This window comes from Garra rufa, chromosome 8 (assembly GCF_049309525.1).
Source record: "Garra rufa chromosome 8, GarRuf1.0, whole genome shotgun sequence".
NCBI classification, from domain to species: domain Eukaryota; kingdom Metazoa; phylum Chordata; class Actinopteri; order Cypriniformes; family Cyprinidae; genus Garra; species Garra rufa.
This window is the reverse complement of record NC_133368.1, coordinates 28,842,545-28,986,723: the sequence shown is the minus strand read 5'-3', so window position 1 is coordinate 28,986,723 and position 144,179 is coordinate 28,842,545. Positions and strand designations below refer to the sequence as shown.

At 37.9% G+C, this 144,179-nt stretch overlaps 3 protein-coding genes across 3 annotated transcripts; 2 read left to right on the top strand and 1 right to left on the bottom strand.

Moving 5' to 3' along the window:
• Positions 1 to 4,398: 4,398 nt before the first annotated feature.
• On the bottom strand, positions 4,399 to 5,481 carry LOC141341244 (2-oxoglutarate receptor 1). Its single transcript, XM_073846394.1, has one exon. It carries the CDS (start codon positions 5,475 to 5,477, stop codon positions 4,458 to 4,460), a length of 1,020 nt encoding a protein of 339 aa, XP_073702495.1. The 5' UTR covers positions 5,478 to 5,481; the 3' UTR covers positions 4,399 to 4,457.
• A 50,053-nt stretch (positions 5,482 to 55,534) lies between these two features.
• Positions 55,535 to 76,026, top strand: LOC141340135 (parathyroid hormone 2 receptor-like). Its single transcript, XM_073845062.1, has 6 exons — positions 55,535 to 55,925; positions 62,064 to 62,163; positions 68,998 to 69,108; positions 74,376 to 74,491; positions 74,576 to 74,673; positions 75,957 to 76,026. Exons 1-6 carry the CDS (start codon positions 55,773 to 55,775, stop codon positions 76,024 to 76,026), a joined length of 648 nt encoding a protein of 215 aa, XP_073701163.1. The 5' UTR covers positions 55,535 to 55,772.
• An 8,644-nt stretch (positions 76,027 to 84,670) lies between these two features.
• Positions 84,671 to 140,556, top strand: LOC141340682 (parathyroid hormone 2 receptor-like). Its single transcript, XM_073845746.1, has 8 exons — positions 84,671 to 84,862; positions 104,542 to 104,695; positions 112,244 to 112,304; positions 120,923 to 120,989; positions 132,037 to 132,131; positions 134,425 to 134,563; positions 135,689 to 135,730; positions 139,739 to 140,556. The coding sequence occupies exons 1-8, from the start codon at positions 84,707 to 84,709 to the stop codon at positions 140,126 to 140,128; spliced, it is 1,104 nt and encodes a 367-aa protein (XP_073701847.1). The 5' UTR covers positions 84,671 to 84,706; the 3' UTR covers positions 140,129 to 140,556.
• Positions 140,557 to 144,179: the final 3,623 nt, after the last annotated feature.

Genomic DNA, 144,179 nt, shown 5'->3' with positions numbered 1-144,179 from the left:
AGTATATAAATTGTAAATGTTTTTAGAAAATAACCAATCGTTTTGCTACCTTTCTTGAGCTGTGGCCTAATGGTGAGAGAGTTGGGCTTGTAACCCAAAGGTTGCCGGTTCGATTCCCACACCGGCAGGAATTTAAGGTGGGAATTGTGAATGAACAGCGCTCTTTCCACCTTCAATACCATAACTGAAGTGCCCTTGAGCAAGGCACTGAATCCCCAGTTGCTCCCCGGGCACTGGAGCAACGGCTGCCAACTGCTCCGGTGTGTGTGTGTGTGTGTGTGTGTGTGTGTGTGTGTGTGTGTTTGTTCACTCCTCTCTGCTGTGTGTGTGCACTTGGATGGGTTAAATGCAGAGGGCCAATTTCGAGTATGGGTCACCATACTTGACAATACGTCACTTTCACTTTCCTCAGCTGGGATCATTTAGAGCCCTTTGAAGCTGCATTTAAGCTGTATTTTGGAAGTTCAAACTCAGGGGCACCATAGAAGTCCATTATATGGAGAGAAATTCTGAAATGTTCCTCATAAAACACAATTTCTTAACGACTGAAGAAAGAAAGACGTAAACATCTGGGATGACAAGGGGGTGAGTACATTATCTGTGAATTTTTGTTCTGAAAGTGAAGTACTCCTTTAACTTTTAACAACAGTACCCGGATGTGTGAACTCTAAACCGCCGCAATATGTACCTAGAAACAACTTAATAAAACGCAGCAATAAGTACCTATATCAGGGTTCACGTATTGAACCTGTGCTTTAGCGCCACTCAGTGGACATTTATTTTTGAAACTGCCGCGAAACGTGCAGTAAGGTACGTAAAAACGGTGCTGCAAAAATGTATCCAGAGGTACGTATTTTTATGAGACTGGGTAGTACGGTGGCCGAGAGAGGCCAACGCGCTGCAAACAAGAAAACACATGCAAACAGAAAAAAACGACAACAAATTAAGAAAACATCTTTATCAGTTTGACAACACAGGCGCTGCAAATCCTCGCAACGCAAACACAAATACGGAAACGCGCTGCAAATTCTCACAACACAACCAAACTCAAACGCGCTGCGAACACACAAACGCGCTGCATATAGCACGGTCCACAACGGAAATGTTTCAGGGGGACCTCAAAAAGTGATGAACCCATCTGGGACCTGATTATTTTTTCAGTGGCTGTTGGTCAGAGCAGAGGTGTTATCGGTGAACTATCACCTTTTAGTGATAGTATAGTATCACTTAAAGGTGATAGTGATATAAACAATCAGGTAATATAGTGATATAAATAATCAGGTCCCAGATGAGTTCGTCACTTTTTGAGGTCTCCCTGAAACATTTCCGTTGTGGACCGTGCTATATGCAGCGCGTTTGTTAGTTTGCAGCGCCCTCGTGTGTTCGCAGCGCGCAGCTCGTTTCTGTATTTGTGTTTGCCTTGCGAGGATTTGCAGCGCCTGTGTTGTCAAACTGATGAAGATGTTTTCTTAATTTGTTGTCGTTTTTTTCTGTTTGCATGTGTTTTCTTGTTTGCAGCTCGTTGGCCTCTCTCGGCCACCGTAGGGGTTGCTTGTTAGCAACTTACATTTGAATCATGGTTTCAAAATTCTGTTTGAGATATTTTGTAGTCATAAATGAAAACAAGTATTCTAGTATTCCTCATCCATTCAAATCTCTTCAAAGAAGGCAATGATATTGACATGTTGGAAGTGCAAGTGGAGGAAAAGAGTCATTCAATGGCCCTTTATGCAGGTTACATGTGAGTGGGTTGCAAGAGGTTGTCATTTTGTGTAACTATGTAAGGGATAATGTACATTTTCTTGAAAAGGAACGTAGGGCAGAATTTACTTTTAAATAAATAGACAATTTTATGATGTAGGCTGAAAATGAGCTTCCCCTATTTGACAGACCAGTAGCCGCCACTGCTTTGGAGCGGTGATTATTCGAAAAGAACGAACCTGCAAATGTCTCAACTGAGAACCAATCAGAATCAAGCATTCTACAAAGCCGTGTAATAAGAATGAATAATTGAATCAACTTGATTGATAGGATGAACTGCGCAAACAACATTGCTCAGCAAATGCTCATAACACAAAGGATATGCTTTGTTCATTTCCACAGCAGTTTTCTCTCTGTGCTTTGACGGTGTGTAGCCTACTGCATTCGGTGTTGGAAAAGAGGATTCTTCCAAAATGAGTTCATTTAACAGTTTTGACAGTCCTCACAAATATTACAATGGAGCAACACAGCTTAACATCAGATAGCGATGTTCTTTGTTGATTGCTGAAAGCTGGCTGAGCTGAAGGAATGTCAGGCTGCTTATAGTAATGCTTCCTTATTGTAATGTAATAGCCTTTATAATGTCTAAAGTGATTCTGGGATTGAAATAGCTCCCTGTAAATACCAGTGTGTTTCCTTGTCTGTGAAGATATTAGTCATTCAGGTAATCAAAGGATGTCTTGTTTTGTGTGGCCACTCATCCGTGGAGTGGGGGAAAGAAAAAAAAATTCCCAAGAGTGGATGAAGTCTCATGGATGAGTGGAGAAACTCCTTACATGAAAAGAAAAGCATCTGACCCAAATGACCCAGAAAGTGAAATATATATACACTACCAGTCAGGTTTTTGGACAGTATGATTTTTAATGTTTTTGTTAAGTCTCTCCTGCTCCCCAAGCCAGCATTTTTTTTAATCCAAAATACAGCAAAAGCAGTAATATTGTGAAATATTTTTACTATTTAAAATAACTGCTTTTTAATTTAAATTTTAAAATGTAATGCTAAATTTTCAGCATCATTACTCCAGTCTTCAGTGTCACATGATCCTTTAGAAATTATTCTAATATGCTGATTTGCTGTTATCATTATATTCATCAATACTTAAAACAGTTTTTTCAGGATTCTTTGATGAATAGAAAGATCAGCATTTATACACCATTCAAAAGCTTGGAGTCCATGTAAAAGTAAAGTGATGATAAAGACATTCATAATGTTTTTGCTGTACTTTTGATCAAATAAATGCAGGCTTAATGAGCAGAAGAGACTTCTTTAAAAACATTAAAAATCGTTATGCGTTTGTGTCTACAATATATTTTTATTAACAGAACTTAGATATTTAACAATCTTGAATATTTAATAGTTTTTACATGTTACCTGTTTGATATAAAACAATTAAAATTTTAAAAATGTTAACAAAAGAAACAAAGCAGCAGTAAGCTATTTTACATTTATATTTACATTACATTTTGTACAAGTCTGTACAATGATACCAGTATTAATAAACTTATATACATAACTGTTAAAAGCTTGAGTTGGTAAGATTTTTCTTAAAAAAAAAAAAAAGTCAGTTTCCTCCAAGGATGCATTAAATTGATTAAAAGTGACAGTAAAGACATTTACGATGTTACAAACATCATTACAGCATTGTTATAACATTTTGTTTTAAAATAAATGGTAAAAATAAAATAATAAAATAAACTTTTTTATTCATCAAATAATGTTGAAAAAAAATCTATCATTTTCACACAAATATAATTAAAGCAGGACATTTGTTTTTAACATAGGTAATAAGAATAAATGCGTTGACATGACAGGAATAAATTGCAGTTCAAAATATATTAAAATAGAAAAATGTTTTATATTTTCACAATATTTCATTTTTTACTGTATGTTTATTAAATCAATAGAGCCTTGGTAAGCATTCGAGACTTAATTCAAAAACCATTCAAAAAAATCTTAGCAACCCCAAACTTTTTTATAGTCTCTATATACATACAGTATACACACACTTTATAATAAAGGTCCATTGAAGTGCTTTGAAACACGCTGCGTTATTCTATGAGTTGACGTAATTTCAACTGAAACAGAAGAGAGTGCAGGACATATCAAGCAGTCCCGCCCCTTTTTTAAATAACCAGTAGCGTTTTATTTCTATTAGCTTGGGCCAGAGCCGTTGAACTTGGTAAAGCCACATTTGTCAGCATATGTCAGCCACAATCTCATCCATATCGTTATAAAATATAACATTCTGTGTAGAATTTAAATGGATCCGCGCCAGTTCCTGTATATGATCCACTCCGAGCTATTGTGTCTTTGGGCCAGAGCAGACTGTGTGCCAGCCTTTTTTTGCCCCAATGGAAAGCATATTTACACTGTCCGAATCATTCCCTGTCCTCTATATAGTGCACTATGTGCCATCGCCGTACAGAAAATACTAATTCTGTGAACAAGTGACCGATTTCAGCCGGTGCTTCAGCATCTGTTCATAGTGTAGGGGGCGGGACACTTCAGATTCTAGAGAGCATTTGATTGGACAGAAAGTTTGATGAGAAGCTGAAATGCAGGGTGATGTCAACAAAATCGTTTATTCATTTTGGAGTTAGAGGCTGTTTTCAATGCTTATATTTTGCAAATGCGAATTTTGTCATTGTTTTGGGGCACACTAGCTTATAGATGACCTTAAGGCTAACATATTCATACTATAAGCCAAAATTGGGGACATTGATACAGGTGTTCATGTGGTCCTTCTTTGAAATGTTGTTCGGAGAGTGGATTATAGATAATGTGCTGCTTGTGCGCTCCTTCCTGTGTACAATACTCCAAAAAGCCTTTTGAAACTTGTCTCCCGCCAGTGTATACAGTGCTAGATTGAAGAAGGTGTTGAGGCCAGCCAGGGGTCGTGACAATATGTAGGCTGCGTGGATGCCTCTCCTCTGCATGCACGACACGCCAGGTCTGCGCAGGCTATCCACCCTCAGCAAACGCATTATATGGTATGGCAAGAAGCACAGCACAAATACGACCAGAATCAGAAAGGACAGCATGCGAACTCTGTAGCGACTCGGCATGTTTTTGGATATGCTGCTGCCCAGAGAGCCTGCAATGTGAGTGTAGCTCCAGCACACCACCAGCAATGGCAACACATATGCAAAAACTGTGAGTATCCAAGCGTACCACCACACCACCTGTGGATCATTACTGGCGAAGTCAAGGCATTTTGTTATGTTGTCCTTCTGGTGTACAGTAATCATCCCCAGCATGGGGCCGATCTCCACCAATGAAATGGCCCAGACTGCCAGACAAGCCAAGATGCCCCATCTTTTCCGTCGGATCTCAGCTGCCTTCAGCGGGTGCACCACTGCGATGTAACGGAAGACGCTGAGGCAGGTTAGGAAGTGGATACTGCCGTAGAGGTTGTAGTAGAAACAGAAACGGATGAAACGACACATGAACTCTCCCAAGGTCCAGTTTCTGGTAATGTAAAATTGGATCAGAACAGGTAAACTCAATGCATACAGCAGATCAGCTACTGCCAGGTTCACCATTAAAATGCTGCTGCTCTTCCAGGGTCTGAGTTTTGCCAGGTAAATGATGATCGCCAGGACGTTTCCCACAAGTCCAACTACAGAAATGAAGGTGTACATCACTGGCAGATAATAAATCTTTATGTAGTCGTCAACAGGAAAACAGTCAGTTGAATTCATTTCCAGACCCGCCATTGCTTTCTGTTGCTACTCGAGAACAAATACAAAGAAGTACAAATATTTTTTTTATACTGAACATGTAAATTTGTCTTGTTTATTAAATTAATTAATTACTACATACACTACCAGTCAAAAACAGTAACATTTTAAAGTGTTTTTACTTTTTAAAATAACTGTTTTCTATGTTAATATATTTCAAATGTCATTTATTTCTGTGATCAAAGCTGAATTTTAGAATGAACTTACAAATTAAGTCTGTGCAGTTACCATATGGTATCCATTCATGGTATCAGATATAGTAATGTAGATTGATATATGTGACCATGGACCACAAAACCATACCTGTAGGGTCAATTTAGAATTTTTGAGATTTATACAGCTGAATTAATACGCTTTCCATTGATTTGTGATTTATTAAGATAGGACAATATTTGGCTGAGATACAACTATTTGAAAATCTGGAATCTAAGAAATATTGAGAAAATCGCTTATAAATGTTTCAAATTAGGTTCTTAGCAATGCATATTACTAATCAGAAATTAAGTTTTAATATATTTACGGTAAGAAATGTACAAAATATCTTACTTAATATTCAATGATTTTCGACATAAAAGAAAAATGTATAATTTGGCCTATACCATTGTCTATTGCTACAAAATAGACCCGTGCTACTTATGACTGGTTTTGTGGTCCAGGGTCACATATCATGTTTTGAATAATGATTATCCACATGACTCAAATAATGAATAATATCATTTTCAGGATATGAATTTTGACACTACTGTACAAATGATAACAATTCTTTCTGTGGCAGTGTTTGGTACATCATAGTAAATGCCAAAATAAATAAATAACCATGATATTTTGGTTCCATGTAAAAATAAGCCAATGATATATGGTTCTTTTTTTTAAGCCATTAACATACAAATTTCAATAGATTTTTATTAACATAAGATATTTTACACTGATTGAACTCACCAAGTGTTGTTGATCCCTCACTTTCCACTCGGGTTAGTTTTCAGTCTTTAAGTGCATATCGTAGATCCATACAGTCATCATCAGAGATTCAGAGACATGTGGTTGTCTATCAAGAGTCATCTGTGTTTTTGCATTGTCTGGCTTCACTCCCTAGAAACGCACACACGTGCAGTGAGTCACCTTCTTCATTCCAGAAGTAAGCTTTATGCCTTGAGTTACTATTTAACATTTCCTTTATATCTTCCTAATACACTCACATTTCCTGCAACACTTCATAAGAAATTCCAAATCTTTATAGCCCACACAGTACACTGAGAGTGGAAGGTCAACATGATTATTCATTTGACGCTCATAAGGATGCATTCTCAAAATTGTTTCATGCAGACCCATCTGCATGTCTTATCCTGTGACAAATGTGCAATGCTTGTGGAAATAATTATCCTATCTGATACCAAATGTCACCAGTTCAGATCAGTGCTGACTAGTATGTTGTTTGTAAAACTGAACTATAAGATACACACAAGCACATGTACTGTTAAAGCACCTGTTTATCTGTTATAGACTGCTCCGGGAAGTTCTTGAACACACCTTACGGTATGAGGAAACAGGAGGCCAAATAAATAGCCACAAGGTCTTAAACTTCACTGTTTATTGTGTGTGAAATTAGTGTGCTCACCCAGCCAAAGGTTGGGTAAGAGGGTTTGCACTTATGTCCCGGTTTGGCAGATGTGGGTATAGTTCCAAGTTTCCCCTGCTGAAAAAAAAAACACAGCTAAAACCAGCCTAGGCTGGTTGGCTGGTTTTAGCTGGTCAACCAGTCTGGTTTTAGCTGGTCATAGCTGGGAGGCTGGCTGGTTTTAGAGGGGTTTTGGCCATTTTCCCAGCCTGGCCAGGCTGGTCAGGCTGGTCTTAGCTGGTCAGGCTGGGAAACCAGCTTAAACCAGCTACTTCCAGCTTAAACCAGCTAAGACCAGCCAACCAGCCTAAGCTGGTTTTAGCTGTTTTTTTTTCAGCAGGGACATTTACTTCGTTACATTTACTTAAGTAAAATGTTTGGGTAACTAATACTTTAAGAGTATATTTAAAGATGGGACTTTTACTCAAGTACATTTTAAGTGACAAAACGGTACTTTTACTTCGTTACTGTAGGGGACGCTCTCGTTACTTTATCTAAAAATGTAAATGCTGCACATAGGCGGAGGGTGAACCTACGGTGCCCGCCAGGGGACACCTTCGGTTCACTTATGTTTGTCGTGGCCACGACATATAAACTCGTGGGAACATGATATTATGTTGTGGCCACGAGATATTAAGTCGTGGGAACGTCATATTAACTCGTGGGAACGTGATATTATGTCGTGGCCACGACAAACATAAGTGAACCGAAGGTGTCCCCTGGCGGGCACCGTACCTATAAACAACTAGTTGTGCGTTTATAAAATAAAGGAAAACAGAAGATGCGCTTTCTGCCGTCTGTTCTTGAACATCGCTTCACAATGAACATAGAAAGCTTTAAATTACCACTTTAAAACGAAATAATTCAAATCGAAAATAGAAATGTTCATTATGTAATCTGTAAAGATTTAAAGATATTTCTATATAAAGGCACGTCCAATGAAGAGATGGCGAGAAAATTTTCTCTTTATCTCCATTATTGATGAATGTCTAAAATATAAACGTAAGGAAAAGCCTAAAACAGGCTTTTTAACATTTTATAATTCTATTAAAATTATAATGTTATAGAATATACTACAAAATTATAATTATAATTACAAATTATACTGGCATAGAGTATATGTAAAACTTTAATAATTGTAGCTGCTTATATTTTCAGATTTTATGTTTCTCTGTTCTATTTATCTTAAAATTTAGAGGATTTGCTGCAACGCAATTTTGTCTGATATGCAAATTATTTATTAGCCTATTAGTATTTTAATCCATAAAGCAAATGCTTTAAAAACACCTTTAAAAATTACTATTTTTGCATCCAGATGCTTTTAAAGAACTTTTCAATATACATGTTATCTTATATCTTAAATGAACTTGTACCTTAAATGTAAACCATGATTTCGTTGTATTCCCTGTGTAATGAATCTCTTACTTAGCTACATTGCAGGTGCGTCTGAGCTTTGTTGTTTATGATTAAAAAAAAATCAAGAGTTGCGAGCACTCAACAAAACTGACAAGACTCATTTGAATGCTTCTGATAGACATTGCATTCCTAACCCAACAAAATCGTGTGTGGTTCGTTTTAACACTGTAAAAACGCCTAAAAAGAATTACGGTGCAGATTAGCTGATCTTAATGTAATGCCGCAATTTACATTTTCTATTCATTTTCATTTTATTATCAACAGACGTAATATAGCCTATTGAATTTGTTTGTGCAGGGGAATATGTCCAATTTAGTGGCATTTTTTGGATCATACAGTAGGCCTATATTATGTATTTTATATAATTAATAGAGCGATCTCCTCACATGACCGCTACCGAACAACTGATCTTCTTCCGTCTGTTCTGCATAATGTAAACAAATGTATATTTCTACAAGCGTAAATACTGTGAAAAAAATCAATATTAATTGTGTCTAGGCAACGGAATTCATCCTGGAACAGGTCGCGCGCCGCTGCACAGAGCTAACGCGGGTTTGGCGGGTGTTTGACAGTTTATAGAGAAAGCTAAGACATGTGATCAAATGGGCGGCAACCTCTTCAGAACGCAAAGAATTATGGGTATGTTTGGCCCGGCTGGCATAGCAGGCTAGTAATCTGGCATGAAAATAATGAAAAATTAACGTGAAAACAGAATATAATCCTACAAAATGCAGCGAGCTAAAGAAAACATTGTCGGATCATACCGCCTAAAACTAAATCCTTATGCAAAAACGAGATATGACGAAGGGAATCAAAGGACTGGATCCTTACGAGCAGAGCGACTGGTCAAGGGACGTCAAACTGTTGCCCAACTTCCAGCACCCATATATATATACAACTATATGATATTAAGTGTTAGTGCATACACACACGAAGTTGCGATAATCAGAACTGTCCTTATTAGTGGTTCCATTTAGGTTGCGTGGGACTCAGCAGCGCACCAGCCAGAGAAGAGTCATGGCAGTGCGATGCTTGCACATGTCTGTAACTTATCACCCACAACCTACCCTCATACATTTCCAGTTCTTTTCTATGGATTCTTTATAATGTAACTGTTTTGATCTAAATGTATTAACATGTTAAATATGTAAAGAAACTGAAATTAAGTTGGTTGTTACTACTATTCAAGTTGAGTTTGTAATTGAGACAGAATTTCATTCAGTCTTTGTGTATTTTATTTACAGAGATGGCTAAAAATCATTAACGTTACATGTGAGAAGAGACATTACAAAATCTTTTGGAAAACAATTTTTTTTTTACATATTAGATGTGAGCATGGTGTATAATTCTAACACGATGGCTTCACAACAATACTTGGACACATATTGGTCAAAGCACAGCACACAACCACAATTTTATCCAGCAAAGTCTTTAATGTTTTTAAAAGAAGTATCTTCTGCTCACCAAGGCTGCATTTATTTGATAAAAAACAATTTAAAAAACAGTAATATTGTGAAATATTATTCCAATTTAAAACGGCTGTTTTCTATGTGAATATATAGTAAAGTTTAATTTATTTCTTGATCAAAGCTGAATTTTCAGCATCATTTCTCCAGTCTTCAGTGTCACATGATCTTTCAGAAATCAGTTTAATATGACGATTTGATGCTCAAGAAACATTTATGATTATAAATGTTAAACTGTTGTGTACAAAATTATAAATTATAGATTGTATGTAATGTACAAGGTACATGCACAAAAACTGGGATGGTCATAGTGGCATCGTGTACTGTAATCGAATGTAGCCTATCTATACCTGTGGAACACGCGGTGTTCATCTAATAAAGATCTTCATAGCTAGCGAACAAAAGCCTTTGCAGGTTTGCTTACAATTGACTGTAGATCCAAAGCCACAAGTCCGTTACAACTAGAGTGAGACGACGACTCAGCGGTTGCGGCAGGGTGACTGAACGAATCATTCAAACTGATTCGCGAGTCAATTTACTGGTTTGCCAACTGGTTTGATCAAGCCTCTGAACAGAATTGACTCAAAAAAATGAATCATTCGCGTATGGGCATCGTTCACTGCCCAAAGAATAGTAGACAGCGCGTTTGGAATAAACTGCAGCAATTCGTAAGGCGGAGCGTGTGTAAGGCTGGGGAAGGCAAGATTCTTGCTCTGGATATCCTGGTTCAGTTTGGCCAACCAGTCAATAGTACTGCAGATGTTTTTCCCAGTCCACCTGATTAGTACGGCCCAAAACATGAAAATAATTGACCATTTTCAGCAGCAATAATCAGCCATATTTGCGAATTTCATTGGGTTCAGTAGCATTGTTTATGTTCAGTTGTTCGGCACTATCACAAAATCTAATTAAGAGTAGGTGAGACACAAGGCCCATTTAAATAAATAAAAGTTATCACAATGAAGAGTGTAAAATTGCTCGGAACAAGTGCAAACTGTCATTCACTTTTGTTCAAAAGTAATGGGTTGGTAGGATTTTTTAAATGTTTTTTATTTAAAAAATGAATAGCTAATTGAAATAGTCAAAAATGCAGTACAATCAGTAGTAATGTGAAATATTATATTTTAATATATTTAAAATGTCATTAAATTCTGTGATTGCAAAGCTGAATTCTTGTCACAAGATCCACATAAATTATTCTAATGCCAAGTCAGTGTAACCCTCTGTTCGAGTAATGTAACCAGAATAAGACCTCATGTCCTGTTAATATATTTTCATTAGACGATAGTAGCCTACTAAACATTGCTCAAAACAAAGAGACCGACAACAACATATTTGCATTAATATTTGCTGTGCACCAGTCACTAATCATATCTTACCACTAGATGGCGGTATTAAGTTTTTAAAAATACCCAGTTGCCAGTATTTTCAAAAAAAAAAAAAAAAAAAAAACACACAATAAAATAAAGGAAAAAAATATATATATTCTTGCGGTTGCTGTTTTCCCATCAAATGTCATTTTATAAGTTCTGGATGAACCAGTGAAATAACTCCAGCAGTCTAAAATCTGATTACTGAGAACATACTGAACCCAACTTCCATTATTCCCGTCATCTAAGAACTACCTGATCTGACAGAACACAACTTGTTCCCAAAAAAGAGGAGTTGACTTTAAAATGAAAAAAAAAAAAAAAAACCTTTCATGGAACGTCAGATGCCAGAAGCATCCATTATTATATCTATAAGCAATAGATAAGTAAATAAATAGTGAAGTAATAGTTTGATGTACATTTGTGTTGTTTAGTGTTAGAATAAATGCTTACACTGACATATTCTTAATTTTTTTCAAATGTATGATTTTTATTTTAAAAAGGGAAAATAATAGTAATAAAATAATAAATAAAACAAATGAAAACAACTGTATATCTGGTACAGTTTGTTATCAGCAAATAGTTTCCCCTTAATAAAATACAATAATTAGCAATATTCTGCTCCACTAGTTGATTACATGAGATGATTAAGAAAGTGTTGAGTATTGATGACTTCCGATCCATTGAACAGTCTAAAAGCACAAGCCAGATGGCCTTCAGTCTAGTTTAGTGTATATTGTCTGTGTATAATTACAGGCTCAGCATGGATCTTTATTAATGATTATTAATCCTATTATTTTCTCCCATAATCCCTCAGCTCTATCACATCCATATTTACACCATGTGCAAGACAATAGCCCCTTTCACACATACAGTCATAACAGGCAAATTCTTCTGACAATTTAAATGTGTAAGAAGTTGTAACATTACCAGTAAAATGCACTGACGAATGAAGTCTGCTTTGGTCCAGATTGGCCAATCATAGCATTCTTATAGAGATGACGTGATTACTCTGAGCTGTTTACAAAGCTTTGCTGCTTTTTTTAAAATGAGCTTTTCCATGTAAATATGCACTAGAAGGACATTTTTGACCATTGCGCCTCATCTCGCAGCTTTTTAAACATGTGGCACTCGAGACCTAGCCTTCTTTTCCATTCATCAGTGCTGCGGCTCTGCAGTTAGATACTATTATGCGTGAAACTATTATGCAAAAAAGTATTCTGTATCATTATACCCCTATGTCTGATGACAATACAGAATGTATCGGCATTTTTGTGCTGATGTGTGAATGGCCTCTTACCGGTAAAAAGCGAGAACGCCGTTACCTGTGTTAACAGCATATTTGTGTATTTACTGGTAAAGTCATACACTCTTAAAAATAAAGGTGCTTAAAAGGTTCTTCACAGCAATGCCATAGAAGAACCATTTTTGGTTCCAAAAAGAACCATTCATTCACAGGTTTTTCAAAGAACCATCTCTTTCTTACCTTTTTATAGTCTGAAGAACCTTCTTTCTCCACAAGGAACCTTTTGTGAAACAGAGAGGTTCTTTAGATGTTAAAAGTTCTTTGTGGAACCATTTAGACAAAAAGGGTTCTTCTATGGCATTGTGAAGCACCTTTATTTTTAAGAGTGTACTGGTAATTTTATGGCAATTTATTGGGATAAAATTGTATACCTTCATTTTAAAGCAATACATTACATTTTTAGATGTATATGCATAGCATATGCTTTTATCCAAAGCGACATACATTGCATTTAAAGTTCACATTTGATCAGTTCCCTTGCGTTTCCCAGGAATCAAACCCACGACAAACTCTGACTGCGCTCTGAATTTCTGAGCGCAGATAATATTGAGTGAATCTCTAGAGGAGACACATGTGAGAGTCTTTTTCTCCATAGAAAAATGTGAGCAGCAGTAGGCTTAAGCAAGTGTCTCCATTTGCTCTTCGTTTAATCTCATTGCTGTTGGAGAAACAATTTAAATATTAAAGGGATCTCATTTGTGATTTTTCTTTCTTATGGAAGTCATGCACCATAAGATGAAAGAAAGAGCCATTTCATTTCTGCCAGTGGTCTTTTTTTTCAGAACACACTAAGAAAAGACACACTAAAACCATTCACTTTGATCTGTGTTGTTGCAAGACTGGTCGCTATCTTGCAGGAAAATCTTGTAGTAGAGGATTTACTTCATTTTCAATGGCCATTGACTGGACTGGTGTCAGGTCTTTCTGAAAGGACAGACACTTCATTAGTGGGAGTTGCTGTGTGGTTGACATGATGACAGATTAGCGTGTTTTTCTGTTGAGCTACTCTGTGTCCGCTCTCTCCAGGCAAAAGCTGGAGTGTGTGAGCAAATTTTCTGAAAAAGCTCAAGTGTGGTGTTCATGTGAGATTCTTATCCGAGCGCTGAGACGCACTGCTATGGGTCTTGACCAAGAGTAGAATATAAATTAAGCATGCACTAAGTAGAAGCTAATTCCTAGTTTTTTTCCTGAACAACATCAAATTTAATCTACATACTTAAAATTTGATTGTTCATGCTTAATTGATCTATTCTTTGTACATCCGTTTGTTTGTACATCCTGAGTAAACTGTGTTTATTGCTTCGACATTTACTTTTATGAAAACTGAATGTCAAGGCATTCACTTCTATTTTATTTTGTGTTTGCTATTCATTTCCCCCCCTTTCTCTCCTTTCTGAGTCTGCATGTGCATTTGTGATGTAGGACTTTGGGAATATGTGTGTTACATAAAACATTTGCACCTTGTATTCACTTGGGTGACATCTGTGAACACGGTACATGTGGAAGATCACACTATTCGCATTTATTTTTCAAATAACCCACATGTGCATCAATGGCATCTGAGTGCCTGTCGTGAGCCTGGCTCTGAGATGATGTTTTAGGGCACAGCATCACCTGAACAGCCCAACATGAAGCACTGCTAATGGCATGGCCATGCATTTTTGGGCCATTTGGTCACAACAAATGGATAAGCAAATAAATAATTTTACAGAAATGTAATGGACAGAGATATTACACATATAGAATACCAGAATGCTTTATCCAATAATTATGACACAGTCGATAATGAACATACATTAGCAGATACATGCATTTAAAATGTATATGCTTTCTCTTCCAGGAAAACAGATGAAAATATTGTACAGGTATATTATTCAGGTACATTTCAGATGTTTTGCTGTCTAATTTCTTGGCAGAACCATCATAAGTGCTGTGCCAAGTGTGTGACTGCACAGGGCCTCACGCCAAAATAAAGTGACTGCTGAATTTATGTAAAGCCATAGTTTTAAAGTTTAATGATTTTGTTCTTCTAAAGACTTTAAAAGTCATAGCTAATAATGAGACTATATATTATGATGCTGTATTTTTCTGCTTGTTAAAATTTATTAGAGCTTACAGTATCAGGAAATGGAAAATTCTGTTCTAAACAAGTGCTATCACTTTTTAATAATTTAACACATCCTTGGTGAATAAAACTATTAATTTCTTCTTTTCAACAAAAAGAAAGAATAAAAATGTACTGACCCCAAACTTTTGAACAGTAGTGTATAGTGTTAGAAAACCTTTCTATTTTAAATAAATACTGTTCTTTTAACTGTTTATTGATCAAAGAATCCTGAAAAAAGTATCACAGCAGCACAACTGTTTTCAACACTTATAAGAAATCAGCATATTAGAATGATTTCTGAAGAATAATGTGATACTTAAGACTAGAGTAATGATGCTGACAATTTAGCTTGTATCACAGGAATGAATTACATTTGAAAATATATTCACATAGAAAAGTTATTTTAAATTGAAACAATATTTCACAATATTACAGTGTTTTCTGTATGTTTGATCAAATAAATGCAGCATTGAGCATAAGAAACATCTTTAAAAACCATTACAAATCTTACTGATCCCAAACTTTTGAGCGGCAGTGTATGTACTCAACAATATTACCTGAGAAGTAAATGTGTTAGAAATCTGTGTTTGTTCAGGGACATGCATTTATTTAGTTCTTAAAGACAATTTAAGTTTTAAAGACAATTTTATATGTACTTTGCTTAAGCTTTGCTTAAGCTTGATACTTTTTTAAGTTTTGAATGCCAAGCTTTTGAATTGCAAGCAACAACACCGGTGCTTTGCGTTGTTATTTACCGGCCACCGAAATCTAATAAGGACTGCATCTCAGGACTTGCTTCTTTCTTTGCGGACATTGTTATGAAATATGATAAAATATTAGTGATAGGGGATTTTAATATTCATGTGTGTTGCCCCACTAACCTCTTAGCAAAAGATTTTTTAAGTGTTATTGAGTCATTTGGCTTCCAGCAAATGGTGAATTGTCCCACGCATTCTCATGGCCACACTCTGGACTTGGTTCTGTCACGTGGCTTAGTTATCAAAGACATTATCATTGATGATTTTATAATATCTGATCATAATCCGGTTTTGTGTACTGTTTCCTTGCCTTGCCAGCCAAGGAAATTTTGTCAGGCGAAAGATGGTTTCGTCCATTAACACCTAGTGCACATGGGGAATTTAATGTGTCTTTTATGGAGACATTGCAAGGTGCGAAAGTGGACCTCTTATCTCCGCATCTTAGTGTGGAGGAAGCTGTTAATGTTTTTAATTCAGTATGTGCTGAAACATTAGATGGCGTTGCGCCGTTAAAGCGGGTTTGTAGAAAACACAAGTCGACACCATGGTACAATGAACATGTAAAATCTTTGAGAAGACAGTGCAGAACATGTGAGCATAAATGGAAGAAAGATAAGCTACAAATTTCCTATGAAATGTTGCGAGATTCTGCAGCCAAATTTCAACGGGCAGTGAAAATGGCCAGATCTAGGTATCTCTCAGATGTTATTGAAAATAACCGTCAAAACCCAAGAGTACTTTTTTCAACAATTGATTCATTTCTGAATCCTAGGTTGGAGGTGCCTGGAGAATTGGCAATGGACGTATGTGAAAGTCTGTTAAACTTTTTTGTAGGTCGTATATCAGACATCCAAAACAATATACAACAGTGGTCATACAGTCCTGTGGATATATCCATAACGCATGCTGTCTTGTCTGATTTTGAGCCCATTTCTTTATCTATGCTTTTAGACATGGTACCCAAACTCAAGACGACTTGTTCTCCACAAGATATTGTTCCGACAAAGTTATTTAAGCAAGTTTTTGAGGTGATCGGGCCATTTGTATTATCGATAATTAATAAGAGCTTACTTTCGGGAATTGTTCCAAAGTATTGTAAACATGCCATAGTGCAGCCTTTATTGAAAAAATCAAATTTGGATAAGAGTGTGTTGTGTAACTACAGACCAGTTTCGAAACTCCCGTTTTTAGCAAAGATTTTAGAGAAAACGGTTTATAATCAGCTGGAGTCCTTTCTTAAGGAGAACGCCATCGGTGAAGTTTTTCAGTCTGGGTTTAAAAAACAACATAGTACTGAATCTGCACTATTGAGAGTTTTTAATGACATTTTTATGGCAACTGACGCCGGGGACATGACTATACTTTTGCTTTTAGATCTTACAGCAGCATTTGACACAATTAATCATCAGATACTGATCTCACGATTAGAAACTTGTGTAGGTATTAAAGGCAATGCTTTAAATTGGATTAAGTCCTATCTCCAAGATAGAAGTTTCTCAGTTCAGATGGGGGATTGTATTTCGACCTCAGCACCTTTAACCTGTGGTATCGCACAAGGATCCGTGTTAGCTCCAGTCTTTTTTTCTTTGTATATGCTCCCGCTAGGTCAGATCTTGAGTAAATTTGGGTGTCGTTTCACTGTTATGCAGACGACACCCAGTTATATTTACCTCTGAAGCCTATTGCCTCTATAGCGGTAGAAAGACTGGTGGAATGCTTTGGTGAGATCAAGAGGTGGATGTCTGCTAATATGTTATGTTTAAATGAATTAAAGACCGAAGTGGTATTATTTGGGCCGTCAGAGAATGTCGATACATCTAAAATTGAGTTGGGTATGCTATCCCCTTTTCTGTCACACCAAGTAAAAAACTTAGGGATAGTGTGTGATAGTGCACTGAAATTCGATAGACAAATAAATGAAGTTGTCAAAAGTAGTTTTTTCCAATTGAGACTAATTGCTAAAATTAAGCCCTTTTTATCCAGGAAAGACTTGGAAAAGGTTATCCACACTTTTATTTTCTCAAGACTAGACTACTGTAACTCCTTATACTATGGTGTGCATCTCAAAAGTTTGGATAGATTACAACTAGTCCAAAATGCGGCTGCGAGACTCCTGACAGGCACTCGGAAATATGAGCACATCACGCCTGTGTTAAGAGAGTTACACTGGCTTCCAGTTTCTTATAGGATTGATTTTAAGATACTATTATTTGTTTTTAAAGCCTTACATGGCACAGCTCCATCATATATAGCTGATCTGATTCAGGTGAAAAAAGCCGAGAGTCATTGAGTTTATTAGTAGTTCCGCGGACCTATAGGAAATTGAGAGGAGACCGCTCATTTGCGGCTGCTGCTCCAAGGCTGTGGAATGGGTTACCCCAATATATCCGGCAATGCACCACTCTTAGAGAGTTTAAGCGACATTTAAAATCATATTTTTTTACAGTGGCTTCTGAGCATACATGAATGTAGTGTCAGTGGTGAAATTGGTTGAAGTGATTTTATTGTTTTGGATGGTTTCTTGTACAGCACTTTATCAACTTTTGTTGTATTAGTATGTGCTCTATAAATAAAGTGAACATTGAACATTGAACATGGTTCAGTGGTGTCCAAACTCGGTCCTGGGCGGGGATTTACTAAACAGGGCAAATTAGTGTTAGAGTGCAATTCTATAAAAGCACTGATGGGAGCTATTCTGTGTCCGCTCTCTCCAGGCAAAAGCTGGAGTGTGTGAGCAAATTATCTGAAAAAGCTCAAGTGTGGTGTTCATGTGAGATTCTTATCCGAGCGCTGAGACGCACTGCTATGGGTCTAATTTAACACATCCTTGGTGAATAAAACTATTAATTTCTTCTTTTCAACAAAAAGAAAGAATAAAAATGTACTGACCCCAAACTTTTGAACAGTAGTGTATATTGTTAGAAAACCTTTCTATTTTAAATAAATACTGTTCTTTTAACTGTTTATTGAGCAAAGAATCCTGAAAAAAAGTATCACAGCAGCACAACTGTTTTCAACACTTATAAGAAATCAGCATATTAGAATGATTTCTGAAGAATAATGTGATACTTAAGACTAGAGTAATGATGCTGACAATTTAGCTTGTATCACAGGAATGAATTACATTTGAAAATATATTCACATAGAAAACAGTTATTTTAAATTGAAACAATATTTCACAATATTACAGTGTTTTCTGTATGTTTGATCAAATAAATGCAGCATTGAGCATAAGAAACATCTTTAAAAACCATCACAAATCTTACTGATCCCAAACTTTTGAGCGGCAGTGTATGTACTCAACACTATTACCTGAGAAGTAAATGTGTTAGAAATCTGTGTTTGTTCAGGGACATGCATTTATTTAGTTCAGGGGTGTCCAAACTCGGTCCTGGGTGGGGATTTACTAAACAGGGCAAATTAGTGTTAGAGTGCAATTCTATAAAAGCACTGATGGGAGCTATTCTGTGTCCGCTCTCTCCAGGCAAAAGCTGGAGTGTGTGAGCAAATTATCTGAAAAAGCTCAAGTGTGGTGTTCATGTGAGATTCTTATCCGAGCGCTGAGACGCACTGCTATGGGTCTAATTTAACACATCCTTGGTGAATAAAACTATTAATTTCTTCTTTTCAACAAAAAGAAAGAATAAAAATGTACTGACCCCAAACTTTTGAACAGTAGTGTATATTGTTAGAAAACCTTTCTATTTTAAATAAATACTGTTCTTTTAACTGTTTATTGAGCAAAGAATCCTGAAAAAAAGTATCACAGCAGCACAACTGTTTTCAACACTTATAAGAAATCAGCATATTAGAATGATTTCTGAAGAATAATGTGATACTTAAGACTAGAGTAATGATGCTGACAATTTAGCTTGTATCACAGGAATGAATTACATTTGAAAATATATTCACATAGAAAAGTTATTTTAAATTGAAACAATATTTCACAATATTACAGTGTTTTCTGTATGTTTGATCAAATAAATGCAGCATTGAGCATAAGAAACATCTTTAAAAACCATCACAAATCTTACTGATCCCAAACTTTTGAGCGGCAGTGTATGTACTCAACACTATTACCTGAGAAGTAAATGTGTTAGACATCTGTGTTTGTTCAGGGACATGCATTTATTTAGTTCAGGGGTGTCCAAACTCGGTCCTGGGTGGGGATTTACTAAACAGGGCAAATTAGTGTTAGAGTGCAATTCTATAAAAGCACTGATGGGAGAGGAAAATTCTGCGTGTGATTTACTGACAACGCGCACATTAAAGAACACAGATGCAGCCAGGTCATTTCCACAATAACCAGCGGAATCTACCAAGAACAGCGCAAATTACCGCCTGCTTTAAAACGTGCCTTTTTTGGCCGTGAAATAATGGTGCAAATAATACCAGTAATTTGACAAGCGCAAACGTTGGTAAATCGCGCTGCGTGATTTAAACATAAAGGCTTGTCGTGATGCCGCAGTCACTGAAGCAGTTTCTCAGCGTGGATTTCACACAATATCCTTATATGGAAAAATCTATTGTACAGCATTTTGTTTTTTAGCCTATACGCTTATATCCATCTCCACATCATTGATGTCCCAAGCCAATCAGTGCTGAGCTGTGATGCCAACAAGTCGTTTCACTCTCATGTTTTGTGATGCCATACTCAATTGATGCCCTGGCAGTAACGCTAGAAAAACATCTTAAACCAGCCAAAGCTGATTTTCTGGTCTTGGTTAATCTTCCAATCTGGCTATGCTTGTCTGTAGAGCTGATTTTGGACACTTTTAAACTGATCAGACTAGGAGAAAGCTGCCTGTCCAACAGGTGCTTGGCCTGTTTGGTTTAAATATTTGAAAAAGATTTGCTCTCTCTTGTAGTTAGGGCATATCTCACCTCAAGACGTTCAACAAGGCCTGAGCTCTGCTCCAGATACCGAAGAGCTTCTTGCGAAATGCCAGATAGGGTACTACTTTGTAGTGTTTTTAAGCCTTTGGGGTTTTCTAAGTTTCACAAGTTACTTTTTTTGTCTCACTTTTAAGATCAAATAAATTATTAGCCATGTCAAATAGAAATTCCATGGAGGAAATTCACAGTAGGTGATTTAAAAGTTAGCATGTACAGTCAAGCCCGAAATTATTCATACCCCTGGCAAATTCTGACTTAAAGTTACTTTTATTCAACCAGCAAGTTTTTTTTATTATTAGAAAGGACAAAGACGTCTCCCAGAAGATAAGACGATGTATAAGAGGCATCACTGTGGGAAAAATTATTACTCATCTTTTATTTACATTTGAACAAAAAGTGGCATGTCTAACATTATTCATACCCTTCTCAATAATCAATAGAAAAGCCTTTATTGGCTATTACAGCAATCAAACGCTTCCTATAATTGCTGACCAGCTTTTTGCATGTCTCCACTGCTATTTTTGCCCATTCATCTTTAGCGATGAGCTCCAACTCTTTCAGGTTGGAGGGTCTCGTTGCCATCACCCTGATCTTTAGCTCCCTCCACAGATTCTCAATTGGATTTAAGTCAGGACTCTGGCTGGGTCACTGCAATACGTTAATGTTTTGTCAGCTAACCATTTCTTCACCACTTTTGCTGTGTTTTGGGTCGTTGTTGTGCTGAAATGTCCACTGCTGCCCAAGGACAAGTTTCTCTGCAGATGTTGTTGTTGAGAATTTTGATGTATTGCTCCTTTTTCATGGTGCCTTTTACTGTGATTAGTGTCCCTGGTCCACCGGCTGAAAAACACCCCCAAAACATTAGGTTCCCACCACCATGTTTGACAGTGGGAATGGTGTTCTTAGGGTTGAAGGCTTCCCCTTTTTTTTTTTTTACGTCAAATGAAGGCTACATCATTGTGGCCAAACAATTCAATTTTTGTTTCATCTGACTATAAAACAGAAGACCAGAAGTCTTCTTCTTTGTCCAGATGAGCATTTGCAAAGGCCAAGTGGGCTTTTGTGTGCCTTCTCTGGAGAAGTGGTGTCCTCTATGGTGGTTCCAACCACGTCCTCTGAGATTTTTCACAGTGCGGAACATCTTGTATTTTTTAATAATACTTTGCACTGTAGCCACTGGAACTTCAAAACATTTAGATATGGTCTTATAGCCCTTTCCTGACTTGTAAGTAGCAACAATGCGCAGCCGCAGGTCCTCAGTGAGCTCCTTTGTCTTAGCCATTACAGTCCACAAACCAACAGCAGAGAGTTTCTGTTTTTCACTTGTTGAGTTGATTAAAGCAGCTGTTCCCAATGAATCAGGGTAATTAGGATGCTTTAGAACAGCTTGGACTATTTGGAATGGTATAGAACTTTGGATTTTTCCATAGACTGTGACAGTTTGCAAAGGGTATGAATAATTTTGGACATGCCACTTTTTGTTCAAATGTAAATAAAAGCTGAGAAATATTTTTTTCCACAATGATGCCTCTTGTACATCGTCTTGTTATCTTTTGGGTGAAGCCTGTGTCATTTCCGGTCAAAAAAAAAAAAACTTGCTGGTTGAATAAAAGTAACTTTAAGTCAGAATTTGCCAGGGGTATGAATAATTTCTGGCTGGACTGCATGTCTAGCTTGAAGTAAATGTGTTTTGGGGAATGGCATTGACCTCAATTTTTTGGCATCCTAAAAGCTTTCCTTCCGACAGCAGAACACATTTTCATTAGTAGCTACTCAACATAGAGCTTTTATAAGACCACATATGGAAACTCTTAAAGACTGGATTCTCCGATTTGTTTTATCGACTATATTTTCCATTCTTTTTATTAAGATAAGAAGGGCAGAAAGCCTTTTTTGTTCCCATTAGCTTAAAGAGCGTAATGATAAGGATTGGCTGCATTGCTTACAAAAAAACATCTCCAGACATTTGTTCTAGATCCGAGCACCACAGATGATTATCATCATCATCATCATCATCATCATCATCATCACAGCTTTATGCTAATTGCAGGAGCACAACACCAATGCAAAACAACAAGCACAAAAGAGAGCAGAGAGAGAGATATGGCAGCTCCTCCACCAACAAACAACTTCTTGCACATGCGATTAATGGAGTGTTGCTACAGCAACTGAGGTAACGCAGTGTTGCTTGCAATTATCTTGCAGTCAGGAGGAAAGTTCGAAGCAAACTAGGTGTTTAAAGGACGGGACTTGTGTTATTGCTCGGAATGCTGATGCATAATGAGGTTTAGAAGTTTTAAATTGCCTGTACGAAGTTCTTTGGTGACGCTTCTGTCCGTTTCTTTGTTCTCAGTGTGTTTACCATTCTAAGGGCTTCTGCACTTGTGTCAGTGCATTGGAAGTATGCTCTTCTATTAATATTAGAATAATAATAGCTTTTTTCTCAGTCCATGTATAAACACATGGAGTTGATGCTTGTTAAATTACACTACAGCCAAAGCTTCCGTTCAGTGATTGAGCTGCCCATTGGTGACGCTGACAGTAATTGCTGTGTAAGCTTAACATTCCCTTGTGGTAATTGTTGTAATTGTGATTATCATGTCATACAGATCTACGGTATACGTTATCAAATGCATTTTCCGCCATTAAAAATGAGCTTGCCTCTGTTCAGTGGCTTGGAAAAAAGGTAAGGTGCCTAAATTGGATAAAAGATTAAGTGGCTTGTCCCCTGCTAACTGTGCCAGCTGTTATGCAAAGTTGCTATGGGTGAATGGACAGAAAGTATCAAAAGTACATTTGGAAACATTTTTTACTGAACACATGATATTTGTGCTGAATTAACTTTCACATAATAATAATAGCTTAATACTGAACGCTTAAAGGTTGTATCAGCGATTTCAAGCCTGAAACATAAAGTGTCACATTCAGCTGACCTTTCTTCACGATCCCCTCGCTGAAGAAAGGTCAGCTGAATGTGACACTTTATGTTTCAGCCTAGAATGGCTGATACAACTTTTAAGTAATGTATTTTCTTTTATGCTGTGAAAAATAGAAGAGGTGCTCTTATTCAGTTCTTGCTTTATAATTTTAGAATTCATGGGCCTGGAAGCAAATTAACATCAGGCAGCTGAATAAAATTCAATAAATGAAAAATACTAAGGTAAGAGTAAGAATTTAGAGGCTGATATAAGTGTCTCAATTATAGTATTAATAAAATGGGAAGATAAGCTGCCCACATACAATATATTTTAAAGGTCATGGAACTGTTTTGTGTTGTTAGGAGCTTATGTAACTTTTGCTTAAGTGATTTTCCTTATTATACTGTCATTGTCAGTCTAAATGCACAGCATATAATTTCAGAGACTAGCCACCAAGAACACAACATGTTTATTAGGCCATGTTTATTAAGTTAGTAAAGTTCTAATCGGTGCATAGTGTTGAGTTCCTTTTTACAGCCATCTGAAAACTATAGACTGAGCTTTATGTTTAAATATTCTACAAACTAATGAAGCTGTGTTTATAATGAATTTTAACAAGTGGAACAAGCAAAAATAATTATGATAGGCTTTCAACAGAACTTACCAGACTGAATCAGACTCATTGAACCAAAGGTACGGCTGAGAATGAATTATATTTAATCAACATAATTCACTTTAATTACTCTGTTCAAATGGCTTTGGTGGTATGTTTTTAAAATTTTGTTTAATTGTAGTTCTGGTAATCAGTCTCAAACCCAAGCTGTTAACCGTAAGATCACAAATCAGATGTTGAATATCAAAACACTTATAAAAAATTACACAACTTTAAAATTACTTGCTCTTTTCCCTTTTCACATTACATTTTGCATCAGCATGACACCGGCATTTATTTTCAATAAAAATAAAGGAAATAATTGAAAAGTGGAAAATAACGTGCCTCACGGGTGTTTATAGGTAGGTGTAGGGCTCTGCTGTCCCAAAGTGGCATCCATTTATTATTATTGTAATAAAAATGATGATTTATTATTGCATATTGTTTTATAATGTACTACAATACTGAGGTGCAGATACCTGCCACTATTTGCACTAAGCACTATAGACAGATGTAACAACTATTATTGTAAAGAAATTTTTTACATCTTTTACTTAGTGTGAATAAAATCCATTGCTTTTTGCACTTAGTGCAAATGGCCACTGCCTTAATTTTAGTTTTATTTGTTGTAATGTTGTGCTCTTTCACCATGGTCCATAAAATTAGATATATTTTATTAAATACTTTTGAAATATGTACAAGATATATAATTCAACACGCATTTCAAACAAAAATTATTAATATTTGGTCTTAAAGGTGCCATAGAATGGAAAACTGTATTTACCTTGGCATAGTTGAATAATAACAGTTCTGTACATGGACATGACATACCGTGAGTCTTAAACAGCATTGTTTCCTCCTTCTTATATAAATCTGCTGTTTGCGAAAGACCACTGAAAAATAGACTAACCCTAACATAACAGCGACTATGATGTAATAGTCTCGGGATCATTAATAGTTCCGCCCCCAACATTTGCATCGCCCAATCATCAGAAGTTCTGCAGTTAGGCTATTGTGAAAAAAAAAACAAAGCGAAGACAATAGCGAAAATGGCAGAGCACGAAAATAAATGGTATGTTTCATGAACCTTCCAAATAAGGTAATAACAGACCATTTCATTTTAGGGACAAATCCTAGGGTTGTAAATGGACCTGTAAAACCGTTTCTGGAGAATTTTTGCCCTTTCCTATGTCATATACCTTCTATGTAGAAGGGAACAATTTAAAATATTGTATCAATGCATTCTATGGCACCTTTAAACCTCATATGAGACCCTGGACCACAAAACCAGTCTGAAGTAGCAATAGCCAAAAATGCATTGTATGGGTCAAAACTATCAATTTTTCTTAAGGCAAAAATCATTTGGTTATTAAGTATTAAATTCCATGAAGATATTTTGTAAATGTCCTATTGTAAATATATCAAAACTTAACTTTTCATTAGTAATATGCATTTCTAAGAACTTAATTTGGACAACTTTAAAGGTGATTTTCTCAATATTTAGATTTTTTTGCTCCCTCAGATTCCAGATTTTCAAAAAAGTTGTTTCTTATGTATGTATAAATTTCATTTTCAAAAAATTTACCCTAGTGACTGGTCCAAGGTCACATATATTGATAACTTGTTAAAATTAACTGTATTATTTTAGACTTTTATCATGAATTTCTTTACATTTCATCCAGTTTAACGCTACTCCCTAAAATTTACAATGTAACTACCAGAGTCAGAAATTAACAAGGGTTTTTTTTTAACAAAAATGCCTATAAATTTAAGACAAAGAGGCAAAAAATTCCCCTGCACAATTAACCAATGTATTTCGGTTGTTGTGATTATAAAGTGAAATGTGAAAATGAATGAAAATTGTCAGTTCACAAAATTAGCCTACATTTTGATTTGCTCACACTGCATCAGATTGCTTTTACATGCTGTTTTGTGCAGTGTTGAGTCATAACCAATCAAACGTATTTCTGTTGAACTTAGGAATGCATTGGCCAATCAGAGGCGCTTAGATTAGTCATTGCTGAAAATGCAGAAGCTGTTGATGATGATATGAATATGATGTAAATAAAAGATTAATTTCGTAGCTTCAGTGATTTAAAATGGAGTATTTGCTTAACTTACATAACTGCTAGACTTGACTAACATCGTGGACTGACAAGTCAGAATGTGAGATGCCCAAAACGAAGCAAAAATGTATATTGTTTTCTATATTGATATTAATAATTATTATTACAATGGAAAAAAAGAGCAATAATCTACAATAATGATTTTGTCATAATATTGCAGCTCTATGAACTGTTGAACTGTTTTTTACATGTAAAATTCAGATACAATTTTAAACAGTCTATTTATATTGACAATGGTTAAAAATATTGATTAAAGTAACTGGATAAATGTATGTATTTGAAATGAAAGACAACATATGTCACGGGTTGCTGGGGGTGAGGAGCCATAGGGAAAACACGATGGAGCCAGGAGTAGAAAACAAACTTATTTAATGAAAACCAACAGGTATCCAGGGAAGCACACAACCAACATAACGTTAAGACAGCACAAGGGAAACTGAGGAACAAACAACTTATAAAGGGAGGCAGAAGGGTGTGGCAATTAGCAATGACAGGTGGAGCAGGTTAAGCTAACGAGGGGAAGTCCAAATATGGGCAAAGGGTAAACCAAAAGAAACAGAAACAACAGGGGGAGACAAAGGGAAAAACCAAAACATGTCCATGGGGGGAGAAACACTAGGAAACACTAACAAAAAAGTCCATAAACCTGACAACATGTGGTTTTTATAATAATAGGTGATTTTAAATTGAAATTGCCCTCACAATTGTAAAAAATGCAAATTTGGCCCTTTAAAGTTAATTTCTGACCCTGGTAACTACTTATGCATCTTTTTGTTTTGTACCTCAAATCAAATTTAGTAACTGAATGGGAAATAAAACACATTCCTAATTCATTTCTGAATAGTGCACAACCCTGGAAGGTCAAATGAAGTTGCTAGCTGCCAAGAACATGTTTGTTAGGCCAAAACCAACAAGGACACACTCATTTCTGACCCACACCATTTAAAATGGTTGAATGACTAAAGTAAAGCTACAACTTTATTGGAGCAACAAAAATTGAAGCAACAAGATTATTGATTTAATGTAGCAAGATTTGATGAAAAGTATCATGAAAAGTATTGAAGTACCCTGAGAGAGACATTCACAGTTGATCACAGCAAAGATAAAAGGACTGCAGGCAGAGTTCATGATCTCTTCAAAAGCCAGGCCCTTATAGCATACTTCCTTTGCCAAAGTCATATCTGCAGGACCATTTCCTCATTCCCCTCTCCTGCTTTTCACATCTTTTTGTCCTTTCCTGGCTAGCTACGAAAATACGGATGTATGCTATGATCAGGCTTCTTTTTCAGTAGGTGTGTCGGGGATGGGAAAAGAGTCTTTGAAAAGTTGAGATCAGTCAGATAAAAGGAAGATTTCTTTCATCATAGCTGCTTTGATTGACAGTTACCGGCATGGCTGATCTGAAAGTAGACTGTCACTGCTGAAAACGCCGATGTGCAGGATTGCATGAGAGAAGCAAAGATTTATTTTTTACGCAGCTTATTGGAACGATAAGCAAGAAGTTATAAACATTTCCATCCATGACCACTGCAATCCAGATGCACTGAAGCATTTGATTGTATGGGTAGGTTTGGGTCAGAGGTTGCTTTGCATAATCAGACTTTTTGCTAACGGCATGAAGTCTAGTCTAGGTTTCAACTGATTCTAGCCAAAAATATCACTGACAGTGATTTGATCATTGGAGATCACCAGGTCACCTCACTGTTAGTTGCTAGTACTGCTAAAAAGTCCTAAGATTATTGGTAGGTTGCTTTAATGGCAATTGAAAATCTGATTATAATTTGGCAGATTCAGGTTTGTAATTTTAATAAAACTTCTCATATATTTGTTTGCATATTAATTACAGCATACACACTACCAGTCAAAAGTTTTTGAACAGTAAGATTAATGTTTTTAAAGAGGCAATTTCTGCTCACAAAGCGTGCATTTATTTGATCCAAAGTACAGCAAAAACAGTGCAATTTTGAAATATTGTTTTCTGTTTGAATATATTTAAAAATGTACTTTGTGATTTTTACATAATTTTAGCATCATTACTCCAGTTACATGATCCTTCAGAAATCATATTTAGATTTGATGCTCAAAAAACATTTATTATTATTATTATTATTATGTTGAAAACAGATAAAGTAGAGTTTCTTTGATGAATAGAAAATTCAGAAGAACAGCATTTATAACAGCATTTTTCAGATAAATGCTGACCTTGAAAATAATAAAAAATGTTTTTGAACAGCAAATCTGCATTTTAGAATGATCTGAAGGATCATGTGAACTAAAGACTGGAGTAATGATGCTAAAAATGTAGATTTGATCACAGGAATGAATTGCATTTTAAAATATATTCAAATAGAAAACAGTTATATTAAATAGTAAAAATAAATACTTTTTTAACTCTTATTGCTGTTCTTTGGATCAAATAAATGCAGTGAGCATTAGTGAGATTCTTTAAAAACATTAAAACTCTTACTGTTCAAAAACTTTTGACTGGTAGTATTCACTAAAAGAATACATTTTAAACTTAAATTAAGGAAAACTTTTCAATTAATTTAGGTCAGTACAATGAAAATAAAACAAGTTTACTGTTCTTACTGTTCTTTGGATCAAATAAATGCAGGCTTAGTGATCAGGAGGTAATTCTTTACAAAACATTAAAACTCCGCCTGTTCAAAAACTTTTGACTGGTAGTGTACATTAACAAAAAAATACACTTTAAACTTAAATTAAAGAAAACTTTTTAATTAATTTAGGTTGGTACAACAAAAATAAAACACGTTTATTTAAACAAATAATGATTTGCTGAACCAACTTATATTTTAAGGGTCTGTGTCATAATAACATGTTAGTGATGCAAAACATGTAATTAGCAAGATGATTATCCTTTTGTTGGAACTTGCCAACTCTTCTTGAAAATGAATGTTTTCTGCTTGCTTTGTTGTTACAAATTGCTGAACGCCACTTTAGACAGCAAGTTTCTGTTTGACATGTTAAGTTACCAACCACAAGTTGTGTTGATTGTATGTGAATTTTACTGACAGCCAAAAGAGAAACTGTTAACATCACAATAACAGATTGGCATAAACTCAGTAATAACAATTATCACAGCAATAGACAAATAATTGCAAATAATTGTCATTTGTATGTCTTCTGTTGCACAGAAAACACAAAAGGAAATCAAAATGAATGTCTAGTTTATTTGCTACTTAAAAATAGTAAACTGTCTATTGAAGTCTATTTAAAAACGAATTTATATTAACTTTACTCATGTACCTCCTCCTCCATTATTGTTGTGGCATTGTTGTTAAATAAAAAGACTGACTGTATTATCTATCAGAGCAGAAGAAACATAAACATTGCTTTATGTACAGTATTTCACCATAAGTCTTAGTCAAATGTTAATGCTTCCGCTCTTTCCAGCTTTGAGTTATTTTGAAGTTTCTTTCCCTTTCTTTTGAATACAAATTAGCATAAATGTCAGCACAAATTATACAATGGGGCCCAATGCTCATAGGAACTTGAGTGTTTACAGGAACTGCTTGGTTTAATAGAAGCCACAAAGCTGTTTGGAGAAAGTAGAACAGCGCTTACATTTCAGTGAAGCAGCACTTGAGGCTCACCAATTATTGAGCTGGAGCTTTCCAAAAATGCTTTAAAGAGATCAAGGAGGAAGCCACCTGTGTGTAATATATATTTAGAGTGCATATAAAATGTTATATACTTTAGTTTTACATTAGCGCTTCAATTACGTTTTTAGCCGTGTAAAGAAGTTTGTAATATATTGTGTATATATTTGCAAAATTTATTTTCTGTCTCACAATTTTCTGTTTAAATATGTTTTAAAAAGTAATTTATTCTTGTGATGCAAAGTTGAATTTTCAGCAGCCATTACTTCAGTCTTCAGTGTCACGTGATCCTTCAGAAATCATTCTAAAATGATGTTTTGGTGCTCAAAAATAATTTCTTCTTCTTATTATTAATGTTTAAAAAAAGTTGTGATGCTTAGTATTTTTGAGGAAGTAATGGTAAAGAACAGTTTGTTTAAAAATGTATCTTTTGTAACATTATAAATCCTTTTACTGTCACTTCTGATTAATTTAATGCATCCGTGTTGAACAAAAGTATTAATTTCTTTAAAAAAAATTGTACTGATCTCAAAATTCTGTATATTACACACAAATTTGTTTTTATAGTCTATGTATATAGTCTTGAACAGTACAGCATCGTAGTGTTGTTCTCTCTGTAGTCTATCAGCATAAGAACTGAGTGTTCTAACTCTAAGAAGTATTTTTGCTCTGCAAGATTATGAATTGTTTTTTTCCTTCTTGCCAAACTTTGCAGACTTTCTTCTCACATCTGCTTTGCCTAATTCAGCCAATTATGCCTTCTTTATGATACTTTTTCATCCAAAAATAATTTTCTGAAAGCAAAAAGAAGAGTTTCATGGGACAAGTAAACAATAACGCCTTCTAAATGACATTGTGAAAGAAATCAAATCCTACATAGGTTGCAAAAGTAGTGCAGGATAATGAAGAAAACAGGCTATTTATGATTTAAATAACTCTTATGTTGGAGAGTGTTGCTGAGAATGCTCTCAGCTATATTTTATGAGAGAATATCAACAAAAGGCTTAGTTAAAAGTGCAAGAAGAATGACTTGAATCTGAATTTGGAATGTAGTTTTGCTTTGAATAACATGAGCAATTGTGTTATGTGTACATAATTGAATGCGTGTCAGTCTGGTCAATGTCTAGGTGGAAAAAAGCACAAAAGTGGTTATACATGTTCTGATGGAATCAGAAATAACATGCAAATGCATTGTATGCTGGTTGAAAGCATCTAAAAATAAGCAGAGAGCAGCAAAGCTATCAAGGAACAGATGATCTAGGTTTCTTACAGTATCTAAGTATCTGTCATCATGAGAACATATTCACAAACATGACTAACCACAGAATCTATAGTTAGTTTTTTGCCATAGGCAAATCATTTATAGTTCCATAGGCTGTGGAAAGCATTTTAATTAATTTAGGCCAAGAATGTGACATTAAATAATAATGAGTCCCTTCCCCCATCTTAGTTTTAGCAAACTGTAAGCCTCCACAATTTTCTAACCCATTCTAACTTCCATGGTCAAGCGACTATTAAGACGCTAAAGGTGTCACTATGTCAACCAACTAGGAATGCCATTGATTTAATTTGTTTGCCATATGCATCAGATCAAGACATTTGTCTGCTTGCATTTGTAAAGGTAGATATTATTTATACAATGAGGAAAAAAATTATTTGACCCTCTGCTGATTTTGTACGTCTGCCCACTGATCAAGAATTTATCAGTCTATAATTTTAATGGTAGGTTTATTTTAACAGTGAGAGACAGAATAACAACAAAACTAGAAAAACACATTAAAAAAGTTATAAATTGATTTGCATTTTATACAGGTAAGGAGCTAAGATTAGGAGCACTCTCTTAAAGGGAGTGCTCCTAATCTCAGCTTGTTACTTGTATAAAAGACACCTGTCCACAGAAGCTATCAATCAATCAGATTCCAAACTCTCCACCATGGCCAAGACCAAAGAGCTGTCCAAGGATGTCAGGGACAAGATTGTAGACCTACACAAGGCTGGAATGGGCTACAAGACCATCGCCAAGCAGCTGAGAAGATGACAACAGTTGGTGTGATTATTCCAAATGGAAGAAACACAAAGTAACTGTCAATCTCCCTCGGTCTGGGGCTCCATGCAAGATCTCACCTCGTGGAGTTTCAATCATCATAAGAAAGGGGAGGAATTAGCCCAGAACTAGACAGGAGGATCTTCTCAATGATCTCAAGGCAGCTGGGACCATAGTCTCCAAAGAAAACAATTGGTAACATACTACGGCTTGAAGGACTGAAATCCTGCAGTGCCTGCAAGGTCCCCCTGCTCAAGAAAGCACATGGCCATGAAGTTTGCCAAAGAACTTCTGAATGATTCAGAGGAGAACTGGGTGAAAGTGTTGTGGTCAGATGAGACCAAAATCGAGCTCTTTGGCATCAATTCAACTCGCCGTGTTTGGAGGAGGAATGCTGCCTATGACCCCAAGAACACCGTCAACATGGAGGTGGAAACATTATGCTTTGGGGGTGTTTTTTTGCCAAGGGGACAGTACAACTGCACTGCATCAACGGGACTATGGACGGGGCTATGTACCATCAAGGCCAGGACATTGAAGCCAGCCAGGGCATTGAAAATGGGTTGTGAATGGGTATGACCTGAAACACATGGCCAAGGCAACAAACGAGTGGTTTAAGAAGAAGCACATTAAGGTCCTGTAGTGGCCTAACCAGGGTCCAGACCTTAATCCCTTTGAAAATCTGTGGAGGGAGCTGAAGGTTTGAGTTGTCAAATGTCAGCCTCAAAACCTTAATGACTTGGAGAGGATCTGCAAAGAGAAATGGGACAAAATTCCTCCTGAGATGTGTGCAAACCTGGTGGCCAGCTAGAAACGTCTGACCTCTGTGATTGCCAGCAAGGGTTTTGCTAAATCATGTTTTGTGAAGAGATTTTTTGTTGTTATTCTGTCTCTCACTGTTCAAATAAACCTACCATTAAAATTATAGAATGATCATTTCTTTGTCAGTGGGCAAATGTACAAAATCAGCAGGAGATCAAATAATTGTTTTCCTCTGTATATATAGAGATCTATTTATTTAAGTACAGTCAAGGTAATTTATTGCAACAACTGAGAAAACTGTATAAATGTATTACAAATGAGTCACAGTGCATTCCAATTCTTCTGAAAACATGAAATATAAGGAATCTGAGTGAAATATTGAATTGCTGATGACCCCGCTCCATTCATGCAGCAAAATCTAATTCAAAAGATAACTTTACCATGATGGAATCACTGATAAAACACACAAACCAGAGTCAATATCACTTTACAATCAAAACTGATGTAATAGTACTTTAGGTAGCAATTTCTGAATGTGTGCAGGGTTTAAGAGTTACTGTAAATGGAGACAGTGATTGCTTTTGGGTTTGTTCCTCACACAAAGCAGTCTTTTGGCCTTGGAATAATTTGATTAATTTTAACTGTAGTTGAGGTTTGGTTTTGGTGAATGTGTCAAAATGACAATTATTGTTGTCTATTTATTGGCTCCAAAGGTTTTCCTAGTTTGTCTTTGTAGTGACACCTAGAGGCCTTTAGTGTCTTAATTACGTTTACATTTATGCATTCAGGAGAGGCTTTTATCCAAACCAACTTACAAAAGAGGAGGAACAAAGCCATCTGTCAAAGAGCCAACAATATTCATAATACACAATGCCAGGTTTACCAGACATCTAGATTAGAAGCAATCTAGATAGGAGGAGAAATGGAGGGGGGAATGTGTTTGCATGTACATGTATTGATTTAAGAGTGTGGGCGAGTTAAAGGAGAAGTTTACTTCCAAAATAAAAATTTACTCACCCCCATGTCATCCAAGATGTTAATTTCTTTCTTATTTCACAAATAAATTAAGGTTTTTGGGAAAAACATTCCAGGATTTTTCTCCATATAGTGGTCCAAATTGCAGTTTCTTTGCAGTTTCAAAGGGCTCTACGTGATACCAGCCAAGGAATAAGGAATAAGTGTCTTAATGAAACTGCAATTTGGACCCCATTGAAGTTCACTATATGGAGAAAAATCCCGGAATGTTTTCCTCAAAAACCTTAATTTCTTTTTGACTGAAGACATAAAAGACATGGGGGTGAGTAGATTATTAGGAATTTTTTTATTTTTTATTTTATTCTGGAAGTGAACTTCTCCTTTAACTGCTTGCAAAAGATATGTGTCTGTAGCTGCTTTCTGAAAGATGTTATTGGTTGAAGAGGGTGGTAGCTCATTTTACCAGAGATGAACAAAGAAGGTGAAGGTTTTAGAGAGTGATGTTTTGCTTTGTGGTGAAGGAACAACAAGGTGTCACTCATTTTAGTAGTGAAGCTAAAAGTACTTGTCCATGCTTCAGTGGAGCCTTGTGAGTTAAAACAGGTTGAATTTTCAGTGCCTCTATAGCTGGACTGATGCTTTTTTAAGGCAAAAGGCTTACTGTTTGGGTGTGACTGTAGTAAACAGCAGCTTCGAGTTTCAAAATAAGTAAATAATATATGAGGTCAAGTGAATGTTGCTAAATCACTTTGTTCCACTGAAACACAACAGCACACTGCCCTCTGGCCGTTTTAGGTTTCACCAGGATTCATGTATATTGGCCTCAGATCCAGATGGTTCTAAACAGGGTTCATTATTTTCACAAATCTGAGGAACAGAACTGTGGGGAAAACAATCTCATTACACCAAATTAACTATTTGAAAATATATTGGCTGCTAATACAGTCTAAAACATGTTGAGATGAGTGATACCACAGCCGTTGATATTCCAACTTGGTGTGTCTTATTATATTATTTTAATGTATTATCTAAATTATAAACACACTGGTTTGTAGTGCAAACAGTTTTTCCATTTACTGCATTAAAGAAAAAGGTGGATACAGTGCTGCTTGATATGTGAACCCTTTGAGCAGTTCAGCGTTTTATGTTGTTTTACCATGATTTTCATCATTTTTTTAATATATTAAATGCATGTTTATCAATTGCATGTGTTTATTTAAAGAGGAAATTATGTATTGTGTAGCCAAAAAAGAACATGAAAAATGGAATTAGTGTGTGTGCAAAATTAAGTAAAATAAATTGTGCAGCATTGGTAAAATAAATTGGGTTACTGATTCTGGTGAAACACATTTGTGCTTAATTAGTTAAGCAGACCTATCAAATTAGAAATTCTTAAGAAAGGGGTTGGGCAACAGTGGCGGTTTTAGGCATGGGCGAACGGGGCAGCCGCCCGGGGCAGCATTTTTTCATGACACGTGGGGGGCGGCACACAAACTTGGAGAAAAAATATTCATCTGTGCCGCTAAGCGGTTTTCTATTATCTATGATACCTGTGCCGCCCCTGCTGCTGAAGGAGCCGCACAAAAGCTGAGCGAGTGGAGAGGAGACGAGATGGGAGGGGAGTAGAGGACGGGGTGTGTGTGTTGGGGGGCGCAGAGTACAGTTCACCTCTCCCAAATGAAGCGGACAAGGAATGGGGCTAAACAATGTCAGTGACACCTGACTTTCTTACAAATAACTTACATTTCATTCAAAATATTATAAACACAGACCAATAATTTGCACATTTTTTATTTATTTAATTGTGTGAAATGGCTAATAAAAATAGGTAATAAAAAACGATTATGATGTGGAGGTGAACTGGTTTAGTCGATTTAATCTGTTAATTGTCGATTACAAAGTAAACACAGCGATGGAGAGAAAAGGCCAAAGCTGTCAGGTGCCCAATTTAGGAAAAATAAATAAAACAAGATGAGGAGAAATGTGTCTATGACATGTGTCTACAATCAGACGAAAACTGAACAGACATGACATTTATGAGACGGTTGATAGAAGGAAGCCTCTCCTCTTGCAAAAGAACAAAACTGCCCATTTGCCAAAGAGCATTTGGACAAACCAAAGGCCTTTTGGAAACCCATTCTCTAGACAGGTGAGTCCAAAATCGATTTATTTTGTCATAATTAAAACCACCAGGAGAAAAGCCAACACTGAATTCCAACAGTAAAGCACGGTGGTGGAAATTTGAAGGTCTGGGGCTGCTTTCAGCCTCCGGGCCTGGACGATTTCATATTATCCAGGGAAACATTGAATTCTCAGGCCTGTCAACAAATTCTTGATGAGAATTTCCTGCCATCAGTCAGGGAGCAGAAGCTGGGCTGAAAATAGGTGATGCGACAAGAGAACGATCAAGGAATGGCTTAAAAGAAAGAAGTTCAGACCTCAATCCAATCAAAATGTTGTGGCTAGCATGTTCCTCCAACCTCTCTGAACTTCAAGGAGTTCTTTAAGGAGGAGAAGGCAAAAATCTTTAAAGGCAGATGCGAGAGACTGATCAGTGGATACAGAAGAGGTTTAGTTGAAGTAATTGCTGTAAGATGAGGTGCCACAAGCTACTAAATAAATACAAACTTCTGCAAGTCAAATGTTCAGTTTTTGTGAGATAAACCACTTTTGTTGAATAAATAATAACAATATATATTTTGTTTTGCTTTACAACCTGGGGGTTGGATGTACATTTGTGATCTTGGACCCAGAAGAGTTGCTAGACCTAAAGCTCTACTGGGGCACATGCCCCCATTACTCGTTAATTCAGTTGTTGCATGTAGTTTAATGTCTTTATTTTGGGATTATCAACGTAAATTATAACTCAAATTTGAGATTTTACTGGGGCACAGCATATTTTTACTGGGGCACGTGCCCCAGTAAAATGGGTCTAGCAACGCCCCTGCTTGGACCACAAAACTGTAGTCTTAATTTGCATAGGTAAATTTGTAGCAATAGCCAAAAAAACATTGTATTGGTCAAAATGATCAATTTTTCTTCTATGCCAAAAATCATTAGGATATTAAGTAAAGATCATGTTCCATGAAGATATTTTGTAAATTTCCTACCATAAATATATCTAAACTTAATTTTTGATTAGTAATATACATTGCTAAGAACTTCATTTGGACAACTTTAAAGGCAGATTTCTCAATATTTAGTTTTCTTTGCACCCTCAGATTTCAGATTTTCAAATAGTGGTATCTGCTATCCTAACAAACCATATATCAATGGAAAGCTTATTTATTCAGCTTTCAGATAAATGTATAAATCTCAATTTAAAAAACTTATGACTTGACCCTTATGACTGGTTTTGTGGTCCAGGGTCACATTTGATAAGGTTGTTTTAAATTTGTACACAAAAACAATGACCATGTCTGGAGGGTTCATAAACTTTCAAGCAGCACTGTATTCAAAAACAGTAATAGATAGGTAAATATGTAAAAATTAAATTACCTATGAATTGTATTTAATTTATGCATTGACTTACCGTATTTAAAACTCAAAATATAGTTTTACAGAGAAACTTTAATCTGAAATTTTGTTTGGATGCATTAATTATCTAAAAGTTTTATGGGTGTTTGTCTGGAGCTTTTGAGTCAGAATGAAATTTCTCTCTTAACCCCAGGAGGTCAGAGGAGAAGAGAACCAATTATTCTAACAAAGCCAGAAAACGTCTCGGTTACGTATGTAACCCTCGTTCCCTGAAGGAGGGAACGGAGACATCACGTCGGAGGCCGACGAATTGGGATATCGCTTAGAGAGACCAAACCTCTTCGTGTGTAAACTAAACGAGCCAATGCACATTGGCATGCATGATTGCATCCAGCTGTCGCTGATCACAGCGTGAGCATAAATAGGCAGCCGGTGCAATGCATAGACAGGTTTTCGCTGAGGAGCCGAGCCGGGCCGGCCGCACAGCGGTGGTACAGCTCTACAAATGCCCGCAGCTCTACAAATGTCAGATAGCGAGGCACCGCGAGCCAGCGCACAGGAGGATGCAACACTTCTAGTTGAGTGAGCTCGCAACCTGAGCGGGCAGGGCACACCCTGAGCTTGGTAAGCCAGGGCGATGGCATCCACTATCCAGTGAGCCATCCTCTGCTTGGAGACGGTATTCCCCTTCTGCCGTTCTCCATGACAAATGAAGAGTTGGTCTGACCTACCCTCTTGATGGAGGCCAGTGCAAGCAGGAGCAGAGTCTTCATAGAGAGATACTTCAGCTCGACTGACTGCAAAGGTTCAAAGGGGGCCCGCTGTAGTGCTGTGAGCACCAGAGACAGGTCCCAAGAGGGTACGGAGGGGGGCCTAGGAGGATTTAACCTCCTCGCTCCCCTAAGAAACCTGATGACCAGGTCGTGCTTACCCACCGACCTTCCTTCAATGGGGTCATGGTTTGCAGAGATGGCGGCTACATAAACCTTAAGGTTGGAGGGAGACAGCCTACGCTCCAACCCTTGCTGCAAAAAGGTAAGCATGACTCCGATCGGGCATCTTCGGGGGTCCTCATTTCTAGAGAAAGCCCACTCGACGAACAGGTTCCACTTCAAGGCGTAAGCATGTCTCGTGGATACAGCTCTCGCCGAAGTGATGGTGTCTACCACTCCTTGGGGTAGATCAACTAGAACCTCCGGTGCCATAGGGTGGCCCGTCTCTGAGTCAGTAGATCCTTCCTCAGAGGAATCAGCCAGGGAGGTGCTGTCACGAGGAGCATTAGTTCTGGAAACCAGGTCCGAGTGGGCCAGTAAGGAGCCACTAGCAGGACCTGCTCCTCGTCCTCCCTGACTTTGCACAGTGTCTGTGCGAGAAGGCTCACTGGGGGAAACGCATATTTGCACAGACCCCGCGGCCAGCTGCATGCCAGGGCGTCCGTGCCGAGAGTACCCTCGGTCAGGGAGTAAAACAACTGGCAGTGGGACGTCTCCGGAGAAGCAAACAGGTCTACCTGAGCTTCCCCGAAACGTCTCCAAATCAGCTGGACCGTCTGGGGATGGAGTCTCCACTCTCCGGGAAGCGTAGCTCGTGAGAACTCGTCGGCTGCACGGTTGAGCAAACCCGGAATATGAATGGCACGAAGCGACCTCAGATGCTTCTGACTCCAGAGGAGGAGAGAACGGGCGAGCTGCGACATGCGACGGGAGCGTAGACCACCTTGTCGGTTCATGTACGCAACGGTCGCAGTGTTGTCCGTACAGACCAGCATGTGTTTGCCTTGAAGGCGCCCTTTGAGACAGTTCAAGGCAAGGCGTACTGCTAGCAGCTCTAGACAGTTGATGTGCCAGTGTAGCTGAGGGCCCGTCCAAACCCCCGACACTGCCTGCCCGTTGTACGTGGCCTCCCAGCCGGTGGTGGAGGCATCCGTGTTTACCACAGCATGCCTGGAGACCTGTTCTAAGGGTACTCCTGCCCGAAGAAAAGCTAGGTCTGACCACGGGGTGAAGGTTTGGTGACAGGCCGAGGTTACTTTGACCCGGAGAGTGCCGCACTAACACACTCTCGTTGGGACTCGGCCATGAAGCCAGTGCTGAAGTGGTCTCATATGGAGCAGACCAAGCGGTGTAACTACCGTAGCTGCTGCCATATGCCCCTGTTTCCTGTTCCTGAATGTATTCAAGCAGTTCAGCACCGACTGAGCACGCTCTTGTGTGAGGCGAGCTGTTAGGTTGACCAAGTCCAGTTCCACACAGAGAAAAGAGATCCTCTGCGTAGGAGAGAGTTTGCTCTTTTCCCAGTTGACCCAAAGGCCCAAGCGGGCGAGGTGTGCCAACACCAGGTCCCTGTGTTCGCATAACTGCTCTCGAGTCTGTGCTAGTATCAGTCAGTCGTCGAGGTAGTTGAGGATACGAACACCCTGTTCTCTGAGGGGAACAAGGGCCACTTCCGCGACTTTCGTGAAGACACGGGGCGAGAGGGACAGCCCGAAGGGCAGGACCTTGTACGGATATGCTCTGCCTTCGAACGCAAACCGCAGAAATGGTCTGTGTCATGGAAGGATTGAAACATGAAAGTACGCGTCCTTCAGGTCGATCGCTGCAAACCAATCCTGGGGAAGGACACATCTGAGGATGTGTTTCTGCGTGAGCATCTTGAAAGGTAGCTTGTGAAGAGCTCAATTCAAGACGCGCAGGTCCAGGATCGGTCGTAACCCACCGCCTTTCTTGGGTACTATGAAGTAAGGGCTGTAAAACCCTGTCTTCATATCACCCTGTCTCTGTGCCGGTCCAAAACAGGGTCTGTGTGTCTGTGTGTAGTGTGTGCAAGACATTTACCTGCGTTCTGGCAGCTGGTGCATGAGTAGTCCGTTTTATAGCACTCTCCAACCGCCCAGTGCCGACTGCTGGCGAGAGAGGAGAGGGGATGAGGCGCGGGGTTGACCCGTGCAACATCCGCTGTCCCCTCTGGGGACCCAGAGATAGAGGAAATTGCTCTTTTTTTTAAATTTGGGTGTCACCGGCCGTGAGGCCGATGACGGGGAAAAAAGAAACAAAAGATTCTCCACCTGGCCCTCCTCCGGGGGAGGGGGTGGTGCGTTCACCACCTCCCAAAGATCAGCCTCCTCCATCTCTGGGTCGCCCGTCTCAGGGTCGCTTGTTCTCGCATTTCCCACTGGTCTTGGTGGGAGCCTGGACGGGGAGGGTGGGCGCCCTGCGACCAGCTCTACGGCGCCACTGTGAAGGCTGCTACGCTGGCTGCTGTGGAGCGGGGGCGGAAGCAGGGGGCCGCCCTCGGCGACGAGCAGGCTGAGGTGCCGTCAGCGGCCGGGTGGAGGCAGCAGCGGGGGCACGCCGGGGCAAGATGTGACTGATGGCCTCAGTCTGCTTCTGTGCGGCAGAAAACTGCTGGACAAAGTTTTCCACCGCGTCGCCGATGAGGCCGGTCTGGGACACGGGGGCATTTAGAAACCTGATCTTTTCGGCTTCCCTCATGTCGGCCAGACACAGCCAGAGATGGCGTTCCTGGATATCGCACGACCCAGAGACCGCGCGGTGACCTTCGTCGCTTGTAGCGCGAGGTCCGTTGCAATGTGAAGCTCACGTAGAACTTCCGGGTCGTGCCCACCCTCGTACAGGTCCTTCAGTGCCTGGGCCTGGTGGACCTGTAACAACGTCATGGCGTGTAAGGCGGAGCCAGCAGCGCCACAGGCCGCATAGGCACTGCCGATCAAAGCCGACGAGGGCCTACAGGCCCGGGAGGGGAGCAACGGGTTGCCCCGCCAAGTGGAAGCGTCGCCGGGACACAATTGCATCGCCACCGCGCGCTCCACCGGCGGGACAGTGTGTACCCCCACGCTGGTCCGCCATCGAGGGTGGTGAGGGAGGATGTGCCACTGGAATGGTTTCTGGCAGTAAAAGGTGCCGTCCACATCCCAGTAAGCTTGTCATGCACCTCCGGGAAGAAAGGCACTGGGGTGGGATGCTGAGAACCAGCGCGAGCCACCCCAAGATACCAATCGTCCAGCCGAGAAGGGTCGGGACGTGATGGAGGGTTCCATTCAAGCCCTACCTTTCTTGACGGCCCGGGCAAGCATAGCCATCATCTTCGGGTCGTTATCGGGCACCACTGACTGCCTAGCGGATGGCAGCGATCCCGAATCGTCCTCCCCCGAGAAGTCTGGCTCACCCCCCGATGCCGCGATCGACATCTGGTCATCAGGGGTAGCCCCAAAAGTAATGAGTGGTACCTCACGAGGAGGTCCAGCACACTCTTCTGGGAGCTCCAGAGGGAACGGAGTGTCGGTGGAAGGAGAAACCCCCACGTTTGCCGGGGGGAACAGTAGATCTGGGCAGAAGAACTGGTACCCCGCCCCTTTGCAGGAAGCGGAGTCTGATCCGCTGGTGAGTGTGCTCAATGCCCAGACACGTCAGACAGCGACCGTGACCATCACCTGGCGCCAGGTAACGACCACATCCAGAAACGCACGGGTGAAATGGCATTTTGCTCTTTTAGACGCCTCGTCTTTAAAAAGACGTTCACCCGTTGCACTCTTTTAGAAACTGCTCTTATGTGCTGAAGCGCACAGGGGAGATGGCCGCTGCGACACAGAAGGCGGGTAGTGCAGTCCTTAACTGTGCGCTTTTTCCACCCACAGATGACCAAAACCGCTGACGCGCCATGCCGCCAACACAGCAGAGGAGAGTGTCGAATGTCGAATTTCTGATGCTCGTCCGTCTTGTAGGATCGGCTCCAAAGCGAAAAGCTGTCTATGCATTGCACCGGCTGCCTATTTATGCTCACGCTGTGATCAGCGACAGCTGGATGCAATCATGCATGCCAATGTGCATTGGCTCGTTTAGTTTATACACGAAGAGGATTGGTCTCTCTAAGCGATATCCCAATTCGTCGGCCTCCGACGTGACGTCGAGAGACCGACTGAGAGGGAACTGGCCCTCATTATTGAGGGTTATGGGTAAATTAGAAGTGTTTTCCTGCCACGGCTGTGAGCAACAGCAATCACATCTAGTGATGAAACACAATCAATCTGATCCATTGAGAATGACATGGAAACACTCCCCTGCAGTTTACCAATTAGCAGGAATCGCAGATTTGGACGCATCTAGCAGCTTTGCGCACTGCTGTGAAGACTTTTTCAACGCTTTTGACATATCCGACAAATTAGGAATTTATACAAACTTGCATGAGTTTGCCAGCAAGATCAAATGCATCATTTTTTTTTTTTTGGATTTGAAAGAGATAATCAGTGTTCACTGGAGCAAATGATTGCTATTATAATTAGGAAGTTATTAACATTTCTTACAAAGAAGAAATGTATCACAGCATAGTTAATTCAACTGACTATCTGTCTAATAAAAACATTATTTTAATAATGTTTTATTTATTAAACGTCTTTCTCATAGATCATTCCCAACAGAGAATGAGCATACTTTGAAGAGGAGATACCACTGAACGTCATTAATAGCAGATCATGCACCTAAAGAGATAGTGGTAGAAATTGTGCTGTGAGTTTTTAATTGAGATTTGACAGATGGAGGTGTTGATGCAGAGACTCAATGGGAGTGTGTTCCAGAATTTTCACATCACACAAGTTTTTAATTAAATTCCAACAGACTGAAAGTGTTTTCTCTAAAAAGAAAACAAAAAACAAAAAAACAATTAACCTCTGGACATAACAATCAGCATTCAACATATCTGCCTTGAGCATGACTGGCATTTCGGTTGAGAGACTGACAAACATTTGTTTAGCTGATATGTTTACATTTAATTTTAGAGTTTAGCTTGAGGACATGACTTTTAATCAAATCACATTTTGTGTAAATATAGCATGCAGTAAGTTACCTGAAAATGAAAGTTCTGTTATTTACTCACCTCATGTCTTTCCAAACCTTTGTGACTTACATTTTGCCATTGACACATTTTTATTTTAGGGTGAACTGTACCTTTAAGAGAGGTACATTTTTATTATATCAGCTACCTTTAATAAGAAAAGTACAGTGATGTATGTATGCATGTGTATGTGTGACCCTGGACCACAAAACCAGTCTAATGTAGCACGGGTATATTTGTAGCAATAGCCAAAACACATTGCATGGGTCAAAATTTCTTTTATGCCAAAAATCTTTAGGATATTAAGTAAAGATCATGTTCTATGAAGATATTTAGTAAATTTCCTACTGTAAATATATCAAAACTTAATTTTTGATTAGTAACATGCATTGCAATTTCAAAAAATTAACCCTTTATGACTGGTTTTGTAGTCCAGTGTCAAATATGTGAATATAAAATCTAATGAATCAATCTCCATCTGTCTATGCCTCTAAACAGTTAAACTTGTTATTTTAATTTGAATAATTATGGTTCTTAATCTATGTCATAATCTATCATTCATATTTCAGATATTTAGTTAGGCTATTGTTCACCCCATACATTGGCAGATTGTCCTTGTTTGGGCCTTAAAATGCTACATGCAAGTTTTATTATTATTTTATTTTATTATAATTTTTTAACATTACCAGTAGACAGCTCAGTTGTTGACTTAATGGTGGCCTGCTTGCTTGAAGCAGTTTCCATATTTGTGTGTGTATGCACAATAAAAGCTGCACCTTTCTACATTTAAAAATGTGTGAAACATTTATTAAATGACTGCCGTGTCTTTTTATTGTCCTTGTCTTAATGGTTTAATAAAAATGACCCTGTGAAAATATGGATGTGAACATTAAGCTACAATAAAAACAGACAGTGTCAAAAGTTTGTGAAAAAAGCTGCAAGGTTGCTGTGAAGACATGCACTAATGAGGTGTAGTCTGGTGCAGTGCATGTGTGCTTCAGCTAGGAATTGATAGGAAAAAAAACTACGGCATTAGAGAAAACAATTCAAGGAAATCCTCTGAATGTTGAATTAATGTCACAATATCTGACATCAAAGCAGTTCAGATAACTCTGAGCCATTTTGAATCTGTCCTAATTGGACCACCTATAAATTAGATTTTGATTTTTTTTTTTTTGTAAAAGCTGATTTGGTTGGGTAGAGACAGACATGACATATCTTGGGATTGGGATTTTTTTTTGTACAACACACATATCTCTCTCTATACTGCTGCCTTAACCAGCCAAACACACAGTATTCAACTTCTAAGTCTTTTGAATAAGAAGTAGCTCTGTGCCAGCTAGATGCTGCAGTGCTGCCTATACTAGGTTTGTACTGGAACTATCTGCACCTCAAACAGCGGGAGCCCAAAGTCTGAGTCCACTAGTGAAAATCTTTCCAGTTTGCATTTGTTTTTTCCTTTACAATGCTCTTTTTAGCAAAGCTTAATTGGAACCATTTAAAAATGTAACCATTTTACTTTAGCATGCACTAGGAGACATGAACTGTGAGCTTTTGTTCAAAATGATTAAAATGTTATTAGAATCTTAAAGGAGACATATTGTGCCTTTTTACAATATCTAACAGTCTCAAGTGTCCTCAGAATATGTCTGTGAAGTTTCAGCACATAATACCACACATATAATTTATTATATCATTTTGAAAATACCTATATTGAGTGGAAGTAGAAACAGGCTGTTTTCATGCATGGCTCTTTAAATGCAAATGAGCTGCTGCTCCCCACCCCCTTTTCCCTTTTTCTTTTCTTCTATCTTTATTTGACCCTCTAACTCTAGCGCACTCTATTCTAATTATATTCTATTCTAAAAAAAAGACTATTAATTTACTTTGCTTGTTTTCTCTAACACTAGCTTGCTTTTTCTTTTTTTTATTCTAGCTATTTTCTTTTTGTTTATTATATAATAAAAAAAAACTTGATATGTGTTCTGCGTTAGGCTAAATGAGACTTGTCACAGCACTTGCATTTTATTGCTCTTTTGTTGTTTTTGATTGCTTCCATTGTCCTTGTTACGTCCCTTTTTGTTTTATTTCTTTGTTTTGGGAAGTGTTTTGTGTCTTTCTGTGCAGGACGAAGCTGATTGGTTCCTGTAGCCTAATTGATGCCACACCCTGCCTGGTCAGCTGACTCCCTGCTGCCTATAAAGTCTCCTTCAGCTCTGATGCTCGTTTGCTGTTGTTACTTCGCCTTTGCTGTTAGCTACCTGTGTTAGTAAGACTGAGAATCTATAAAAATAGCAAACATCTCTTCAAAAACTTTGTGTCAGCTTCTGGTCATCACATATACTATGTTTATTTAATTATGAATGTTAGAATTTATAATACAGTACAGTTTTGAGTTTTGCCGTTCTGTCTATTTGGTGCTGGCTGTGCATTATGACTCTTCACATCATTCGATTAATATTGTTATTATTATTATTAAAGTAATATTGTATTTTCTACTTGCTCTCCTTTGCATTATTCATTTTACGGTGTAAATGTACGTTGTATAATGTGCCCAGGGATATACATAATAAAATAATAAAATAAAATAATAAAAACTAAACAAGAGATGACTCCGATTAATGGCTTTATTCCTTTTGGATCTGGATTATGTTGTTGTATTGAGTTTATGCATCATCCAGACTCAGAATCGTTTAATTTATTCTTGGGGAAATGTGCATTTGGATATAAATGCTGTCAAATGCTGTCATAATTTACCATGATGTAGTGATTTGAGGGAAATGACTGAGTAAATTGAGAAAATACGCTTAAATATCCCGGAGATGGAGAACAGAAACTATAGCTGGCGCTATGTTGCGCATATAATATTGATAAGTCAGCGGTCTGAGTGCCCATATAAATTGCAAACAAGTAAAAATGTTGTTTCTTTGTTGATTATATAACAACAACTTGGAAAGCAGACAAAAAGAAAAGGTAAAAGGCATTATTTGAGACAAGAGCATATTAATATAATAGGCGCAGACCTGTAGCGGAACTGACTTTACCCTGCGCTGACGTAATTTCCGATTTTTGTGAAAAAGGCTAATTAAATATATATTTTTATCCATGTGCTAGCTATTGAGCTCTGTGAAACAGCCAATCAGAGCAGAGCTCATTAATATTCATGAAGCTTCCAAATAACAGAGCACTTCATTCTAGGGGCAAATTCTAGGGTTGTAAGTGGACCTGTAAAACCATTTCTGGAGATTTTTTGCCCTTTCTTATGCCATATACCTTTTATGTAGATATCAGAGAACAATTTAAAATATTCTCTCAATGCATTCTATGGCACCTTTAAACCTTTTATTGATTGTTTTTCTGTACAGGGAGTTAGGGAAGTGATTTGTATTTTCTTTTCTTTTCTTTTGTAAATAGGTAATTTAGAGGTATACAAATTGTTAGTTATTTTTGTTTGTTATTTTGGCCTGGTCGGCTCCTGAAGACCTAATTCCCCCATCTATATTGTAAAATTCATTATTTTCATTAAAACTTTGTTCATTCATTTACTTCGTCCTTGCACTCTTTCATGTTGCGCCCTCACCCTAGACGGGGGCGTAACATGAAATTGGTGGCTCATCCTATTTTTTCTTGGATGAAATTACAAACCTTTTCGTCAGTAAAACAAAATAATCTATGCGTTATTCAACTCATTGACTACGTTTACATGGACACCAGTAATCTAATTAATGACCTTATTCTGAATAAGACAATAATATGATTAAGCTGTTTACATGAGTTGCTTTTAGAATATTCCTTTCATGTTCCCGTTTTACATGTTATAGTACATAGATCGATTAATGACACACATCATTGCGTCCACACGCGACGCTATCAGTTCATCTTCCTTATAGACTTTTGGATGTTTGGGTTTTAATTTTACAAAAGCTTGAAGTGGCACTGGACATATGCAACAAATATTTTAGAATGTGTGAGTTAAAATTTGCCGTGGTCGCATTTGTGCGAGTGCCTGCTGTGCTGCTCCAAAGCGTCTGATCCATACAGCGAGCGTTTCAGAGCCAGTCAGTTTTTAGGACAAAAAAAAAAAAAAAAACACACGCAAGCACAGTCACCGAAAGCCAGTTTAGTTTTACTTTTTTTGTTTGTTTTCATTTTGAAAACCCTGTTATCTTTGCCGTTTACCTCACATTACGCTTTGGAGGCTTTCTTTTATTTTATTTTTTATTAATTATTTTGATTGCTCAGTGTTTGCGCGCCCTGTAATAAATTGTTTAGTCGGCATATAACAGCATGTGATGGAGTCCATGCCTCGTCTTATTAGTTTTTGTTAATAAATGCTATATAAGCTAGTTTTAATTTATTTTTGTTATGCTGTTTAATTAAAAATAACAAATCCATCTTTTAAGAATTTGTTTTAATCTTAAAATTGATAGGTGTAGCCTTATATATGCAAGCAAAACCAAGATCATGAATTCGATAGTAAAAGTAAAAAGCATCCTAAGACATTCCAATAGCGGAAATCCCGTTCACAAAATTAAAATAAATACTTACAAATTATACTAATGAAAAAGGGGGCTGAATGTTAAAAACGTTTCCATAAAACTAAAAATTATGATAACAAACTAGGCTATTTATCAGCAATGAGCATTGATTAAGCCCATGTTGTAGCAAAATATAAATAAATAAAAATGAAACCAAAGCGCAACCAACTGAGAGCGTTATGCCGCGTTCCAGACAACCCGTTACCCGTGTTTTTCCAAACTTCTACCCGTGAAAGTGCACTGGAACGGCACTCAAACCCGTGAATTCCCACCCGTGAACTCGTACTAGATCGACGACGTACTCCCAGTTCCGAGTTCTGACGTGACATAGCCCGAGAAACAAAAATAAAGCCTCTAGGGGTGCGGTGTTCAGTGGCACACGGTGGAAAAATTGAGTTTAGGACAATATAACGTTGCAATCAAATTATTAATACTATAAAAATAATAAATGCTTGGCGTGACTTGCCTGGAACGCTACAAAGTCCTGAGTCGTGGTTTGAACACGTGATTTACGAGCTCAAAAACCTGCCTGGAACGCAGCATTAGTGTGTATCCTGTCACAAAATGTGGCGAAAAGTCCTACACAAGGGGAATAGTCTGATTAAGGTGTGTACATGTCTTCCATAATGCGACTAAAATAGGAATACTCCACCTGTCTTAATTCGATTTGTGTTTACTCCGATTATGACTTTAGTCGGATTAAATTAATCAAAAATCTCAGTTTACATGGTTGCTTCTTAATCAGAGTATTGTCTTAATCGCGTTAAAATCGGAATATTGTTGTCCATGTAAACGTACTCAGTGTTTGCCTGGGGCTTTTACTTTGTGTGGGAGGAAAATCAGGTTGCGTGATGTCGTCAAAATTTGAATTGGATAAATTTACGATCGCCCCCACACATGAACAAATTGAAAAGTGCCGTAAGGATGATTTATTACTGATTGCGGATTTCTTTGATATCGTTGTTCCTCGTACTGCACCTAAGAGGGAGATTAAAGAGGTGTTGCTCACAGAGCTCGTAAAACAGAGGATATTATCGGAAGCGGGTGTGGTTTCGGGTGTTGCTTCTCACCTTGAACTATCTGAAGGTTTGGGTGTTGCTGAGGCGGAACTCAAATCTGACTAGTCGTTGGCATAGATCCCATTCCCCCGTCTTCACCGGATGATAAAATGTTGGCGGTGCGCTTGAAGGAATTAGAGCTGGAACTCAGTCGCCAACAATATCAAAGTGAGCTGTTACAGGTCCGAGCTCTTGAGCTTGAGACGCGGCGTGATGTTCGTCTGAAAGAGCTCGAGCTCCAGTTAAAGACTGGCCAGCCTCCGAGTCCCTCTCCCGAGGCAAAGGGAAATATAATTCCTGGGCCAGTGAGTGCATCCTCTTCTCTCCCGCAGCATCGCAAACGGCATCGGTAAATTCGTATGATTTTGATATTAGTAAACAAATCTCGTTAGTCCCGTCTTTCAGAGAGAGAGTGAAGTCGACACGTACTTCACTGTTTTTGAACGCATCGCGAACACTTTACAGTGGCCTAGACATATTTGGCCTTTGCTTTTGCAGTGCAAACTATTAGGAAAAGCACAGGAGGTGTGCTCCGCTCTAACCTTAGAACAAAATTTGGATTATGACGCAATTAAAGCGGCAGTGTTACGTGTGTATGAGTTAGTTCCGGTGTTGTGCCGAATTCTGACCCCCGCCAGATTACTACCCCCCTAGTATTGGTAGGTTTAGGGTTAGGTGTGGGGGAGGGGTTAGGATTAGGGGTGGGGTTAGGATAAGGCAATCAGGTAGCGCTTTCAACGAGAGGGGGTCATAATTTGGCGGGGGTCGAAAAAAGGCACAACACCTGTTCAACACCGGAGGCTTATCGTCAGAAATTTAGAAGACATGTAAAAATCCCCAGTCAAACTTTTGTTGAGTTCGCTCATGAAAAGACTACTTTGTTTGAGAAATGGTGTAATGCTAGTAAAATCACGACTTTTGAACAATTAAAAGAGTTAATCTTGGTTGAGGAGTAAAAATTGCATTTCTGAAAGGATTGTTGTTTATTTGAATGAACAAAAAGTTTCCTCTCTTGCTGATGCTGCTGTCTTTGCAGACGAGTTTGTACTCACACACAAAGTTGCTTTTTCGTCACCACGTTCTTTAATCGCTAGACACTTCTTCAGCAGATCGTGAATGTTTCTATTGCCATGAAATGGGACATGTGATTGCTGTTTGTCCATCACTGCAGCGTAAGAACCAGCGAAAAGCTCAAAACACTAAAAGTGTATAGCTTTCGTTCGTGTTCCCTCTTCTGAGCCACTGAACTCTGTTGACCCGACGTTTGAACCGTTTGTTTGCGATGGTGCTGTTGCATTATGTAATTCTGATTCCGAGTTTAAACCTGTGCGTATCTTGCGAGATACTGGTGCTGCACAGACGTTTATTTTGGCAAGTACATTACCGTTTTCTTCTCAGTCTAGCAGCGGATCCGATGTGTTGATTCAAGGAATTGAGTTAGGGGTTGTAAGAGTTCCTTTACACAAAATTTACTTGCGTTCTAACATTGTGACTGGTTTAGTCAAAGTTGCTGTACGTTCACAATTGCCAGTGAAGCGGATTTCTCTTATTCTTGGAAATGATCTAGCTGGAAGTAAAGTTACTGCTTTACCTGAGGTTATCGATGTACCCTGTGTGTCTGAAGATGATGCATTAGTGCAAGAATTTCCCAATGTTTTTCAGTCGTGTGTTGTCACTCGTGCACAAGCACGTAAGTTTGAGGATGAGGTTGATCTTTCTAACTCATTTATGGGTTCAGAAATGTCAGATAGGAACCCCGAAGTTGAAAAAGAGTGTTCTTCAGATGTCATTGTTCAGCCTAGCTTTGATTTTCCTTTTAGTAATCAACAATTAATTAGGGCTCAGAATGCTAACGAAACTCTGCTGACGTGTCGATCCTCTGTGGTAGATCAGTCTGATTTACCTAAATATGCAACTGCATATTTTCTAGATGATGGTGTACTCATGCGAAAGTGGGGTCCGGAAAAAGTAAAACATGATTGGAGTTCTGCGTTTCAAATGGTCACTCCACAACCTTACCGTGGGTACATATTAAATCTAGCTCATGATCATGAACTTTCAGGACATCTAGGGATTAGGAAAACTTATCACAACCTCTTGAAACATTTCTTCTGGCCAGGAATGAAATCCTCTGTGTCACAGTATTGTCGTTCATGCCATTCTTGTCAAATTGCAGGAAAGCCTAATCAGGTTGTGTCTCCAGCACCTTTAAAGCCAGTTCCGGTTTTAAATGAACCATTTGAAAAGCTTGTGATAGACTGTGTAGGACCTTTGCCCAAGACTAAGTCAGGACATGTGTATTTGTTGACTATGATGTGCTCCGCCACTAGAGTTCCTGAAGCCGTCCCATTACGTTCTCTGAAGTCCCCCAACATTGTGAAAGCTCTGGTGAAATTTTGCACCACTTTCGGTTTACCAAAGGTTATTCAGTCTGATCAAGGAACCAATTTCACTTCACGTGTATTTCGTAAAGCAATGAATGAACTGAACATTACCCATGCCTATGTCTACTTCATACCATCCGCAGTCTCAAGGTATGTTGGAACGTTTCCACCAAACCTTGAAGACTATGATTCGTATTGTGTAGGACATCAGAAAGATTGGGATGAGCAGTTACCATTTTTGTTGTTTGCAGTTCGTAACACAGTCCAGGAGTCCTTGGGATTCAGCCCAGCTGAATTAGTCTTTGGACATTCTGTTCGTGGACCCTTGAAGTTGCTTCAAGAGCTTCTTCTTGCTGAGGTTCCCTCTTCTAAGTCTCCCACCCATGTGCTAGACCATGTCAGTTCATTTCGTGAAAGGTTGAATTCTGTTTGGAAATCAGCTCATCAGTCTTTAGCCTCCTCACAATCCAAAATGAAAGATCAGTATGACAAAAAGTCAGTCAAACGTTCATTCAAAGTTGGTGATAAAGTGCTTGTGTTAATGCACTTGCCAGGTTCCACTCTGCAAGCAAAGTTTTCAGGCCCATATGAAATTGAGGAGAAGTTAAGTGATCTAGACTACGTTGTACGAACTCCTGAAAGGCACAGAAAGTCCCGTGTTTGCCCCATTAACATGCTAAAGTCATATATTTCCCATTCAGACTCTGAAAGTTCCAGATCTTCTCTAACAACTTGCCCTTCTGTATCAATTCCTGTAGAAGTTGTTTCGTCTGCTGATTCTCCATGCGTGGATGATCTTCATTTGGGCAGTGCTGCCATATCTAGTGCTCGTTTGCAAAATTCAGAAACCCTTGCAACTTTAGGATCAAAACTCTCCCACTTATCTGAGTCACCCCGAAATGAGTTATTACAGTTAATTGAAAAATTCTCATCTCTTTTCTCAGATGTGCCTACTATAACATCTGTATTAAAACATGATATTGATGTTGATGATCATCGTCCAATCAAGCAAAATGCTTATCGGGTAAACACGGGGGCGTAACAGTCCTCTTTTTGTAAGTCGCTTTGGATAAAAGCGTTAAAATTTTCCAGAACAGGGCTGTGCCTTCACAGCTTGTATCTCAGATACTCTGACAAAAAACATCTGTTTGGGTTTGATTATCAAGTCTGAAATCATGTGTTTTAAACCATATTAATTTAAACTTCTGATATAAGGTTTTCTGAGCACACACATCTGAAGCAAACAAACAGAAAGCAGCTGGCTGTCACACAACATGTAAGTACTAAACTAAGTTCTCTTTCATGTCTTATTGCACTTAAACTGTCAAATTCACACAAGTTTATATTAAAAAAGACAGGAGTTACAAAAACTGTTGGTTATGTCTGTGAAGGTAAACAGCTGGGAGGGAAATATTAGATCTGATTAGTTTATATTAGATCAGATTGGTTTATATTAGATCTGTGCCGCAACAGCGTAATATACAGTAAATAAATCAATAAATCCACTGCTCTCTTGTCTCCCCTGAGACTCTAAAAAGTGTTCTGTGGTCATCTGTGCAGCCAATGACAGAACAGTTGGCATGCTTTCCTTGAACTTTTGCCATGGCTTTAGAACTGGTACACCGCTGTCGCTTGCAAAAACTAAATGACAGCGCCGTGGGTAAAAATGTGCAGATTAAGGGGAGGAGTGTGTTTCAGATACTTGCAGAAAAAAGGCTTACCAAAACAAAGTTACTGGGTTGTCATTTTTCATGTTTTCTGGGTTGGTAGATGTACTGGGGACCCAATTATAGCACTTAAACACACAAAAAAGTCAGATTTTCATTATATGTCATCTTTAAAAATTTCTTGATTTTCAAAAGTTTTTTTTGTTCATCTTAAAACATTATTTTAGACTTTAAAACCTAGAGTTTTAGTGTTTACTTGGACTTTTACCCCCTGTATATGTTTTTAAATGTTTGTACGAGTGACACCAACAGAAAAAGACAAATATATGAGTCATTTGAATCTGAAAGCCACTGCCTGCAGAAGAAAGGCTTTGATAGGATGATCAGTCTCTTGTAGTAATTGCATCAGATGAGCTGCCTTTTATGAATTTTAAACAATGCAAGGCTGCACTCCATCAATTCATTTCTAGGTGGTGCGTGTTGTGAAGCTCATTATTCCACTTGCATGGAAAGGAAATGACTGTTCACTCAATTAGAAACAGAAGATGCTTATGAAATTGTTGTGGAATTTGAATTGAAAATGTTTCTCTGTGCTGAATGACATGTTAATCTTTTAGGTTTAGGCAAAAATAAATAAAGGTAAAATTGCAACAGTGGCACAAAAGAACGATTCTTCTTATTACTTCTGAATACATGCAAAAATATATATATTTTCAGCAAAAGCAAATACAACTTTGCAATGAAAGAGCAATAAATATGTAAATATTGTTCTTTTAGCAGCTTTTATTTACCAAAAGATGGACAGAGCATTGACAGAGAGGCTTGATTTTTCATAGTAGTGGACTATATCTTGCTTACATTTCAGTGGTGATGATTAATATTGACATGATTAATATAAATATGGACTTATGAATAAAAACCAGGTGTATAAATTGTGTCTTTTGTGACTGATATGAAAGTAATGATCTCCACCTGAGATGCTGAGTAATTGGACTGAGATTGTTATATAAAACTTCCCTTCAAACCTGACAGAGAAATTAATCTAATTTGTTCCCTGTCATCATCCATAACATGGCTTTTATTCACATATTTCACAAATGTAGATAGGCTTTCTTTCATTAAATATTTTCAGCCTCTTTTGGATCAAGTCAAATACATATTTAACAGCTCAGGGAAAGCTGAATGTGTGAGCTCAGTCTCTGAAATAGTTAAGTGGCGGCCTGTCGCTTCCTCTTCAAAGAGATTGAATCCAGCTGATAAGAGTTACGCTGAATCCTCAAGGCTGCTCTGAATATCTAGCGAGCTGTGCGAGAAAATGTGTTGGTGTTTTGCTCCACAGGATTCCTCTTTATGGTTAACCACATGTTTTACTACACAGGGTTTCTTTTCTAGACTGCATTAATAAATTCCCCTTATAAGAGGCTATGTCACCTTAATTTTATATTGAAATGTGGAATTGTTGTAGTGAACTGAATAGAAGATGCGGCTAAATAAGCAATTGGAAATTGGATTTGCTAGTTGGTGTTTCAGCACCATGGACAGGTCCACAGCGCAACTTAATTTTATTTGCAGCCTGCTGAACACGAATTTGGTGATTTTATATAATCCTCCTGGGGCTTGAATAAAAAAAATCAGATACCAAAACAGGTTTTTAACTATTATATTATACCACGCATATCAAAGCCAGCAGTGCCTCAAAAGTTTAGTAAGAGCCTTAAGGTACAGAGATAGACCCTGAGTTTTGAAAGAACATTAGGTTACCTGATTGTCACTATTACTCAGCCACTTTCATTGTGTGGGAAAGAAATGCAAAAGTGAATGTCAAACATTCTGCCTAACATTTGCTTTTGTTCCACAGAGGAAAGAAAATCATACAGGTTTGAAATGACGGCTTTTTGTTGCAGGAAAATTGTAATTAACAATGTGATTTGAAAGCAGTCATTAGTAGAATTAAATAAATTGCAAATGATTAGACTTCTTTCATTTACAGTTGAGGTCAAAAGTTTACATACACCTTGCACACGCTCACTGATGCTCAAGAAGGAAACACTATCCATTAAGAGCCAGAGGGTGAAAACTTTTGAATTTGAAGATCAGGGTAAATTTAACTTATTTTGTCTTCTGGGAAACTTGCAAGTATTTTCTGTAGCTTCTGAAGGGAAGTACTAAATGAAAAAAATATAATATTTAGGCAAAATAAGAAAAATGTATATATCTTCATTCTGTTAAAAAGTTTTCACCCCCCCCCCCATCTCTTAATGCATTGTTTTCCTTCTGGAGCGTCAGTGAGCGTTTGAACCTTCTGTAATAGTTGCATATGAGTCCCTCAGTTGTCCTCAGTGTGAAAAGATGGATCTCAAAATCATACAGTCATTGTTGGAAAGGGTTCAAATACACAAAAATGAAAAAGCAAAGAATTTGTGGAACCTGAAGGATTTGTCTGACAAACAAACAAACAAAAAAGTGTATGTAAACTTTTAAACTGTAATTTTTATAAATTCAACTATTATTTTCTCTTGTGGACTGTATGTAAATGTCTTTTATATGAATTATCTTCTTCAGGTCAGTAGGCTAATAAAAAGTACCATGGGTTTTGTATGATCCCTCTTATTTTGGTAAACTAATTAACATTTAGCAAATTCTGCAAGGAACCTGTAAAATGTTGACCTCAACTCGGTATTTCTGTCTCAACTCTTTGAAGACATGTCGAGTGAGCGCTGCTTATTACTGCGTCCGTATGTGTTTAGAGATGAGCGGAAGGAAAAATAGTTCCTAACCTACACAACTATTTGTCCATATGATTCGTGTTTTCACTTCCGCGCTGTTGATACACATTCATTTTCGAGATTTTTTTTTAAATAATACTAAAGAAAGTACCAGTTAAAACAATTAGTGTCGACATTATTGATGTAAGAAGGACCAATCGCGATAAACCCAATACTATAGATATTTTAAGATCGATCCGCCCATCTTTAGTGAGAGTGAGACGCGCGCCGTTTGTGACTGGAGGAGTGTGTCTCATTCAAGCACCTCTTCTCACTCACTGTGAGTCCGTCGGCAGAACTGACCGAAGGGATTTCTTCATGGAGTACACTTGCAAACTTTCAGCTGCTTTGCTTTTAAGTTACGCCTTTTTCTTGTGAAGGAGATGTGAACGCGTTGAACTTTGTAGAACAGCGGCGTCTCGTGTTTCTGTGCTTTTGTTAGACACAGAAGAAAAGATTTCGGGGAGGTTTAACGATGTTTTTCACAGATGACATGAGTAGATCATGGTCGCTGGGGGGTGTGAGGGGATACACAAAGTCTTAAGGGAAGAGGATTGCTTGTTATCTCGACAAAAGCATCAGCTCAGAAACATGAGGGATTGTCTCCTGTGGAACTTCGCCAAAGTGATTCTGTTCTGGACATTAGCTGATGCTCAGGTAAGAAGACACTGGGTCTATACAGGTGTCATGGCACTTTAGAAATGTGAAAACACTGAAAACAACTTAATAGTCCATGTTTAAGACGTGTTTATATACATTTCTTTTGAGTAAGGCACTGCATTAAAGCCACGGAAATAGAAGTTGCGATTGTTTGATTTCAACCACAGCATTATTTATCATTATGCATGTAGATGTAAATAGTATGTAGTAGTAAATATTATTATGTTATTTTATTACTAAATACGTATTTATTTCAAATTTAATTTTAAGTTTAAATGGAAATGGTCCTGCTTTATTTTGCTGAAAGTACACTAGAAAAGATACGGTGCAAATGAAGATTTCTTCTTTATCTGGACCTTAAAATCTTTTGCTGAATGAAGCCAGTTGATTTATAGATTATGTGTAGATGTTCCAACACGAAGCATGGCTTTGAGGCTGACAAAACATTTTTAAAATGTAGTTAGATATTGACTGAACTATGATTCAGATGTAAGTGCACAGCCAACTACATGTTTTTTGCATGAAAGCTATAATCTTCATACCTAATATCAGCCTCTGAGAAATGGAATGGAACAGCTTTGATGAAAGCTTGGTGTGTTTCACATACCTTATCGTCTCTCCTAAACTAATAATCCTGATTATACTTTGTACAGAGTTGCAACTGCCTGCACTATAAAAATTTCTTGTTAGGTGACCTAAAATGCGCCTCATGTGGTGAGATATACATTTCATTCAACAATAGAATGTAATATGACTAAAGTAACCTGACCGAGTGGAAATACAATTTCCCTTTTTTTTTACAGTATGTTTTTTTTCCGCTTTCCATTATGTCGTTGCCGCATTGTTCACTCTTGTTCTGTCATTGCTGGCCAGAAGACCAGTAAATGCAATCACTCCTGTGCAGTGGGTGAAATGATAAATAAAAACGCACTTGAGTGGCATGTGCTTTTGTTCATGCATTAATGAACTAAATAAATAGTGTTTTGTTTTGCAGAATGATTTCTGTTTTATGAACCCAGTGTCATACACATCTGCAAGGTTTTGCCCTCATATGTGACCCTGGACCACAAAACCTGTCATACACTCTTAAAAATAAAGGTGCTTTAAAAGGTTCTTTACAGCGATGCCATAGAAGAACTATTTTTGGTTCCACAAAGAACCATTCATTCAAAGGTTCTTTAAAGAACCATCTCTTTTACATTTTTTTAATCTGAAGAATTTTCTTTTGCCACAAAGAACCTTTTGTGAAACAGAAAGTTTCTTCAGATGTTAAAGATTCTTTATGGAACCATTTAGACAAAAAAAGGGTTCTTCTATGGCATCGTGAAGCACCTTTATTTTTAAGAGTGATAAAGGTATCTTAAATAAGCTTTCCATTGATGTATGCTTTGTTAGGATAGGACAATATTTGGCTGAGATACAACTATTTGAAAATCTGTTATCTGAGGGTGCAAAAAAATCTAAATACTGAGAAAATTGCCTTTAAAGTTGCCCAAATGAAGTTCTTGGCAATGCAATGCAATGCAACTAATTAAAAATTAAGTTTTGATATATTTACAGTAGGAAATGTACAAAATATCTAAATGGAACACTATCTTTACTTAATATCCTAATGATTTTTGGCATACAAAACATCTGATAATTGTAGCTATTGTTAGAAATATACCCGTGCTACTTTTACTACTTACTAGGTTTTGGGGTCCAGAGTCACATATATGCTACTGTATGATCTTTGCAACACCATTCACAATTATGCAGTTATCAGCACAGTTTAACTAGAAATGCTTTGCAAATTTATTTTTCATGAGGGTCATCTTAGCCATATTGCATGCTTTGTGCCTGTTAATTATTACTTTTAAACAACTGAAACTTTTTCCCATTTGTGCCAGCAAGTTACAGTAATAAATTAGCAAGTCATTAATGCATGCATATATACATAAATGTGCTCGTCCTGTGAGAATCATTTAAAAATTGTGCTACATGTTGCACTTCTACAGTAAATTAGATACATCTGAATGTGTTAGATCTAAATAAGTGGTTCGCAACCTTTTGCCTCGAAGGCCCACCACGTCGACTTTGCAGTAAGCAGCTGGTACTTTGTAATGTAACTTTGTCATGAGGGTTATTATTATCAATATTTAGAAATATATCAAGATATACATTTTCAGATACATCGCCCAACCATGTTTGCCCCTATGAAAAAAATATGATTTGGATTAGAAAAGCTGTTGTTACAAAATACATACCAGCTGTTTAAAATCAAGAGCAGTTAAAAGAAAATCTAGATATAGTTACCGCTTACTGCTTTTTACTAAATTAACAAAAAAGAAACATCAATGAAATATAAAAAATATGAAAATTACACAGAAAAGTGCAGTCTTTCTACAAAGTTCCTATAAGTTGTATTGTTGCAAATACAATTGAGTTCTTTGAAGATCAAAGAAACACATGAAGAACAAAGAAACATGATGCACATTACATAGAGAGACAAGTCTTTTTGTTTCCATTTAAACTCCATGACTCCATGCATAGACTTAAGATTCACAAGTGTGACCGAAATCTCCGGCACTTTGATTGGCTGTTGAACACATCATGAATATAACCCTCCCACACATATGCAGGGGGCGTTTGAAATCAGCTGTCACAGACATAAGACATAAGTGAAATTGGCTTCCTGTCTTTATAATTAAACTTTGGTATTTCCGCTGTTTACACTGTGAATCTGCCCCCTGGTTGAGAACCACTGGGTCTAAGTGGGTTTGTTGCTACCTCACCTCATGACGAAAACGTACCTGTGGGAACTTTTTTGCAAGTACGTACCAATAAATACATATCACTGCAGTTTCCAATAGAAATGAACACTAGAGGCGGTAAAACAGCGAGCACTTGTAATCGATTTTGCTAATGCGGAATCCCTTGGTACGAATCCCTTGAAAACCATGACTCACGTTGAAAGAGCTGAAAGATGAGAGATCGAAAAACAAGCTAAAACGGCATGCTTGCAATTGCGTTTTTACGTCACATTCACTTTTGTTCATACTATCGGGTAGTGCAGATGGTATGTTATTTTAGAAAGTCACAGAGCATTAGATTTAAAGCACCACTCAATGGCCTTTTTAAGTCAGAACTGTGGTGACACATACAAAACCAACGTCACATAAAACGTACTATATGCACATTCATCTATTCCGGGGGAAAAAAAACGAACTCTCTTTTAGCACCACTTCAAATGTGTCACAAAGGTACATGGCGGTGTGTATTTCACGTCTTGCGAAAAAGTTCCTTCAGGTATTTTTTCGTCATGAGATCTGGTTGCTTTATTCAAGCCATTTTTTTGTTTTCTGTTTTATTTATTATAAAAATACCTTTCAAATAAGACGGAATCATCCTGAGTTCAACAGGTTTCACCAAAGCCATCCTAAGGGTCAGACGAGTACAAGTGGTGCTTGAATTTGCACATTTACACTTTTTACAATGAGCATTCTTTGACATTCCTGCTTTGACATAAAATAAGCCATAATGAGAACTTGCAAAGCATTGCTTTTGAGATGCACAGCACTAATCATGCAAAATTCAGTTTAAATGGCACCAAGATTTAAAAATAAATGTGATGTCCTAGCAACAAGATGTAGGAAGCTCATTTCTCATATTTACTTTTGAATGATAGCTGTATGGTTTATTTTTGTCACATGTATGTACAATACAGACAGGGTTTTATATTAAAGTAATGTAATCACTTCCAGATTTATAATCTACCCGTGCCAAATTGGAGGACCTTTATTATAAACAATCAATTTCAGAATAGCTTCATTCTGAGCTTTAGTCACTTATTGATTGTTTAGATGCATTAAGAATGATTTAAGGTATTTGAAATGCACGAGCATCTTTGAAATGATTAAAAATGTTCATCAGTTTTATGCTAATTTGACTCATAAGATCAGTGCAGCAGTGGATTATATGAAGAAAGTGGAAGACAAGATACTTTAAAAATGACTTTACTATTACTGTACAGATAAAAAAAATAGGGGCTCTTGAATAATACATTTTGCTTGTGACTTGTTGTTGATGTTTCTAGCTGCACTGTAATGTTTGCCATTGTTTGTGTTTACTACTAAAAGGGCATAAAATTGTAATGTGTATAAATACAGTTCATGTTTTCTCAGTTTCTGTGCTACAAGGCTGTATGCATAAACTCTTCAGTAATTGGAAGATTTTTTTATACTTTTTTTAACTCTACGCAGAGACATGAATGTGTAGGTCTTTAATCAGTCATTCATTCAGAACATTTTTGCTCTCTCAATTAAACCACATACAATAGAAAGAGCAAATTCAGTCTCAAATGGCAATGTGAATGATGAACTGATTACTGATTTGTTAACCAGTGCTACTCTAGAATGTCACAAATGTCAGAGTTGTGGTTTTCAGTAGTAAAATGCACAGAATAATGATTTAAATCTGCTAAAAAAGTAAAATATATTAAAAATAATCATTTAAAAAATCGAATGACTTACTGTAAAGGCTTATGACATTAAACCCAACTGAACAGGCTGCACTTCCATCTCTCACAGCCACGTTTTCATGCATGTCAAATTAAATATGGCATGTAACTTGACTAAAGCCCTATTCGGATGGTAATTGTTTCTCATGTGGATGTCTGTACAAATAAATTAACATGGCACTGTAAATTTGATAAAAATTTGATATTTGATAAATTAATTTTATTTATACATTTATTTTTAATAAAGAATTTAAAAAAACACGTATTTCATGTAAAATGTATTTTTATTATTCCAAGCATATGTTGTAATATGTAATCCTATTTATTGCTTAATTATTATAATCTCCTGTTCAAAAATAGGAAAATAGATGTTTTAGCTGTATATAATTAGACGGAACACAGTTACGTATTTAGCTGTATATAATACACATTTTAAAAATTGTATTGCATACCTGCTGCTGCCGTAATAAAGATCAATTTTGAATGTTTACTTGTTTTTCTTTTCTATCTTAACACACTCACTGTGGCGGAGCAGTTATAAAATATTGTTTTTGTAAACACTTTCTAGCATTGCAGAAGTAAATATACATGCAAATTACAGCGAAGTACAACAGTTAGTGTACGGTGTTTGTCAGTGGTCAAAAGGGATTTAAACATTGACTTTTTAATCAATGTCTGATTGTAAAGTCAGAGATGTGGATTCAGACCACAATTAAATTACCACACGTCCTTGGTGTTTGTCTAAAAACCGTAGATAATTCCGCCTGGGATTTTTACGTGGGTGATAAGAGATATACATCGACATTCTGGATTTGGACGGCAATAAAATCCTAGACTACCCTTTGCAAATGGTGAAAATAACTTAGCCTACGTCCCCATTAGAAACAGTTACCATCCAAATAGGCCCATTTCACATTTATTTAATGTAAAAAATACAAAGGTAAGATATTAATGGATTTTGTTCCTGAACCATTATAATATCCTTCTGCACAATGCTAAATTCACAGTTCTCATAATTGTATCTTTACTTTGCATAACTGAGTAAATGACTTCAATTTAGGCAGTATATCAAGCAGAAATGATGGCTCCAATACCCTTCTGATACACTTTTACATTAATTGAAAACCTTTCTTTCATCATTACAGAGAGTGAATCTTTTAATTTCTTTCATCTCCTCTGGGTATTTAGAAGTTCAGCTCTTCTCCCTCCCTCGCAGACTCATTTAAGAACTTGAAATGAGACGAAGAGAGAGAGTCACTACTAACCCTTTGATAACCACACCAACACACACTCCATTTTACATAATGCACTATTTTTTTTGATAACAGAAGGGAATTATGGACTGTCTTTGAAAGATCTGTCATTATTTTCTCACCCTCACGTCACTCCAAAGTGTAGGACTTTCTTTTTTTCTGAGAATCTCAGTAGGGTGTTGTTTTCCATTCAGCGAAAGTAAAAGGAAATGACAAAAAGCACAGTGAGTGAGAAGGTGACTTAAAATCTGATTTGTGAATTAATGGTGTTTTTCGGTTTCTTGATGGACCAAGCTTTTGCAAATTACATCCTCAGATAAAGCTATGTCTTTAATAGAGTCATTACACAATGAAGAAATAACATAAGCCCTTTGTTTTGAACAGGCAGGTGAAGATGGTGAGATTACAGCTGAAGAACAGGTACAGATGCTGCTGGATGCGAAGCTGCAGTGTCTACAGAAAGTCTCCACAGATGACCCTGCAGGTAGACACCGTTTCCACTCAACCTTTCTATCACACAGCTTTAATTAAGAGGCCTTTTCAGTTCTCCACTTCAACCATACTGTTGTTGTGCATCGCCTAAAGTTTGCCTAGAAATAGTAACATCCACCAAATGTATGGCCATCATCATCTCTGCCAAAACATGTTTTCCTTAATGCTTGGATGAGTTGGCTCACTCCCATGAGGTTTGTAGATGTACATGAAATAAACTGAGACATGAAATACGCTGACAGCTAATGAGACTCCTTCAAGACCTTTATTAGGCGCAGCTCTTGGTTAGGCACGCCACAGTTTGTTAATTCATTTAGCTTCATTATAAACTTGTCACAGTTGATAAGGCAGAACATGTGAAGGGAAAATAACAAGCTATGTTGGAGATGACTCATTATAAAATGGCCTTCCTTGCCATTTTATCAGTAGTGACCTGGCAACTAAAAATATTAATTTGGCTTACTCCCAACTCCCTTTTATCTTAACGTCATAGGTTATAGGGCTATGTGTAATTCATGGAGATTATGTAATTATGTTTTGTACGAGGAAACTATGTGTAGAGGATGCGGGTGCAATGATTGCTTGATTAGAGCCAATTTGCACTATAGGAGGAATGTTTAGTATAATTATGACATTGTGCATGTGTTCTTTTGGCTTCTGAGCTTACTTCTACAACATAAGTTAAGGTAAATTCAAATTGACCCTTCTTTTTTAATAGGGGAGAGCAGGGTGATTTGAGCCTGTGGGGAAGTTGAGCCACCCCTTGTTTCTAGGCAACCTTTAACAAAATTGATGATGTGACCACAAATATATGAAGAGTCATCCATTTTACTAACCCTGTGATGGAGAGAGGCCCATGGGATAATTGGTAACTACATTTAAGTTCAAAAGTTCAAAGTGATATTTTTGTCTCTATGCTTCTTGTGTCTGAACAATATCAGACAAATCTAAAAGTATATCACACATGTGTTTATGCTTTAGGAAGTTATAATATGAGGCTATACTGTTTGCATGATGTTAGCTCAAAAATGATGGATGACACAAGTTTGTTGAAATGGAAGGAAGGGGGAACAGTAATTTGAGCCAAAAGTCTTAAGGTAAGTTGAGCCAGTGCTCAGCCCTTCTTATGATTATAAAGTATTTTTAAACTGTAATTCTACATTATATTTAATTAATTTTAGACCAAACATTTTTTATTTTATTTGCTCTGAAAATTTTAAATAGGCCTTGATTATGAAAATTGCCCAATTAAGTTTTAATGAAATTGTACATTTATAAGTGGGATGTTGATTACTGTTAGCCCAGTTCTGTAAGGTCAGTTACATCCATCCGTTCATTCTATTATCCAAACCTTTTTGTCCTTATTAGAGATGCGGGGAGCTGGAGCATAACCCAGCATTTTGTACCACTAATGGGGAAACCCCTGAATGGATGGCCAGTCCATTACAGGGCTCACATATAGATTTCAAAAAAGTTATTTTTATTGAATTTCTCTTCATTTTAAAAAGCATGAGCTGAAAATGTTCAGCATAATCAGTGGCGCAGTTTAACCACATGTGGCTCAACTTACCCTCTCCCTAGGCTCAATTTACCCCTCATTGGGGGGCAAGTTAAGCTAAGAGACCACTTTTTTTGGAAAGCCATAATTTGAAAGCAGTTTATTTTTTTTAATTATTGTAATTACTCCCAATCGTAATTATTCCCAATGATGCACCACATCCTGAAGTTCATGTACATATTTAAGTTGGGCCCAATACTGTCTGTCACGATCTGGGCTGTGGGGTTTTCCCTCAGCCACCTGAGGTCGCTGTTTCCCCTTTTACCTTCCTCTCGCACTTCCCTCCTGATCTCGTACACCTGTCTCATCACTCACACCCACAGCTGACCCTCATTATCACAGACTTTATAATCTCCACTCTTTCCCCACTCTGTGAGTCTGCATTGTTTCCTGTTGGTTTGTATTTTGTGTCCCTTGAACTCTTGCTCCAGTCTTGCTCTTGTTTTTCGTGTCGTGTTGTGCCGTGTTGGCCTTTTGTTTGTTTGTTGTTTGACAGAATGCAGACTCCCAAGATGGGTCCAGCGGGGAGGAATTTTTTTAGGGAGGCGCATCCCCCCGTTTGGCGGCGGCGTGCGCCCGCTTGGGGGCGGCGACCACCCGCTCTGTTCCCGAGACAGCGGGGATGTCCTTCGAGGCGGCGTCAGCCACTCGTTTCGAGTATATCTACGCCTGCCTGGCGGAGATGGACGCCTATAGGGTCGAGGCTGCGCAGATGCGCCCCTACTTTGCGGCTGGGGCGGAGACGCTCTTCCGTGGGAAGGTGGCGGCTACCGCTCTCTCTGTTCCGGATGCGGCGGTGACCGCGCCCTCTGTTCCGGACGCGGCGGTGACCGCGCTCTCTGTTCCTGACGCGGCGATGACCGTTCTCTCTGTTCCGGACGCGGCGGTGACCGCGCCCTCTGTTCCGGACGCGGCGGTGACCGCGCCCTCTGTCCCGGACGCGGCAGTGACCGTTCTCTCTGTTCCGGACGCGGCGGTGACTGCGCCCTCTGTCCCGGACGCGGCGGTGACCGTTCTCTCTGTTCCGGATGCGGCGGTGACCGCGCCCTCTGTCCCGGACGCGGCGGTGACCGTTCTCTCTGTCCCGGACGCGGCGGTGACTGTGCCCTCTGTTCCTGACGTGGCGGTGACTGCGCCCTCTGTTCCTGACGTGGCGGTAACTGCGCCCTCTGTCCCGGACGCGGCGGTGACCGTTCTCTCTGTCCCGGACGCGGCGGTGACCGTTCTCTCTGTCCCGGACGCGGCGGTGACCGTTCTCTCTGTTCCAGACGCGGCGGTGACCGTTCTCTCTGTCCCGGATGCGGCGGTGACCGTTCTCTCTGTTCCGGACGTGGCGGTGACTGTGCCCTCTGTTCCTGACGTGGCGGTGACTGCGCCCTCTGTTCCTGACGTGGCGGTGACTGCGCCCTCTGTCCCGGACGCGGCGGTGACCGTTCTCTCTGTTCCGGACGCGGCGGTGACCACGTCCTCTGTCCCGGACGCGGCGGTGACCGTTCTCTCTGTTCCGGACGCGGCGGTGACTGCGCCCTCTGTTCCTGACGTGGCGGTGACTGCGCCCTCTGTTCCTGACGTGGCGGTGACTGCGCCCTCTGTTCCGGACGCGGCGGTGACCGTTCTCTCTGTCCCGGACGCGGCGGTGACCGTTCTCTCTGTTCCTGACGCGGTGGTGACCGTTCCCTCTGTTCCGGATGCGGCGGTGACCGCGCCCTCTGTTCCGGACGCGGCGGTGACCGAACTCTCTGTTCCGGACGCGGCAATGACAGCGGACGTTCCACTGGCGGCCAGGCCAGGTCACGTTCCCTTGGCTGTGGTGCCCGCGGACGTTTTTCCTGGGTCCGGTCGTGCCCTGCCCAAGTTCTCATGCCCTGCGCTGGTTTTGCCCAGCCTCCCAGAACATTCTTCTCTGGGCCTGTTGCAACTGCACGGGCCTGGCCCGCCATCCCTCCCCCTGATTCACTTTCCCCCGTTCCTCCTCCCTCCAGACTGTTTTTGGCCTCAGGGAACGTCTGGGAGCCGTTCCGTAGGGAAGGGGTAGTGTCACGATCTGGGCTGTGGGGTTTTCCCTCAGCCACCTGAGGTCGCTGTTTCCCCTTTTCCCTTCCTCTCACACTTCCCTCCTGATCTCGTACACCTGTCTCATCACTCACACCCACAGCTGACCCTCATTATCACAGACTTTATAATCTCCACTCTTTCCCCACTCTGTGAGTCTGCATTGTTTCCTGTTGGTTTGTATTTTGTGTCCCTTGAACTCTTGCTCCAGTCTTGCTCTTGTTTTTCGTGTCGTGTTGTGCCATGTTGGCCTTTTGTTTGTTTATTGTTCATTAAAATCCTTCCCTGCATTTTGGACCCAGATCTCCCCTTTCTCACACGTGACACTGTCATGTGCTCATTTTAAACACATCATAAATAAAAACTGGCTCAACTCACTCTGATCTCCCCTAAATATATATTTTATAAGTGAGGGAAATATGACTTTGTGTCTTTCATCTGACATAGGCTACATGCTTAAAGTATCAAAATTGAATTTTAATTGATGCCTTTTTAGTGGATGCGCTAAACATTATTCGACAATTAAACATTAAACTAGGAGTTTTTATTTTATTATATTATTTTAGCATAAATAAAGACCTTTAAGATACTATGTGCTCCTCCTCTTTCCAAATTTTGAAGATTTGCTCTCATCTTTAGCTTAAAGGAATAGTTAAAAATAAAAATTATCCCGTAATATACAATATTCACTATATACTGGCATGAAACTCTAGATGGCACAGTCTGATATGTCTAACTCAATCTGACATAATAACATCTTTATTACAAGGCACATCTGATTGGTTTTCTCCTGTATAGGTAGCCAATGAGCTCGCTGCTCAACATTCAAATATATGACTAATGCTTGCTGTAGCAGTTGCAGCATGCTTCACAAACCCTCCAACTTCCCCAGCTCCACCTGTATAGATCTGCTAAGGGGTGATTCATGTATGCTATATGTGACCCTGGACCACAAAACCAGTCATAAGGGTCAGTTTTTTTTTTTTATTGAAATATATACTTAATATGAAAGCTGAATAAATAAGCTTTCCATTTATATATGGTTTGTTAGGATAGGAAAATCTATTTCAAAAATCTGAAATCTGAGGGTGCAAAAAAATCTAAAATCTTTAAAGGAACACTCCACTTTTTTTGGAAATAGGCTCATTCTCCAACTCCCCCCGAGTTAATAAATTGAGTTTTACCGTTTTGAAATCCATTCAGCCGTTCCCCTATTCTGGCGATATCACTTTTAGCATAGCTTAGCATAAATCATTGAATCCTATTAGACCAGTAGCCTCGCGTTCAAAAATGACCAACGAGTTTCGATATTTGTCCTATTTAAAACTTGACTCTTCTGTAGTTATATCGTGTACTAAGACCAGCGGAATTGTAAAGCTGCGGTTTTCTAGGCCGATAAGATTAGGAACTACACTCCCATTCCGGCGTAATAGTCAAGGAAGTTTGCTGCCGTAACATGGCCGAAGCAGGGTCCGTGGCCTGGAAACTCCTGAGATCTTAAAACTTGTGGTCAATCCTCAAGAGGCGGGTGGACAAACAAAACCCCACTAATTCTGACAAACTCCAAGAAGTGATTATGAAAGAATGGGTTGCTATCAGTCAGAATTTGGCCCAGAAGTTGATTGAGAGCATGCCCAGTCGAATTGCAGAGGTCCTGAAAAAGAAGGGCCAACACTGCAAATACTGACTCTTTCCATAAATGCCATGTAATTGTCGATAAAAGCCTTTGAAACGTATGAAGTGCTTGTAATTATATTTCAGTACAGCACAGAAACAACCGAAACAAAGATCTAAAAGCAGTTGAGCAGCAAACTTTGTGAAAACTAATATTTGTGTCATTCTCAAAACTTTTGGCCACGACTGTACACCTAGGATGGGTTGAGGGTGAATGCGGTATGTTATGGAATAATATTTATTTTAGGGTGAACTATCCCTTTAAATCTCTTTTTGTGTCCTTTCAGTAGGAATCCACAAAATCAGGAATCTTGCGTGAGGGCAAAACATTTGCTAATCTTTGGTTTGAAAGTGACTTCTCTGTGAGCTGTGTTTCATACACTATGCTACACTATTGACAAAAAACAATTGACCTTTTTTGCCTATAGAATTTATCCACAATCTCACTAATGTGGGCGTCTTTTAAACAGTAACAAACCCCAAAAATTTGGAAAATTTTTTGTAACATTGCATGTAATGCGAGGTTGTGTAATCATTCAACAGGCCTGTTGACGTGTCAAGATGTTCTCAAGGTTGAATCTGCAGCCTTCACATTCTTTTCCAAAAGTCTTTTCAACAATAGGTGACAGCTGCATTTCAGGAGTCTTCATGATTTTGCGTCATTTTTCCTGATGGATGAAATCAAGTCTCATCCTACATTGTCTTCTTGTTTGCTATTTCACTTGAAAATATCACATTTATGGATAACAAATTACTGCTTCATGTTGACTTTAAATAGCGTTAGAACAGCACAAGACTTTCTCTGAATCACTCCGAATGAACAGTTTGAAAGCACTTCATGATCTAATGTTTTCAAACTTAACGCTTCATTGCTTTTGTGGTCTGATGTTGGCAGAAATCTGCGGCTGCTGGACTGACTCTCTCCCTTTGCTGATTTTTTTGAACGTCTTTAACTGTCTGACATTAATTGCATCATTTTTCTGCAGGATCTTTTTATTTCAACAGAAACCATTACAGTCATTGTTACAGTTATAAATTGTTCAGTTGTTTTAGCACAAAATAAGTACATTGCTCAAATTCAGAATTCATAATGTAATTAAACAATTCATTTATTACACAAGCACACATGTTGACTCTACATGATATGGCAGTGTGGGCTACCCTGTTGGTGCTCATGTTAGGCCATGCCAGTTGGATATAGTCCAATATCCACGCATGACATAGAAATCATCCCCCATAGGTGTTCAGATGATATTACGAGTGATATTTTTTCATTTAGCAGCTTTTATCCAGAGGAAAGCATGATTCATTCAGAGATGGGAAGGATGTATGATGGCTTCCTACTGGGCTTTTACTGTAGCTCATTTCATGTTTATCTTGCAATAGGATCGGCTTTAAAGATCAGGAAGGAATGAAAATGTGCTAGACTCTCATGTGGTGTCACGTTATGCTGCAAGATTAGATGATTTCATGTCACGTGTCATATCTGAACTTGTCCTTTGGTGAATTGACTTGTCTTCTCTGAAATTGTTCTGCTCTCAGTTGGTGCGTGTGTCCCAGAGTGGGATGGTCTGATATGTTGGCCGCAAGGATTCCCTGGAACTCTGACCAAGACCCCTTGCCCCAGATACATCTATGACTTCAACCATGCAGGTTTGAAAGTTTTCTCATCAAATTTTGTTTATTCATGGCAGTTGGTAACATGCATTGTTGTTAGCTCCAATGGAATTCTTAATTTGAGATTTTAAAAAAGTGGGAACAACTAAAAACACATATATGCAAAGAAGAGGTCTATAATCTGGTTATGCAGAGTGATGAAAAGATGGAAAGAAAAGGTTGTATCTAATATGGAGATACACTACAAGTCAAAAGTTTTTGAACAGTAAGATGTTTATTGATTTTTAAAGATCATTTATTTGATCCAAAAACAGTAAAATTTTGAAATATTTTTACTAAACTGTTTTCTATTTGAATATATTTTAAAGTCTATTTTATTCCTGTGATCAAAGCTACATTTTCAGCATCATTACTCCAGTCTTCAGTGTCACGATCCTTCAGAAATTATTTGAATATGCTGATTTGCTGTTCAAACATTTTTTATTATTCCTATTATCAATATTTAAAATAGTTCAGTACATTTTTTTCAGTATTCTCTAATGAATAGAATTTATCTGAAATAAAAGGCTTTTGTAACATTATACACTCATTCAAAAGAAATTATAGAAATTAATACTTTCATTTAGCAAGAATGCTTTAAATTGACATTTATGATGTTACAAAAGATTAACTTTTTCAGTTAAATACTGTTCTTCTGAACTTTCTATTCATCAAAGAAATCTGAAAAAATGTACTCATCTGTTTTCAACATAATAATAATAATAATGTTTTTTTTTGTGCAGCAAATCAGAATGTTAGAATGATTTTTGAAGGATCATGGAGTAATGATGCTAAAAATTCAGCTTTGAAATCACATAAATACATTACATTTTAAAATATATTTAATAGAAAACAGTTATTTTAAATGTTTCATAATTTTACTGTTTTTGCTGTACGTTGGATCAAATAAATGCAGGCTGGGTGAGCAAAAGAGACTTCTTTAAAAAACATTATAAATCATACTGTTCAAAAACTTTTGACTGGTAATGTAGTTTGGTCATGTTTTATAGAAATCAGCATTGGACACATAGTTGATTATTTATCATTCATCTAAATGTATTAACTTTAGAATGAGTTTAAGAAAAATTCATATGCTTATAAATAGAGGATTAGGTATAATTTTTGTGAGACCTTCTTTGTGTATTATGAATATCCAATAAATAGACCTTCTGAAGTAGTTCTGAAGCCTTAAGAGATCATGGATTATTATACATATTTTTCTCTCTTGTTATCACAACTTATCAAAACATATCAAAAGTTGTTTTTTATTTTACAGTTATTGTTTGACTCTGAAACAAAATGCATCAGAGTCTACTGTTGCTACAGTAACAAACACAACGTCTCCGCACATCTGATCGATAGATAAACCGCATGCTCAATTTGCTGTTAATGTTGTGGATATTTCAGCAAAAAGATTGCTTCACTTAATAATAAAGTCTACAAAAAAAGAAAAGCTAATTCTTTTTGAGACAGTCCAACAACAGAGCATTCAACAAGGCAAGGGGATGCAGCAGAAAACCATTCTAAAATTGTTAAGAGCTCCTTGCATTCAACTTACTTTATTTCCCCCATCCATAAATAAATTTATATTACATAATTTGTTTTATTAACTATGATCAAATATGATCTGATCAAAACAGACTCTTGATTTGATGACATCATTAAAGCTTTATTCAGAAGTAACAGAAGAAATTATATTTGTCTATTTTATTTTTTGTAAGTGCTGCTGTCAGATAATGGCTCAGACATGATGAAAAAACAACTTTTGTTATTACAAGATGAGAAAAATAAGTTGTGCATCGTGAGAAAACCAGGAAGAACAATAACAATAATATATGGCCTCTTATGGCTTTCGTATCTTAGTCAGGGTAGCACATTATTTTTTTTCACAGGAAAGAAAACAAGCCTGTAAGGGATAGAAGTAAAGTGCACATAATAGATTACACTGTTGTTCAACAACATAGCGAATGTTCAGCTGATAAAACGCATTTCCAAAAAGAAAGTAGACAAAAGCTGTTTTTAAAGTTGTGAAAATTACATTATTTAGGACTGTGTAAAGACTGTAAATCTACCCATCAAAGCCTTGTTTCATCCGTGATAGAATATGACGTCTAACCCAATATGAGATTGGGTCTCATGTACTTTAATGCATATTATTAGTGAATGAAACCCAATCTCTTGTCATTGAAAGCACATAGGCCCACTACAATACTACCCATACTACCCATATTGTGCAGTATGTAAACCACTGTATGCACATTTTCTGAATGTATGGATTATCCACAATGCAACTTTATTGATTTTAACTTTTAATTTTCAATTTTCAAATAAACTAACATTTACTACAGTTTCACATTTTTATTGTTGCATAATGCTACCTGATCTCATGAGCAAATTTTGATTAAGTCTTAGTCATAGTCTTTTGACTAACATGCCATTTAGTTTTAGTCATATTTTAGTAATCTGAATGGTTTTTAGTTTTGGTCTAGTTTTAGTCGACTAAATGTCATTAGATTTTAGTCAACTAAATCTACAGTAGATTTTTTTGATATTAAGGTTTTATCATCATAGAAAAAATATTTAACTGCTATGACACGCAACATGTCTTTATATTAAAATTAAATGAAATTACTTGGTCTTCTTTTCAATGAAATACCAATAGTTGTCTAGGCTAATTATGCATTCTTTGTAAAAACTCGTTTACCGCATTCTTTGTTCTTTCAAGCAGACATATTTATTTATATAAATAAATTTCGATTAATCTTTAACAGGGCTACTAAAGTGATTCAGTCAAGAGCAGTGAGTGATTTTCTGTCTTTCTTTTGTTGCTTGATTAACATCAATATCACAGACAATAGCAACTAAATTAGGCTGCTGTCCTTTTAAAACCGAATGCACGGATGCAGTGTCCGATATTCTCCCTACTGTTTATGTTCACCTAAGACGTAACCGAATGTGTTTATGTGAATACTCGTAAAAATGGACAATTCGACATAATTTTGTGTATTTCTCTGTTCATGAGACGCGAAAGAGTACTGGTGCGCTGTTTGAGAGGCGCTGCTTTGGTGTCTGCGCTAAGAAAACCGGACCGAATTGAGTTCTCTTTTGCGTCGACAAATTTATTCATATGTCTTCTCTTTTCAGATATTGAAATTTTTAGAGATGCACCGATTGCAATTTTCTTGGCCGATTCCGATTTTTCAGTAAGTGTGACCTGCCGATTCCGATTTTTGCCGATTCCGATTTTTTTTTTTAAGAACTGTAATGAAAGCATGGGTCTATACAGAAATATTTTCTTTAATTAAATTTATTTTATAATAAAATTAATTTTTAAACATTACAGGATCTTCTTACAACAAAATAACTTTAACAACAAAATAAAGTGCTTTGTGCCTTTGAAAAAGGTATAACATTAGTTCCTGTGACTAACATAGTATATAGTTATACTAGCAAAAAATTTTTTTATTTTATAATAAAAGAAATGTATAAACATTACAGCATCTTCTCATATTAAAATAACTTAATAAATAATAACAAAATAAAGTGCTCTGAGCCTTGAAAACATTAGAAATAAAATATAAGTAACAAAGCAGGCATACAAAAATCTACTTTTCTTAAATTAATTTTATATGGATTTTTTTTAAACATTAATTACAGGATCATCTCACAACAATAACTTTAATAACAAAATGTGCACTGTGTCTTCATACAGGTGTAAATACCAATGCTAGTACTAAATGCTATTACTTGAGCATTAATAGCAATTTTTTCTTGATAAAGAGAAGCATTTCTGCATTGTCACCAGTTAATCCAGCGGTACTACACTTCGTAACATTCATTCACATATTTGCGCAACGCCACCGCATACAGCAAATTCACACACAGATGAAACTTACTAGAGAGGTGTAACATAAATGCATCTGTAAATAAATACAAATTAAATTCACGTCGCGCACGCTTAAATTACCTTCAAATGTAACATATATGCTCGCTTCGAACTATTAGTGTGTGAAAACGCTGTCTGCGGTGGCGTAGCGCAAATATATGAATGAATGAAAGTGTAGTAAACGTCAACGGATATCCCCTGCTCAGGGAGTAGGGAGCAAAGAACACTGGGCAGGGACCATGTCAATCGGAACACAGTTCATTCACGGAGCTTACTTCTAACGAGCGGGTTATCTGAATCAGGTGTGTTAACTAAGAGACACATGCAAAATATGCAGATCGGGGGGCGCGATCTACCACATGTCCAAACACGCGCGTGGTTCGTGGTTGTTCCCTCACGTTGTATTTTGGCCTTATAAATGTTACAAACTGCGATCTTTGTGTCATCTTCACTCACACCAAAGACATGTTTACACGCGACTGTGAGTGCGTGTGCGTGGCTGTGACGTAATTGCATGCGCCGCTGGCAATAAAGGGATCGGCTAGGAATCGGCAAGAGGAGAAATTGACCGGCCGGTCACCGATCCGGGCCGATCATGCGAAAAATCGTCCGATTCCGATCCCTAGCCGATCAATCGGTGCATCTCTAGAAATTTTGTAACGTTTTAGGAGAGGTGCAGCAAGTGTATGCCAGCTTATGTCCCGCTGCATAGATCAGTAGGCTATGATACATATGTACACATCTAAGTTAACCTCCTAACCTCTTCCGAATCTCTTCCCAAATCGTCCCTCACCAACATTTTTGTCTCGTTTCTGTTCATTGACGAAATGTCGATAGATTTTCACCATAGTTTTTTCATTCAAAACGAGTTTTTGTTTCGTTATCGTCTCGTTTTCGAATCCTGTGAAAAACATGACTCACAATGAAAGAGCTGAAAGATGAGAGATCGAAAAACAAGGTAAAACGGCATGCTTGCAGTTGCATTTTTACATCACATTCGCTTTTGTTTATACTATCGGGTAGGTTTAAGTGTAGTGCAGATGGTACGTTATTTTAAAACACCACAGAGCATTATAGCGCCACTCAACAGACAATTCAAGTCAGAACTGTGGTAACACATACAAAACCAACGTCACATAAAACATACCATAAGTACGTTCATCTGTTCTAGGGGAAAAAAAAGAACTCTCTTTTAGTGCCACTCAGTGGACATTTCACATCAAATATGTTACGAAACGTACTTTTTGATGCGTATTTTGCGTCCCACAGGTACAGGCATAATGTGTACTGTTTCAAATACTGTTAATAGGCAGCATATTGTGCAGTATGCTAGATTTCCAAACGGCTATGTTCAGCTAATTTTTTGTCAATCTTTCAGGACACGCTTACAGGAGATGTGACTCTAATGGCTCCTGGGTGCTTGCAGAGAGCTCAAACAAGACCTGGGTAAACTACACTGAATGCATCAAATCCCCAGAACCCAACAAAAAGAGAGTAAGCCACATTACAGTCATTTGTCTTTAATGGACCGAGATGCCTTTCTAGGTGATTTGACGCACTATGCCTTTGTCCCCACAGCAGGTCTTTTTTGAAAGGCTGCACATCATGTACACAGTGGGCTATGCAGTTTCCTTCAGCTCTCTTCTAGTGGCTATCTTTATTATTGGATACTTCAGGTAAGTAACTAAGTTTGTACGTGTGTGTGTGTGTGTGTGTGTGTGTCTGATGTACTTCTTCTCACAAACTTAAAAAAAAAGAGTTTTACCGATGCTTTAAGTAGTTTTCTTACACCCTAAAGTCTAATATTGTATTTCTATTTAAATCACACTGTAATTCCACAAATGGGAATCGGCATTTCCGTGTCTTTTTCTTTCTCTCTCTGTACTCCATGCTCCATCAGCAGCTCAGCGGACGTGTTTCGAGTTCAGTGGGAACGTGCTGTTAGATGTGACGTGCCAATACTATTCACACAGTAAAGGAAATGCCTTCTCGCATTTTCTCATTTTCCGTTGAAGATAGACCACTGAAAAAAAAAACAATTAAATTGATTGACGATATACCTGTGGCTTGAGAAAAATAAAGAGCGGCTCAGTTTTCAAAATGTGTACAAAATGTCAATATTAATTGCACTGCAGGTGAGCAATGGAGAGCAATGTAACATTGCAAAACTATTCTGAACATTGCTTGCTTGCAGCAACATGCAGGGCTTTAAAGTAATTTGGAGAGTAAGACAAGTGCAGTCTGGGAAATAAAGTTTTCTCTTTCTTGCGCTTCAGTTTAGTTTAGAATAAATTGTTTAGTTTGCTTTAAGGCCAGCATTGTAATAAAGTATCTCCAAATGTGCAGTTTTCACACAATTGCACCAGGCCTTTCTGGGAAACAGAAGGTGGTTTATATATATCCCCAGTCATTAGATACAAATATATATTGAATACACTTATAGAACACCTCAAATGTTATTGGTTGTGCCATAAGATAAGAAAGCTGTCACTCTGTATGAGTAAGTTGCCAAAATTGGACGGAATAATGTCTATTTCCCTAACTTTAAAAAGTAACAAAAACCTCAAATAGTTGTTTTTTGTCAGTAATTATTCAAATTGTCACGTTTTAGGTTTTGTAATTTGTGTGCATTCTGTTCTAATTTTTCTATCAGGCTTTCAGATGTAACTTTCAAAACCGCAACCACAAGAACTGTGGATGATATCAGAAAGTTGTTAAAATCTTTGACATGTGAGTTGTACTGTAGCAAAGCAAAACATCTGGGCTAAATAAATTATGACAATGGAATCACATCCAAGCCGCTTTATACAGTAGAATATGTGAGTATTCTTATGCACTTTGAAGTGTCTGATGCATCTGTGGATTGACCACAGCAATTGCTGATGATATACACCTATCAATCCATTTGCTCCTGAGGTGAAATTTTGAAAGTGGCAGCTTTTGTGGTGTTGACTTACAGGAGTCAGGCCTGCTCTCAACACATAGTGCTCTTTCTGACACTAATCAGGAACACATGGAGAAGAATGTGAAGACACACTCTCCTTTAGTACACCGGTAACACTTTACAATAAGGTTCATTAGTTAACATTAGTTAACCACATTAGTTAACATGAACTAATAATGAACTGCACTTATACAGCATTTATTAATCTGTGTTAATGTTAATTTCAACATTTACTAATACATTATTAAAATTTTGTTAACATTAGTTAATGCAGTGTGAACTAACATGAACAAACAATGAACAACTGTATTTCCGTTAACTAATGTTAATAAAGATTAGTTAATACATTAACTAATGTTTAACTAATGAACCTTATTGTAAAGTGTTACCAGTACACCTAATGGGCTCTCTATCTAGAGAGAATATTAAGCCATCCATAGGCATGCTTCCAATCTGAAGACTGTTCCAGATATTTCATGATCTAAAAATATAAAATACCTCATTATGTTATTGTTACAATGGTGCACGTGCTGGACGGAACGAGACGAGATAAACAATCAACACTATTTTAATATACTCTTCAAATAGACAAGCAGGAACAATCAGGAACAGGCAGGAGAATCCACACACGTGACATCTAACATCAACGTCAACATTAAACGACCGACCTTGAACTCAAGAAACAAACAGACTTATAAAGACAGACTAATTACTAAACACAGGTGACGGTGATCAGGGCTGACGAGGGAAAAACCAAATCACACAGAATCAACAGGGGGAGACAATGGGCGAAACCAAAGACATAAACAGACAGAACTGTGACATTACGCCCCCCTCCGGAAAGGCGCGTCCTCGCGCCGTGGAAAAAAGAAAAAACGAGAGGGGCGGAAAAACCAGGATACCAGAGTCAATGAAGGAGGGGGTTCCGGCGGAGGACGCAACCCCCGGAGGAGGACCAGAACAAAAGTCCATGTGACAAACCAGACAGTCCAGAGGGGCGACGACGGAGGGAGGAGCCAGGGAGGACATGGGTGGGGCATAAGGCAGGAGGAACCGACCCAGACCGCAGCCATGATGACGGCCCACTGTGGAGCCGACAGAGGGAGGAACCATGGTGGACGAAGGCGTGCCGACTCCATGGGGCCGACCGACAGAGGCGGAGCAGATGGATAAGGAGCCCGAGGCGAAGACGGAGAGCCGATGATCCGGGGTGACGCCGAGGATCCGGAGGGCCAAGGTGGAGCAGGCTCTGGCGCCCGAGGCGGAGGCGGAGTCCCGGAGATCCGCGGCGGAGCCGGAGCGACAGAGGATGGAGGCTGTGCCCGCAGGAAGGAGGAGTCCCAAGGAGCCGGTGGGACGGCGCGACGAGGCACAGCCGGAGGAGCAGAGTCCTGAGGAGCCGATGGGGTGACGACTGACCAGGGCGGAGCCGGAAAGACGATGGAGCCCGGTGGAGCTGGTGGATCGATGGGCGACGGTGAAGAGGAGGGCGTCGAGAGCCGTGGTGGAACCGCGGGGTCGAAGGGCCGAGGCGGAGTCCAGGACTCGGAGGCTGGAGGCGGAGCTGAGGAATCCTCCAGCCGAGACGCCGATGGAAGCTGGCAGTCCCGCGGCGAGCCCACTGCACAGGTGGTGGGCTGAGGGTGAGCTGGGGGACTGACTGCTGACCTGGGAGACTTGGGGCGGCTGGGCGGAACCAGCGGGAACTCAGGACGGCTGGGCGGAACCAGCGGGAACTCAGGACGGCTGGGCGGAACCAGCGGGAACTCAGGACGGCTGGGCGGAACCAGCGGGGACCAGGCAGATTCAGACAGACGAGGGCGGGTGGGAGGGAAGTCTATACAGGTCAGTGGCTCAGAGAAAAAGTCAATTAAGTCACATGAGTTGTCTTGGGCAAGATCCGAGAAGAAGTCTATTAAATCCCCAGAAATAGATCCAAGCTCACCCTCAGCGGTGGTGCAGCTCTCTGTCGCTCTCGGCTCTGGCACTCCATCTGCGGTGGGCTCAGGCTGTAACTCCGCATGTCGGGGTGATGTTTGGCTGGGTTCTGGGTCGTGAGTGGGGCTGACGTCCTCCTCGATGATGCCGACAGTCCAGGAAGATTGGCAGGACGCCAACAAGTCACCTTTATTTATATAGCGCCTTTTACAATACAGATTGTGTCAAAGCAACTGCACAGTATTTAAACAGCACAATAGTGTGTAAGTAACGCATTATTGTAACAATCAATTTTCAGTTAAAGGCAGTTCATCAATGAATTCAGTGATATCATCGTCAGTTCAGTTCAAATAGTATACGATATCGCTGGAAAGTGTCCCCAACTAAGCAAGCCAGAGGCGACAGCGGCAAGGAACCAAAACTCCACAGGTGACAGAAATGGAGAAAAAAACCTTGGGAGAAACCAGGCTCAGTCGGGGGACCAGTTCTCCTCTGGCCAGACCAAACAACAGTTTGTACCAATGTCTGATTGTAGAGAACTCATCAGGATCCTGTGGTGTAGCGCCGATGGCCGTCAAGGTTGGCGAGGTCTTTATTGATGATCCGCCTTGGAGCTCATCTGGTTGACATCCACGGCTATTGAAGTCATCTCTAGGTGGTGATCCATGATCTAAGCTGGGTACGGACTGGATCCGGGGGACTGGAGTGACCATCTGATCCGGATACAGGCTGGGTCTGGAGGCTACGGTGACCTCGGAATAAGAATGAAACAGACTAATATTAGCGTAGATGCCATTCTTTTTACGATGCAACGAGTGCATCAGGTGTTATGGGAGGTGTTTTCGGTTCCGGTTGACCTAATTAATGCAGCCTAACAATCCTTTAACGGATTTGAATTATAGAAATGTGTTAATGATTTTATGTGTAAGCCAGGTTAAAGAGATGTGTCTTTAATCTAGATTTAAACTGACAGAGTGTGTCGGCCTCCCGAACAGTGTTAGGTAGATTGTTCCAGAGTTTAGGCGCTAGATAAGAAAATGATCTGCCGCCGGCAATTGATTTTGATATTCTAGGTATTATCAGATTGCCAGAATTTTGAGAACGCAGCGGACGTGAAGGACTATAATACGATAGGAGCTCGTTCAAGTACTGAGGAGCTAAACCATTGAGGGCTTTATAAGTAATTAGCAAGATTTTAAAATCTATACGATGTTTAATAGGGAGCCAATGCAGTGCTGACAGAACCGGGCTAATATGGTCATACTTTCTGGTTCTAGTAAGAACTCTAGCTGCTACATTTTGGACCAGCTGGAGTTTGTTTATTAAGCGTGCAGAACAACCACCCAATAAAGCATTACAATAATCTATCCTTGAGGTCATGAACGCATGAATTAATGTTTCAGCATTTGACATTGATAGCATAGGTCGTAATTTCGATATATTTTTAAGATGGAAAAATGCGGTTTTGCAGATGCTAGAAATGTGGCTTTCAAAGGAGAGATTGCTATCGAATAGGACGCCTAGGTTCCTAACTGATGACGACGAATTTACAGAGCAGCCATCTAGTATTAGACTGTGTTTTAGGTCATTACTTGTGGAGGTTTTAGGTCCAATAATTAATACCTCTGTTTTTTCAGAATTTAACAGTAAGAAGTTATTCGCCATCCAGTTTTTAATATCAGCTATGCATTCTGTTAGTTTTTCGAATGGATATGTTTTGCCGGGCTGCGAAGAAATATAGAGCTGAGTATCATCAGCGTAACAATGAAAGCTAACACCATGTTTCCTGATGATATCTCCCAAGGGTAACATGTAAAGCGTAAAAAGTAATGGCCCTAGCACTGAGCCTTGAGGTACTCCATACTGCACTTGCGATCTAAATGATACCTCTTCATTTATTGCCACAAACTGATGACGGTCAGATAAGTACGATTTGAACCATGCCAGTGCACTACCACTAATGCCTACATAATTTTCAAGTCTATTTAAAAGAATGTTGTGGTCAATGGTATCAAATGCGGCACTAAGATCCAGTAGCACTAATAGAGAGATGCAACCACGATCGCTTGACAATAGCAGGTCATTTGTTACTCTAATTAGAGCAGTCTCAGTACTATGATATGGTCTAAAACCTGACTGGAAATCCTCGCAGATACCGTTTTTCTCTAAGAAGGAGCATAATTGTGAGGATACTACCTTTTCTAGTACCTTTGACAGAAAAGGGAGATTCGAAATTGGTCTGTAGTTAATTAATTCATAGGGGTCAAGTTGTGGTTTTTTAATGAGTGGCTTAATAACAGCTATTTTGAAGGTTTTGGGGACATATCCTAATGATAGTGACGAATTAATAATATTCAGAAGAGGATCTATGACTTCTGGAAGTACCTCCTTTAGTAGCTTAGATGGAATAGGGTCTAACATACATGTTGTGGGTTTAGATGATTTAACAAGTTTATACAATTCCTCCTCTCCTATAATAGAGAATGAATGGAATTGTTCCTCAGGAGATCTACAACGCACTATCTGATGCGATACTGTAGCGGGCGGCTGTATGGTTACAATTTTATCTCTAATAGTGTCTATCTTGGAGGTAAAGTACGTCATAAAGTCATTACTGCTGTGCTTTTGGGAAATGTCTAAACCTGTTGCCGCTATATTTTTAGTTAATTTAACCACAGTATTGAACAAATACCTAGGGTTATGTTTGTTTTCTTCTAAGAGAGATGAAAAGTAATCCGATCTGGCAGTTTTTAATGCTTTCCTATAAGATAAATTACATTCACGCCAAGCAATACGAAAAACCTCTAGTTTTGTTTTCCTCCAGCTGCGTTCCATTTTTCGTGCTTTTCTCTTTAGGGCGCGGGTATGATCGTTATACCACGGTGTTAGACTGTTTTTCTTAATCTTTTTTAGGCGCACTGGAGCAACTGTATCTAAAGTGCTAGAAAAGAGAGAGTCCATAGTTTCTATTACATCATCAAGTTTTTCTGAGCTATTGGATATGCTGAGGAATTCAGATAAGTCAGGAAGATTACTTACAAAGCGGTCTTTTGTAGTAGAAGTGATGGTTCTACCGTATTTGTAGCAAGGAATTGAATTAACAGTTTTAGCTATCTGGATTATACAAGAGACTAGATAATGATCTGAGATATCATCGCTTTGCTGCAGAATTTCAACGCCATTAACATCAATTCCATGTGACAGTATTAAATCTAGAGTATGATTTCGGCAATGAGTAGGACCTGACACGTGTTGTCTAACCCCAATCGAGTTCAAAATATCTATAAATGCTGTTCCTAATGCATCTTTTTCATTATCAACATGGATGTTAAAATCACCCACTATTAAGACTTTATCTGCGGCCAGCACTAATTCGGATAGAAAATCAGCAAATTCTTTAATAAAGTCTGTATGGTGCCCTGGTGGCCTGTATACAGTAGCTAACACAAACGTCACAGGGGATTTATCATTAGTACTTGTTTCTCTGGATAATGCTATATGAAGCACCATAACTTCAAACGAGTTATAATTGAAGCCCGTTCTCTGAGAGACATTGAGAATACTGCTATAAATAGTAGAAACACCTCCTCCTTTACCTTTTAGACGCGGTTCATGTTTATAACAGTAATCTTGGGGGGTGGACTCGTTTAAAATAATGTAATCGTCTGGTTTTAGCCAGGTTTCTGTCAAACAGAGCACATCTAGGTTATGATCAGTGATCATATCATTTACAAAAAGTGCTTTCGTAGAAAGGGACCTGATATTCAATAAGCCAAGCTTTATCAATTGTTTCTCTGTATTATATATATTTTTTATTTGATGAACATCAATTAAATTGTTGGTCTTGATTTGATTCAGGCGTTTTTTGTATTTTCTAGCTCGGGGAACAGACACAGTCTCTATAGAGTGATATCTAGGTGAAAGGGTCTCTATGTGCTGAGAATTAACTGATTTCTGTGACGTGAGGCGGCTAGCAGACGGTCGGTTTAGCCAGTCTGTCTGCTTCCTGACCTGGGCCCCAGTGAGTCAAGTGCAAACTCTAAGACTATGTGCCATATTTCTAGATAGAAGAGATGCTCCACATCCAGAGGGATGAAGACCATCTCTTTTCAACAGGTCAGGTCTGCCCCAAAAGCTTGTCCAATTGTCTATGAAACCTATGTTATTTCGCGGGCACCACTTTGACATCCAGCCATGGAGTGACCACAGTCTACTGTGAATCTCGTCACCACGGTAAGCCGGGAGGGGACCAGAGCATATTACAGTGTCTGACATCATACTTGCAAGATCACACACCTCTTTAACATTATTTTTAGTGATCTCCGACTGGCGAAGTCGAACATCATTAGCGCCGACGTGAATAACAATCTTACTGAATTTACGTTTAGCATTAGCCAGCACTTTTAAATTTGCCAAGATGTCAGGCGCTCTGGCTCCCGGTAAACATTGGACTATGTTGGCTGGTGTCTCTATTTTCACGTTCCGTACAATAGAATCGCCAATTACTAGAGCACTTTCATCAGGTTTCTCAGTGGGTGCTTCACTGAGTGGGGAGAACCTGTTTGATGTTCTGATCGGAACGGAAGAGCGGTGTTTTGACCCGCGACTATGCCGCCTCACAGTCACCCAATTGCCCTGCTGCATGGGCGTTGTTACCGGAACCGAACAATGTACAGGGCTTTCTGAGCTAGTCACATCCAAAACCGTATCTAAGGCCCTCACATTCTTACTATCCTCCATTAAAGTTTGGATGCGTGACTCTAGTTCTGAAATCTTCTCTGTCAGCCTGACTATATTCCTGCATTTATCACATGTATAAGGCTCACTGCTGACAGAGATAGATAAGCTATACATGTGGCAAGCAGTGCAGACTACAATTGTAGGAGAAGAAGCCATTACTCACCGTGATTGTAGAATGATTTCAACTTACCAATGTTGTTAGAGTTCCTGAAGAACAGATCAGGGGGAGAAAAAACGGAACGAAACCGGCTAAAAGAGTACTAACGATATTAAACACGAGAAAAAATAAATAAAAACGTGAATGGAACGCAGATGGCAAGTTAACCGGCCAGCGCAATGCTAAAAATAGTAAACAAGAGTTAAAAGCGTGAATGGAGTGCGAGCGGCAAATTAACCGGCTATGGAATGCTAACGTGCTGCACTCGTGATTATAGAGTAAGGCGAACAATCAAATTAGTCAGATTAGTTTGATGGATAAGACCAGAAATTATATTAAGCTATATCTATCAGTTTAAAACGGCAGAATTAACAATAAGATAGAGAATCCAGTAGAAAATCCAGTAGAAAAACGAAGCTGCAGAGAGCTAACGTTACAAACAAACAGACCACTCTGCAGCGAGGCAAACAGGAAGCAGGGAAACAGCGAAACAGCGACACCCACAGGACGATTTGAACACCCACTCGATGTAGTCCGGCAGGCTCTCTTGAGGACCCTCCCCAGATAGCAGCGCCTTGGTGGTGGAATTCAGTCCCAGGTGGTAGAAGATGCATAGGCTGCTATCCGGGAAGTGGGAATGTTCTGCCAGGGAGATGAACTCATGTGTATGGTCCTCAAGAGAGCGTTCCTCCTGCCTCAGGAGGATGAGACGAACAGTAGGGTCCATAATCGATCAAACAATAAAAAACAAAACACTGAGGGAAAAAAGACGGAAAATAAACGCAGGGGAAAGTGCCGGGTAAACTTTTGAGGTCGGTCTTTCTGTTACAATGGTGCACGTGCTGGACGGAACGAGACGAGACGAGATAAACAATCAACACTATTTTAATATACTCTTCAAATAGACAAGCAGGAACAATCAGGAACAGGCAGGAGAATCCACACACGTGACATCTAACATCAACGTCAACATTAAACGACCGACCTTGAACTCAAGAAACAAACAGACTTATAAAGACAGACTAATTACTAAACACAGGTGACGGTGATCAGGGCTGACGAGGGAAAAACCAAATCACACAGAATCAACAGGGGGAGACAATGGGCGAAACCAAAGACATAAACAGACAGAACTGTGACAGTTATCCTTCATGGATAGAGCAATCCTGGAATGCACTGCAGTGAGCTCACTGAATAAATCTAATTTATATAATTAAAATGGATTATTTCGCCATATTATTATAATAATAGGATAAGATGAGCATTGTGATGGGCCATTAGTATTCCTCATTTACTATAGTAATACTTAAAGGGTACTAAATGTAGAATGCCTTTATAACATGCGTCAGACTTTGGGGATTTTTGAACAGATGGTCGCTGAGTGTATTAGTATTGCATTCATTTCTGTCTGTGTCCCCTGTGAAAATAGAGACCAAATTAAAATAGAATGGGTACACTAAAAATACATGGCATCCGGTTAGTCTGTGATTCCAAGCTACAAAAGATGTATATGAATCTTGTCTTCAATGTAGCAGCATTTTAGCATTACACTCTTAAAAATAAAGGTTCTTTATTCCATGAAGAACACTGAACATCCATGGAACCTTTCAAATGCAGAAAACATCCTTTATAGTCAAAAAATATTCTTTAGATGGATCTTTTTAGAACTTTTTGCTAGAAGGTTCTTTGATGAACCAAAAATTGTTCGTCTATGGCATCACTGCAAAAACCCCCTTTTGGAAACCTTTATTTTTAATAGAGTACGTAGAAAGGTAGAAAGGTAAATGCAATACTCATAAACCTTCCTTTTCCTTATTTCCCCAAATGCGTATTCTTTCTGAGGACTACCATCTTTTCCATTCTCTGCCTAACAAGCCTCATGTATTTGTGTTTCTTTAGGCGTCTCCACTGCACCAGGAACTACATTCACATGCACCTGTTTGTTTCCTTCATGCTGCGTGCCGTCAGCATCTTTGTGAAGGATCACGTGGTCCACACTAGCGCCGGGCTGCAGGAATTTGACGCTGTGCTCATGAATAACTTCACTAATGCTGTGGATGTGGCACCAGTGGACACTTCACAGTATGTGAGTCAAGCACTATCTCATCTTAGTATTAAAGTACTCCATTAAGTATTTATCAGGTATCTCATGTGGCTACATTTCAGATTATGTAATCAACATTTATATTAGGGCTGCGCCAGGGGTGTTTTCTCTGAGAAGGCAAGGGAAGCAGTGTCTCCTCAAAATATTGGTACAAAAAAACTAAGTATAAAAATAAAATAACTCCAATTTGACAAAATATTACATTAAAAAGTGTATAAATCACTTGTTTTTTGCAACAGTGACACTAGCAGGTAAAGTAAAAACGGACGTCCTCGTCTCTCACTACCCCTGAGCCCATTAAGTTTTAACAGACCCCCCAAAGCGTGCCATGGGTTTGTTAGGGCTATTTGAGAATGAAGGGGAGGTTGGTCACGTGAGAGGAGGCAATACCTCTATTGCAATACGATTGGATATTAGTAGTTATGTTCGGCTGTGATTGGTTTGTGCAATAAACATTTACCGAGGTTTGATGACTAATGATCTGATTCTAAAATTTAAGAAAATTCTAAAATAATTAAAAGTTAATTATTAAAAAGATAGTTGTTCATCAGTCCCTTGTTTGTCCTGAACAGTTAAACTGCCTGCTGTTCTTCAGAAAAATCTTTCAGGCCCCACATTCTTGGGTTTTCCAGCATTTTTGTGTATTTGAATCCTTTCCAACAACGACTCCATGATTTTTGAGATCCTTCTTTTCACACTGAGAACAACTGAGGGACTCATATGCAACTATTACAGAAGGTTCAAATGCTCACTGATGCTCCAGAAGGAAACAGGATGCATGAAGAGATGGGGTGAAAACTTTTGAACAGAATGGAGACGTGTACATTTTTCTTATTTCGCCCTAAATATATTTTTTCATTTAGTACTGCCCTTCAGAGGCTACAGAAGATAATTGCATGTTTCCCAGAAGACAAAATAAGTTCAATTTACCCTGATCTTTAAATTCAAGAAGTTTTCACCTCCAGCTCTTAATGCATGTTTTTTTCCTTCTGGAGCATCAGTGAGCGTTTGAACCTTCTGTAATAGTTGCATATGAGTCCTTCAGTTGTCCTCAGTTTGAAAAGATGGATCTCAAAATCATACAATCATTGTTGGAAAGGTTTCAGTTAGACAAAAATGGTGAAAAACCAAAGAATTTGTGGGACCTGAGGGATTTTTCTGAAGAACAGCAAGCAGTTTAACTGTTCAGGACAAACAAGGAACTCAAGAACAGCTATCACTAAAAAAAAAACAAAAAAAAAAAAACACAGCTGTGGATCATTCACGTAAAAACACAGTATTGTCACGTATCTGGTCTATCTTCTCATCATGAACTCTTGCACACACATTCTGGACTGCAATCCCCATAAGCCACTGCACCAATCACTGCACACAGCTGCTCCTTGTTTCCCACTGTACTGATTGCTGCACACACCTGTTTCACATTTACCCACATGCATTTAAGCCACTCACACACACAGCCACCTTGCGAAGTCTTATTGTTCCTATGGTCGTAATTCTAAGCGTTTATCTCTGTGTTGGATTCTATGTGTATGACTCTGGACTGTGTACCCCGTTGACGATTCCTGCTACCTGCCATTGCGACCATTGCCTGTCTATTGAACTGTTTCCCGGATTACCTACGTTGTTCCTGTTTTCTGGTGATTATTCCTGCATGTTGACGATTCTCAATAAATGCTGCAAATGGATCCGCACGTCTCTGACTCTCCTTGTGACAGAAGACTTCGCCAAGTAAGGATCCAGCGGCTTTATGGTGTCATTCGGTTCCAGCATGAATCCAACAGTACAGATCATGCTTCTCAGGCAGGGTGAGCGGACAATCGAAGATTATGTCATGGCCTTCATCGAATTGGCAAATCTGTCGTCAATGGATGAGATTTGCCTAATGATTTTTTTTCGTGGAGGACTCTCAGAGCCATTGGCTTCCCACATGCCAAATTTTGAACCAGACTGGACTCTGCACTATTACATGGATCTGGCTCTTTTGTTGTGTGGCTCTCCATTTACTGTGGGTGAGGTTGAGCCACAGCACAAGATGGCTACCCCCAAGTCAGAGTCTCCGCTGCCAGAGCGCCCTCCAGTGACCGCGCCACCAGAGCGCCCTCCAGTGACCGCTCGCTCAGAGCCTGCTCTTCCAGAGTCTCCGCTGGAGACGCCCAGCCCTCCTGAGTCTCTGCTGGGGTCGTCCAGTTCTCCAGAGCCCGCTCCTCAAGAGCGCCGTCCAGAGCCTGCTTCTCAAGAGCGCCGTCCAGAGCCCGCTCCTCAAGACAGCCTTCCAGAGCCTCCGCTGGTTCAGCCCAGCCTTCCAGAGACTCCGCTGGTTCAGCCCAGCCTTCCAGAGACTCCGCTGGTTCCGCCCAGTCTTCCAGAGACTCCGCTGGTTTCGCCCAGCCTTCCAGACACTCCGCTGGTTCAGCCCTGCCTTCCAGAGACTCCGCTGGTTCCGCCCAGCCTTCCAGACACTCCGCTGGTTCCGCCCAGCCTTCCAGACACTCCGCTGGTTCAGCCCTGCCTTCCAGAGACTCCGCTGGTTCAGCCCTGCCTTCCAGAGACTCCGCTGGTTCCGCCCTGCCTTCCAGAGACTCCGCTGGTTCCGCCCTGCCTTCCAGAGACTCCGCTGGTTCCGCCCTGCCTTCCAGAGACTCCGCTGGTTCCGCCCAGCCTTCCAGACACTCCGCTAGTTCAGCCCTGCCTTCCAGAGACTCCGCTGGTTCCGCCCAGCCTTCCAGACACTCCACTGGTTCCGCCCAGCCTTCCAGAGACTCCGCTGGTTCCATCCAGTCGTCCTGAGATTCCTGTCTGCCCGGTTCTGGTCACGGAGCTCATGCATGGACTGTTCCCACCCACCCTCCCTGCTGCTCCAGTTCCGCCACCTCTGTCTCCTGACAGTCCCTCTGCTCACCCACATCCCACCTTCGGTGCAGAGGACTTGCCGTGGGACTGCCAGTCTCCATCGGTGTCCAGACTGAAGGACCCCTCACCATCACCTCCAGTCTCAGAGTCCTGGACTCCACCTCGGCCCTCCGACCCTGCGGCTCCACCCCGGCTCTGTGCTCCCTCGTCTCCGTTGTCGGCCGTCGGCCCACCAGCTCCTCCGGGCTCCATCGTCTCTCCAGCTCCGCCCCGGTCAGTCGTCGCCCCACCTTCGCCTCTGGACTCTACTCCTCCGGCTGCGCCTCGTCACTCCGTCCTGCCGGCTCTGTGGACCTCCTCCCTCCCGTGGGCACAGCCTCGATCCTCTGTCACTCCGGCTCCGCTGCGTACCTCCGGACCTCCATCTCCGCCGGGGTCGCCAGAGCCTTGGGTTCCGCCTTGGCCCTCCGGATCCTCTGTGTCGCCCAGGACCATCGACTCTCCGGTTCCGCCTCGGGCTCCACCGGCTCCACCTCCGTCGGTCGGCCCCATGCAGGAGCCAACCCTTCCTCCATCATGGCTTCTCCCTCCGTCGGCTCCGCCTCAGTTCGGGGTTCCAGTACCCCTACATGGACCTGGCCCTCCATCCCTCCCCCTGTTCCGCCTCCGCTCCACCACCCTCCAGGTTGTATTAGGTGGTTAGAGCGTCTGGAAGCCGCTCCTTGGGGAGGGGCTCTGTCACGTATCTGGTCTATCTTCTCATCATGAACTCTTGCACACACATTCTGGACTGCAATCCCCATAAGCCACTGCACCAATCACTGCACACAGCTGCTCCTTGTTTCCCACTGTACTGATTGCTGCACACACCTGTTTCACATTTACCCACATGCATTTAAGGCACTCACACACACAGCCACCTTGCGCAGTCTTATTGTTCCTATGGTCGTAATTAGGGATGCACCGAATGTTCGGCAACCGAAATTATTCGGCCGAAAATGGCAAAAAAAGCACTTTCGGTGTTCGGCCGAATAAGTAAAAAGGCCGAATAAAATTTGCCGAACAATGACGTTTTTAATGACGCGATCAAATAGTAACCCGCGTAGAGTGAGAGGCGCGCGCTTTATGCAGCAAACATGTCAGCAGTGTGGAAGCACTTTAAAGAGTCAGAGAAAGAGGCAAAAACGGCGGTTTGCAGACACTGTTCTGCTGAATTGTCCAGAGGGGGTGCATCTGCAAAAACGTACAGCACTTCAAGTTTAATTTATCACTTAAAATCAAGACACCCCGAACATCATGCAGAGTACGAGAAAGACACGGCGGCGGCTACGGCAACAGCAGCAGCGAAAAGGAAAGTAGTAGAGTTGTGACGTTCGCGAACGAACCGATTCTTTTGAACGGCTCATTAACATGAACGATGGGAGCCGAGTCGCGGCTGTGGGGGAGCCGTTCTTTCTGTCGTTCTTTTTTTCCTACGCGTGTTTCATACAGATGCACACAAATTAGCTCCTCTGCGAGACAGAACAGTTATAGGGGGAGGGGCGCAACCAGCGCAGGGGCTGATCTCTTATTTGCAAAGTTTACAGTAGTTGTAGTAGTAATAGTGGACTGTATGTAGACATTTCCATTTTATTTATTCTAATTCTGTCTACAGTATATGTCGAATACTTTAAATATTTTTTGTTATCTATCAAAATGTTCTTTTGTGATACTGTTCTTGTATAGAAATGTTCCACTAAAAGCTGTTTTGCACAGACATTCATTGCAGCCCACTTTGTTTTTGATGTTTATTTGCGAGTAGGTATTGTATGAATAATACGTCAATAAAGTCAACGTAGCTTTACACATACACACACTTTGTACTAAAGGTAAATCCAAAATATTGATGTCACTTTCTAAGCAGAGGGATGTTGTGCAACCCTATGGAATATAGTCCACACATAACAAATGAGGTAATAATCAATACTTCAGAATAATTCAAACTCAGATATTGGTGTGTGATATCTGAGTTTGAATTATTTGACTACAAATCTCACCTCATCATTCCTCCCAGTGATTATTTCCAGGATAAACTGAGATGCCCCCAAGCTGGCTTCTTAAAACTGACTAAATATTTAAAAAGAGCCAAAAGAACCGTTCTGAAACCTGACACTTTTCTTGAAGAAGTAGGCTTATGTCTAGGACAGTTATTAATTTGTTGTGGGTTCATCGACATTTTTGGCACTATTCAATGCACATTTGTTGTTGTAGACATACAGAGTTACATTCTTTCAGCAGTCAGTTATAGGCCTAACATAGGCTATTCAAGAAGGGGGGCTTCAAAGATGGCCAAATAAAAATATTTTTTTATTTTACTAATTTATTTATTTTACGTTATATTGTGCTTTGTTTGAATAATATCTGCTGGAATGTTAAAAAAATGTTCAGTGTTAAATAAATATTTTGAAATTGTATTTTTGTTATTTGATTTATTTCTCTGAAAAGCAACACAAAATAGTAAAAAGCAAATTTTTACTATTTAATAATTGTAATGGTGAAAAAATTGGCAAAATAAATGGGAAAAAATGCGAAACACCGCGTTCGGTATTCGGTATTCGGCCTTCGGCCAAGCATTTCATTATTATTCGGCTTCGGCTTCGGCCAAGAATTTCATTTCGGTGCATCCCTAGTCGTAATTCTAAGCGTTTATCTCTGTGTTGGATTCTCTGTGTATGACTCTGGACTGTGTACCCCGTTGACGATTCCTGCTACCTGCCATTGCGACCATTGCCTGTCTATTGAACTGTTTCCCGGATTACCTACGTTGTTCCTGTTTTCTGGTGATTATTCCTGCATGTTGACGATTCTCAATAAATGCTGCAAATGGATCCGCACGTCTCAGTCTGACTCCCTGTGACAAGTATTAAGAATCACTTTTGAACAGGGTCATTTTATTATTTTCTCTTGTGGACTATATGTAAACATCTTCTATGTGAAATATCTTATTCAAGTCAGTATTAAATAAACAATAACATGCATTTTGTATGATCCCTCTTAGTTTGGTAAAATAATTAACATTTTGCAAATTCTGAAAGAGGGATGTAAATTTTTGACTTCAACTGTAGATAGATAGATAGATACTATTTTTATAACCTTTATATAATATACCTATTTTTATACACATTTTATGAGCTGTGATGAACTGGAACCAGATAGATGGATGGATGAAGAGAGGTAGGAAGGGTGTATGAACATCATTAACAGGAAGAATAGCTAATCAGCACATATGGAGGACTCTTCTAAATGATCTGTTCCAGGCACACATCATGCCATGTGCAAAAAAGTGTAATTTAAATTACTAACTCTTGAATAACCAGACGCACAAATCATTGTAGAATTTCATCCGATAACAGCTTGAAAACTGTATAGAAGCACAGTGAAGTGTTAAACAAGTCTGGCAGAGCGGAAATTTGAAAGAGGTCAGGTTGAGTCTGGACGAAGTGACATCTGGGTGACGTCTGACTCCAATTCTGATTATGGCGGAGAATAAATATTTTAATGCTAGTGCAAGGTTGTGCCCTATCTTGACACTTTGTTGGGCTAAAATTGCTGGAAGAAATGCCAAAGCTAGATGTTAAAGGTTATTGCATTGCAAGAAACTGTAAGTGCTCACAGTCTCATTCTGCATGGTGTGTCATAGTCTTACCAGAGGGCTTTTGTTTCATAGCATCGCCAATCTCCACCCGGAAAGCTTGTACACAATATATCTGGGTGTTTTATTATACTCTACGCCCACCACATGGCCAGCCTCAACAATCCATGCATAGAGGTTAAAAAAGCTCACTTGTCCCCATTTGCTGCCGTTTGGGTGGGAAATGATTATCCATTCCCACCTACGCTCAGCGTCGAACTGTATCAGTGCCCATTCCGGGCAATGCTGAGACTCATTGACTGCGCCCTCAGCTTTTTCTTCAAACAGCTGCATTGCAGGAGATAAGTGCTATGAAGCTAACATGTGAGGGAGGATTTTGCAACCACTTGTTTCGCATCCATAGCTGCAACGCTTATGGTGCAAACAATGTGTTTTCAGGGATCAAAGGGAAAACTGCTATGCTTTGATCCATTTGTTTACCTATAATATGCAGCAACTAACGTAAGTGTGTTGTGCGTTTTCTGTAGGTCAGTCAGCCGAAATGCTCACATCAGTAGCTGGCTATTACTCTCAAATTTCACATTTCAAGAAACATGCAGGAAATTTCCTACCCTTTTCTTTTTCTTCAGTGGAACAGTATGACAGCAGAACTAACTTAGTAGCAAAAATTTGCTTTGTATATATGTTTCTGCATCATATCAAGAAAGTGAAGACTTTTCAGTGTAGACACTGGGCATGCATTTATTATTTTCTTCTTTTTATAGCCAAGCAGCATATTACTACTACTACTACTGCTACTGACAATACTGTACGTATTTACAGTTTATATATACAGTAAATTCCTATGATATAGTCCATATTATTTTTTATACAGAAGTTTTTAGAAAAAAAAACTTTTTAGCATTATTATTATATTTTGACAGAATTAACCAATACAATGAAAGTAACCAATATTGTGAATACTATGCTTTTAATTTGGAGATAAACTAATGTCTATGCTTGGTATAAAATTGTGATACTACACTGTGGGTGGATTTAGAATAACTCATAGAGCGTTTGGTATTGCATTATAATTTTATGTTATTTTTGGCCATTTTGTCCTTTTCTAAGTCTTAAATTATTAACATTGCATGACCAAGACTACTATGACAGAAATGATGATACTAGAAATGGCTTTATTTTCAACCCATTATGCTTTCCTCTGTATTGTGTGAATGGAAGGAAAGACTGCCCTTTTTCCACTTGTAGCATTCAGTATTTTTCATTATTTATAATAACAGGGATCCTATTCAGGCAGCAAGAATAGGAAATTGTCCAGTCATTCATTAAACAAATTGGATAGTGTAGTTTTTGGTTATTTAAAGATTTGATTTCAAAAGATCTTAAAGGATTAGTTCACTTCCGGCATAAAAATGTCCTAATAATTTACTTACCCCCATGTCATCCAAGATGTTCACGTCTTTCTGTATTCAGTCGAAAGGAAATTAAGGCTTTTGAGGAAAGTATTCCAGGATTTTTCTTTATGTAGTGGACTTTAATAGGAGCCAACGGGCTGAAGGTCCAAACTGCAGTTTCAGTGCAGCATCAAAGGGCTCTACATGATCCCAGCCAAGGAATTAAGGTTTTATCTAGTGATTTGATCTGTCATTTTCTAAAAAAAAAAACTAAAAACTTATATACTTTTTAACCACAAATGTTCATCTTGCACAAACTTCGACTTTCGACTTCAACGTGATTACGCAATGTGTGCAATTGTAGACGCACATTGCAGAGCTAGTGTGAGACGAGCATTTGTGGTTAAAAAGAAAATGACCAATCGTTTAGCTGGATAAGACTCTTATTCCTCGGCTGGGATAGTGTAGAGCCCTTTGAAGCTGCATTGAAACTGCAATTTGGACCTTTAAATCATTGGGTCCCATTAAAGTCCATTTTATAGAGAAAAATCCTGAGATGTTTGTCTGAAAAACCTTCATTTCTTTTGACTGAAGAACAAAAGACATGAACATCTTGGATGACACGGGGTGAGTACATGATCAGGAAAGGGTTTCAGTAAATAGTGCTGTTTTGGTTTTTTGTTGACTTTAGGTCCTGTTTTTCCAGAAGCACCTTTTTGGCCTATGATTTCTATAACATTTTTACTTCTATAGAAGCCTCCATACTGCTTCACTGTGGTGGTCCGCAGTCGGCTTTATGTTTTCAATCAGTGCTGTGAAAAGAGGGCAGAGATCTCAAAGAGTACATCGTCAGCAGAGAGGCAGGGAAAAGACAGAACATAAGTTTTAGGTGTTCATGGGGTTTCGTTCAGATCCTCCAGGTCTATTGACAACATAATCTGCACCTTGCTTTTCTCCTGGCGCCTCTTTGATCATCTGTCAGAAGCTCTGAAGCTCTCACGGTTACCCCTAGTTTCTGGCACTTTCATGTGTCTGGAGTTGATGCGTCTGTTATTGTCCATGCTCAGAATAGCAGCCCTTTCACTGGGTTGTTGCACTACTGAGTCCCAAATGCACTCCTTTGGGGGAAAAAGTAAGAACAGTAGAGAACAGAGAGTAATAGTTAACCCCAAAATGGAAAGTCTCTGATCATTTACCTATATAACATTTCTTGCAGGTCTTTTCCTTAAAGTTACATAGGGCATGTCAAGTTGTAAATATGCATAAAAATAGTATGTATGACTCATACACTGCATACCAAGTCTTAAAAGCCATACAAGCTTTGATGGAAATTTAAGTCTTCCTTTCCACCATAGCTCTCTAATCTTATTTAAGCATACACATATTTAAACTTGCTACATCACATGCAAAAGTGCGAATTAAAAGTGCGACCGCTTTTGTTCCTCACACAAAGCTATCATGTTATGGAAAAACATCCTTTTGTGTTCTTTTGCAGACAGTCATACAAGTTTGGAACAATGTAGGAATAAATAAAAGAAAACTAGAGCGGTTCCTTAAAAAAAGTAACACAGATTAAACCACCAACAAAACATTCCCACTCATAAGCTGCAATGTTTATCTCTCTTTCTCTCTCTGCGGCTGAATATGGAGCTCATGTCGGCAAAGACACTGTAATTATAGCTGGTTTTGCATATTATAGGCACTAATTACAGTTTATTCAAATCAGTTGTGAAAGATAATGTTTTGATGAGTCAAGAAATGATGCGCTGCATTCATAGTTATTTTGGTAAATGGAAACTCAAGCATTAAAATCATTGATGGCCCTCTAAATAGAACCAGACAGTTTTATGTTACGAATATACAGGACTAGGCATGAAAACTAAGTGAGGAAAAAGAAAAACATAAAACAGCGTAGAAGAAACAAAAGAGAGCAAATGAGAGCAAACTGAGACATTTTTAGACTGTTGCTTGTCATTTTTTCTCAAGCATAGACAAATAGATCTCCTCCAGCGTTTCTGAGGAAAGTCTCACAAATTATCCTCAGATTTGCAAAGATATTAGTCTGCTAGCAAAAGTTTGCAGTTTCAATTAAATTCCTCAAATTTCAAAACAAATATCAAATACAAATAAAAAATTTCAAAGCAAATATCATCAATGACTAAATTATGTAAGCTAGTGTAAGTAATTTTAGACTCTTCTTGTCAACAGCCTGAATTTATGTCTATTTGTATTTCTCCTAAGAAATATCATGGGAAACATCTGAGACTGAATGTAAATGAGAGGAGCTTTGAAAGACAAACATCTGAGCAATACAATTACAAGTATTAAAAGTATTACAGTCTCTCATATTTAATATATTTAATATACACTACCTTTCAAATGTTTGAAGTCTATTATGCATTTATTTGGTCAAAAATAAAGTAAAACAGCAATGTTAGAAAATAATACAAGTTAAAATGATTAATCAAAATTTAACTTTCGATATTATCTTCAAACAGTTACGAAAATACAATAATCAAGATACAGTTATTATTGCTCCCTATTGCACCCCCTTTGTGTGCTTTCGCTCCTCTATTAAAGCCCAATTTCACATGCAAATCAGTAAAATCATTTAACGTGACTTGCGTAAAATGAGAGGTGCTTGATTTATTAATGTTTTTTTGATGTGGTGTTTTTAAAAGCACAAAAGAGAATTTGCGCTGTTCTGTGTATGCACTCGGAGACGGAACAGAACACAGACAAGTAAAGTGAACTTTTAGCTTAAGATGCGTACCTGAATGGTCAAATGCATGTAAATATATGTCAAAATGCGGTGTTTGGTGATTATTCGTGTAAACCTTCATCAGTTATGTCTCAAATTAACATAAACAGTTGAAGATGAAAATACGCGTCTAACAGTATATTGGATCCGTGCAGCTCTTAAAGCGGCCTCAAGTAATATTCCTTCTGTCGTCTCTGTGCTTAATGTTAATCAAACAACAAAAGACAAAGACAAAATCACTCACTGCTCTTGACGGTGGTACTTTTGTAGTTTTTATACGAAACAAAGCATGTTTAATTCTTACACTGAAGACTATGCTGTTTTATTTTACATTCAATTAATTACATTAGTTTCATTTGTATCTTTTTTTTATTGTATTGCTATCTTTAAATTAATCAATCATATAAAGTTTCGGACCCACTCATAATTGTGTTAAAGGGGTCATCGGGTGCAAAACTAACTTTTCTAAGTTGTTTGAACATTAATGTGTGTTGGCAGTTTGTGTACACAACCACCCTACAATGATAAAAATCCACCCAGTGGTATTTTTTAAATCTTTAAAAGTAATATCCCCTTTTTAAAATCAGATCATTCTTAGCTTCTTGTCGTTGTGAGGAAATACATTTGATTGACATTAGCGCCTTACCTTAGACCTGCCCTCACCGAGCTGAAACAGTCCGAATACGATCCTCATTGTGTCGACTCAGGTGCAGAGGAAGACTCTAATTGAGCGATTGAGGTGTTCTGTTGTTGGATGTAATAATGAACAAAGCAGTAGTCATTTACTACCGACGTCTGAGCCGCTGAAGACGCAGAAGTTTAATGTTTTAAATGGAAAGCGCCAATCCTGATTTACATATTCATCTGCCTTCCTGCAAATCGTTCCTGATGCAGTAAAGTAAACATAATCCCAGAGAGGGGCGGGGCGAGTAGAGCTCGCTGGCATTTAAAGGGGCCATGTCTTAAAATGAGCTGAAATTTTGCAGAGCTGATTTTGACAAGGTAAAAGGGTGTTTTTTTACACTACTGTTGAGAATTTGAGTGTATTAGAGACTTGTCATTAAGACCCCAAAGAATCATATGAACTTGTGGAAAATGGGCATCCGATGACCCCATTAAATAATCGTGATTACAATATTGACCAAAATAATCATGATTATGATTTTTTCCATAATCGAGCAGCCCTAATTTAAATAAGTGAACTGTATGAATTTCGTTAAACTTTCTGGCCATTGTTATTAAGCAATCAAATTTATTTAACATGAACTGACTTGAAAATGTAGTAATTACACCATAAATGCATATAATTAAAGTAACTGCCTGTTTTTGCAAAAAAGTGCAAAAAGAGTCTCATGGCTGGTAAAAAAACATTTTGGCTGGTGAATTTTCTCATATCACCGGCCATTGGCAGATGTGGCAAAAAGTTACTTTTAGGCCCTGTTTATATCCCTATATCCACACTGAAAGTGTAAAGTGAAAGCTGAGCTAAAAAGACTTAAGATTCGATCAGTAGTTGCTGTTGCAGACATCTCTATTATTGATCACTTAGTATTAGGGAATTTGCAGAAACACCTAATCCTAGGTATTAAACTTTAGTGGAGAACTTATCCTTCGCCATTTGTGCTGAATGATACCTCAAATGGTGCAGCTTGTTGAGAAGAGGTGTGCTATTACCTTCCTACGTGATTGGACTTACGATTATCATCTACTAGGCGATAAAGCAAGTTTGAAAATACCAGTGAAGGGATCAAGCCATATCTAGGGACTAGAATGTCTGTAGCCACCTTATGTTTAGATGGACAGATATTCTCATTTCAAAGTCTTCTGAGTTGCTCAAATATCTTGCTCACAGTGCAGACAAGGTTTAATCTGTTATTTGATCATTTGCTTGAGTGATTTTGCACAAACGCAAATGCAAAATTGGCGAAAAGTCACGAGAGGTGGGAGTGCTGCTGTGATTGACTGATTATGCTGTTCAGCTGCTAACACTCAACTGTCATGTTTAAAGCTGTTCCACCAATCAGCCTGAATGGGTCAGGCTTGGTAATGGATGGACTAATTACGAAGTAAACAGCTCACCCACTTGCACATCACCACTTTGGGTCACATTCGAAACGAAATTAACAGATTATCGGGGAGTGAGCCGGTTTGAGTGACCACTCAGCTCTGTTAAATTAAAGCTGCACCTTGTTGTCTGTGTACTTTCATGACAATTTTGTGTTTTCCAAACATTTGTGGACTAATAGTGGAGCAACAGTCAGTACAGATCATTTTGTTTGCATTACATTGTACATTACTCGAATAGACTTTCATGTGACTTGGTTTTAATCAATGATATGTTATTATAACAGTGGGACTATAATTATTGGCTGCTTGTTATAGTGTCACACCTTGTTTACAACAGGCATTGTTGCAACAGCTTGAGACTGTCTACACTAAACAAGTCAAAGCGACCGTTGCAAATGCACTTGTACTTTGTGTCAGTAATAGAACCGGGCAGCAGTTTACTTTCATTGACTTGTTCATTGACGTCAAAGCTTCCAGTGTAGACAGAATGGCTGTTTGTAATGGGTTCTATTGGTTTTTAAAGCACCTGGTGTACAGTACATGGTGTTTCCCATCTCTTTAATCGATATATCTGTGTCAAGCTATAGGTGTGCATAGATCCCAGCCCTTCATATTTTTTAGATTTTTTTATAGATAATTACATTTTTTGTTTTTGTTTGTTGCACACTTACCATTTTACAATAGAATAAATTAAAGAGCATTAATTAAATGTAATTTAACAAACAAATAAGAGTAGATGAACACACAACAATTAAAGTCGTAATATTTTGAGAATAAAGTCAAAATTACGAGAATAAAGTTGAAATATTTTGAGAATAAAGTCGAAATATTTCGACAATGAAGTCGAAATATTTAGACAATACAGTCAAAATTATGAGAATAAATTTGAAATGTTTTTCAAATTTTTTATATTTTATATATTTTTTATATTTTATTAATATTTTTAATGTTTTATCTCGCAATTTCGACTTTATTCTCAAAATTTCAACTTTATTCTTCATAAAGTCAAAATGTTTCAAGAATAAAGTTGAAACAGTCAGACTTTATTCTCAAAATATTTCAACTTTATTCTTGAAACTTTTTGACTTTATTCTTGAAATATTTCGACTTTATTCTCAAATATTTTGACTTTATTCTCAAAAAAATTTGAATTTATTCTCGAAAAAATTCAAATTTATTCTCAAAATATTTCAACTTTATTCTCTAAACATTTTGACTTTATTCTTGAAATATTTCAACTTTATTCTCGTAATTTCGACTTTATTCTCAAAATATTATGACTTTATTCTCTAAATATTTCTACCTAATTCTCAAAATAATTCAACTTTATTCTCGTAGTTTTTCGTCTTTATTCTCTAAATATTTCAACTTTATTCTCAAAAGATTTTTACTTTATTCTTGTAATATTTAGACTTTATTCTCAAAATATTATGACTTTAATCTTGAAATTTTAGATTTTTGATATTTTTTAATGTGACACCAAAAGAAATATTATAGTGCGCAAATATCCGAACCCCAGCACAGAAAACTGGACTAAAAAGAAGTTCTGGGATCCAAACACCATGCACCACACACATTACATCACATGGACAAAAGAGTGTGTGGCTTAGAAGACAAGACAATACCTGAGGGTCAGGGTTCTGTCACCACACTAAGAATAACCTCGACTGATGTGACAGAACCCTGACACTCTTGATGAGCGACACCTGCGCACTACACCGCCCTCGAGTTTCATGTAGGTGCTCCAGAAGGATGTACGGAGGTGTGTCTACAATTGAAAGTTGAAAGTTGAAAGTTTATTTGCACATATAACATTTATAATATGACTTTACAAATCCAATAAAAGAAGAAAATGAAAATACTGTGCGGGAGAGAGTGAGAAAACCATGAGGTCTTATAAAACCACCTCCCCAAAATCACATTAAATGGACATAAAATTACATAATCAAGCAATCTATTTGAATTACTCATAATTCTTAAGAATTTCTTTTGTATTAATAAAATCTTATTTAGATATGTTTGACAAGTTGCACCCCAAACAATATTACAGTACAGAATGTGGGGATAGATTAAACTATAATATAATGTTTTCATGCATGAAATATCAATGAAAGAGCGAACTCTAATCAGTATACCAACAGATTTCATTATTTTTCTACAAACATGTTGAATATGATATTTCCAGGTTAGTTTTTGGTCGACAATGACACCTAAAAATTTTATTTGGTTCACTTGGCTAATTTTTAAACCATCAATTAATACCTCTATGTCCTGACAATCTCCTTTGTTTTTTGCGCTAAAAATCATATAGTTCGTTTTTTGTATATTTAGAGAAAGTTTATTTACTTTAAACCATTTAGAAATATTTTGTAACTCTTCATTTGCTTCTCTTATCAATGTTTCAATGTTAGAATGAGATAATAAAAGACATGTATCATCTGCAAACATGAGTGGCATAACATTTTTACAGACAACTCTTAAATCATTGATATAGATTAGAAATAATAGAGGTCCCAAAATGGACCCCTGCGGTACCCCGCATAATAGTTTTCCCCTACTTGAGCTCAGATTGTTAACATAAACAAATTTCTCTCTCTCATCCAAATAGTTTGGTACCCAATTTAAGGCTGTATTTTTAATGCCATAATTTTCTAATTTTGCTAAAAGAATATTATGATTTATTGTGTCGAATGCTTTTGACAAATCTAAAAATATACCAATAGTGTTCTTTTTCTCATGCAGGTTTTTTGTGATTTTATCGACAAACTGTAAAAGAGCCATTTCTGTAAATGGGGAGAGAGAGAGATGATCTGGCCTGGCATTTTTGTTTTGTGTGTGTGGCAGTTGGCCACCTTTTTTTTTTTTTTTTTTCAGGATTTTTTGATTAATAGAATGTTCAAAAGAACAATATTTATTTAAACATTATAAATGTCTAAACTGTCACTTTTGATCAATTTAATGCATCCTCGCTGAATAAAACTATTCATTTCTTTTAAAAAAATGTTACTGACTCCAAACTTTTGGAAGGTAGTGTATATAAATTCAACTAAACTTTCTTGTCTGTCCCTACAGATTATGACAATCCTACAGGCACAGACACAGACACATATTTTTTGGCAGATCCAGGCACGTTTCAGAGGTTAGAGAGGTTTGAGAAATGCAACACTAGACAAACCAACTGGGTCTAGTCTTTAACTTGACTCCTCATCTACAGTCAGCTTCTGAAGTGTCCAAGAGTCCTACTCCAATTCCTAATCTTGTTAGGTGAAGATTGAACTGTGCCACAGGTAACGTTTTCCAAGCAGCTTCTTGTGCTGTAGCTACTGTACTTTCCCCTCTTCACTCTCTTCACTGTTATCTGTTCAACAGTAAATGCAATAGTGCAACATTTACTAACAGCGAATTGATTAAATTGATTAACAGTGTTATTTTAGAATAATTTTGTCTGGGATTGCTGACTGAACAACTTTGCAACTTCAGTGATGTTGATTCAGATGACTAAATTGGTCTTTAATGGTACTGAGAAAGTGCTTTTTTTGTTTAGCGTGGTGCATTTTCTTTCCTTTTTTTGGCAAAACAGAACACTTAAATACTTCATACCAAATTCTTAAACAAAAAGAATTTATTTCATGCTGAAGGTTTCCAAAATATATATATATATTTCTTCAAGGATAATACATAAATAAAACAGTCTGGACCACAAAAACTGTCATAAGGGTCAATTTTATTTAAATTGAGATTTATAAATCATCTGAAAGCTGAATAAATAAGCTTTCGACTGATGCATGGTTTGTTAGGATTGGGGCCGAGATACAACTATTTGAAAATCTGGAATCTGAGGGTGCAAAAAAATTGAAATATTGAGAAAATCGCCTTTAAAGTTGTCCATATGAAGTTCTTAGCAATGCATAATGCTAATCAAAAATTCTTGGAACATGATCTTTACTTAATATCCTGATTTTTGGCATAAATGAAAAATCGATAATTTTGACCCATACTATGTAACGTTGGGTAATGCTAAAAATATATTTGTGCAACTGGTTTTGTGTTCCAGGATCACAAATGTTCAGTAACTATTTGATTAATTTATGCAGTAGAATCCAAATATGCTTTTTTTACTTCAGTGCGGTCAGTTTTTCTGACATTAATTTCTTGCCAAAATAGACCACTCAAATACTTCACTTTATGCCAGCCCCACAAACAAAAATGATGTATTACAGTATATGCCAAGAGTTTCCATTTAATACTTTTGAAACACACTACATCCTTTAGCAAAATCAAAAGATGTTGAACCTTCAGAAGACTTGATTATGTAGCCAAATATTTATGTGGTCAGTTAATTCAAAGAGAATATATATATAAAGTAATCAAGCGTGTTCTTTTGATTTTCATCAAAAAAGCACCCCAGATTTATCGTTAACACATCACCCACCTACAACACAGAAAAGCATGTACCCGGCATACATAGAAAGTCTTTCAATACTCCTTGAAAAAGATCCCAGGCTTCATGACTTGAGGTTGCCTGAGAGATTACAAAGAGTGTGTGGCAGAGTCAAGGCAGTGGGTGGCTAGTGTTTAAGAAGGCTGAAAATAAGACGTTTGTTGGTCACTACATTATTCTTTAACATCCCTTTGTGTTTTGATTCCTTATGCCTGATATTACAGAGAGAAATAGCCATCATCAGTAAGCTTTGATAATGTTTTGATGTGGGATGTCAAATCCCTTTTAATTCAGTTCATTGGTTTGGAAATGCTTTATGGCCATTAACCACACAGATCTGTCATGGTAGTGAGCTAATAGCTTCATTAAAGTGCAGCTCTCCAACCACAGCATACAGCTAGTCAGCTGACTGTAGTGAGAGGTTGTCATTTTGTCACACTTCTACTCTTTCTGTCATTTGACACTGACAATGTGTCATTTTAGAAGTTAGTTAGCTAATTATTCTAAAAGAGGAATCATGACGATGAGTACTTTTGTAGAAAATAACAGAGCAGACTTGAAGCTGACAGTTCACCTTTCTTTGTTCTGTGGAGAATAAAAGATTTTTTTTTGTCCAAACAGTGAAAGTCAGTGGGGTCCAATTCTATTTTGATTTTCAAAAGGTGAAACATTCTTTGTAATATCTTCTTTTATGTTCCACAGAAGGTCACACAGGTTTAAAATAATATAGAGGGCAAGTAAACGAAAATGTTCATTTTTGGTTAAAATATCCCTTTAATTTAAAGGGATAGTTCACCCAAAAATGAAAATTTGATGTGTATCTGCTTACCCCCAGGGAAACCAAGATGTAGGTGACTTTGTTTCCTCAGCAGAACACAAACGAAGATTTTTAACAAAAACCAGTGCAGTCTACCAGCCAAATAATATGAGTGGATGGGCACCAAACCTTTAAAAGTAAACAAAAACATGCACAGACAAATCCAAATTACACCCTGCGGCTCGTGACGATACATTGATGTCCTAAGACACGATTAATTGGTTTTTGTGAGAAACTGAACAGTATTTATATCATTTTTTACCTTTGATACACAGCCACGTCCATCTCTCCTGAGCACGAGATCATCATCCGGCTCGTGACATGTGAACGCGCTCTGGTGTAGAATACGCAAACGCCGGAAGCGATCTGTTGCATGTATACAACACTCATTGTTTACACAGTGCACAGAGATTGTGTGTATAGCGGCTATTCAAAATGGTAATTACTTGCGCTTATCCTGATTGTTCAAACCGATTTGAAGCTAAAAGATTTTGCTTGCGCAAACTCATCTGAGACTTTTCACCTATTTCCCCTTTATGGCGTTTGTGTATTCTACGCCAGAGCGCGTTCACATGTCACGAGCCGGATGCAAAGCTCGTGCTCAGGACAGATGGACGTGGCTGTGTATCAAAGGTAAAAAATTATATAAATACTGTTCAGTTTCTCGCAAAAACCGATGGTTTCGTGTCTTAGGACATCAATGTATCGCCACGAGTCGCAGGGTGTAATTTGGATTTGTCTGTGCATGTTTTTGTTTACTTTTAAAGTTTTGGTGCCCATCCACGTCCATTATTTGGCTGGTAGACTGCACCGGTTTTCGTTAAAAATCTTCGTTTGTGTTTTTCTGAGGAAACAATGTCACCTACATCTTGGATGCATTGGGGGTAAGCAGGTAAACATCAAATTTTCATTTTTGGGTGAACTATCCCTTTAAGAGTACAAATTCTTGATAATTTGCTTACTGCCATGTCATCCATAATTGGTCAGTCGGAAAGAAATTAAGTTTTTTTTAGGAAAACATTCAAGGAATTTTCTCCAAATAGTGGATTTCAGTGGGAGCCAATGTGTTGAAGGTCCAAATTGCAGTTTCAATGCAGCTTCAAAGGGCTGTAAACAATACCATCTGAGGATTAAGGGTCTTATCTAATGAACTAAAGAAAATGACCAATTGTTTCACTACATAAAACCCTTATTCCTCTGCTGGGATGGTGTAGAGCCCTTTAAAGCTGCTATGAAACTGCAAGTTGGACCTTCAACCCGTTGGCTCCCATTGAAGTTCAGTTAACAGAGAATGTTTTCCTCAAAACCTTAATTTCTTTATGACTAAAAAAGAAAGACATGATGAAACTGATGCAGTGTGTTTAAACAAATAAGAGTACATCAGAGAGTTTTTGGTTTGTTCTGAAGAACCCCATGTGATTATACTGATTGTAACAATTTCAAATCAGCAAACAAAGCAAAAGCATCTTGGTTTGTTTTTCTCTTCTGTCTTATGTCAGTCTAAATTGAGGCCTCTCAATGGAGAACTGTTTTTCTTGGTGGCCTCCAACTGAGAATAGGAAATTTTGTTACAATCAAAGTATTGCTTCCTGGCCAGTATGTTTACTGAATAACGTGGGTTGTTTGCTGCTATTCAATCTAAACTGCCATGTTGTGATATGAGTTTTGACTTTTTCTGCTCTACTCTTCTTTTTCAGATGGGTTGTAAAGTGACTGTCTTGCTGTTCATCTATTTCCTGGCTACAAACTACTACTGGATCCTGGTGGAGGGCTTGTACCTGCACAGTCTCATCTTCATGGCCTTCTTGTCAGACTCTAAATACCTGTGGGGCTTCACTTTGATCGGGTGGGGTGAGTATGTCACGGTAGTGAATTTCCTGAAAGAGGCAATTTGTAAAAATTCCCGCTTCTGTTGGGTTTGTAACATTTCTTGGTAAATTAAATGCTGCTGCTGGCGTTTTTGTTTTTCAGCCAGGTATCTGGTTTTGTTTACGGACAGCTGTGTGACATGTAATTGTACTCTTCTCAAAGAACAAGGCCAATCATTTTTCCACTCATATTTTCATTTTAGGCTGCCTATAGCTGGATGCTATTTTATAGTGACTATTGTGTGCATGTGACTGAGAGAGATGGTATAACAAAAATGCACTACCACATGTTGAAAACAGTTGTGCCGGTTAGAATTTTTTTCTGTTTCTTTGGTGCATACAGATTTCAAGAACAGGATTTTACTGTCACTTTGGATGAGTTTAATGTGTCCTTGCTAATTCCTTTTATATTAAATACAAGTGAAGTCAAAAGTTTACATTCACCTTGCAGAATCTGCAAAATGTTAATTATTTTACCAAAATAAGAGGGATCATATAAAATGCATGTTATTTTTTATTTAGTACTGACCTGAATAAGATATTTCACACAAAAGATGTTACATAAAGTCGACAAGAGAAAATAATCATTGGATTTATAAAAATGACCCTGTTCAAAAGTTTACATACGCTTGATTCTTAATACTGTGTTGCTACCAGAATGATCCACAGCTGTGTTTTTCATTTAGTGATAGTTGTTCACGAGTCCCTTGTTTGTCCTGAACCGTTAAACTGCCTGCTGTTCTTCAGAAAAATCCTTCAGGTCCCACAAATTCTTTGGGTTTTCAGAATTTTTGTGTATTTGAATCCTTTCCAACAATGACTGTATGATTTTGAGATCCATCTTTTCACACTGAGGACAACTGAGGGACTCATATGCAACTATTACAGAAGATTCTAATGCTCACTGATGCTCCAGAAGGAAAAACGAAGATCCAGGGGTGTAAACTTTTGAACAGAATGAAGATGTGAACATTTTTCTTAACTTGCCCTAAATATCATGTTTTTTTTTTTCATTTAGTACTTCACTTCAGAAGCTACAGAAGATACTTTCCCAGAAGACAAAATAAGTTCAATTTACCCTGATCTTCAAATTCAAAAAGTTTTCACCTCCTGGCTCTTAATGCATTGTGTTTCCTTCTGAAATCCAACGATTATTTTCTCTTGTCGACTTTATGTAACATCTTTTGTGTGAAATATCTTATTCAGGTCAGTACTAAATAAACTATTACAGAAGGTTCTAATGCTCACTGATGCTTCAGAAGGAAACACAATGCATTAAGAGCCAGGAGGTGAAAACTTTTTGAATTTGAAGATCAGGGTAAATTGAACTTATTTTTTCTTCTGGGAAAGTATCTTCTGTAGCTTCTGAAGTACTAAATGAAAAAAAAAACATGATATTTAGGGCAAATTAAGAAAAATGTTCACATCTTCATTCTGTTCAAAAGTTTACACCCCTGGCTCTTCATTTTTCCTTCTGGAGCATCAGTGAGAGTTTGAACCTTCTGTAATAGTTGCATGTGAGTCCCTCAGTTGTCCTCAGTATGAAAAGATGGATCTCAAAATACAGTCATTGTTGGAAAGGGTTCAAATACACAAACATGCTGAAAAAACAAAGAATTTGTGGGACCTAAAGGATTTTTCTGAAGAACAGCAGGCAGTTTAACTGTTCAGGACAAACAAGGGAGATATGAACAATATCTTATTCAGGTCAGTAGTAAATAAAAAATAACATGCATTTTGTGTGATCCCTCTTATGTGGGTAAAATAATTAATATTTTGCAGATTCTGCAAGGTGTATGTAAACTTTTGACTTTAGCTGTATATTTCCCTCCACAGAATGCATAATCATCTATAGCATGTTGACAAATGGAATCACACTGTAATACACATCAGACAGGAAACAAATTGACTGAATTGACTGTAAAAACCCAGAGCAAACACACAATGAGGACCCTGTGGAACAAAGAGAGGTGTATACTGAGAAGAGATGAATGGGGAGGAAGGAAACCACAGGGAGGAAGTAGAATAGCTACAAAAACAAAAGAGTTACTCTAATTGACCATATGAATCATGATCTGTACTTGACAAATACTGAACCGAGAGTTCTTTTTGTTTTTTTAACAGTGTTCTTTCACTATATTCTCCATTTCTGGATTAAGTGGTGGAGTTCTCCTCTCCCTGCTGTTAGGACAAAGTAACTCAAAAGCAAAAGAAGCCTGCAGAGATATTGAGCCACATGCATGCCATGCGACTTTCACACTGCTCTTTTCTTTAACTCGTAGCTTGAGAAAACATTGTGTTGTATGAAGAAAATTCTCTGCTTAAACAGAAATGAGAGGCTTTATAAATGCATACATCTACAGAAATCACGTGGGATCAAAATATTTTTCTGTTTTAGCAGTGTGTTTATAGTAGCTAAATATGTATTCAGTAGTGAATACTAATCCTTTTAATGTGAGTATTGGCTGGTGATAAAAATGCAGTACCTCATTCTAAAATAATTTTGACCTGTTTGGCTTAATGAAGAGTTAGTTTAAATTGCTGCGTAAATTGTTTTGAGAGCACTGACCTTAGTTTAGAGAAATGTGTCAAATCGAGTGAAAATTTTTTTTTTTGTTATGATACTTTCTTGTTCATTTATTCTGTTCTGCATTCTGATGCCTCCATATAATATAAAAAGACTATGTTAAATAACAAATAATAACTAAAGGCTACTTGATCTAAGCTAAGTGATCTGTGTGGATAATTATGTAGTATATGGGATATTATATCGTAAGTTCTGCAGTGTGACACGCTAAGCTCCATGTAAAATTGAATTGTATTGTAATTAAGTTTTCATGACCTTGTTTTGTCTGGGAAGTGCTATTAAAAATTCATGCCACTCTGCAGGAGCATTACAAATAAACTAGTGAATGCAAAAAGTAGATTAGTAGTATTGGAAAATAACTAAAAAATTGTATTTGATTTTATTTTATTTTTAAAAAATGATCATAATAATTTGTCATACTTTTACCTTTTTAAAAATATGTTTTGCCTCCAATATCCTTATGCATTTAGATGATAAATATACTGTAAGTCTGCCAATTGTCATAAATTATATTGCTCATTACACCTTCATTTGCTTAAAAAGATTAAAAAAAAAACTATTTTTTGTGCATTTTAATTAGAGGTTTAATGAGGCCTGAATATCCCATATTTTAACCAGCGAAACCTTAACAGTGATGCAATATAATTTTTGCTGAAAAGATTAATGATAACATTTTTTGTGGAAACTGTAATACAGGATTCCTTGGTAATAAAAAGTTTAGGAAAAGCATTTATTTGAAATCTTAACTGTCACTTTTGAGCATGTTAATATGTTCATGCTAAAACCTATTCATTTACTAAACTGACAGAGATGTGTAATAAGCTCTGAATATTGAATATCCAATGTTTCAGACAGCTAAACCTTGAGAGTGATGCAATATTTTACCAGGATGTTAGCGAACTAAATATTAACAAGGTCTCATTCCATTATTTCTTACCACGTTCCCTGTTTGAACAGTGACTAATCTTGTTAAGACAGAACAACTGTCTTAACTGCTGACAGCAGAACCATTCTCTGGATGGAGTTCACTGTGTTGGTCAAAACAGCAATTCAACAGGGATGTTGGTGGTCATCCCACATATATTCTGCAACTATTAAGGTCTTGCTTATCTAAGGATGCAGTGCTGAACATTATAAACAGATCCCACTTCAGAGATGGCTACCTTTTGAATATATATCTTATATATTCCTTTGAGAAATGTCTACATGGAAACCAATCCGCTATTATTTATAGCGAGAGGTATTCATACCCTTCCGTGCGCTCCCTCACTGAGAAACAGCACAACGACAGCTCACTGCAGTTTGTTTTGAGAGGTTGCTTCCTTTTCAAGTGGTTTCAAGTTGAAGTGTTCTTTATTTATTTGTCATTCCTGTTTGATGTGTTCCTACTGGAAGGGCAGAGATAGAAGCACTTTGATATGCAGATTCCCTGTTCTAGGAGCGGCTGCTCACTACATTCTCGTGAACGCGTTCGGCATGGCTTATTAATGACCTATGGGTTAAGTCTGTAAAAGTACAACACAATAATGTCACGTTGATTAGGTTAATGTAGTCATAATGAGGCGAAATGATCCGTGTTCAGAGGATGAGTGATTCATGTTGTGAATTTGATTTACTTAACATTTCAGTGCCAATAATAAGGGCACAATGAGGTTGTGTTATATAAAAGGTTCATATTTATTTGATAGAGCCATTGCTAGGAAAAGGAAACTGAGCTGTGCTGTGTGATGCAATAATAATTGTGGCAAAGGTAAATTTTAGTCTGAATTATTTAGAGTTCAGCAAAATGAGGACATATCTGTCAGTCACTCACATGCATTCATTTTTTTCCAAACCTGTATGAATTTTTAATTATTATTTTTTTTTTTTTAAAGGAGTTGTCTAATATGGAAGCCCATTTTACATAATCTCATAATTGTGTGATACAAACTCGCAAATCTAACTTTTGGAAGATAAAAACTCACAATTTTGAGTTTTTTTCTCGCAAATACAAGTTTATATCTTATAATTCTGACTTTTTTCTCACAGTTTTTTTTTCAGAATTGTATATAGATATAAACTTGCAATTGTGAGTTATAAAGTCCAATTTTGAGGGGAAAAAAGACTGATATGTTCTTAGAATTGCGAGTTTATCTCTCAGTTCTGATTTGATAACTCACGAGTGATAGATATAAACTAGATATAAACTTCTAAAGTCTGAATTTCTAAACAAACTGGCATTTTTTTCTTAGAATTGTAAGTTTAAATCTTGCAATTGTGACATTTTTTTCTCAGAACTGCGAGTTCATATCTCATAATTCTGACTTTATAACTGTCACGGTTAGGGCTGGACAATATATCGAACGATATTGTGAGGCGCGTTTAGTCAATGAAGCCGGTGCTTTGATTAGTAGTAAATCTCCATCACGTGCGTTCCGCTCAGGTTCCGCTGGAGCGGCAATTAATACACAGAGACGTAAATCTCTGACAAGCTACGCCATATCGAGCTTAATATCGAATGATGAATGATTAACTGTGGCCTGTACCTTTAAGAATTGATTAAACACATGAAAGTGTCCTAATGACATGTAGATTGTCATACTAGCAGATCCAAAACAGCATGTGTGCCTGTTAAAGCACATGAAATGAGCTCCATTCCTTCAGTGGTAGTATGAAGAGAATGTAGCGTAAGTCAGGGCACATATTATTTTAGAGAGATAATCCCAGACTCCCACAGTTACCCCATCATCGCCATGGGAACTGCTGTCTGAGAGGAGGGCACCCTCGATTGACACGCTCACCCTCAGATCCAGGCAGTTTTGCTTCTTGATATGCATGATGTGATCTTGGTTTTTCTGAGGTTATACCATGCATCTCATCAACAGAAAGCAGCATTTGTTCATTTAGTGGCTGAGCCACTCAATATTAAATATGCATGATAAAATAAATTAATATTACAGTTTGTTGAATAATGCAATCATTGTGGGCTTTCCAAAAGCAAAGCAATACTGAAAAGTCACATTTTAATATTATTATGCTTTGCATTTTAGAATCCTAATGTCTGTGGGAATAAATGTTACTCTTTTTGTCTTTAACTTTAATTAAAAAAATCATGATTCAGTCTTGTTGAAATGAATAACTTATATTATGTCTACACTCTAAAAAATACAAGGTTAAATACAACCCAGCGGTTTGTGAAATATGCACAAACCTAGCGACTGGGTTGTTTTGACGCAGTGGTTGGGTTAAATGTTCAACCTAACCTTCTGGGTAGTTTTATTTAACTCAACTATTGTTTAAAAAAATACTATTTGGCTGGCTTAAAATGAATCCAAAATAGGTTGTAATTTAAAAATCAGAGACATAATTACTTCAGCAATCATCAAAAGGTGAACATTTTGATGAACAATTTAAAACAATTAAAAAATTAGGTATTATTTAATAATTATTTATTCAACGTAATCATAAATGTTCATTTAATATTGGACACATTAATAAATGTTCATTTTTAAACTGTTTTGGGTTCATTTTAAGCAAGAAATATAGTAACTTTTAAGCACTTGTTAAATTAAATAAAACTACCCAGAAGGTTGGGTTAAACATTTAATATTTTTACTATTTTAAATAAGTGTTTTCTATTTTAATGTTTTAAAATGTCATTTATTCCTGTGATTTCAAAGGCTTCAGTGCCACATGATACTTCAGAAATCATTCTAATATGCTGATTTGCTTTTCAAGAAACATTCTTCTTCTTATTATCATTTTCAGTATTTAAAATATTGAAGCATTTTTTTGATGCAAAGATCAACATTTATCTGAAATAAAAAGCTTTTCTAAATCATTGTAAATTATAGTTTGTAAATTATAGAAATGAATACTTTTATTTAGCAAGGATATTTTAAATTGATCAAAAGTGATTATAAAGGCATTTATAACATTACTGTTTTTCTAAATTTTCTATTCATCAAAGAAACCTGAATAATTCTACTGTTTTTAACATAATAATAATAATAATATATGTTTTTTGAGCAGCAATCGTAATTTTATAATAATTTCTGAAGGATCATGTGACAATATAATTTTAAATAGAAAACAGTTATTTTTCATTGTAAAGAATATTTCAAAATTTTACACTTTTTGCTGTACTTAAAAAAAAAAAGTATGTGTCTTTATAAATAATATATTACATACATAATACTGAAAGTAGTCCTGTAGTCAGCAAAAAATTTGAACAGGATTTTGTTTACTCGGCTGTGTAGTGAAGGGCATATAGAAACGTTCCATGAACAGAATCCAAAATTAGTTTTGAGCTCTTTCAGTTTCAAAGCCTGACTGTGAATTGAAGGCAACTATTCAAAGTGAAAAATAATAATAATAATAATAATAATAATAATAATAATAATAATAATAATAATAATAATTTTGACATTTTACATTCAGTCAAGTTTCCAATGTACCAGAGAGAACAAATGCTCTTCCTGCCCAGTGTTTGGAATGAAAAACACTCCATTGGCAATAAGTAAACAAGCAATATTTTTTTATTGAGATTACTCCACAGGATATCCATCTGAGTGCAAATCTCCACAGGTGCTTTTGAACCCCTGGGGAGTCGTTGAAGGTCCAATCATGCTTCAGTACCTCCTTAAAATGTCCTAGGACATTTTAACATCCATTAACATGATGTTAGCTTTTGTTCACGCCATTTATTATGGTCTACTGGAATGCATACTAAATTAGGAAACTAAAATAGCATTGTATTCTTGTTAGGATAGTCCACATAATATGAAAGGATGCAATGTCATTTACATATCAGATCTTCAACTATTTACAAATTCTGTTTAGTTTCTTTAGATGTGTATTTGCAACATGGTGACCAGCAGCATCGTTTTTAGTTCAGATAATATAAATGATCAAAATACCACTAGCTTTACCATAATTTTCACCTTTTCCTTTCTTTTGTTTCAGGTGTTCCCGCTGTTTTTGTTGCAGCTTGGGCAGTTGTCAGGGCAACGCTGGCAGATGCAAGGTGAATTCATGTGTTCATCTTCACAGACTTCATATAGGGACTTAGTATGGGAGTGTTTGTGAAAGATATTGTGGGTAGAAATACATATTAATATCTTGGCTCTAAATCTAAAATGTATTATGTCTATGTTTATGTCTAGCCATGTTTATAAACTGCCGTTCAAAAGTTTGGGATCAGTAAGATTTTAATGTTTTTTAAAGTCTCTTATGCTCATCAAAGTTCCATTTATTTGATCAAAAACACAGAAAAAGTAATATTATGAAATATTTAAATTCAAAATAACAGTTTTTTAATTTAATATACTTTAATATACTTATTTAATATAATTTATTTCTTAGAGTGTTCTGAATTTATTTCTTTAGAGGATCATGTGACACTGATTACTGGTCTAATGATGCTAAAGATTTAGCTTAGCGTCACAGGAATAAATTATATTTTAAAGTATATTAAAAAAGAAAATCACTATTTTAAATTGCATTAACATTTCACAATATTGCAGTTCTTCTGTCTTTTCTTAATCAAATAAACGCAGCCTTGATAAGAAGAAAAGTCTCCTTTAAAAAGTCTCCTTTAAAAAACTTTTGAGCGGCTATGTGTATACAGTCAAGCCTGAAATTATTCATACCCCTGGCAAATTCTGACTTAAAGTTACTTTTATTTAACCAGCAAGGTTTTTTTGGACTGAAAATGACAGGCTTCTCTCGAAAGATAATAAGACAATGTACAAGAGGCACCATTGTGGAAAAAAATATTTCTCAGCTTTTATTTACATTTGAACAAAAAGTGGCATGTCCAAAATTATTCATACCCTTTGCAAACTGTCACAGTCTATGGGAAAATCCAAAGTTCTATACCATTCCAAATAGTCCAAGCTGTTCTAAAGCATCCTAATTACCCTGATTCATTGGGAACAGCTGCTTTAATCAACTCAACAAGTGAAAAACAGAAACTCTCTGCTGTTGGTTTGTGGACTGTAATGGCTAAGACAAAGGAGCTCACTGAGGACCTGCGGCTGCGCATTGTGGCTGCTCACAAGTCAGGAAAGGGCTATAAGACCATATCTAAATGTTTTGAAGTTCCAGTGGCTACAGTGCAAAGTATTATTAAAAAATACAAGATGTTCCGCACTGTGAAAAATCTCAGAGGACGTGGTTGGAACCACCATAGAGGACACCACTTCTCCAGAGAAGGCACACAAAAGCCCACTTGGCCTTTGCAAATGCTCATCTGGACAAAGAAGACGACTTCTGGTCTTCTGTTTTATAGTCAGATGAAACAAAAATTGAATTGTTTGGCCACAATGATGTAGCCTTCATTTTACATAAAAAAAAAAAGGGGAAGCCTTCAACCCTAAGAACACCATTCCCACTGTCAAACATGGTGGTGGAAACCTAATGTTTTGGGGGTGTTTTTCAGCCGGTGGACCAGGGACACTAATCACAGTAAACGGCACCATGAAAAAGGAGCAATACATCAAAATTCTCAACAACAACATCAGGCGGTCTGCAGAGAAACTTGACCTTGGGCACCAGTGGACATTTCAGCATGACCCAAAACACACAGCAAAAGTGGTGAAGAAATGATTAGCAGACAAAAACATTAATGTTTTGCAGTGGCCCTGCCAGAGTCCTGACTTAAATCCAATTGAGAATCTGTGGAGGGAGCTAAAGATCAGGGTGATGGCAAGGAGACCCTCCAACCTGAAAGAGTTGGAGCTCATCGCTAAAGACGAATGGGCAAAAATAGCAGTGGAGACATGCAAAAAGCTGGTCAGCAATTATAGGAAGCGTTTGATTGCTGTAATAGCCAATAAAGACTTTTCTATTGATTATTGAGAAGGATATGAATAATTTTGGACATGCCACTTTTTGTTCAAATGTAAATAAAAGCTGAGAAATATTTTTTTCCACAATGATGCCTCTTGTACATCATCTTACTATCTTTTGGGAGATGCCTGTGTCATTTCCGGTCAAAAAAAACTTGCTGGTTGAATAAAAAGTAACTTTAAGTCAGAATTTGCCAGGGGTATGAATAATTTCTGGCTTGACTGTATATGTTTTAATAAGAAGCAACACTGTTTCAAACAAACAGACCTGGTTGCAAAGTAGTTTCAGGCATATTAATGCTACAAAAAAAAAAAAAAAAGAAATTAACCAAAAAAATGTTAAAATGGTCACTGTATTGCTTAGTTTTATGTGTCTCTGGTCCGTCAGTTTTTTTAAATTAAGGTTTATACATAATTTGTTTGTTAGGATAGGACAATATTTGGACGAGATACAGCTATTTGAAAATCTGAAATCTGAGGATGCAAAAAAATCTAAATATTGAGAAAATTGCCTTTATAGCAATGCATATTTCTAATCAAAAATTAAGTTAATATATTTATAATAGGAAATTTACAACATATCTTCATGGAACATGGTCTTTACTTAATATTCTAATAATTTTTGGCAAAATTTTTGATCTATACAATGTATGTTTGACTATTGCTACAAATATACCTTGCTACTTAACACTGGTTGTGTGTTCAAGGGTCACGTATTTTTATGTTTAGTTTGTATGGTTCAAATGTTACTCATTGCTACTAGAAAGTAATTTGATCTGTAGGGTTTGTCATGGATGAGTAAATGTTTGTGTTCTTATGTTAAAACACCACTGCAGTGTTCATGCTGTTTATCACCAGATCGTCTTAATGAAGTAGTGTTTTCAAGTCACATTGATGTAGGACCATGCCTGAGGCGTTATCTTTCCCTGTTTTATTTTCAAACACTCGCTGAATGTCATTGTCTTACTCCCCTCGAGAGCAATTTGTATTCGTGCAGCTTACAGCCTGTTAGTGATGGTATAAAAGCAAATGTCTTAAAGCAACAACTTGCTGCTTCTCTGGGGGGAACATCCTTTATCAACATACGGTTTTGTTTAACTGGTACCTATTTTAGTCTTTCTTTTTTACGGGGTTGTTAAGGTGGCTTAGTTTAACTGATCACAGATTATATCTTTAACTTAATCTTCAGTGTATCTTAAAATAAAAGTCACACTGCATAATGTGTTTTAAGAGGGTCATATATACAGGTCGATGTCACATGAAATAAATGAATCTTTTGCAATATTAGGAAATATCACAAATTCTTTGAAATGTTGTAGTATGTTTCAGAAAAGATGTTTTCAGAAATTAGGGAAACATACTGTTATTTCTAAATATCACAAGGAGAATTTATGATGATGATAATAAGACTATAATAACAGCTATTGCCATATGCTTTCGCATACAGGGCAAAGTCTAACAAAAATCAAGGCAAACAGAAAAACTTAAATGCAATCAAAAAACAAACAGGTTAACAAGACACACTTGTAAACAAGAAATGAACAATGTACACAGTAAGCACAGCAAAATGCTTTTAAAATCACAGCAGCAAAAACTGTCCAATTTAATTTCAAGGTTGAGAGAGAAGGGGAAAAAAACTGTTATGTAAAACTAAATTAGAACTTGGGCCACATGGAGAAAATATATGATTTGTGTAACTGCATAACTCAGTGGATAGATAATAGATAATAGTGTTTTCTTTATATTGTGTGTATTTTTTATATTTAGTGTGCTTTGTGTGCACATTTTGAACTTCTGAAGGGCATGGTTTATTTTTTGCAGTTTTTATTCCGGGTGTTGATTTTTGCCAGTGAGCGTGAAACCCCACTCCATTCACACACTGTCTTTCAGTCTGTGTGTTTTTGGCTTCTGTTGAAACTATTTTTACTTGCAGAGTAATTTTTTCTTGGAATGCCACTTGATCAAATTAGCTGACCGAAACTAAATGTTGAATAATCTATAAATATTGAATAATCTGAGCTTTAAAAATACTTACAATTCTGTTTCTTTTTGTCATATGCACTTGCAAAAATAAACCAGTGAACAAGTGTTTGAAGAAAAACTACTGTACGCTGTGAACATTTTGGGTCTTTTTTTTTTAGAAAACAAAAAGGGTTCTACCTATAGAAGTCTATAGAACCCAAAAACTCAATATCTCAAAACTGTTCAGAAAGCAGATAAAACCTTATAATTCCAAGGTGATGATTTGTCAGTGATATAAGTAATCTAATCTAAACTAAAAGCTTTTCACGGAATACAGCTTCCCCAAATTAGTAGACCAAAACTGTTGAATAATCTATAATTGAAACTGAGCTTTGAAAATACTTACAATTCTGTTTCTTTTTGTTATATGCACTTGGAAAAAAACAAATGTTTGAAGAAAAAATACTGTACGTATTTGTCGGTAATATAATCAAATCTAAATTTTTAAAAAAGTAAATCAAGAGTGTTGAGCAGGGTTTCTCTTGTCAGTGAGCAAGAAACCCCACTCTATTCACACGCTGTCTTCCAGTCTGTGTTTTTTGGCTTCTGTCGAAACTATTTTTACTTGCAAAGTAAAAATAATGTAATTTTTTCATGGAATGCCGCTTGACTGTGTTGAATAATCTATAATTAAATCTAAGCTTTAAAAATACTTACAATTCTGTTTCTTTATGTCATATGCACTTGCAAAAATAAACCGATGAATAAGTGTTTGAAGAAAAAATACTGTACGGATTTGTCAGTGATGTAAATAATCTAATCTAAACTAAAATACAGTTGTCACACACTGAAGCGGAGTGGAGCCAGGAGAAAACGTGCGGGAAACCGGAATAATAATAATAATAATACGGATATTTATTGAAAACAAAAGCAACTTAGAACAAAAACCAGGAAAACTGAGAACAAATAACATTAAACAAAACACTGAAAATGATTACAAACAAACAAAAACTGGGAGCAAGAAACGAGCACATGTAACGTTAACAACGGACAGCAGGGAGTGATTAGACACAGACTTAAATACAGAGAAACGGGGGCGTGGTAACAAACGAGATAACAAGATGATGAGGGGGAAATACAAATATGGGTAAGACAAAACCAACTAAGACTAAACCAAAAGGAGGAGACAAGGACTAAACCATAAGGACTAGAAACAGAGGGGGGAAAACACTGGGAAAACAGAACAGAAACAGACTAAAACCTGACATTACCCCCCCCCCCTCCCCGAAGGCGCGTCTCGCGCCTAATAACATCCATAGGGGAGGGAGGGTGGGCGCCCTGAAGACCGCTAGGCAGGAACACAGAGGACAAAGGAAACAGGGGAGGTCTCCAGGGCGGATCAGGGAGCTCAGGAGGCCATGGCGGGTCAAACAGTCCATGAGGCCATGGCGGATCTGGGGGCTCAGGAGGCCATGGCGGATCAGGGAGCTCAGGAGGCCATGGTGGGTCAAACAGTCCATGAGGCCATGGCGGATCTGGGGGCTCAGGAGGCCATGGCCGGGTAAACAGTCTAGGAGGCCATGGTGGATCTGGGGGCTCAGGAGGCCATGGCCATGTAAACAGTCCAGGAGGCCACATGAAACGCTACTCCATTCACACACTGTCTTTCAGTCTGTTTTTTTTTTGTTTTGTTTTGTTTTTGTTGAAACTATTTTAATTTGCAGAGTAAAAATAATGTAATTTTTTCATGGAATGCCGCTTGACCAAATTAGTAGACCAAAACTAGCTGCTGAATAACCTGTAATTAAATCTGAGCTATAGAAATACTTACAATTCTGTTTCTTTTTGTCATATGCACTTGCAAAAATAAACCAATGAACAAGTGTTTAAGGAAAAAATACTGCATGTATTTTGTCGCCTTGGAATTATAAGGTTCTATCTGTCTATCTGACGTTTTTGTCAAAATTGAGTTATTCACATAGTCTTATTCTGTGACAACTTATGTACATTATGTGATGTTTCTTTTGTACGCTGTGTACATTTTGGCCCTTTTTTTTTAGAAAACAAAAAGGGTTCAACCTATAGAAGTCTATGGAACCCAAAAACTTTAAAATTCAATATCTCAAAACTGCTCAGAATGCAGATAAAACCTTTCTTTTTCCTTTTGTCATATGCACTTGCAAAAACAAACAAATGAACAAGTGTTTGAAGAAAAAATACTGCAAGTATTTGTCAGTGATATATATATATATATATATCACATCTAATCTAAACTAAAATACAGGAAATCAAGAGTGTTGAGCAGAGTTTCTCTTGCCAATGAGCGCGAAACCCCACACCATTCACACACTGTCTTCCATTCGGTGTGTTTTTTGGCTTCTGTTGAAACTATTTTTCATTTGCAGATTAAAAATAATGTAATTTTGTTCATGTAATACTGCTTGACCAAATTAGTAGACCACAACTAACTGTTGAATAATCTATAATTGAATCTGAACTTTGAAAATACTTTTTGTCATATGCATTTGCAAAAATAAACCAATAACCAAATATTTGAAGAGAAAATACTGTCTGTATTTTCAGTGATACAAATGATCTCAACTAAAATACAGTAAATCAGGTTTGTGTCAGAAAACACAGTAACACTTCACAATAAGGTTCATTAGTTAACTACATTATTTAACATGAACCAAGAATGATCAATAAGATGCTTTTTAAGATGCTGAATGCTTGAAACTAAATTAGACTGTTGTGAGTTTTCATTTCTTTTTAATTAGCTTCCTTCTTATTAAAGATAAAAATGGCTTTACTTTGATGTCTAGCTGATTTTTTCCCCCACTTGAGTCAAATGCAAATGAAACGTTCATTTAGAGCAGGCAAAAAGTGAGTTGTCAGTATCCTGACATTTGTCATTTGTGAGTGATGGTGATTTAATGGCTTTCAGCAAGACCATAAGATATTCTACTTTGAAAAGCAAATGTGAAGAAGATTACATGTATCGCCAAGCTGTTCTGATCTGCATTCAGGTAGCGCTAATAGTGCCGAGGTCATGAGTTTGACTCCCAGGGAATACACATACAGTACTGGGTACATCATAACTCACACTGACTGCCAAATGAGTAAATATAAATGTTGTCTGGGTGTTTGATATTCCACATTCATCTCAATATGTGTGTACAGAAACATTACCTATGCATATTTTTGTAATATAACATCTCTGAAACATTGAAACCGCAAGAACTGCTTCTCAGAAATGAATTAAACCTCCAAAAATAGTAATCTTTGCACTCTATTGTTAAAAAAATCATGACGCAAATGAAGCAGGTCTATTAGTGCAATCGTTGGGAAACTTGATATTCAGTTAAAAGTGTGTTAAATAATTGAGATATTTACAGCATTTGTTAATTTTACAGCATAGCCAACAAATAATATAAAAACTAATTGTAAACTAAATGCAAAGATCTAGCATCATATTAGAAATCTAATTAGAAAGCCACTAAAATTGTCTACAATTTGGCTTTCACTGCAGTTGAATTCCATATTAATGTGGCATGTTGCCCTATTGCTTGGCAACTGTTAACAGCAACAGTTATGAGCTATAGACCTTTTTCCTGAGTAAACGATGAGCGCCGCCATTACGAATTCTAACGTCAGATTGAATGCTTTTCTGTTCTGGTTTCCACAGGAACCCATTCAAATAGCGTCCATCTGTTTTTAATGTAGCTAACGTCCGCTGCTTCGTGTCATCTACACACTCATTAAAGTGAGGCACTGACAAATGACGGTCATTGCGACATTGCCAAGTGATGGCGCTTTGGAGCCATGTGCTTTTTAAAAACATTTTAATAGTTTTAACATTAGTTTATTAGCTTGGAATATACCCTAATTTGACTAGAAACAATGCAGACCGGAAATGCAAAGCATTCTTTCAGTTAAGAGTCGGACTTACTTCCGTGTTCAGGAAAAACGTCTATATGAACTAGAATACTTCATATAATAATATGATTTATGAATATTTTTCTAGGTTTGTACCCATCTAGTTAGAATATTCAGATTTTTAGTTATTTTGTTTTTAGTTGGCATTTGTGTGCTTTGTCCTGTTGATGTCTTTCTGCTGCGAAGTTTGTTTTATTTACTATTATTATGTAAAAAGTAATAACTCCCTCTTGCTTTAATGGGTCCTTATCAGATTAAATGTGAAAGAAACAACAGCACTCCTTCCTTTGTTCCTTTATATGAAAGTAAAGCGGACTATCACACAATACGCTGCCTGACTGCCTGCAGTACCCTTATTTATGAATCATCTGTGGTACTAAAGTTAAATGTGCATAATTAAAAATCAGTTTGTCATTCTGAGGTAATTATTAATGAATGTTCATTTTGACTCTTTAGTTTTGCTCCAGACTGCATGCATTCTGCTTTCCCTTTGAAATACTTAAAGTATATCCCATTTATGGACTGTATCCTCTGCATGGCAGATTATCTATTCAGCTGCACATCATAGTAAACACTGGTAATGGGATTACCAACGGCGAAACAAATTGGTGGTAAACAAATGGAAATGAGTTTTATAAAGTGCTTTAGTTTGCTTAAAGTGAAGGAGTGGGTCAGTGACTTCAAGGAGATGGAGAGAGACCAAACTATGTGCTTTTGATCTATACAGTATGCACTGTGAAGTACAGTATATCATAACTGTGTTAGCACTGCCTCAGGGACTGGAAATTTATCTGCCTTTCTGCCACCGTCTCGCTCTGTGCCTTTTAAATATCCCCTGAATCGTAATCCATGTGTGCCAGTTAATTTATCATTCGATCTGTCTTTATCTGTGCAGATGCTGGGAGCTGAGTGCAGGAAACATCAAATGGATCTACCAGGTCCCCATTCTGACAGCCATTGGGGTGAGTAAAAGCACTGTGAAAAACTGTCAGGCGTGAGAACCAAGTGACAGCCTGGGAAACAGTTCAAAGACTGAGGCAATTTTCCCTGAGGATGGAGAAATCATCTAACTTTACCTAAACTTTTCTCCTTTCTGAACTGGCAAGAACATTACCATAATTAAAACGTGTATGTGTGTGTTTCTACCAGTTCTGCCAATTATTGGATGCAGACAATTACATGATTCAGACATGGGCACAGTCAGGAGAGACTGAAGCGTCTCAGTGGGGGTGCCTACATGTTAACCTCACTTTGCCTTTCTAGTTCATTATGTTCATTTAGAAACAATTTCAGCTTGAGTTTAAAAATGGGATTTATTTATTACATTCAGATTGAAGTAATAGTTTACAGCTGCTGCTTTGAAGGGTTAGTTTATACAAAAATGAACACAAATTAAGATATTTTCGATGAAATCCGAGAGCTTTCTGACCCTGCATAAACAACAACGCAAATGACTCAAAAAGATATTGAGGACATTGTTAAAATAGTCTGTGTGACATCAGTGGTTCAACTATAATTTTATGAAGCTTTGAGAATACTTGTTGTTCACAAAGAAAACAAAAATAATGACTTTATTCAACAGTTTCTACTCTTGCGGGTCAGTCTCCACCGCGCATTCACAAGAGTACCACAATGCAGATAAGATCTTCTCAAATTTACACGGTTTTCAAAGTAAAAGGTTTGACGGTCAGTTTCATAATTTGTTTTTAAACAATACAGAGGAAAAAATTATTTGATTCCTGCTGTTGTACTTTTGCCCACTGACAAAGAAATGATCGGTTTATAATTTTAATAATAGGTTTATTTTAACATTGAGAGACAGAATAACAACAACAAAATCCAGAAAAACGTATTTCAAAAAAGTTATAAATTGATTTGCATTTTAACAATCAGCAAGATGTCTGACTCCCTTTAAAGAGAGTGCTCCTAAGCTCAGCCTATTCCTGTATAAAAGACACCTGTCCACAGAAGCAATCAATCAATCAGATTCCAAACTCTCCACCATGGCCAAGACAAAAGAGCTGTCCAAGGATGTCGAGGACCTACACAATTGTAGACCTACACAAGGCTGGAATGGGCTACAAGATCATCCCCATGCAGCTTGGTGAGAAGGTGACAATAGATGCTGTGATTTTTTCACAAATGTAAGAAACACAAAATAACTGTCAGTCTCCCTTGGTCTGGGGCTACATGCAAGATCTCACCTCGTGGAGTTTCAGTGATCATGAGAACGGTGAGGAATCAGCCCAGAACTACACAGGAGGATCTTGTAAATGATCTCAAGGCAGCTGGGACCATAGTCTCCAAGAAAACAATTGGTAACACACTATGCCATGAAGGACTGAAATTCTGCAGTGCCCGCAAGGTCCCCCTGCTCACGAAAGCACATGTACAGGCCCGTCTGAAGTTTCCCAGTGAACATCTGAATGTTTCAGAGAACTGGGTGAAAGTGTTGTGGTCAGATGAGACCAAAATCAAGCTGTCTTGCATCAACTCAACTCGCCGTGTTTGGAGGAGGAGGAATGCTACCTATGACCCCAAGAACACCATCCCCACCGTCAAGCATGGAGGTGGAAACATTATGCTTTGGGGGTGTTTTCTGCTAAGTGGACAGGACAACTGCACTGCATCAAAGAGTCAATGGACGGGGCCATGTATCGTCAAATGTTGAGTGAGAACCATTGAAAATGGTTCGTGGATGGGTATTCCAGCATGACAATGACACAAAACACATGGCCAAAGCAACAAAGGAGTGGCTCAAGAAGAAGCACATTAAGGTCCTGGAGTGGCCTAGCCAGTCTCCAGACCTTAATCCCATAGAAATTCTTTTTGGAGATTGTGGAAGGAGCTGAAGGTTCAAGTTGCAAAACACCAGCCTCGAAACTTTAATGACTTGGAGAGAATCTGCAAAGAGAACTGGGATATGTGCAAACCTGGTGGCCAGCTACATGAAACGTCTGACCTCTGTGATTGCCAACAAGGGTTTTGCCACCAAGTCATGTTTTGCGAAGGGGTCAAATACTTATTTCACTCATTAAAATGCAAATCAATTTATAACTTTTTTGAAATTATTATTATTATTATTATTATTATTTTAGATTTTTGTTGTTGTTGTTATTCTGTCTCTCACTGTTCAAATAAACCTACCATTAAAATTATAGATTGATCATTTCATGTCAGTGGGCAAACATACAAAATCAGCAGGGAATCAATATTTTCTTTCCTCACTGTACAGTTATTTTTTGATAATTTAAAAACTTTTTTTTTCACTTGGTTAATGATATTTTGTTATTTAATGCACCTTCATACATTTTTTATTTGACTTAAATGTCCAAATATTTTTGAGTTTGCTATACAAATAAAATATGACAGAAATGAACTTTAAACCTAAGGAATACATCAATTATACATACATTAAAGGTGCCATAGAATGCATTGAGAGAATATTTTAAATTGTTCTCTGATATCTACATAGAAGGTATATGGCATAGGAAAGGGCAAAAAATCTCCAGAAACGGTTTTACAGGTCCATTTACAACCCTAGGATTTGTCCCTAGAATGAAATGCTCTGTTATTTGGAAGCTTCATGAATATTAATGAGCTCTGCTCTGATTGGCTGTTTCACAGAGCTGCTCATCTCTATAGCTGGCACATTGATAAAAATATATATTTAATTAGGAGCTCTAGCCGCTTTTAATATGGTTTGTTGAATCTGCTGTTTTGAATCGCCGACATTTTAGTCTCATTACTGTGATCGTATGTGCTCTGTGTAAAGTTATAATGCAGAGGGAGTGCTTATGTTACTTACCACACAAGTTGAGCTGCTGGTCAGTGATTCTCAAGATCTGTAAATCATTCGCCATCATCAACGCAGTTATTTCTCCATCATTCACCATCATCAGCGCACTCATCTCTCTGTTTATGTGGTAAGTGAAATCTTTTGTACTGCAATGTAACAGGCTAGTGCTAGCATTAAGCTAACCGTGTCTCTTCAGTGGCTTGCCTAGATTTACTGATGTGCTGACGTTACTGATGATTGGGCGATGCAAATGTTGGAGGCGTAACTATTAACGATCCCGGAGCTGTTGCGTAACAGTGTTATGTTGGAATTGACCTATTTTTCGGTGGTCTTTTGCAAACACTAGATTTATATAAGAAGGAGGAAACGATGGTGTTTGAGACTCACAGTATGTCATGTCCATGTACTGAACTGTTATTATTTAACTATGCCAAGGTAAACACAGTTTTCCTTTCTATGGTACCTTTAAAAGAAATGATACTTTTGTTTGCAAAAATTTACTAAATTGGTCAAGATATATATATATATATAGAGAGAGATTCAATAGCTTTAAATGATTACACTACATGTATTTATTTATATATATTTATTTTCAAAAAACGTGTAGCACTTATAGCAAGCTGCTTATAGTTTGCTAGACTTATAACAAGCTACAAAATGGTATGTACTCATCCTTTATTATTCCAGACTCAGATTTTCCCCAGCAAATCCTGGCTATCACCAGTATGCGTGGTCCAGCAGTTTGTTGCTTGGTCACATGATACCATAGCTTCTGTACAGTCGTTTCCTCACAGCTGCCGTTGATTGCCTGCTACTAGCTGCTTTCTGGGCAATCTACTGCCATCCAGGTGGCAGAGAGGGTCACTGATGACGTATTCCTGAGTGCCCTGTCATGAACAGAGTGATGGATCCACAGATGCTAAACCACCTCACTGAAGTGGTTGAGCTGGCTGGCCAGATGAGAGAATCGTGAACAAGAACTCTTTCATTTCCGCAGAGTGGCGCAAGTCAAAACATTGAATCGAATGTAATAGTACTCTCTGGTTTTCTAACAGCTTAACAAGGTTGCACTAAGGGGTTCGTTCATCTGTAGATGTATATTATGTAATAATTTAATCATCCTCTTGTCATTCCAAACCAATATAAATTTCTTTTGCGAAACAGCAAAAAGTTGCAGCTTTTGTGCAATGAAATTGAATAGTGATATATTAGGCTTCATTAAGCTCTTAAATGACAAAACAACGGACCTATACAGCTTAATATGACTTAATATGAATTGTAAACTATATTCCAAACCTTTTTAATCAACAGTTGTTGTTTTTTTTTGTTGGTTACCAACTAAATAACTTCTTTTATTCTCCAAAGAAGAAAGTCAGTCAAAGAGGTTTGGAACGACACAAGGGAATTAATTTTCATTCTTGACTGCGTCTATTTCAAGTCTATTTCAATGAAAGCGAAAAGGCCATCATATTACCAGGTGTACCCGAATTGCACTGGGCACTTCCCTTGAAGCAGCATGAGGCGCCTGCAGACTTCAGTGATGTTTTGGCCACATTCACTCACCTAGATAATACCATCATGACACTCTGTGAGCAGGGCTGAACCTGCTCTGACTCCTGGTTCTCTGCAGGACCAGACTATCAAAGAATTCCTTTTTTCTTTAAAGGAGAAAAGTTCACTTCCAGAACAAAAATGTACACATAATTTACTCACCCCCTTGTCATCCAAGATGTTCATGTCCTTGCTTCTTTCTTCGTAAAGAAATTATGTTTTTTGAGGAAAACATTTTAGGATTTCTCTCCATATAGTGGACTTCTATGGTGCCTGCGAGTTTGAACTTCCAAAATGTAGTTTAAATGCAGCTTCAAAGTGCTCTAAACGATCCCAGCCAAAGAAGAAGTGTCTTATCTAGTCAAACAATTGGTTGTTTTCTAAAAACAAATGACAATTTATATACTTTTTAACCTCAAATGCTCGTCTTGTCTAGCTTTGTGTGTACTCTGTGTATTTCGGTTCAAGACAGTTAGGGTATTTTGAAAAAACTCTCATTTTCTCCTCCAACTTCAAAATCATCCTACAGTACATCTTCTTTGCACGTTCTCTTTGTAAACACCGGTTTGGTACTTCTACAGCGATGTAGGACGATTTTAAAGTTGAAGAAAATGAGATGGGAGTTTTTTCAAAATACCCTAACTGTCTTGAACTGGAATACGCAGAGTAAAGGTAGACAAGAAGAGCATTTGTGGTTAAAAAGTAATGTATTGTCAATGTTTTAGAAAATAACTGATCATTTCGTTAGATAAGACCCTTCTTCCTCGGCTGGGATCATTTAGAGCACTTTGAAGCTGCTTTTAAACAGCATTTTGAAAGTTCAAACTCGTGGGCACCATAGAAGTCCACTATATGGAGAGAAATCCTAAAATGTTGTCCTCAAACAAAGACATGAAGAAAGAAAGACATGAACATCTTGGATGACAAGGGGGCGAGTAAATTATCTGTACATATTTGTTCTGGAAGTGTACTTTTCCTTTAAGGACTCGTTGTGCTGATACCATGTGACAATATTTGTTATTCTTAGTCTTGTTGGCAGGAATGGAGGCAGGACTTTTGACAGGAATGAGTGGACTGGGACCAGGAATTTCTCACTGAACTTTAAGGCAGTGTCTCTGAGTTCAAAAAGTCAATCTCACTGGCAACACTAGGACAGGTTGCCTTTAGTATGAATAGCACATTTCTTTTGTTTACACTTTATATGAATATCATTTGTCACTACATGCAAATAAGCAGGTATTTACTATTTTTACCTTCGAGCAAACAACATCTACCACTATTTACATTCTGTGAAAATTGCATCATTTTTTTTACGCCTAGTGTGAATAGACTCTGTAATAATAGCTTCTATTTAACTGCACTCATGGTGATGGTGGTGGAATAGATATCTAGCACATTACATGTATCTGACATGTTTTATTCTTCACTGTATTATTATTTTAAAATAATCTCTTGCTACGGAATCTTTGAGGTTCAAGGCCTTTAGGTCATCTTCTAATGCTCTACAGCACAATCAGTTCTCCATCACTGCATCCTCAAGGATACAGAGGCTGGCAGGTAAATGCATAGCTGAAAGATTAGTCAGACGTCAATGCATTATAAAGATTAAATGGAATCTTTAGTAACAAAACACAGTTTGAGTAGATGAGTTTTTGCAATTTGAAATGAATTCACAATAACCTTTAATAGACCAGAATTTTTTTAATGTAAGTTTATATTATTATACATGCCATTTTCGTGGCATCATATCAAGCGTTTGAGGGACATGTTTATGTGTGGATTTTGTCTGCATGTATAAACAGACATGCTTGCTTTTGTTGAAGGTTTTAGTAATAGCCGTACTGGTGAGAGGTTAAACTAAGTATATCTAACATGTATCTCTTTGTGCACATCAAGCAAATGTAGTATTCTGTGGGGAGGATAAAGCTGCCTCAGCATGACCACTTTTTTCCACAGCCTTGTTTAACTCGTGCCAGCCAGCACAGCTGGACTTCTGCTTACAAGTTACACGCACAAGGCGATTGAAGTTGGTGTGGTTGGCTTGTGCAGTTGTAAAAAAAATATGATTCCAACTTTAAAATACATGAACTTTTCCCCAGAAAAAACACTGAAAATTCAGTGAACGGCCCTCAGCTCTATTTCAGGCTGATCTACTCTGACACTGAAATTATAATGTTTCACACTGTCATTTTGGTTCACACATTTGCAAACACTGAAAGATTTATCATTGAATACTTTGATATTTGCTTTGTAACTGCGGTATATGGCTGTAAAATGTGAGACAGAGATTGAGAAGGCAATGAACTGATATTTTCAAACCAAAGTTTATTCAGACACCTTCAACATTTCTCACATTATCAGTTTATTCGCTATAGTTTAGAAAATGGTAATAAAATATGGCAAGATCTCAGAGTTAAACTGTCAGAACAAATTCATCTTGATAATCACAAATGATTTACAGTCAAATCAAAATGTATTCAGACACCTTCAAAATTTCTCACATTATCACAGTTTATAAAATGGTAACCCAAAGAGACAAGAACTCAAGGTAAACTGTGTCATAACAAATTTATGTTGATAATGTCAGATAACTTTGATAGAAAAGTATGTAACAAAACATGGTCAGGTCAAAGTGTCAAATCAAATTTTTGGTCCCAATTTGTATAAATTTTCAGTCCACTGTATGAAGAATATATATATATATATATATATATATATATGTATGTATGTATGTAATCCCTCACACCCGGGTCCTACCGCACCCGCTCTGAGCTGGTCTCAAACCCGGGTCTCCAGCACGGGAGGCGGACGCACTAACAAGGAGGCTAAAAGCTGCAACCCCTAGCGTCTGTCGCTAGTGCGTCTCTTGAGATCGGGGAGTGAGGTGTACCTGCACAGCACCTACTAGCTGGCCTCCGTTATATATATGTATATATATTAGGGCCGGGACTTTAACGCGTTAATTTAGATTAATTAATTACACAAAAATAACGCGTTAAATTTTTTTAACGCATTTTAATCGCACTTAATTTTTGATGAGTTTCGGCGGACCGATTATACTGGAGCACCAACTAGCACATAGAGCCTCAAGTATCACCTCAATGCTTTTACAGAAGGTCTACCTACCTATAGGGTACCTGAATTTCTGAAATGTAGGCTAGTATATTTCTAAATATCCCAGTGTTTCCCCTACCATTATCTTAGGGGGGCGCGTTTACAATGTCTCCTCCGCGAAAACACGGACTGGATCGCGGACTCCATTCATAAAAACCGAATTTACTATAGCGCGGAATGCCACGTAAATTCGTCGATTTTTGGATTGATAAATCAAAAGTTGGTCTGTCACTTCATTCAAATCGCGATATGGACTAGTGTCTGTCAAAACTGAAATGCAAAAAGACCGTTTTAATACGAATCCTGCATGTTCCGTTTGTATCTGTATGTATGAATGGTGGAGAGGCGTTTTTTTTTTTTTACTACACGCATACTGACGCACGCGTGATGCTCCCGCTACTTTTTGTCTCCAAAGCTGCTGTCAGTGTCACTTTTACCGTTTCATTTGAGAAAACTAGCATCATATCATACTTTACACACAGAAACTTCACGGCAACCTGTCAAAATAAAAGTACGGTTTAACATGAAACAGAACAATATTCCTATTTAAATAATTGACAAAAAACAATATATATGATAAAAAATAAATATAACAACAAGATTAACCACTTAATTGTAGAAATAAATACTACAATTATTATTTAAATGTTAAATTATTATTATTTATTGATTTTAACAGCAAACCTCTGTTTGTTTGCCAAAAATTAAAGATGTTTATTTTTCATTTGATTAAAAATAAATAAATGTTTATGCTTTCATTTGATTATGAGAAAAATTAAAACACACAAGAATTTCTTTAAAAAAAAAATAGCAAAAGATTGTAAAGCCCTATTGTTCAAAATGTTAAAATAGAGAGTTTTGGACTTATTTTTTCACTGAAATAAATGTTTTCGTTATTACACAAAGTAGGGTACAGTACCGGGGAAAAAAAAGTATGGAAACCTAGGGGAAACACTGTATCCTATTGCTACACTTAATGGCAATATTGCACTGGTCTGTTGGACTTGGTTGAACAAAAATAAACAATATTTTGTTGCTTAAGCTTATGTATTCAGTCATTCTTCATTGGTATACTAAAAATCCATATGTAAAAACTTACTTCTCACTGTTCTCAGGTCAAATATTTATATGCGATTAAAATGCGATTAATTTCGATTAATTAATTACAAAGCCTCTAATTAATTAGATTAATTTTTTTAATCGAGTCCCGGCCCTAATATATATATATATATATATATATATATATATTTTATTTTTTTTGGTTTGACTGTATGTCCAACCTTCCCTTCTGCCTCATACATTTTATATAATTATAAGACTAAGATTGCGCTTGTCTTCAGCAAACTGTTTGCGGGCTTTCTTGTGAGCCAGCTTCAGATGAGGCTTTCTTCTGGGATGATGCCTATGCAAACCGACTTGTTTCACTGTGCAGCATATGGTCTGAGCACTGACAAGCTTAACTTCTACTTCTGCAACCTTTAAAGCAATGCTGGCAGCACTCATGCATCGTTTTTTGAAGCCAGGTTCTGCACCTGATGCACAGAACGAGTGCTCAACTTCGTTGATCGACCCTTGCAAGGCCTGTTCCGAATGGAACCCATCTTGGAAAACCTCTGTATGACCCTGACCACTGTAGTGTAACTCGATTTCAAGGTGTTATTGAACCTCTAATAGCCTTGGCCATCTTTGTGGAGAGCAACAATTCTAATTCTATGTTGAGTTATTTTCAGTGGACAGTAAATCTATACTGCTATACAAGCTGCACCTTGACTACTCTAAAATATATCCAAGTTTCATTTCTGTAGTATTGTCCCTTAAGAAGATATGCTAAAATGGTTGCTGAAATGTAAGGGGTGTACTCAATTTTGTGACATACTGTATACTAATGCTGTTATTCAAACGCAAACGTGGCAGTTGTGGATGTGTGGATAACAATTAGTAAGAATGTCAGATGTATAATGAGAGTAAAATCTGGCCACTGATGATTCATATGTTGCAAACTGTAAAAGCACATTTCCATTTTTCCCATACTCCCACTGAACAGATGGTGGATACGGGGGCAATATTCTGGAGAAGGGGTCATTTAAATGTGTGATTGCCATGATTGAGAATGACATCATAATTTTCCTGTTGCATGTCAAAGAGCACCACAGAACCTGAATGGGTGAAATGTGGTGGGTTTTTGTTTATAAAGAGATAATGACAGTCATTTTTTTGTCTTTTCAGTCATTTTAGTGTCCTCTTGTTCTTTCTGATGTATAGAAATGTATGTAGGCATTGCTATTCAGTCGACCTATTTATGTTCATTTCTATAGGTAGCTTTTTCAAAGCACCTTTTTTTTTTTTTTTGCCCTTTGGCTTCCCTGCACCTGAACAACAGTTATCGAAGATTTTTTCAACAAAACATTTATTACAAAGTTTTATTTTGTACTGATATGTAAATATCTAGGATAAAGTGACTTTGTGGTTACTGGAAGGTTGTTTGAACACCATAGGAAGTGTTTCTTAATATAGCTTTAAAAAAATGTACTGTATATATACTTTTTACATCTACTTCAGTTTTCTGTGGAACACAAAAGGAGATGTTAGGCAGAATGTTTACACTTTTTATGTGAATTTTTATGTTGTCAATTTTAATACATGCACAGCATCCATAAAAGTTACAGTTGAGGTCAAAAGTTTACATACACATGCATGATACTTTTTTTTAGTACTGACCTGAATAAGATATTTCACATAATAAACGTTTACCTATAGTCCACAAGAGAAAATAATAGTTTAATTTTTAAAAACAACTCCATTCAAAAGTTTACATACACTTAATTCTTAATACTGAATGATCCACAGCTGTTTTTTATATACTTTTTAATATACTTTTTACATCTACTTCAGTCTTCTGAGGGCATTTAGGTGTTCATGTGTGCATTACTTTAATCATAATTCACAACAACACCAATGCTTGTAAGAGAGCCATGCATGTACTCATGTTTCTTAATTAATTATTCATGCTCAGCCAAGCAATCTATATCTTAGCATTATTTGCATTATTTTTAGTTGATGGCATAATAGAAAATGAAAGAAATTAATTTCTGAATAAATTTACACACCAAATAGTGCAACTACAGCAAACAGAGTCCTATTTATATGTGAAAGCTGAAGTACAAACACCAGCTTAAAATATACCCTTATGGCCCTAAACCATTTTTTCTGCTCCCAAAATGCATTTTTATTTTTCTTATTGATTCCAGACTGAGCTCAAAATCTCAAGCACAGACATCCCACTCATTATGTTTAAACAGATGGAAATTAGCATTTTTCAAATGACATCCTCGCTCATTTGGGAAAAAAGCATCCATACACATCACTTAGCCGGTCATCTGCCAGTGACCCTCCTGCGACAGGCTTTATTGTCCAGATATGCATAATGGATGAAATCCTCAGCTGTTCTAACAGTTCAGTTACTCAAATTATATTTAGGCAGTAGAAGGAATTTTATTTTCTGTCACCTTTTACTCAATTAATTCTCTTTGCTCTCTCTTTCTCAGCTGAACTTCATCCTGTTTGTGAATATTGTGCGGGTTCTCGCCACTAAGATCCGCGAAACCAATGCAGGCAGATATGACACGCGGAAACAGTACAGGTTTGTGCGTCCATTTCCATTGAGCCTATTTTGTTGCATTCAAGCACCTTGAAATTGTGAATTCAGTGTTATACCAGTCTAAATTGTCTGTGTCATTACAGTGGCATCGTGTCTGCTATTAGATTGCTAGGAGTGGGAGCCGTCCCTACAGCAACTATTTATTTCCTTATGTAATTTAGACAAAATCTTTCATCTGACAGCTTGAAGGCAGAATTGCCTGTGGCAAAGAGATGCGATAATAAGCTTTCCCTACACCTACTCATTCCGCCGTTTGATTCGGATTGTGGTTTCTATCATTCCATCATGTGCTGAAATCAGTCTCGCATTTTAAAGGCACAGGATATTATAGATTTGATCTTGTTACATGATGAAAGAAACATTTTGGCTTCTATTTTATCTGGCTTTGGGAAAAAAATGCTTTCAGACCCTATAAATGCACATTTGGGTTTGGCATGTCAAAATGTTATTCTGGATGCTCCCGAAAAGAATTCAGTTTGGAGCAAACACAATGCCAATAGATGTCATTTTGCGCTGCTAATAACAGTAATTAATTTGATCATTGCAGCCTCCCTGCTAATTAGCAGAACGAAGAGTCACAGGTGTCAGCTTGCACAGCTGGTAGAACAGGCATAAAGACATAGACAGTCATATTTGCAAACGCATCAGTGAATAGTGTGTTTTGCTCAGCCAAATTCAATAGAAACAAATACGTAAAGCGAATGACCTCAAATGCTCGCACGTCACGTCGTTTGACTACCCTTTGGTACCTTGTACAGGAACACTTTGGTTGATCAAACTCAGCCGGGCTTCAATTAAAAGAGGATTTTTATCTCATGATCTTCCAGCATTACTTTTTTCCCAATTATTTTTCATGATTCTTTTTATGACTAATTTGCGAGACATTTTAACCTGTCTGGCAGGCAAGGCGTGGCTATTAAAAAGATGTTGCGCTTGTCTTTATTCTGATTAAAGCCACACGGAGGCGTGTGGGGTGTCATTCATCAGACACGGATTAAAGACAAACTTCCTGAATTCGTAAAATCGCAACTGCGTCACGCTCCGTATTTGCCGTCATCGGCATGCCCAAATATCTCACTGAGATCAAAAAGTGTTATGTTGCTTGACTGGAGATATTTCAACGGTGGTCACAAAGAAATAAAGATTCTGTGTTGTTATAAACAGGGTGAAACTGTGCCTTTATATTACTTGAAAGTGGTTTTCTTTTTTTGTACACGTCAACAAAAAATGAAAATTCTGTCATCCTTTACTCACCCTCATGTCATTTCAAATCTGTATGACTTACTTTCTTCTGTGGAACATAAAAGGAGATGTTAGGCAGAATGTTTACTCTTTTTATGTGAAATTGAACGGGGACAGATGTTGTCAATCTTCAAAAATGATAAAAAATCCATAAAAGTTACAGTTTAGGGTCAAAAGTTTACATAAACCTTGCAGAATCTGCAAAATCGCAATTATTGTACCAAAATAAGAGGGATCATACTAAACACATGGCATTTTTTATTTAGTACCGACCTGAATAAGATATTTAACATAATAGATGTTTTCATTTAGTCCACAAGAAAAAATAATAGCCGAATTTAGAAAAACTACCCCGTTCAAAAGTTTACATGCACTTGTTGTTAGTTGTTTATAGTTGTTTATCAGTCCCTTGTTTGTCCTGAACAGTTAAACTGTCCGCTGTTCTTTAGAAAAATTCAGGTTTCACAAATTCTTTGGTTTTTCAGCAGTTTTGTGTATTTAAACTCTTTTCAATAATGACTACGTGATTTTGAGATCCATCTTTTCAAACTGAGGACAACTGAGGGACTTTGTTTTCCTCACTGTAATTACTCAATTACTTGATTAATCATCAGAATAATCAACCAATTACTCCATTACCAATATAATCGTTAGTGACAGCTCTAATCACATTAGTGAAACTTCCAAATCAAGCAGCTTGGTAAACTGCAATTGTTAATACTAGAATATATTATATTATGTTGGTAAACTCAACAAAATAGCATGTTCAATGTTTAACAGTCTTGAATCAGATGGGAAATCAGCATGGGGAAATTTGTCACCGTGTGTACCTCAATCACACTGATTCCATATGACACAACAGCCTTTCACTCTCTGCAGTTTGCTGTACAAAGGTAACTGCACTTCAATATCTATTGTTGTGCTCCACAGAGGAAAGAAATTGATACAGGTTTGGAATGATTTGAGGGTGAGTAAATAACAGATTTTGTTTTGAGTGAACTATCACAGAACGTTTTCATTTCTCTCTGTTCAGGAAGCTCGCTAAATCCACGCTTGTGTTGGTGTTTGTGTTTGGAGTGCACTACATTGTGTTTGTTGGAATGCCACACACCTTCGAAGGTCTTGGCTGGGAGGTGCGGATGTATTGTGAGCTGTTCTTCAATTCTTTCCAGGTACTTGGAAACGACGCCTTTATTGCATGAATAGCTAATGTAATCAGTGATCTCTTCAAGTCAACATATGCATATGTTTTCTTTTGATAATCCAAAAATCATAAATTCTAATTTGTTTTTTAGCATCATTTATATAAATGCTGTGCATGTATTTTGCATGATTTAATACTGATTTGGTGGAAAGACTTAAAAAAGAAAGAAGAAAAAACACTATATACAATTCACTGATGACGTGCAATTTTTTAAAACTGCTCTGGTAACTAAATAAGTTTTTTTTTTTCATGAAAAATGAAAGTTTTCAACTATTGCAAAGTAATGTGTTTATAATTTCATCACCTCAAAAAATGTAAAAAAACAATTAAACCACCTTGCATATTTGGAACGACTGGTAATATTCTATTAGAAACTTTGTTCATTTTTCATATAGCAAAGCAAAGGAGAAAATGTGGTTTCTTTAGAAAAAAAGCACTGGTTGTACAAAATATGCATACTAATAATTTACAACTAATAAACATAATTCAAAAGTAACATGGACCCACAGATTTTTGCTGACATGTAGATGCTTGTTGCAAACTCCAAGAAATAAAATGTTAAAGTAGTATGTAAGACAGAGAAATACATTGACAGGTAAATCCAATTTACAGCACTCCAAATAGGCTTGACATCTCATGACACACCACATTGATTTCTGTCTGAGATGTTCAGTTTTCTTAAATGAAAGGTGCTGGTTAGGTTAAGAGTCTTTTATCTGAAGCCTGATGACACGATTCGGTGCATGTCCTTCACAACACAAATACTTCACTTCCCTTTACATTTACAGTATCCTCAGAAATGCAGCCACATACAATAAAATGATTTAAGGAAATGTTATGCTGCTAAATATAATATATAAACTAAACAGGTGGTCAGTGTCAGCTGTGGCTAATTAAATACCTAACACAAAAATAATGATTCCAAATCACTGAAAACAAACCGTGACCAAGAAATAAAATATGGACCAGTGCATAAATTTGGCTGTAATGTATATATTATGACCAAAATCATGTTTTTACCGCAGTGAGCTGTTTGTGACATTTGCTCTGTGTTGAGACAGTGCGCTAACATCTATTTTTGTTTTTCCTCTAGGGCTTCTTTGTGTCTATCATCTACTGCTACTGTAATGGAGAGGTGAGCACCAGCAAAGCTGCTTCACAATAATAAGGGGGATGTATCACAGGATGTGCTATTGCATTCTGTACTATTTTCTCATTGTTTTTGGACACCTTGGCCACTGCACTGTCTCGTTTTCTGCTGCATCAAGCATTTTAGGCTAAGTGCATACTTCACCAAAAATTGCCCTGTCACACTTGTGAAGACTTCTTGTTTCTTGTTTTCTGTTGTGCTGGTGCACAGATAATCATAGGCCACCAAGGTTCTTTATTGGCATCTATGGTTCTTACTTAAACATGCAGTATAAAACCCATTAAAAACTTACTTTATATATTAAAAAACACAATGTTTTATACATATTTTGGACTATGGGGGTGCTATCATTTCAATGATGTAAAATGGTTGCACTTGCTGAGCTACTGCTGTGACCTGTTGCTATTTTTACAACAACACAAATAAAATCCGGATACAATGCCACAGCGTGCTACCCTGGAAATCCAGAGGTCTCGCGAGAGCACAATTTGAATTGTCTCTGCAAGACACTCTGGCATCGAGCAATGATGTAGGTTACTGCAATACGTAAGCAGTTGTGGGAACCAATCAAATCGGTGTATCTGATGTAGGCGGGCCAGAGGCGAGCTAAGCTCATGATGACAGCACTGCGACGTCCGAATCATATAGTAAACTTTGAAAGATCGCTGTCGCTACAGATGAACAACAAGTTGTTTGAAACGGCTTTGGCCGCTACAATGAACGAGTTAGACTTGGCTTTCCATATAAAAGAGGAACAGAAAACCGAAAACTCGAATCGTTCCTTTGCAAGAAGGACGTTTTTGCTGTTTTGCCGACTGGATACGGCAAGAGTTTAATCTATCAGTTCACGAGTTCACGCTTACATATAATTAGCCGGAGAATAGTAGTGCATGTTTGGCGTGCTGTCCGGTGAAGGGCTCCAAGCTCGGGAGTGGCCCGAACCCAGAGTACGTTACCCCCCAATAGAAGTAGCGAGAACTCGGAGTGATGAGATGGGGTGGTGGAGGTTTACTGATAAACCATCGAGTGAACTGAGGTGAGTCAGCTGTATTTAAACCTATGGCGCTGATTGACTTGTGATGTTTACGCTAAGCATCTGACGCGCTTCTCCCGAACTTTGTTAATGAAACATCATTTAGCTCTGCTGGTAGCTAAGCGTGTATTGTTGTGATTGGTCGTGGCGTTATCCAATTGCGTGCAGTTAGAGTTTCAAATGCATGCTTGGTGCCGCCCCTCGAGTTAGGCAGTTTTCATTGCTCGATCCCAGACCCTTAATCTTAATAGATTAGGGTCTGGATTTTTCCAGGCTAACAGCGTGCAGCTTTTTGGATGTACACTGCCCTCCAAAAGTTTGGAAACGCCCTAGAAAAGTGGGGTTTTGGACAATATTGGCATGAATCCTTTTTAATTTGTAATTATTTTGAACTGATAAGGGACAACACAAACTACGAATACATTTTTTATTACATAAACAGTTTATACATAGAAAAAACTAAAATTTTCGATTCATCAAAATATCCACCATTAGCAACTTTTACAGCTCTGCATAATCTGGGCATCCGAGCTGTCAGTTTATTCAAACATTGTCTTAATATATTACTCCAAGCCTCCTAAAGGATTGCCCAAAGATGATTCAAACTACAGTATGCTGATATCGCCCAAAACCACACTTTGCCTGGGGTTTTTCCAAACTTTTGGAGGGCAGTGTAATTTTCAGTCAAAGAGCAACAAGAGAAGCAATGTAAGTTTCCCTGCTTTCCTAGCGATAAGAAGAGGAGAAAAAAGGGGAAGATGCCTGTGGATGAATAAAACTTCCTGAAGACCCAAGTCTTTGTTCTCTCCACTTTAACCATGATGCCTTTGAGGCTTTTAGTAGACCACAGCTACTGAAAGAGCTTACAAATGGCAGAATAACGGCATTTGGTTTAACCCCCTTTAACATCATTGCACAAAATGTTCTTTATAGTGGAAAAAGGTTATTCAGATTAGTAAAAAAAAAATTTTACACCAAGAAAAAATTGTTATTTTAAGAACTGTTCACTGAAATGTTCTTTGGGAAACCCATAATTGTTCTACTGTTCAAGAGCGGCAGTGCCATTTGTAATGGACTTTTTTTTTTAAGTTATATTCAACTGTCTGAAAATTAAACTTGTTCATAACCAGTTGTTACTCACAATCTTACTGTACATTCACCATGGTCCAAATTTATATACACAAACTATCAATCCACCTTATTCTTTAATGCAGAAGTAAGCCTATGGGTGAGTCTTCTGGTTCATTATCTGTATCTGTAATATAATATAGTAGTATATATTAAATATAGTATAGAAACACTGATTTGCAATATCAAGCAGCAAAAGGTTTTGTACAGCTAAAATTTGCTGGATGCGGATGAGACTGGAAGCCAGACCCATACAGTTTCCAAATGGCCGCACCCACTGTTAACGGCAAGAAAAAAAGGGGATAATTATTAGTAAGATAAACAGTTTAAATACTTACATTTAAAATAGTAACCCAGCAGATGGTCTGGGCTGTGAGGGATCCATTTCTTGTATCCTTTATGCCCCAGGAAACAAAGTGCACATTTTGAGGTCACATTTGAATGTTGTCTTCAAATGCAGCTTTCTAAGGATGTAACTTCTAAGGCCCTGTTTACACTAGTGCCTTATCTACACTGGCATTTTCACTGCATTTCAAAAACAGTCTCCGTCTACACTACAAAACTGAAAACTCATGTCACATGACCATTCAGGCAGTTACAGCCATAGATATGTATAGGTAGATGCCCTATTATTTAGATGGCGGACACACTATGTGCTTGAAGTGGCCGAATGGGAAATCTATGTATACATATCTATGGGTACAACAATGAGCATGATGTTATTGTTTTCAAACTAAAACGGGGTCTGCATCGTTTTCAAGTCTCCATTTTCGAAGGTCGAAAACCCCCGGAGTAGTGTAAACGATTGGCGTAACCGTAGCAAAAGTTATGCGTTTTAAAACAAAAATGCACTAGTGTAAACAGGGCCTTAAAGGGAACCTCGGGTATTAGGACTTGTAAGACCAAAATATAACACAATGATTATTTTAAATAACATAAATGTTTCATGGGTTTTCTACTACATATTTCAGTACGAGACATCATTTACATTATATTAAGCCATACAAGCCTTTAATTGGGTCACAGCTGCAGTGGGCCTCAAGTGTTTTGGCAAGGCAGGCACTGCTGTTGCCTACGTACATTCTGGGGGGTGTCTACACACTAAAAACATGTAAGAACAACAAGCTTTGATCTTGTAGTGTGAGCTTGGCTTTAGGGTGTCGTGTTTAGAATGCAAACTTTCCACTGACGCGTAGTAGAGTTGAGGCTGGTTAATAAATGGATGGGAGACCTCCTTGAGAAAACTATGCTGCTCCCGGATGAGGTGTTAGTACGGCCAGCAGGGTGTGCTCACCCAGTGGCCGACTCAGTCTTTTGGATGAGATATTAAACTGCTCCTGACTCTCTGAGGTCATTTGCAATCCCAGGGGGCTTTTCAAAAACAGTAGGAGTACAGCCCTGGCATGCTGGCCAAATTTGCTCTTTGGTCTCCATCCGTCACAGCCTCCTACTCATGCCTATTTAAACCGATTGGCTACATTGCTTGGTCTCCTCTCCACCAGTAGCCAGTGTGTGGTGGGCGTTTTGGCACACTAAGCTGCCATTGCTTTAGCCAGGCAGATGCTACAAACCGGTGGTGTTAATGGAGATCCCACTGCCCACTAAGTCACATCGAATGCTGTGTAAATGTAATAACATTGTTATCAATGTAAACATACTGTAGTTGTACTTGAGTACAAGAAAAGCTAGTTTTAAAACAATAGACAAATCAGAACAAGCTGTGGGTGAAACGAGTACAGAGTTTTCAGTGTTCGGGTTGAAAAATGTGCCCTAGTGACTGTATAAAAAACATCAACATCAAGTGTTCCTTAGCATCTAATTCTGATCCACAGGTCCAGACTGAGATTAAGAAAACATGGACACGGTGGAACCTAGCGTTTGATTGGAAGGGTCCGGTGGTGTGTGGGAGCTACCGCTATGGCTCTGTGTTGACGGGCCTTAACAACAGCACCAGCAGTCAGTCCCAACTGGCAGCCGGCGGCCCAGGCACCCGTTCCACCACTCTCTTCTCCAGCAGAGTCTACCGCAGCAGCGGGGGGCCAACTATCAGTGCCCATGCTACCTTGCCAGGCTATGTGCTCAATTCGGACGCTGACAGCTTGCCACCATCCATACCCGAGGAGCCAGAGGACAGTGCAAAGCAGGTTGATGACATCCTGCTTAAGGAGTCCCTGCCCACGAGACCCAGCAGTGGCCTGGAGGATGACGAGGAAACTCTGTAGATAATGGTGCAGTGATAGTCAGCTAAATTGGGTGTAATAGCACATAGGGCAAAAATGACAGTTCATCACCTGCAGCGCACACTGTTTTGGGTGTCAACAGGATCTTTACAGTGGACACTTCCTGTTCAAGCTGTGACACATAGTTTTGTTTGTGACACGATGCCATATGCAGACAGATTGACATGTTCATGGCAAGATATCTCCACCCATCACTAAAACAAAAAACTGTTCACGGCAATGGAAATTCGGAAGGAAACCATTTCTGGTTGCTTCAAATGCCAGCTGGACAATGTGAATGCTGGAGTTTTTGCAATGCCAACTATTTATTTTTGAAAACTGGTTTCATTTTTACCATGATGTCATCAAGCTTTAAAGTGAAAAGCATGAATTCCACACATTTGTGTATGCAACGCTCAGGATAACTGATTTTATTAAGGACTATTGAATGTTGGGGGGGGGGGGGGGGGGGGGTAGATTTACTGGGATCTCCATCGTCCTTAGTGTAGAATTCCATTCCAGAGGAAAGTTTTAATAATTTAATAAAATTTATTTCAAATGCATACAAAAGCATAAAAGAGTGTTGGTTTATTTCTTGAATGAGTTACTTGCCACTTCACAGACATCATTGGCAACTCCAAAGCTGCATTTCAATCACCTCGTTCACTAGCAACGGACCAATCAGCTGTTGGCATGATGAGACCAGGCAAGAGGCAACTTTCAACAGAAATGATTGGTATGAACATATTTTATAATTTTTAAAATAGCAATAAAATGTCTTTTTTTCGATTAAATGTTACCAATATTTCAGTCTTGCTGTTTTCTGTTGATGCACAAACAAAACTTAACTAAACATTTGAGGGGAGCCTGCCAGCCAATAATCTGTCACTTGTTAGGGGTGAGCAGGGCACAACCTAATGCGGGGTTAATTGTAACACATGTGGTTCAAATATTTCCACACATGCTAGCATAACCAAATTTACAGTGTTTACTAGTTGCCATAGCAAAACTACGCAGAGAAAAAAGAACGCCAAAATTCAAAAGCCTTTTTAAGATATCGCTGAATATTTATTTTACCATAGTAAAAGTACATTTCTGGCTGAAGTAAACTTTTCATTTCAGTTTTTAGTATTCATTTAAAATTAGACAAATCTGCTATTATTTTAATCTCCAATTTGTTATTTATCAGTTTAGATAGTTTATTAATGCTTGGCAAACCAGCAGAAGACACTAACCTGCTTTAAACTCCAGTGGCGCAGATGGGGAACGTTGTAACACTGTGTTACAATATGCCCCGCTGTTATTAAACTATGCTATTCTATGACATTAGCGACGCAATTTACACTATTGACTTCTAGGATTTTGATAAGAAACCACAAGAAACGGGTGAATAAAGGCTGACAATCAATGTTTAATGTTCAGAAGTTATTATTTCAAGTAATGTAAAGCATTTTGGCTCGTTTATGTGTGTCGTGTTCTATGAGAGCTGTGTGTGGAGGGACGGTAGTGTTTTTCTGAATGTCTAAATGTGTTTCATCTATTTGTCCACATTGTTTTGAACTACTGTACAGCTGTGTGTTGAGATCAGGGCCGTTCAAAGCATTGTTGCGATGTGTTTATTGTCAAACGTTTAAAAAACGTCATTACTTCATTTGAAAAAGTTAACATATATTTTACTGACAAAATATTTTAGTTTGTTGTGTATATTTTTTTCATTCGATCAGATAACATTTTAAGCTGTCATATGGTCGTGTTACAACGTGCCCCTCAGATGTTACAATGCACCCCACCTACGGGGCATGTTGTCACGTTTCACTTCCTTTCTTTTGAGGTAAATAACGAAAAACGTATACACTGTAAATATGAAACAAAGTGATATATTTGTACTAGACAAGTGTGAAAATAATGTGGATAAAAATTGTACTCTAAACCCCACGTGGATTTACATAAACTGCAAAATTCAAAAAGTGTTAGGTTGTGCCCCGCTTTCCCCTACTTTTGGTATGAAACAAAGTCTCAGCTTCCAGTGTATGTCTATTTTAACCTGGAATTCAAACAACGAATGTCATTTTGGTGCTCTTTAATATGGCATGACTGTAGCCACATATTATTTTAAGTTTTCTGAGGTAAATTATATTACATGACTATTCACAAGCTGTTTTACTGACAATATAAATGCTTAAAATATTTATTGTTTGAGGAATGTAAACTGCCACTGAGCCGAAGGAACTTGCATATTTTGCTGAATATTGCTGCTGAAAATGATCAATTATTATCATGTTTTGGGCTTTACCAAGTAGTCAGACACAAAACAAAAACATTTGGAGTACTATAGACTGCCAAAAGTTATAACAAGGAGAAGAGTGCAAAAAACTGAGGAACAAAAGGTGTTTGTGGTTGGCCAAACTAGTCATTCTCTATATGATTTAGGAGCTTCCACATGGTTTTTTTTCCAGCATAAATTAGCAGAACAACACAGACCCTCTATTGGCTTTGTCTCTTGTTACTTTTGGTATGAAACAAAGTCTCAGCCTGAAAGTGAAACAGCGAATGTCATTTTGGCACTCTTTAATGTAAATGACTATTCACAAGCTGTTTTACTTACAGTGTAAAAAAAAAAAAAACACAGGATTAATATTTAATGTTTTCAAGTCTATTATTTGTAGCGAGCCAGTCACACGATAATTTGGAGGAAAATGAACTGTGGTGCAGTAACACTGCATTTTAAGGACATTTTCGAAAAATGTATGTAAACAACAGTTAAATAATAAATAGAGAAATTGTTTATATTATCATTTGTTTAGATCATAATTTTAAACATTCTATAGTTAATTAAAAGTTGCAAAAGTGAAGAGTAGAACTTGTGAACTGGGACTCTTCTGAGAGCTACGACTTGTACCACATGACCGCTGTACCACCTGACCAACATAGGTTCTGTTTATAGGTGCGTTCGACTTCATGCAGCGCTGCGCAGACCGATCGGCGGCTGACTTGAAGTAGTGCATGCCGGTTAGAAATTTTGTCCGACTTGAACCGGCGCCGACGCCACGTGACGTTCACGTGTGGCATCAAAGTAACGCGAGAGCGTTTCGAGAACAGCCGGCTTGCTCAGCCAGCGCAACATTTCAGAAGGGACTGCGCCAGGCTGTGATGACGTCACAGCTTCTCATGATTGGCCACATGACGATAATCACGCGTGTTTCGTGCATAACAAATCAATTTGCATGCCATTTCGTAAATAGTTTACGATCTTTTGACTGCAGTACATTTTTTCCCTTAAATTCTTTATATTGGATTTGTGCATAAGTTTATTATTGTACTTTTTTCATACAGACCACTTATAGTATTCAGCTGCATATTTAAGTAATATTTTTTATGGAATAACTAAAATGTCACAGACATTTAATCTAATGTGGTCAACATTGATTGATGCTGAAATCTGTAGTTTCTGCTTTACTTGCATGTGCTGCATTTCTTCCAACAAAAAAGGTATTTCTATAGCTTCCAGTTAATCTGCAATAAAGTAGGCAAACGCCACGTGATCTGCCATGTTTGAGGGAGCAACGAGATCTCCAATTTGTCCGACTTCACGGCTCCGTTTTCAGCTCCTCCCCGACTGCTTTCGGCTAATCTCGCCGATCGGTCTGCGCAGCGCAGCATGAGCTCGAACACACCTTATGTGTTGATAGTGTTGCCATAGAAAAGCTTAATTCAGAGTCCGAGGACATGAACAGCTCCGAGAACTTCGTGTTGTCATCTCGAAATCACGGTAACTACGATGTGGCGTGAACTCAGCAGCAGCATCAGCGTTCTAAATGACTTTTGGTAAATTCAGAGTTTAAATTCAGTGGATGAGGTACCTGTTCTTCTCGCGGAATTACTGACACGTTTCTCTGTTGTAGAGTGTAGAGTCGTAAATGACTGGTGTGGTGTGACACGGTGATTGACAACAGGAGAGCTATTCTCTCTACCCAAATAAGCTTTATTGGTTTATAGCCAGTGGTGGACGAAGTACACAAATCAAGTACTTGAGTAAAAGTACAGATACGTATAA

Excerpts from the sequence above, each read along its gene's own strand:
- LOC141341244 (XM_073846394.1), bottom strand. The coding sequence starts at position 5,477 with ATGGCGGGTCTGGAAATGAATTCAACTGACTGTTTTCCTGTTGACGAC.
- LOC141340135 (XM_073845062.1), top strand. The coding sequence starts at position 55,773 with ATGGTCGCTGGGGGGTGTGAGGGGATACACAAAGTCTTAAGGGAAGAG. Across the intron at positions 55,926-62,063 it reads GGACATTAGCTGATGCTCAG|GCAGGTGAAGATGGTGAGAT; the intron begins GTAAGAAGACAC and ends TGTTTTGAACAG. Across the intron at positions 69,109-74,375 it reads CTATGACTTCAACCATGCAG|GACACGCTTACAGGAGATGT; the intron begins GTTTGAAAGTTT and ends TCAATCTTTCAG.
- LOC141340682 (XM_073845746.1), top strand. The coding sequence starts at position 84,707 with ATGCACCTGTTTGTTTCCTTCATGCTGCGTGCCGTCAGCATCTTTGTG. Across the intron at positions 104,696-112,243 it reads CTTCACTTTGATCGGGTGGG|GTGTTCCCGCTGTTTTTGTT; the intron begins GTGAGTATGTCA and ends CTTTTGTTTCAG. Across the intron at positions 132,132-134,424 it reads GACACGCGGAAACAGTACAG|GAAGCTCGCTAAATCCACGC; the intron begins GTTTGTGCGTCC and ends CTCTCTGTTCAG.